At 34.8% G+C, this 144179-nt stretch overlaps 1 protein-coding gene across 2 annotated transcripts; it reads left to right on the top strand.

Annotated features, from left to right (window-relative positions):
- Window positions 1–61284: 61284 nt before the first annotated feature.
- MGT4 (magnesium transporter 4) lies at window positions 61285–139619 on the top strand. Of its 2 annotated transcripts, XM_089807354.1 has the most exons (7): window positions 61420–62051; window positions 62148–62205; window positions 91554–91825; window positions 92912–93040; window positions 123231–123400; window positions 123572–123740; window positions 139178–139619. In XM_089807354.1, exons 1-7 carry the CDS (start codon window positions 61629–61631, stop codon window positions 139460–139462), a joined length of 1506 nt encoding a protein of 501 aa, XP_089663480.1. In that variant the 5' UTR covers window positions 61420–61628; the 3' UTR covers window positions 139463–139619. The 2 variants fall into 2 exon arrangements, with proteins under 2 accessions (XP_089663481.1, XP_089663480.1); XM_089807355.1 differs by lacking the exon at window positions 62148–62205 and having other exon boundaries at window positions 61285–62051; window positions 91574–91825.
- Window positions 139620–144179: the final 4560 nt, after the last annotated feature.

Below are 144179 nucleotides of genomic sequence, written 5' to 3'. Positions count from 1 at the left end.
ACTTAAGTAGCTTTTCCTAGGTGAATCACCCCTAATTTACCTCTAATATATTCATGAGCATCCTTAGGTACATATTTAGTGAATATATCATCTATTTTCTCCGTAGTGTTTACATACTATAATTTCACTTCTTTGTCTTGGACTAGCTCTCTCAAGTAATGATACTTGATAGCAATATGCTTAGTCTTTGTGTGCATTATAGGATCCTTTGATATGTTAATAGCACTATTTCTACTAAAATAGATAACAATGAGATCATTGATTTCTTCCTTCATACCTTTCAACAATTTCTTGATCCATATGATATTTGAACAATTCTATTACCAAATATTCAACTTCAACTATTGATTGGGTAATACAGTTTTGCTTCTTGCTTGTCCAAGACATTAGTATCATCCTTAGAAAGAATGCACCTCCACTTGTTCTTTTCTTGTAATCAAAATTTCCTATCCAATTTGAGGTAGTGAACACCTTTAGTTCAAATTCATCATTTTTCTCATAATACAATCCATAGTCTTTCGTTCCTTTTAGATATCTTAGTATCCCTTTTACTACCATCATGTGATTCTATTGAAAAGAAATTTTTTTGAAGTGTAGAGCCTATAATGAAAAAATTATTATTTTATAATTGATGTCAACCCTACTACTTGCTAGTGAGAAAATTTCTTTTTGGTCTAAATGCTATCATTTGGTTGATTGATGTAGAGGATTTGAAAAGAGAAGATAACAAGAGCACCTAGAGAAAAGTTGAGTTATTTAGTATATAAAAGGAGTACTAAGACCAAGATATTGATACTATAGTGTATTGTTTATCTACTTAAATTTTGTGATGAAAGGTTAATCAAGAAAATACTGGAAGAAGATCAAGCAAAGAAATGGGTTTTCTAAGCATGGTTGAGAAAACAGTGCAAGCTAAGTAAAAAATAGTAGAAGCCAAGTGAAAATAAATTGGTGCCAAGAAAAGAAGAGAAATAGTAGAATCTGAGTGAAAGATAGTATATTTCAATTAAATTGTAGTTGATGTTGAGCATCAGTAAACTATAGTATGTGCTAGGTGAACTAGTGTTGGCCGAGTGACAGAATAGTGTAGATGTTGAGTGATAGTAAAAAGTGTTAAATCAAAGATTTAACAAATCTGAGATGACTAATTTTATTTCTTGAATTATGTGAAGAATTTGGAAGATAAGCTTGATGAAATGGTGGCATAGAATTCAAGGTAAATTGTTTTGAGGTAAATTCAAGGAAGATTGTAGAATTTTCTAGAGGGACTCAAATGGAAAAGTGGGTAGATTCATTGAATCTTACCTAACCCTAAAATGGATGATTTTGGTTAAGCAACAAAATATCTAAATTCTCTATTCATAGAGATAACAAACTAGAAGAAAAGGTTGTAATGTGTGAGAACCCAAGGAAGACAAGAAGTCTAGGGTATTGCTTCATCTAGTGGCCTATGAGATGAGACTGTAGTTGGCATACAAAGAAAGAAGGCTTAAGAGGATGAATGTTTGAAGGGTGAACATTTTGTCAAAGGTGAAGAGTATGAATGTCAAGCATAATGGAGGATTGAATCAGAGATCTATAATCTGCAAGTGAGTTGTAAGTTTTTATTAGATCAAGTCCTGATATTACTTTATAACAATTTCACTGGTATGGATAAATCCTTTGGATTAAGGTTAACCTAAAAGTCATTTGTAAATCCTTTACTGGGTGACGTTCTAATTGGAATGTTCTAAATTCCTCTAACAAGGCTCACTTCTAATAGGGTGATTAAAATCCTTTAACCAGGTCACATTTAATAGTGTATATTATAACCTTTAATAGGGTTGTCCTTTCACAAAGAATTACTTCAGAAGAGTGAAATTGGGTAGTGATAGTTTGAGATGACTAATCAAGGAAGTATTGTACATAATTCATAAATTCTTTGGGGCTTAGGACATTGCCCCAAAAAAAAATGGGCCCTATTTTATCAGGAATTTGGACCGACGTGTAATTATTAATTATAACCCTAAAGCAATAAAAGTATTGCATAAAATGGATTAGGAATAGGGATTGATTCATTGTGGGTGATGTGAAAATTGGTTCTTGCAACGATATTGAGCTATAAGGGATTACAGATTATAATTAGGTTGTAATCACTAGATTGTAATAATATTGGACTTGTTGTTTGGTAGACATAGCGTAGGGATTCAGTGAACCACATTAAATCTAGGTGTCTTGTGTTCTTTTCTATGTGATCTATTATTTCCTGATATTGTTTATATTTGTATGTAATTGTTATTTATGTCCTTGGTTTAATCCTAACATGTATCATGTTATTGGTGGTTTTTCCCAAATTTGGTTTCCACATAAAATCCTTGTGTCAAATTGTGTGATTAAGTTTGTATCAATTCATGTTTACATTTTTGCAAAGCTATTTTGACCTAGGATAGTGATCTACTAAGTTAAGGATTGTATGATCTAATAGATGCATGCATGTTATGGTTTTATGGATATAAATTTATTAAGCATTGAAAAGTTTTATTTGTACATTTGGACCTTGTATAACTGATTCATGCCCCCCCCCCCCCCCCACATCTCCCTTTTAGTTATTATAAAGAATTCCAACGATTGGTATTAGAGTGTTGGTGCTTGTGAGGAAATAGTTTGAAGGTACTAATAGCTAAAGATCAAGATATACAGAAAGGAGGTGCCCAAATTGAACAAGGAAAACTTTCCTACATGTCAAAGTTTGATGAAGCTACATTTAGGAGGTCTTGGAGACTATGCACAATCTACCATCACTACTGAAAATATTGATCTTGTTGGAGCCCTTACTATTGGCAATCTAGAAAAGAAGAAAGAACACAATTAGGCAATGTTAGAGCTTGCTTCTACCCTAAACTATGTACAGTTTGATGATATCAAAGAATGTGATACTGCAAAGAAGATGTGGGATGCTATACAAATAATTTATGGAGGAGATAAGAATTTTTTGAGAGAAAAAGTTGAAAGTCTAAGAGGAAAGTTTGATGACATGAGAATGCAAGAAGGTGAGACTATTGTGCAGTATTGCACAAGAACCAAAGATGTTGTGAATGCTATCAAAGGAGAAAATGGTCTTATTGAAGATGAGATTGTGGTCAACAAAGTGTTGAGAACCCTTTTGCCTAGCTATATTATTAGAGTATCTACCATACAAGAACTAAGGTGTTCTCCTAGAAGTAATGTGACCCTTGAAGGACTGATGGGTAGACTCACTACTTTTAAACTCCCTAATTTTGATAAATTCAAAGCTGAAAATGTTGAATCTATTTTGAAAGCTAAACTGTCATTGAAAGAACCTAAAGAGAGAAAGAAAAAGGTCAAGCATTCTTCTAGTGACAGTGATACTAATGAAGATGATGTAAAAGAGCTTGAAGAACTATTGGTGAGGAGATTTTACAAAGGCAAAGGGAAATACAAAGGTAAGCTACCTATCATGTTTTTCAATTGTAATGAGATTGGTCATATTTCTTATAGATGTCCATAGAAGAAGAACAATAGAAGTAAAGACAAATACAGAAGTAAAAGAGATGAGAACAAAAAAGACTATAAAAACAAAGGAGAAAAAAAGATGAATATGATGACCATGATGATGAAGTTGTGTATGTTGTTACAAAGGATGATTCTGATGAAGATGAGTTAACTATATTAGTTTCTTATGTGAACAAGAGTGACAAATGGATCATTGATAGTGGATGTTCACATCACATGACTGGAGATAAAAGTAAGTTAATTAACCTTGATTATTACAATGGAAATAGTGTTGGATTTGGTAATGATGCACCCTATCTAATAAAAGGTAAAGGATCAATCAAACTAATAGAAAAGATCATGTGTGATAATGCTTACTATGTCAAAGGACTTGACTATAACTTGTTGAGTGTTTCATAACTGAATAGTTTAGGTTACAAAGTTGAATTTGAGAACAAGAAAGAAAAGATCTATGACACTGATGGAAAACTAATTGGAAATAGAGATTAGACTAGATGTAATATGTTTTATATTGACATGAATGATGTTACTTGTCATGTTGTAGAATTTGATGATGTGTGGTTATGGCACAAGAGGTTATGTCATGTTGATTTTGAGAACTTAGCTAGTATCACTAACATGAAAAGAGTTAGAGGTTTTCCTAAAATTAAGAAACCTAATAATGTGATCTAAAAACAATATCAGTTAGGCAAGATGACAAAATCTAGTTTTAAAAGTAAGATTCACTCCTCTAAAGAAATTTTGGAATTAGTCCATACTAATTTGTGTGGATCAATTAATGTGTAAATATACAAAGGTGACAAGTACATTATCCTATGATTATTCTAGGATGATGAAAGTTATGTTTCTAAAAAAAAAAATTAATGTTTTTCAAATGTTTAAGTGGTATCTGACAAGAGGTGAAAAGGAGACTGGTAAAAGTTTGACATGTTTGAGATCTGACAGAGGTGGAGAATTTACATCAAATGAGTTTGAGATATTATGTAATGATAGAGGAATCAAGAGATAGACTTCTACACCTGGGACCCCTCCACAAAATGGGATTTTTGAAAGGAGGAATAGATTTGTAATGGACTATGCTAGAACATTGATAACAGAGAAGAATATTTCTTTGAAATACTGGAGAGAAGTTGTAAGTACAGTTGTCTATACCTTGAACCAAGTACAAATCAAGAAAGGTACACACTCCACACCTTTTGAACTATGGTATGGAAACTCACCCAATGTAAAATATTTTAAGGCATTTGGAAGCAAGTGTTAGATTTTTAAGCATTTCAAGAATGGTAAACTTGTTGCTAAAAGTGAAGAAGGTATATTACTTGGCTATTCCATAAGAATTAAATCTTATAAGTTGTTAAATACTAACACTAGAAAAGTTTGAAAAGTGAAAATGTAAAGTTTGATGAATATACAAAGGTACATGAAGCTAAACCTATGAAGGAACCTAAAGAGTACAAATATTTTGTATACTTTTTTCAAGATATGTCTATTGATGAAGGTGTTGTGAACCAAGTTGTAAATCAACAACATCAAGTATTAGTAACTATAAAGTCACATAAAATGGATGTCAAGTTGCATTTAGGAACTGAGTTGCATTCAGGAACTAAGTTGTATTCATGAGTCAAGTTGTAGATAGGAGCCGAGGTATATTTTGATTGTGAGATTAGTGTACATGAAAGGAATATCAATTTACCTGATAGAGAATTACATAGTGATTTGAAGTTGACAAACCCATTGAAGAAATAAGAGAAGAATTGAGATTGTCAAAGTATGTCAGAAGACATCACCCTATTGAACAAATTATTGGATATAAAGAAGCTAGACCAATGACAAGGAATAGATTGAGAAGTGATACATGTTTGTTGAGCATGCATGAGCCTAAGTCAATGAAGGATGTATTATAGAATGAAGACTGGAGTAAATCCATGAAAGAAGAGATTGATCAAATTGAGAAGAACAAAACATGGACTCTAGTAACTAGACTAGAGAACAAAAATGTGATTGGAACCAAGTGGGTATACAGAAATAAACTAGATGAGAATGGTGAAGTCACAAGGAATAAGGAAAGATAATTTTGCAAGGGGTATGCATAAGAAGAAGGAATTGACCATGCAGAAACATTTTCCATAGTTGCAATATTGGGAGGAGTAAGAACTCCACTTGCTTACTCTACATACATAGGTTTCAAAGTTTATCAAATGGATGTGAAGTTAGCATTTCTGAATGGTATGCTAGAAGAGGAGGTTTACATAGAATAACCTAATGGATTTGTTGTCCAAACAACAAAAACATGGTATGTAGGTTACACAAAGCTTTAGATGGTTTAAAGAAATCCCTAAGAGCATGGTATGAGAGACTTCACAATCATCTTGTGAAGATTGGTTTTGAGAAAACTAATGATAGCAACAATATGTATTTGAAGATAGAAGGAGGTAAAGTTATTTTACTAGCTGAAATATTTGTTAATGATATCATATTTGAAGGACAAAATGAATTAAGTAACACATTTTCAAATGAAATGAAGAAATAATTTGAGATGTCTATGTTTGGAGAGATAAAGTTCTTTTTTGGTTTGCAAATATATCAAATGAAATATGGTATTTACATCACTTAGTCTAAGTATGTAAAGGAAATACTAAAAAAATTTGGTATGGAGGAGTCAAAACCAATTAACACTCCTATGGTCACAGGACATAAACTTTCAAACACTAACAATTTTGCTAAAGTGAATCAAACATTGTTCAACTCTAGGATTAGCAAGTTTCAATATATAGTACATAGAAGAGTTGACATTGCATTAGTTATTGGGATTGTTGCAAGGTTTTATGAAAATCCTAAGGAAAATCATTTGAAAATTGTTAGGAGAATTATGAGATATATGAAAGGAACATAAGATTATGGTTTATTACAAGAAAAATGACAAGTTTGAATTAAGAGCCTACACAGATGTTAATTGGGCTAGAAACATTGATGACAGAAAGAGTACAAGTGGTGAAGCATTTTTCTTAGGAAAGAGATTGGTCATCTAGACCAGTAAGAAACAAAATTGTATATCTCAATCTACTACTAAAGCTAAATATGTGGTTGTTGCAGTAAATTTTACAAATGTGGTATGAATCAAACAGCTGCTCAAAGGAATGAAGGAAGAAATTATTGAACTTGTGGTACTTTATTGTGATAATACAAGTGTTATAAACATATCAAAGAACCTTGTAATACACACAAAGACAAAGCACATTGCAATCAATTATCATTACTTGAGAGTCTATAATGAAAGGTTACTCAAGAAAATACTGGAAGAAGATCAAGTAAAGAAATTTGTTTGCTAAGCCTGGCTAAGCAAATAGTACAATTCGAGAATAAATAAGTAGAAGCCGAGTGAAAATCAATTGGTGTTGAGAAAAGAAGAGAAATAGTGGAAGTTGAGTGAAAGTTAGTATATGCCAAGTAAAGTTTAGTTGATTTTGAGCATCAATAAACTTTAGTATGTGTCAAGTGAACTGGTGTTGGCCGACTGACAGAATAGTGTAAGTGTTGAGTGACAACAAAAAGTGTTAAATCAAAGATTTGACAAATCTGAGATGACTAATTTGATTTTTTCAATTATGTGAAGTGTGTGGAAGATATGATTGATGAGTTGGTGGCATAGAATTCAATGTAAATTGTTTTGAGGTGAATTCATGGAAGATAGTAGAAGAAGTTTCTAGAGGGACTCAAATGGAAAACTGGGTAGATTCATTGAATCTTACCTAACCCTAAAATGGAAAATTTTGGTTAAGTGACAAAAAATATAAATTATCTTTTTCTAGAGATAATAGGCCAAAAGAAAAGGTTATCATGTACAAAAACCTAAGGAAGACAAGAAGTATAGGTTGTTGCTTCATCTAGTGGCCTAGTAGAAGAGACTACAGTTGGCATACAAGGCAAGAAGGCTTAAGAGGATTAATGCTTGAAGTGTGAAAAATTTGTTAAAGATGAAGAGTATGAATGCCAAGCAGAATGGAGGACTGAACCAAAGATCTATAATCTACAAGTGAGTTGTAAGTTTTTATCAGATCAAGTCAGGTTGTTACTTTCTAACAATTATACCAGTGTGGATAATTCTTTTGGATTAAGGTTGACCTAACATTTATTTGTAAATCCTTTAACCAGGTGACATTCTAATCTAATGTTCTAAATTCCTTTAACAAGGCTCACTCCTAATAGGGTGATTGAAATCCTTTAACTGGATCACATTTAATAGTGTGTATTGTAACATTCAACAAGGTTGGCCTTTCACGGGGCATCACTTCAAAAGAGTGGAACTAGGTAGCATGTTACTTGTGCTTTTTCCCAAATTGGATTACCATGTAAAATCTGTGTGTCAAATTGTGTGAATAAGTTTGTAGCATTTCATGTTTACATTTCTGCAAAGTTATGTTGACCTAGGACAGTGACCTACTAAGTAAGGAATTGTATGATCTAATGAATGCATGCATTTTATAGTTTTATGGATATGATTTTGTTAAGCACTGAAAAGTTTTATTTGTACATTTGACCTTGGATAACTGATTCAAACCCCCCCCCCCCCCCCCCTCGGGAAGTTTTTGTAAAGAATTCTAATAGATTCTCCTTAGGATCTGCAAAAAATGTTGCAACTATCCCAACTAGCAATGCAATATCAGGTTTGTTGTAAACAACATCTTGTAGTTTTCCAATCATTGATTTGTATAATGTTCAACTCACATTAGTAGAATCATCATCCTTAGATAACTTATGTCTAGTAGATATAGGAGTACTATCTAGACTTGAGTCTTTCATTCCAAAAGTCTTCAAAATATACTTGATGTATTTGGATAGAGTAATAAAGATACCTTGCTTCATTTCATACACTTGTAATCCAAAAATAATTTTATCTCACAAAACAATGAAATTTCAAATTCCTTCTTCATTTCATCAAAAAATGATTTGCGTAATGCTTCCTTTCCTCCAAATATGATATTATCAACAAAAAATTTAGACAATAGTAACTCGTTGTTCTTACCAATCTTCAAGTATTTATTGTTGTTATCATTAGTTCTTACAAAGCTAATCTTCAACAAATAATTGTGTAACCTTTCATTCCATGCTCTAGGGGCTTTCTTCAAACCATATAAAGCTTTGTGCAACTTACAAGCCATATTCTTCTTGTTGGGGTCAATAAATCCTTTAGGTTGTTCTATCTATACTTCTTCTTCAAGTATCCCATTCAGAAATGTAGATTTGACATCCATTTGATATACCTTAAATCATTTATAAGTAGAGTATGCAAGTAGTGTTCTAACTCCTTCAAGTCTCGCAACATGGGCAAATGTCTCCCCATAGTCAATTCCTTCTTCTTGTGCATATCTGTTGCATACTAGTCTAGCTTTGTTCCTTGTGACTTCACATTTTTCATTCAATTTGTTCTTGAATAACCACTTTGTTCCAATAAAATTCTTTTATTTAGGTTTGGGTACCACTATCCATGTTTTGTTCTTCTCAATCTGCTCAATTCATTCATTTATTACTTGTATCCAATCCTAATTCTCCAGTACATCCACCAATTATTTAGGCTTCAACTCACTAAGTAAACATGCCTCGCTTTTGATTCTCGTTCTTGTCATAATACCATGTTCTTTATCTCCAAAAAAATTCTTAGGTAAATGATTTTGTCTTACATATTTTGCTAGTATAGGTTCTCTCCTTCTTTTCTCTTCTATAGGTTCATCTAGAAAAATAATTTCAAGGTAATTTTCTCTCTCTTGTTTAGGTTTTGGTTCATGTTATGCTTGTTTGACATTTTCTTCTTGATTTTTAGTTCCTCTTGTTTGTGACTCAGTATCATTTTATTGTTGCTTGACACCCATAGTCTGTTGCTTCACAACTAATTGTTGCAACTTGACATTTCCATATTGTTGTTGATTTGCAACTTTGTTCTCTTGTTCAGGTGGGGTGTTTGGAATACTTGTTGGAAATATTATTGGGATACAAGATACTAAGGGGGGGTGGGGGAGTTGAATCAAGATCTATGAAACTTTTCTCTTCTTAAATAATATAACAAATTAACTGCATTCACTCCTAATCCATCTCATATCTTAGATCTCATACCATAAAATCATAAACTATAATGCTAAAATGAAATCTATCTAAGCATAACATCCATGAAAATATAAACATATAACATAAAGATTTTGGTAACCTAAAAACCCTCCAAGGTGAAGGTAAAACTAGGGTGGGGATGAAACCCTCAAATCTTTAATCCTACAACAACAAAGTCTATATGCTAGGGCTACAATTTGATCACTTCTAATGATCTACCCTATGAGGGGTATGCTCGGTTAAAATCAATATAAGATTGTTAAGTCTACCTTGATTAAAGGATTTAAAATTATAATGAATTAAGTACTTTGTTAGGAGATTTGAACAAGGTCTATTAAAACCACTCTATTAAGAGATTTTCCCTAATGAACTTGTTAAAATGTTGAAGTACCCGATCCTTCATTTTTCTCTAAAAGTTGTTTATGTGTCTCCTCTCTTCAATATCTAAATATAATCTCCTTATATGAACTTCCCTATTTTGATCTTCACTGCTAGGTTTTTTTGTTTGATCTCCCTATCAAGCTTATCCTTCTTTGCTCTATCCTTAGCTTGTTCACTCCTTCATGCTTTCTTCTCACTCCATTCTCCATAATGATTTTAGGATTAAATCCCTCTTTAAATAGATAATCGTAGAAAGTTCTAGATTATAATCAATGATCCATAATATATCTTTTTTTTTTTATCCCTTCTAATTTTCTGATTGGTTAATCTACCTTTCTTGGGATTAATGTCTTCTAAAAAAATACATGATTTTCTCCTTAAATTTTGTAAAAAAGTCAACCAAAATGGTTTACATAAGTGTTTGTGTTATTACAAACACATATGCTAAAATTAGTTTTTTCAACAATTGAATGTACTAACACTATCATAACTAACATTCATGTTGGCTCTCGGCTTCTATAGGGTGTGCATATACTAACTCACTTGGCATAACTTAACTTTATATAATTAGGTCTCCATTGTTTTATTGTGCATGTATACTGGCTCAGATTCCATTGGGGTGCTCAACAACCTCTAACTTCTCATCATGTAGTGAAAATATAAATAAGTCTGTATAGCTCAGAGTTCTCTGGATGGCTCGACTATAGTAATGATTGACCAATGCTACCTTGAAAATAACTAAGTGTTGGACACTAATAGGCAACAAGGCTTCGAGATCAAAAATCTCCCCCTTTGACTTTAGTGGTAAAAATACTTTATCATGACTTAGCAATCCATACAAAATTTCAAAAAATGTACAATTCCCCCTGAGACTGTGATTCAGTCTTCAAAAACTTGATTCTTCTATACAATATATACATGTATGTGAACTCTGATGCTAACTCATCTTCTAACATTTTATTTTCCCTTTCCTCAATGATTTTCCTCTTTGATGTTATGACAACCATTTTCCCTTGTTTTTGTATGAAGCTAATATTTCCCCTTTATTTTTGGCACTGATGACTTTGGGTTTGCAGGGATCAGCTGATATTTATCCAAAAATGTTTTATGAGAAACCAAATTTCTTCGAGTCCTTGATGTCATCTATCTCTTACCAATTCCATGACTTGAATGTGAATTTCTAGCTGAGCAACTAGATCAATTAGGCTCTCTACTATTGGAAGATGTGGATCTCTCTTCGTTAGATTCTTAGCCATGGTTAATTCCTTTTGAATTATTTTTAAATGAGGTAATATCATGAAATGAATAGAAATCAATTTATTTATGATGCTACTATCTCTAACTTGGCCAATCTTCCATGATCAAATGTCAATTTATTATATGAAGGTGAGCTTGAACTTGTGTTCTTGCTTAAAGAAATACTACAAGTCTTCATGTCTTCTTGTATTAGCTCAATAGAACGTTGATTCTCCAATGTAAAGAAATCAACATCAAAAAGTTTCATATAAAAAGAGTGAATTAATTTCAAAATTCCTTCCAAACTAGTGGTAAGGTTAGAAAGCTCAACGTGAGTAATTGCAAGTTCAGTTGGGACTTTCTCCAAAACTTTATGCTCAAACTTCTTATCAAACCATCTCAATAGTTTTTTATTGGTCTCTCTATCCTCTATTTTTAATTTATCAACTATATACATGAGTTGATCCAAAATTTTATTTTTCTCATTAACATCATGAATCTCAAAAGAATCAACAAGAATGTCCTTACTATCATATAATACATATTTTTTCTTGAGTTCCCTCCTCAATTTTTCTTGCTTTGTCTTGTGAATAAAGAAAGTTTTTAATTTAGGTCATATGTGGGAAGTGTGATGAGCTCATCCAAACTTCCTATCTCCTCTGGTGTATCCACATTATGTGCCACTATCTGTGACCGAGGGGTACTTTCACTAGATAGTGATATCTATAGTTGTTTTCGCTTCGTACTCAATCTAGATGTCCATTTGGGCTCCTATAGAGTTGATATAACCTTTTGTATAGGTGTAAAAATTAGTGTATTTTTTGGCATGACACCTAATGACTATATAAGAGCCTGAATAGCCCCTTGTTCTTTTGGTTTCTCTAGCTCTATCAGTTCTCTCTCCTCTTTTGTCTCTTTCTCATATGTTCTACCATCTATAACATGGGTGAATTGTGGAAACACAATAATTTCCTTATCTTTCTTCTTGACACTCATGTCTAGAATAATTATAACTAATGTGACCTAAAAACTATTAGTTTGTGCACTTTCAATCCATGGATAATATTGTATTTGGAACAAAATTGGATTGGTGCATGGTAGAGAAGTGTCTGAGGCATCTGATTGAGTATTTTTCAAATCTTCCTCAATTAATACATTCTAATTTGGTGGTGATAAATTGTCCTCAATAGCGACAACATCATATTGTTCACTCCCTTCTACCAATTTCATCACTTCTTCTAGCTTTGCAAGATCTTCATCATCATCTTGACCTTCTAACTCCACTACATCTCTTCCTTCTTCCTCTTCTTCTTCTTTAGCTAATGGAACAAGAAATCCAAATACTTTCTTCCATATTATTATGCTCTCCTTTTCTAGTTCATGAGATTTATTCTTCATAATTTTGTATGTCCTCTCTTTAGGTATAAATTTCTTTACAAAATCTTTTAGGGCTATAGACATATGTGTCTTCCCTAGGTCAAGCATTATTTGTGCTAAAGTAGTCTGCCTTATTTGTCTTTCAATGGATAATGCCCATTCCATTTAGCATCTAATTTATTATATAAGTCTTTAAGAATGTTTTTAAGGGATATGCACAAGAAGAAGGTATTCACTATGGGGAGACATTTTCCCCTACTATAAGATTGGAAGGAGTGAGAACTATACTTGCATATTCTTCTTACAAAGGATTCAAAGTGTACCAAATGGATGTCAAGTCTGCATTTTTGAATGGAATTCTAAAAGAGAAAGTCTATATTGAACACCCTAAAGGATTTATTGACCCAAAAAAAAGACATATGGTATGTAAGTTGCACAAAGCACTATATGGATTGAAACAATCCCCTATAGCATGGTATGAAAGGTTGCACACTTATTTGGTGAAGATTTTTTTTGCAAGGAAAAATGGAAATGGAAATTTATATTTGAAGACTAAATCTAAAAAGGGATACTATTAGTTGAGATATTTGTTGATGATATCATATTTGGAGGAAAAGATGTATTGTGTAAGTCATTTGCAGATCAAATGAGGCAAGAGTTTGAGATATCTATGTTTGGAGACATCAATTTTTTTGTTGGTCTGCAAGTGTATCAAATCAAGAAAGGTCTCTACATTACTCAGTCAAATTATATCAAGGAGATATTGAAAACTTTTGGTATGGAAGACTCAGGACCAGTTGGAACACCCATGGCTACTAGACACAAAATTTCAAAGAATGATGATTCTACTTATGTGAATCAAACCTTGTATAGATCAATGATTGGAAAATTGCAATATGTTGTTCATAGAAGACTAGATATTTAACTAGCGGTTGTGATTGTTACTAGATATTCTGTAAATCCTAGGGAGAATCACATGATGGATGGAAAAAAAAAAACTAAGATATCTAAAAGGAACATGGGATTATGGATTGTATTACAAGAAGAATAACAAGTTTGAATTGAGAGTCTATACTAACGTAGATTGGACTAGAAATATTCATGATATAAAGAGTACAAACAATGGAGCTTTCTTTATAGGAAAGAGACTAGTTTCATGGACAAGCAAGAAGCAAAATTGCATCTCCCAACCTACTACAAAAGTTAAATATGTAGCATAAATAGCTAATTTTTCTAACACAGTGTGGATCAAATAATTATTGAAAGGAATGAAGGAAGAGATCATTGAACCAATTTTCATACTTTGTGATAATACAAGTGCTATAAACATATCTAGAAATCATGTGATGCACATTAAGACCAAGCATATTGCTATCAAGTATCACTAATTGAGAGAGTTGGTACAAAGTAAAGAAGTGAGACTAGAGTATCTGAATACAAAGGAAAATATAGCTAATATATTCATAAAAGTCTTACCTAAAGATGCACATGAATATCTAAGAGGTAAATTGGGGGTGATTACCCTAACTAAGGCTACTCAAGCTAAGATGTAGCTCTGCATCAAATGTTTTGATAAGAATATCTTACAAATTGATGTAGAATGCCACACTTTAGGACATGCCTAAAGTTATGAAGAGAGAAGAACAAGATGTTGAACCAATCATAAGAAAGATGATATAAGAAGAAACTAGTTCAAAGAATTGGTCAATAGATATATACATGTTGAAGATGTATAAGATAAAGTTTAGTGAAGATGCTGAAACGTCTTTGGCATTATTGTTAAAGAGGGAGAGATTATGTAGTTACCATATAAAGAAGTAAAAAGGGAGTGATTATAGATGAAAGAAGTCATATATGAAAGAGGGAGAAGTTCAAAAGTTACCATCAATAGTAAAAATGAGGTAGAGATAATGAAATAGTTACCTATGTAGTAATGAGAAGCAAGAGTTTATTGAGAAAGAGATCAGTGAAGGTTTTACCATCAAAGAGGGAGTGCATATGCAAAGAGAAAAAGTGAGGTGTTTCCATCAAGAGATTGTCAATTAGTTCAAAAGATGTATATTAAAGAGGGCAATTATGTTCTGATATGGAAAAGGGAGTTGTTGGAATTGTTACTAGAGGTGTTTCATATCAGACCTATAGAGATCAGAATCAGAATGAAACAAAAATATGTGCATAAAGAGATTGTTGGACACTAAGATAAGAATTAGAATGAAACTAAGGATATTGATGAATATTTTTTATCAAACATAGAGGGAATTTATTAAAGCAAACCAAGTAGATACTCGATTGACTTTTGGATTGCGTGGTAACTTGGAATGAGATCTTGCCATCAATGTCAAAGAGGAAGATTGTTGGAAACTACAATTGGGAAAATTGTTATGTTGTCATTGATCTCAAACCCTATTGGTGAGATAGATGCTACCTAAGTAGAGTTCCATATCAAGATGACTGATGAAGAGGATTGAGAAGAAGAGATAACAAGAAGACCTGGTGGAAAGGTTGAGTTATGTGGAATTACAATGTACATTTGATCAGTTGGACTTTGACAAGATAATGTGTTGTTTAATCATAACACTAAGTGGAGAAGATAGTTGTGTTGAAGCCTATAAAATATGATCAATGAAGGACCAAATACATAAGCTAAACTAAGCTTCAAAGTAGAATATTAAGGAACTTATGGTTGAAGTTGAGTTGTGATAGTGTCAACCGAGTGAATAGTAGAAGTCAAGAAAATATAGTTTTGACCAAGCACCAGTAAAGACTAAATATCAAAAAAGTTAGACTGAGTGAAGTTAGTATAAGCCAAGACAGATAGTTAGTGAAGACTGAGTTATCTAGTGATAACTGAGGCCAAGGGACACAATTTTGGCCAAGTGTCAACATTTATTATTTTATGAAGTAATTGAGATTCCCAATCGACAGAGTTTGAATTCTTGAAATAGGTAAAGTGTATTGAAGTTAAGGATTGATGAGGTGGAGCATTCAATGCAACAAAATCTGTGTTTGAGAATTTTTAGACATGAATTCAAAGAGAAGTTTCACTACTACATTTGGGCATGAATTGCAATGACAAACCATCGTAATTACAACGGTAACCTATCACCTAACCAACACCAAGAGGAATTGGCTCCTATTGGATGAGTGTTAGACTTTTGTTGTTGCAATTTGTGTTAGCAAGGGCTACCATCACAATTGCAATGGTCATTGGTGTCACAAATTTAGCTAATGAACTGACAAACCATTATTTTTCATCATCACAAGTGTGACAGAAATCTAAGATACTATCACAATTGTGATGACTGTGTGATAGAAATGTTATGGGTCCCATGGTAAGTTGTTGCAAATGTCCATCACAATTGTGACAATCATGTGGTAGGAATGTTGCGAGATCAATAGCTAGTCATCGCAATTGTGACAACTTGTATTAATAAATGAAAAAATAGGTGGTAAACATTAAATAGCTATGATGCAGTCATAGGTTAATATTGTCATGAAATCATAGGTTAATATTGAGCTTCACTTGGTTTTGAGAATAGTTTAATAGTCTCTACTAATTAGGGCCAACCACGTAAAGGTGGAAGCTCATTTGTCCCCCCCCCCCCCCCAACATCTAAATTTCCTATTAATATCTAAAATCTTTAAGAAAGGATCAATGTTTAAAGTACATAAGGTTCCAGACCTACAAAAGTGACATCATTTTCCCATCTTCTAGTGCATGTCATTTTTTTGTCGCATCCAAAATAAGATTATGCCACTTTGTATCGAAAATGCACGTACAATTGCATTATGTATGCATGGACAATATAAGGAGCTGAAAAAACCCACCAAATTTACATTTATTTAATAGGTCTATGCAAACCTCTAACAAAAATTCAAACATGTTGGAGTTTTTTAGCTCCACTTGATGTCATGTGCATATGAATTGAGATTGCATATTGAACTATGGCATCCTTCTACATTGACTGAAACCAATAGATTCACACAGTTAGTTGTCATACAATCATAGGCTAATGTTGAGCTTCACTTGGTTTTGAGAATAGTTTAATATTCTTTACTAAGTAGGGCTAACCACGTGAAGGTGGAAGCCCATTTGGCCCCAACACCCCCCCCCCCAACATCTAAATTCTCCATCAACATCTTAAATGTTTATGGAAGTCCACCAACATTTAAAGTAAAAAAAAAGTTCCAAACCTACAAAAGTGACATCATTTTCCCATCTTTTGGTGCATGTCATTTTTTCGTCACATCCAAAATAAGATTCTGCCACTCTGAATCGAGAATGCACATGCAACTATGTTCAAATGCATGGATAATAGTCGGAGCTGATAAAATACAATATGATTACATTTATCTAATAGGTCTATTAAGTTTTTAAAATTATAGACCATCATGAATAATGTTTGTGATGATCTATAGCTTAAAATACCTAATTAAAGACCTCTAACAAAAATGCAAACCTATTGTATTTTTCAGCACCACTTGATGTCATATGCATATGAATTGACATTATATATTTAACTATGGCATCCTTCTACATTTCCTAAAACCAAGAGATTCACACAATTGGTTTTCATACAATCATAAGTTAATATTGAGCTTCACTTGGTTTCGAGAATAGTTTAATATTCTCTACTAGTCAAGGCCAACGACAAGAAGGTGGAAGCTCATTTGCGCCCCCCCCCCCCCCCCCCCCAACCTCTCCCAAAATATAAATTCCTCATTAACATCTAAAATCTTTAAGAAATTATCAATATTTAAAGTACCTAGAATGTCCTCTTTGCCTCTTGCAACTCTCGAGAGAAGTCCATCTTCATTTCTCACAAGAAATTCATCACATGGGTACATCTAGGAATGTCCTGATCACCTCCTACATAAAATGAATCCAATGTTAGAAAAGCCCCCTAAGAAATAATAGTTCAAGTGAAATAAATACATGAAAAATGAGAGAGAGAGAGAGAGAGGAATCTACTTACTAATAGGCATTGTCATCGCATCTATGGCCATGCTACTTGTTGAGTGAGTTTTAATATTTTTCTATTGTACCAAGATCTCTCTATTTACATACATACATACATATATATATATATATATATATATATATATATATATATATATATATATATATATATATATATATATATATATATATATATATATATATATATATATATATATATATATATATATATATATATATATATATATATATATATATATATATATATATATATATATATTGACATTGAGGCTAAAGTTTGTTTATTAGTGACTCACACTTAGTCAATTAGTTAACCTGCTACCGAGCTTATCTTTCAGTTTGTAGTGTTAACCAAGTATTCTAGTTACTACCAAGTAATATAGTTGTTGGTAAGTTCTATAGTTGCTACCTTGTTCTAGGATTTTTATATAGTTCATAATGAGCAATATCTACTGAGCTATTCAGTGATAGTGCTAACCAAGCTTCATAGTATAGTCAAGTTGCATAGTGTCAACCATGATCTCTAGTATCTATCGAGCTAGTAGTATTAGTGATGATAATCTAGTGTTGACCAAGCCAAGGAGTGTCAACCAAGTGATTTAGTTTATACTAAGCTTGCAGTGTTAGTGTTGACTAAGCCATGCAATGTCAACAAGTGATTCAGTTTATGTGTCGAGTTTCACAGTATTCATCGAGCCACAAGTGCTAATCAATTTTAGGCTACTTGGAAGTGATTAGTACGAACTAAGCTTCTACATCTACTAAGTGTTGATTATGATTGTTGAGTATCAGAACATCACCAAGTTTTTCTTTTGAACCTGAGTGTTAGTACTTAGGTCAACTTTGTGATCTTGATGGAAACCTATGTTGTAGCCGACTTTGTTGAATTGTGATTTGGATTGGTATATATGTAATGAATTGTATCATAGCTAAATAAGTAAGTATGAAGTGATTATGAAGAGTAGAATTGTGAATTAAGAAGGTTACAAGTAGTATAAGGAGTATTTATCTATGATAGCAAGGTGATTTGTACATTTAAAAGGAATCTAAACTAGCCAATTAGAGTTGCAGATCAAAGATCAGCCACTACTTCATCCTAACAGGTGTATTAGTTAAATCCTTTAATAGGGTAGACTTAACAATCTTTAACAAATCTCTTTACCAAGTGTATACTTCATTGTATGTTTTGTAAATCCTTTCACAAGGTGGACCTAGCAATCATTATTGCTCCTAATAGGGAAGATCATTAGAAGTGATCAATTGTAAGCCTTAACAAGCCAACTTTATACTACAGTACTAAAGCTTGTGGGTATCATCCCTACCCTAGTTTTACTTTCTATTTGGATGGTTACTGGGTCACCATATCTTATGTCAAATTGCTATGAATGTTTATTTGCTTTCATTCTTTCATGCATGCAATTAGATCAAAATATAAATGAAGGATTAATTGGTGGAATAAGATTAAAGTTTTATTGGTTCTTGATTCACCCCTCCCCTCTTAGTAACCTTTCCTACCTCATATTTCCAATAATTGGTATCAGAGAGTTGTGGTTCTCACGAAAGAGGTTTAGCAGTGTGAGCAGTAATGGAGGTATACAAGCTAGATAAAGTTATTGACAATGAAAAGTTGGATCTTGAATTGGCTATCAACCATCTAAAGAAAGCAAAGGAGAAACTCTCTCAATCATTGAAAAGAAGAAAAGATCTTGCAATACAAATGAATGACAATCTCTACACTAAAGAAAGAATTGAAGATATATGTCCAGAAACAAATTCAAATGAAGCTGATAAAGCAATCAAAGACCTATTACAAAAGAATTTCAATCTTCAAGAGGAATTTAAAAAGCTAAAAAGAGAACAAAAAATCCAGTCAATAAGATTAGGTGAAGTCATGGAAGAAAAAGACAAAGCCAAAGAAGAGATAGAAAAAAAGAACAATGAAATTAAACATCTATCCCTTTAGCAAGTAGACTTCATTGATCAGCTCACTAATGCAAATGAAGAACTCATGAATCTAAGATCAAAGAATGAAAGATTGCAGAATGATCTAAACAGTAAAAAGAAAACCAATGAAAGAATGTTGAAATCTCAAGAAAATATGAATCAATTGAATGAGAAAAGTCATTATAGACACAAAGCCAAAGTAGGAATAGGATACACAGAAGAAGGTGAATCATCCAAGCAAAGAGCTCAAAATAATCAAAGGCCTACTTAAAATTATTGTGGTAAGTTAGGTCATACATCAAACAAATACTGGAGTAATGGCAAAGAAAAATCAAATGGAAAGTGCTACAATTGCAATAAGCATGGTCATAGAGCAAGTGAATGCGAGGAGAAACCTAATTTTGAAGGTAAATGTCATAATTGCAAGAAATAAGGACACAAATTTTTTAATTGCAAAACCAAGATATTGAATCCAACAAAATAGATTGTGAAAGCAATATTTGGATGGAACTACAACACATGGTGTAGATGCTGTTATTGTGGATAATTTGGGAACATTGGAGAAAACTATGTGAAACATCACATGAGGAAAAGAGACACCATTAGAAGATGTTTCATTTGTATAGAACTTGGACATCTTGCCAAGAACTGTGTGAACACTAGAAGAATTGAAGATGAAAAGAAAGCTAAAAGTGGCAATATTACAAAGTAGATGAAGTAGTAATGGATACCAAAATCTTCTAAGAATGTAATTCCAAGTCATGAAGTTGATGTCACTCAAGATTTGGGTGACTTAAACATCTCAACTTGAATTCCCATAGGAATAACTGGAACTAAGACTCTAAAGCAGACATCTCTCATCAATTCTAGCTAGCTAGAAGGAAAGATCCATATCAACATTCAACATGTACAAGGATCACTGAGCGGTTGTAAAATTCAAGACCTTTACTGAGCTAGGTTGGGTTGCAAGACCTTGTCGAGCAAGTTTGAGTTGCACTAAAGTATTGTGTGTAGACACCAAGTTATTGAAGACTCTATCGAGTAATGTTGAGACTGTCAAGCTACAAATATATGTCGAGTATTCAAAGACAAAAATGAGTGGAAGATAGTCTATCATCGAGCAGTCATCATACCAAAGCATTTATGGAAATTGAAAAGTGAAAAATTGTTAAAAGGAAGAAAATTGAATTCATTTTTCACCATGAATTTTCAAGAGCTATCTACGAAGAGCGATTTATGTGCTTCCAAGTGATCTATGTGTTTGTTGTTGGAAGAATTCTTGAAGTTTCTCAAAACCCTTCAAGACCCTACCCAGCATGGCTTCTTCTAGCAAAAAAGTAAAGAAAGGATCAAAAATTTTGATTCGAGAAGTAGAATGCAAGATTCCAGCATTCAAAATCAATCCAGCAATTGCCAAATCATTGTACCCAGCAAGTGCACAATCTCAAATTCCTTCCTAGGTATTACTCATGCATGATATATGGTCGTATTATCACTATTCTATTCAAGATCTAGGCACACATGAAATGCATGAGGCATTGAATGAGTTAAGTGTGAATGGCACTCTAAAACACTAGCATCAATATTTGGAAAAAAAGGGCTTGGTGCATATTTCACATATGCCAACAAATTTCAAGAAAAATGGATAAGATTTATACTGATTCGAATTCACAATGGGAAGTTATGGTTGGACCAGCCCATTTTGATCACAAGAAAGATGATTCACAGAATCGCTAGCCTTTTGATGTTCAACAAAGCTAAGGTGACCAAAACCCTAGGTTAGGTTGAACTGGCCAAGAACTAGCAAAGAAAACTCTTTTTGAGTGGGATGACAGAGGAATGAAGATAAGTGGAATCACAACCATAGAATTGAAATTTGGAATTCATGTGATTGCCCACAAAATATACAGCTCCAATCATCTCAACAGTGTATCATGTGAGGCAATAGATTTGGCCCTCATGGTGGTGAAGAACAAGATGCCATTTGACCTTGCCAAGTTGTTATTGAATCAGTTCGATAAGAACATGGAAAGCATCAGAGGTTCCAAGAAAAATCTATGTGAGTTTGGTTCACTCATAACTTGTTTATTTTTATTCATACAAAAATTCTTCCCTTCTAAAGGCGCAGTCGTATGGAGAAAAGATGTACCTATTTTATATTGGATTCTGAATACATAGCAGAGATGGGTGAAATTTTTGACAGTATAATGGATAAGTACTTTGATAAATTCAAAGAAAAGATGAATAATAGATAGAGGATACCAAAGAAACTTGTTGAAGACTGAAAAGATTTTATATATTTCATGCTAGATTGCGATAGAGTATACATACTATTGGAAATATATGATAGGCTAAGTTACTGAGAGGGGAGGGGTGAATCAGTAACTTATAAAAATTAATCTTTATTTACCAATTTATCCTTCATGTGTATTCTGATCTAATTGCATGCATGATAAACTGAAAGAATTAAAACATTCATAACACTTTGACACACAATATGGTGACCTAGAAACTTTCCAAATAGAAAGTAAAATTGAGGTGGGGATGATACCCACAAGCTTTAGTATTGTACTATAAAGTTGGCCTGTTAAGGCTTACAATGATCACTTCTAATGATCTGCCTTGTTAGGAGCAATAAGGATTGCTAGGTCCACCTTGCAAAAGGATTTATCAACATACAATGAATTATGCACTCAGTAAAGAGATTTACAAAAGCCTGTTAAGTCTACCTTGTGAAAGGATTTAACTATTCCACTTGTTAGGATGAACTAGTGGTTGATCTCCAATCTGCAACTTGATTTTCTAAATGAGATTCCTTTGAGTGTAATAATCACCTTCTTATGATAGATAATCTTTGCTACTCCTTATACTATTGTAGACTTCTACTTTGCACTTATGCTCTTTATGTATCTTCTTAATATTCCACATATCATGCTTTGGATGTGATACAGTACATTACATATATACCAATCCAAATTACAATTCAACAAAGTCAACTACAATACAAGTTTCACCAAAATACAAAAATTCAACCCAACTGTAGGTACTTGGGTTTTTAAGATAAACTCGATGAGGTTCTGATACTTGGCAACCATTGTCAACACTTGGCATTGTCATGCACTTGGTAGATGTAGAAGCTTGGCTCATACTATTCGCTGCCATGTATTTTAAACTCAGTTTGCATTGGTGACTTGGTGAATACTACAAAACTTAGCATATAAACTAAATCACTTGGTTCATACTACATAGCTCAGTTAACACTATCACTATGAGCTTGGTATAAACTGAATCACTTGGTTGACACTGCATAGCTTAGTCAATACTAGATTCACATCACTGAAGCTAGGAACTCAGTAAGCACTAGAGAACTTGATCTACGCTGAGAAACTTGGTAAACACACTAAGGCTCAGTTTACATTGATAATCACCAACTTGGTAGAAACTACTCGGTGCAAACTGAATATTGTTCCTAGAATTTGGTAGCAACTCTAGAACTTGGTAGAGCCTAAATTACTTAGTTAATACTATTAACTATAATATAAGCTCAACATCTGCTAGTCATCTAAATAAGTGAGTGTGTCACTAATAAACAAACTTGACTGTAATGTCAACAATCTCCCCCTTTGGCATTACTGACAAAAACACTTATCAATTAAAACAATATTCTCAAAAAGTTCCAAACAATCTTTAGTCTCCATCTTCTATCTCCAACTTGGTGACATACTCTATTTTTGAGATTTTTCAAAATTGCTTTTATAAGAGATGTTTATCTAAATATCTATACATGTATAATATTATGATGCTCCCCCATACATATATATTTAATATACTTTCAACATTATATATATCTTCTCATCTTCTACCCTTTATTGCATCTTTTCATATTCTCTCCTTTTATATCACATCTTATATTACATCTTTTCCCCCTTTTTGACATAAATGAAAAGGTGTATGCTACAAGGTTATTCCAAAATGTGATGAGAAATTAGAATGTATTTTTAGATTAGTGACATTGTCTTGTCCCAGTTTTCTTGCAATACCTTGCTTACATGCAATGCAATTTGAACTTATGTTGATAATTCCATCATATGATCAGCAATAGAGAAGTTTTAGTCATGGATGAGAGTTTTAGCATGTAAAATATATTTCTACAATGCATCCATGCTTGGAAGAATCATGCCCTATATATCTACAACTGTATCCCTTATCTTGGCGTCTTCCCTTAGCAATTTTGGTTGCATATTAGTCAGAAATATGATATTTGTGTAATGAGTAAAACTATAGCTCAGATCAAGTCATAGCTGGTGTGCACTTGCCTTTAGATCTTCATCTATCTTGGAAGGTTTATCTTTGATTTCCTATGCGAAGATGGATGTATCACAAAGTTTACCAAATATAGAAGTGACATTGTTGGCAGAGGTTTCCAATGAGCTTAGAATAGTAAACAAGTCTACTTGGTATATTGAAATCTTTTGTGGAACTAGCTCTAATACTTTATTTTCAAATTTCTTCTCTACTCTTTGCAATAATTTCTCTTGTCCATTCAAATCTTCATTGAATTTATGGACCACTTCTGCTAATTGAACCAAAATAGATTGAGAAGTGTCAACCTCAGTGTTGAGTGCCTCTACAAGAATGTTCTTTGCATCTTCAAGCACTTGATGCTCTCTGTTTCTTTCTTCTCTTTTGTTGCTTAGCTTTCTTTTATAGAAGCTCTCCTACTATATGCATTTGATCAAGATTTAGAGTATAGATATCCCAATTCAGGATATCTATATCCTCATCAAGATCAATGTCTTCTTCCTTATCTTTTCCTTTTCTAGAAACTTTTGTACTCAATTGAGGCTTGCTCTCAACTATCTTTGTACTTATTATTTGCATGCTTGGAATAGTAACAATAGTGGAAATGGAAGGACTAGCAATAAAAGTAGATATTGCACTTACTAAAGAAATACCTTGTTACTGAGTGACCAAAATTGATGAAGGAGGAAACACTAACTACTCAATAGATGAAGTGATGATCACTTTAGTCAATGAAGTATTGAGTTGAACAAGTGCAAAGATTAGTTGAGTGCTTAGATTTGTAGTGTTTGACATAGCCAACTTGATAGTAGCTTTCTCTAAGCTAGATGGCTTTAAAGCTCTTCTCAGAGAGTGAGGAAGTGAGGCTATAATCATTGCTGCAATCTTTTTAGGGTCAATCTCCTCAATGCTCTGAATCTCAAGGAGATTCTCCTTGGTGGCTTCTTGTTCTTGTTCCTCGTCATATTTATTCTCATCATTTGTTTCTTCTTTATCATCATTGTCTTCTTCTTCCCTGTCATCTCTATCATCATCCTTGTTACTGACATGAACAAAAAAATCACTCTACTTATGAAGATTGTAGATATTCTTCTAGGTATTAGTGATATTCCTTACCACATGTTCAATGTCATTGATCAATATCAAACAAATGCTAAATTTCAAAGTAATTTTTTCTTCATTCTACTTGATGGATTATTTCACTTCTTTATCATTTAAGCTTGGCATGAGTTGCCTCAGAGTTTTCTTATATATATCTTTTGCAGTTTTCTTTGCATGTTCCCATCTTGGCTTGATTTTCTCAATTAATTCATTGGGAATCTGTTGTATAGTTGGTCAGGAGAATATTTCCATTTACCTATCTTAGACATAACCATGTCTTCAACTTGCTTCTTCTCTTCTACAGTTTTGGTTTCATACCTTAATGATTTAAAACTTTCCATGTTGGCTCTAGAATCAATTTCTTTCATTTTTTCTTGAAATGTGGGTGGAGGCCATTTGAAAATCACATCTCATGCTTCTTCACCCAATTTTAGTTTCTTTCTAGATGTTCTTCTTATAAACACTGCAATAGATGACTTGGCAAGTTTGGTTATGATAAACTTACCTTTCTTTTTTACTAGCTCTTCTTCTTCTTTTGCCTCATCTTCTGCATCATCTTCTTCTATATCATCTCCTTTACCTTCTGTCAATAGGAGAGTAGAGCTAGTTTGTCTCAGTTTAGCTATCCTTTTCTTTCCTTTGCTGACAACATGAAGCTTTCTTTCCAATTCAATTCTAGCTTTAGCTTCATCATATGTACCAAAATATGTAGCCTTTAGATATGTAGGTTCATTTAATAATGCCTCAATTATATCCCTAGTGTCATCAATATTGACCTCATAACCTAGAGGCTTGACCCATACAATTCTCAATTTTACTACTCGTATATACACTTTGTTACAATCTACCATAAAAAAAATATCATCCTTGTAGTCTTCTACAAGTTTCTTTGGAATTTTGAATCTATTATTCATCTTATCCTTGAATGCATCAAAATAGTTGTCCATGATACTAACATATTTTTCACCCATTTCTACTATATACTCATTGATTTGATAAAGAACAGGCACATCTTTTCTCCATACAACTGTACCTTTTGAGGGAAAAAACTTTTATACAAAGAAAAATAAATAGGATAAAAGTGAACCAAACTTACAAGGGTTATTCTTTGAAGTTCTAATGCTTTCCATATTTTTGTTGAATTGGTTTAACATCAACTCAACAAGGTCGAAGGACATATTATTCTTGACCACTTTGAAAGTGAGATCCACAGCTTCACATGATACACTATTGAGTCGACTAGAGCTGTATATCTTGTGTGAAATTATATGAATTCCAAATTTTGGCTCCATATCACTAACACAACTGATCTTCATACCCATTCCATTCCATTTAACAAGGGTTTTCTTCTCTAGTTCCACCTGACTTAGGGTTTTGGTGGCTTTTGCCTTGGCCAGCATTGGAAGTCATGTGATGCAATGAATTATTTTCTTTTTTATGGAAATATGTTACTCCAACCATAACTGCCCATTATGCACACAGGTAAGGATAAACCTTATCCATTTTATCTAAAAATCTTAGGGCATGTGTGGAATGTGGATTAAACCCTTGGCTTCTAGGTGTTGATGTTCTAGTTTTAACACACCATTCACACACAACTTTTCCAAAGTTTCATCCATTTCTAGGGTTCTTATATCTTGAAACAAACTTTGAAAATGTGAGTAATAATCATTTACTAGAAGTACCTAGGATAGAATTTGAGCCTGAGCTCTAGTTGGATCAAGAGTTTCAGCAATAGCCAGACTCAACTTTAAATTTGGTGCTTTCCATTCAACTCCTTGAACTAACATCTTGGACCCTTTCTTTTTCTTGTTGTTAGAGGATGCCATCACTCGATAGGGTTTGTGAAAACATGGAAAACTTCAATGATAATTTGCATAGATTTCTTGGATGCACAGAAATTGCTCTTGGCAAATAGCTCTTGAAAATTTATGGTGACAAATGAATTTGATTTCCCCCTTTTTAACAAATTATGCCTTCCAATCACCATAAATGCTTGGTACATTCACTTGGTTGATGATAGACTATCTTTCACTTAGCTTGAATTAATTGTTCAACAGAGTCATTCATGACTCAGTGTCCACACAATGACTCAGTTACTCCTAACTTTGCTTGGCAGGGTCTTGCAACCCAACGTAGCTCGGTAAGGTCCAAAATTTTCTTAGACACTCAGTGATCACATTGCATCTTGAATGCTAATGTGGATCTTTCCTTCTAGCTTGACTAGAACTAATTTAGGATGTGTGCTTAAGAATCTTAGTTCTAGTTGTCCTTGTGGGAGATCAAGTTGAAATGATTGAGTCACCCAATTTTTGAGTGACATGTGCTTCATTGCTCGAACTTGCATTCTCAAAAGATTTTGAAATCCATTGTTGTCACATTTTTTTTCTAATGTTATCAGCCTTGGCTTTCTTTTCATCTTCAATTCTTCCAGTGCTCATACAGTTCTTGGCAAGATGTCCAAGTTTTGTACAAGATGTCCAATATGTCCAAATTCTTCATAGTAATGACATTTAACCAAGTGTTGTAGTCCCAACCAAATATAGCTTTTAAAATTTATTTTTCTAGATTTAATATCTTAATTTTGCATTCAAAATATTTGTGCCCATGCTTCTTGCATTTGTGACATTTTCCCTCAAATTTAGGTTTCTCTTTACATTCATTGGCTCTATGACCATGCTTGTTGTAATTGTAGCATTTTCCATTGAATTTAGCTTTACCATTGCTCCAACATTTTTTTTATGTATGACCTAGCTTACCATAGTGATTGCAAGTAGGTCATTGATTCTTTTGAGCTCCTTGCTTGGATGATTCTCCTTCTTCTGTATATCCAATTCTTGCTTTGCCCTTTTGTCTGTATTGGCTTTGCTCATTCAATTTATTAATGTCTACTTGAGATTTCATCATCCTCTCATTGGTTTTCCTTTTAGTGTTTAGATCATTCTACAATCTTTCATTCTCTGATCTTAGATTCATGACTTCTTCATTTGCATTAGTAAGCTTATTAATGAAGTCTACCTATTGAAGGGACAGATGTTGAATTTCATTATTCTTTCCTTCTAACTCTTCTTTTATCTTGTTTTTCTCTTCAATGACTTCACACAATCTTACTGACTGAATTTTTTGTTCTCTTTTCAGCTTTCTAATTTCTTCTTGAAGTGTACGATTCTTTTCTAATAGTTCTTTGATTGCTTTGTTAGCTTCATCTTAATTACGTTTTGAATGGATGTCTTCAATTCTTTCTTTAATGTAGAGTTTTTCATTCATGTGTACTATAAGATCTTTTCTTCTTTTCAAGGATTGGGAGAGTTGCACCTTTGCTTTCTTAAGTTTCCCAATAGCCAATTCCAAATCTAGCTTTTCATTGTTAATAGTCTTATCAAGTCGGAATATCTCCATAGCCTTTGATCTTTTCTCAAGCTATTAAACTTCTTCTATGAGAACCACAAAGCTCTAATACCAATTGTTGGAAATATATGATAGGCTAAGTTATGAAGAGGGGAGGGGTGAATCAATAACTTATAAAACTTAATCTTTATTTATCAATTAATTATTCATGTGTATTCTCATCTAATTGCATACATGATAAACTAAAAGCATTAAATCATTCATAACACTTTGACACACAATATGGTGACCTAGAAACCTTCCAAATAAAAAGTAAAACTAAAGTGGGGATGTTACCCACAAGATTTAGTACTATAGTATAAAGTTGGCTTGTTCAGGCTTACAATGATCACTTCTGATGATTTTCCCTGTAAGGAGCAATAAGGACTGCTAGGTCCACCTTGTAAAAGGATTTATAAACATACAATAAAGTATGCACTCATTAAAGAGATTTACAAAAGACTATTATGTCTACCTTGTGAAAGGATTTAACTATTCCACCTGTTAGGAAGAACCAGTGGTTGATCTCTACTCTACAACTTGATTTGTTGAAGGAGATTCCTTTGAGTGTAATAATCGCCTTATTATGATAGATAAATCTTTGTTGCTCCTTATACTATTGTAGCCTTTTACTTAGCACTTTTGCTCTTTATGTATTTTCTTAATATTCCATATATCATGCTTTGGATGTGATACAATACATTATATATATACCAATCCAAATTACAATTCAACAAAGTCGATTATAATACAAGTTTCACAAAAATACAAAAAGTTAGCCCAACTATAGGTACTCAAGTTCTGAAGAAAAAATCAATGAGGTTTTGACACTCAACAACTATTGTCAATGCTCGACATCATCATGCACTTGGTAGATGTAGAAGTTCTACTCCTACTAATCACTTCCAAATAGTATGAACTTGGTCTATATTGGTGACTCGGTGAACACTATGAAACTTGGCATATAAACTAAATCACTTGGTTCATACTGCATAGCTTGGTCAACACTATCACTATGAGCATAGTATAAACTAAATCACTTGGTTGACACTGCATAGCTCGATCAACACTAGAGTCACATCATTGAAGCTACAAACTTGGTAAGCAATGGAGAACTTGGTATACACTGAGAAACTTGGTAAACACTATGAGGCTCAATTTACACTGTTAATCACCAACTTGGTAGAAACTGCTCAGTGCAAACTAAATATTATTCCTGAAACTCGGTAGCAACTACAGAACTCGACAGAGCCTGGATTACTTGGTTAATATGATTAATTGTATAGTAAGCTCAATATCTAGTAGTCAATTGAATAAGTGTGTGTCACTCATAAACAAACTTGATTGTAATGTCAACACATACAAGTAGTCAAATCAAGGGTGGCAAGTGTTAAGCCTCTTGAATATGAGGTTAGCATTGATGATACAAAAGATATCATCAAGGCTCTACTAAATGAACCTGTGAATCCTAAGGCACCATATTTTGGAACTTATGAAGAAGCCAAAGTGAGGATAGAACTTGAAATTAAGATTCCTCGATTAGTTAACAAAGGAAGAAAGATATGGGCATCAAACAGGAGCTAATCATAACTCAGGTCAAAGAAAATGAAGAGGGCAGAATCCAACTGGAGGAGTTGATCGATCCTACTCTGGTCATCCTTAGTGACATTTCTAATGAGAACCTAGACATGGATGTCCTTAACAATGTGGTTGACAACTTTTGTACCACTAAGAGGCTTTTCCACAAAATTCTTGACCTCAAACACAAAATGAGCACTCTATAAAGGGATACCTATAGCTTAAAGAACAGGGTCAATGAGGATGAACAAAGCATGGACAGAAGAGTGGAAGAAGTCAATAATAGGACTCATGTGATGGATAGGATAGTACAAGGTATAGTTGAACAGAGCTCTAGCATCCTCAAGGACAACAAGAACATCAAGAGGTTCATTCACTATGTGGATGACCAAAGCATTAGCAAGGAGTAGGACCCTGACACCCACAACTTAAAGGATAGGACTTTGGATGAAAGTGCAAGGAAGTGAACCAGATCTAGCACTAGGAAAAAGGACACCCTGGCCCTAGACAAGGAGCTTTCTGAGATGAAGGAGGTAGTAGGAAAGCTATCAGAGTTGGAGATCAATACAGCTGAAATGCTAAGAGACATTGTCTAAGTGCCCTTGCCTTTTGTGGGTTGCCCTAGTTTTTTGGTGTCTCTCCCTGGCTTTACTTCTATTTGTATCTTTGTTTAGGGAGATGTTCTTTCTTTTTGCTTTCTGGCTCTATTTGTAGCCTTCTATGCTCTATTGTAGACTAATCTTTGTTATGTTTGGGTTTCAGGGCCCTTTTAAAGCCTATTTTCCTTAATCAAAAACAAAGGAAGAAAGAGGATAGCAAAATTGAAATAGGCAAGTTCTACTCTCCTACTAATAGAGGGAAAAGGAGATGATGTAGAAGAAGAAGTAGAGGATGAATCAAAAGAAACCAAGTCTAAGGAAGAAAGGTAAGGTTATCATAACCAAACCTACTAAGTCATCCACTACTATATTCAAAAGAAGAGCACCAAAATCTAAGAAGAAATTGAAGTTAGGTGAAGAGGATGCTGAGAAAATTACTTTCAAAAAGCCTCCACCTACATTTCAAGAAAAATTTAAGGAAGTAGGAGGAGTTGGAATGGCAACTTTCAAATCTCTCAGATATGAATGTAGGAATGAATATGAGAAAAAATAGATTGAGGACATGATAATGATAAAATTAGGAAAATGAAAATATTTACATAATCAACTTATACAAAAAATTCCCTATGAGCTTATGCAAGCAATCAAACCTAGATGAGAGCATGCAAAGAAGACTACAAAATACATTTTTGAATAGACTCTGAGGCAACTCATGCCGAGACTTAGTGAAAAAGAGGTGAAAGAATCTTTGAAGAAAAATGAAGAAAAGCTCACTCTTAAATTCAACGCATGCATGGTATTGTTAAAAGATATTGAATATCTAGTAAAGGCAACCACAACTACATGGAAAAACATTTACAACCTACATCAACCCAGTAATATTGTTATTCATGTTAGTGACAAAGATGATGAAGATGACAAGGAAGATGATGTCAATGATGATGAAGAAAATTTGGAAATAGAAGATGTAAATCTGGATGCTTAGAGAACAAAAAAAGAAGGAAACTCAAGTGCTTGAAGATGTAAAGGACATATTTGTAAGTGCACTAAGTATAGAGGTTGACATTACACAACCTATTTTGAATCAATTAGCAAAAGTTATCTAGGAATTCAATGATGATTTGAATGTACAAGATAAGTTGCTAAAAAGAGTAGAGAGGAAATTTGAGAACAAGGTATTGGAACAAGTGGCACAAAAAATTGAAATAAACCAAGTAGAATTGTCTAGTATTTTTAGTTCATTGGAAACATCTGCAAATAATGTAACTTTATTATTTAGTTAGTTGTGTGATACATCTATCTTCATCGAAGGAATCAAAGAAAAAATATATAAAATAGATGAAGACTTGAAGGAAAGTGTACACTAATTGTCACTTGACCCAAGCTATAGTTCTTCTCACTATTTAAAGATTAGATATCTCACAAAGTTACAAGTTGAATTATTAAATAAGCTAGGATCAGGGCCACACTTGTAGACATCCAAGGCATGATTCTTCCAAACATGGATGCATTGCAGAAACACATTGTGCATGCCAAGACACTCATCAATGACAATAACTTCTCCATAGTTGATCACATGATGGAGCTATTAGCAGAAGTACAAATTGCATTACATGCAAGCAAGGTGTTATAGGAAAATTGGGACAAGACAATGGCATTGATTTTAAAGTTTCACTCTGATTTCTTGTCACATTTTGGCATTAACATGTCAAAAAGGGGAAGTATAATATAAGGTGAACTTATATATGAAGATTATTGGCGAGAAGTATAATATGAGATATATGTATGGGGGAGTAGCATAGTATTATACAAATACATGTACAGATAATCAGAAAACATCTTTTACAAAAGCGATTTTGAAAAATCTCAAAAATAGAGTATGTTACTGAGTTGTAGACACAGAAAGGAGATAAGAGAATGTTTTGGGACTTGAAATTATAAGAGTTCAATTTTGGATTGATAAGTGTTTTCATCACTAATGCCAAAGGGGGATATTGTTGGCATTGAGGTCAAAGTTTTTTTATTAGCGACTCACACTTAGTCAATTAGTTAAGCTGCTACCAAGCTTATCTTTCAGTTTGTAGTGTTAACCAAGTATTCTAGTTACTATTGAGTAATATAGTTCTTACTAAGTTTTATAGTTTCTATCGAGTTCTAGAATCTTTATACATTTCATGATGAGCAGCATCTATGAGTTGTTTAGTGACGATGCTAACAAAGCTTCACAGTATTAACCAAGTTACATAGTGTCAACCATGCTCTCTAGTATCTACCAAGCTTGCAGTATTAGTGATGAGAATCTAGTGTTGACCAAACCAAGGAGTGTCAACCAAGTGATTTAGTTTATACCAAGCTCACAGTGTCAATGTTGACTAAGCCATGGAGTGTCAACCAAGTGATTTAGTTTATATACCAAGTTTCGTAGTGCTCACCAAGTCACATAAGTGATGACCAAGTTCAAGCTACTTGGAAGTGATTAATATGAACTAAGCTTCTATTTCTACCAAGTGCATGATGATGTCGAGTATTGATAATGGTTGTTGAGTATCAGAACATCACCGAGTTTGTCTTCTAAACTCGAGTGTCACCAGTTGGGTTGACTTTGTGATCTTGATGGAAACCTATGTTGTAGCTGACTTTGATGAATTGTGATTTGGATTGGTATATATGTAATGAATTGTATCATATCCAAACAAGTATGTTTGAAGTGAATATGAAGAGCAAAAGTGAAAATTGAGAAGGTTACAAGCAATATAAGGAACAAAAAAGATTTATCCATCATAACAAGGTGATCTTTACATTTCAAAGGAATCTCAACTAGCAAATCAAAGTTGCAGATCAGAGATCAACCACCGGTTCATCCTAACAGGTGTATCAGTTAAATCCTTCAACAGAGTAGACTTAACAATCTTCAAAAAATCTCTTTACCAAGTGCATTCTTCATTGTATATTTTGTAAATCCTTTCACAAAGTGTACCTAGCAGCCTTATTTCTCCTAACAAGGCAGATCATCAGAAGTGATCAATTATAAGCCTTAATAGGCCAACTTTATACTACAGTACTAAAGCTTGTGGGTATCATCCCCACCCCAATTTTACTTTATATTTGGAAAGTGTTTGGGTCACCATATCTTGTATCAAATTGTTATGAATTTTTTACTGATTTCATCCTCTCATGCATGCAATTATATCAGAATATTATATGAAGGATTAATTGGTGAAATAAGTTAAGTTATTATTGGTTTCTAATTCAACCCTCCCCTCTCAGTAACCTTGCCTTTCTAATATTTCCAAAAACTCTACCTAGGAAAATGGAATCCTAGAAGATTAAATATTCTCTACTCTTGATTTTAGGCCATTATGTAAACTACCCATAATGATGCCTCAAAGAGAATCCAATCTTCTTGTTTGTTGTTATGCAATTTTCAAAAATTGCAAAATGTTCTCAAGCAAAATTGTGACATATTTTTTCTATAATCATGATAAGGGTCTCAAATTGACCAAGAATGATGTAGAAACATCATAGGAACCATGTTAGGCATATTTATACTCTTCCTCAAACCTTAAAGGTTTTTAAACCTACATTTCCCACTTTAGGTCTAATCTAGCACTAACAACATTTAAAGCAAAAATCAACTAGGTTGGATTGACCATAGTCTAATCCACCTAAGAACACACAAACAAGACCTTCTAAGGTCAAAAAAACATCATTCACTTGGCTAAGGTTAGTATAAGATAAAATTGAACAAGTTTGAGGAATAAGCTTAGGTGCTCCTACACCATCCTCCCTAAATGACAAGTTTTTAATCCATCTTTGGATTGAGTCAGTTGGAATCTACTACCAACTTCTTGAATTCAGTCTCCTTGATCCAGGTGGCCTCTACATCTTCTTGTCCATATCATTTTACTAGATGCTCATAGTAAGTTATCTACCTCATCTTCCTGTAGGCCCTGGAATCTAGTATCTTCTCTACCTTTTTAGGTGGTGTGGGAATTAAATTCAAGTCTACCACCTCCTTTATAACCTCTATAAGACTCTAATCTAGATTTGGTGTAGGACCTTTGTAAAGGATCAGATCTACAACATTGATAATTGGAGACAATCCCATATCTTTAGGGATCTCAACCATGTATGCATTGTTTCTATATTTGGCTATAATAGTACATGCACCTATTCTTCTCATCTACAACTTGTGTGGTACTCCCTTATGTAGTCTAGCCTTGTTCAGGTGAACCATGACTAGATCTCCTACTTGGAACTGAACATCTTTCTTTCTTTCATCCATCTTCTTGATCTTTGTTACATTATCTTGTAGAGTTCTTCTCACTTTTCATGCACCTCTTTCATGGAATGTCAAAAGTCTTCAGCATAAACATTACCCTTCTCTCCATCCTTTAGTTCTCTAACCTCAAATATGCCTCTAGGGTTATAACTGAGCTTCACAATATTAATCGAGTTGCAAAGTGTCAACCGTGGTCTCCAATATCTACTGAGATTATAGTATTAGTGATGAGAATCTAGTGTTGACCAAGCCAAGGAGTGTCAACCAAGTGATTCAATTTACACTGAGCTCATAGTGTTAGTGTTGACTAACCCATGTAGTGTCAACCAAGTGATTCAATTTAAATGCTAAGTTTCACAATATTCATCAAGTCACAAATGCTAATTGAGTTCACGCTACTTGGAAGTGATTAGTATGAATTGAGCTTATACATCTATTGAGTTCATGAGGATGATGAGTGTTGACTATGGTTGTCGAGTATCAGAACATCACTAACTTTATCTTGTGAACCTGATTGTTAGCAATTGGGCTGACTTTGTGATCTTGATGGAAACCTATGTTGTAGCTACCTTTGTTGAATTGTGATTTGGATTGGTATATATGTAATGAATTGTATCATATCTAAATAAGTAATTATGAAATAATTATGACGAGAAAAAGTGTGAATTAAGAAGGCTACAAGTAGTATAAGGGGCAGCAACGATTTATCTATCATAGCAAGGTGATCTTTACATTTCAAAGGAATCTCAACCAACAAATTAGAGTTGTAGATCAGAGATCAGCCATTGGTTCATCCTAACAAGTGTATCAGTTAAATCCTTTAACAAGGTAGACTTAACAGTCTTTGAAAAATCTCTTTACTGAGTGCATACTTCATTGTATTTTTTGTAAATCCTTTCCTAAGGTGGACCTAGCAGTCCTTATTGCTCCTAATAGGGCATATCATCAAAAGTGATCAATTGTAAGTCTTAATAGGCCAATTTTATACTACAGTACTAAATCTTGTAGGTATCATCCCCACCCCAAATTCTACTTTCTATTTGGATGGTTTCTGGGTCACCATATCTTGTGTCAAATTGCTATGAATGTTTATTTTCTTTCATTCTTTCATGAATGCAATTAGATCATAATATAAATGAAGGATTAATTGGTGGAATAAGATTAAAGTTTTATTGGTTCCTAATTCACCCCTCCCCTCTTAGTAACCTTTCCTACCTCATATTTCCAACAATATATACATATACATATGTATATATATGTATATACATACATACATGCACAAAGATCACAAGGGCACGATAACGAGATGTAGAGATCACAAGGGTACATCAATGAAATGCAATGATCATAAGGGCTCATCCATACATACATATATCTATATATAGATACATATATACATACATACATACATGTATATATATACAAAGAAATCTGTTTTAAAGTGCTAAGTGACTTACCTCAAGATCCTCCACAAAAATAATGCAGACCAGGAAAAATGGGTAGAGTTCATAAGAAATTTTACAAAAACATATTCTAGCAAATGTTTTTAAAAAGAAACAAGCCATAACCTAGTTAATGGGTTTAGTTGTTGATTAACTAGGTTGATATATATGTATATTAAATTGGGTTATGTCTTTTGCAAGGGAACAAGCCTCATAATTATGGCATTTACACAAAAGTAGGACTTGCTTCTTCAACTCCTTACACTCAACTCTTCACTAAAGTTATTCTTTCAACAGTGAGAATAGTTGCTACAAATTCTTGGGAGCCAAGGGGCCTTAAACCTATGCTACATTTTCGAGAGACATGGGAGAAGTTACTACTGGATTTAGTACGTCATAACACTCTGGATCATATAGTGAGGCCATTGAATTAATAACAGTAGTAGATACTTGGGATGTAGAGATCATAAGGGCACGGTAAAAAATTCCTATAGAACTATTATCATATTAGGTACAATAAAATGAATGAGATACAGAGATTAGAAGGGCACAACAACGAGATGCAAAGATCACAAGGGAACGACAATAAAATGCAGTGATCACAAGGGCAAGGCAATGAAATCCTAGATCTCCACATGGTATATGCATACATACACACATATATACGTACATACATATACATACATACATACATATACATTTATGCATGTATGTATGTATACAGAGAGATATTTTTTAAGGTTCTTGTTACATCTTAGCTACACAATAGAAAAATTGATCCAATTGCACACATATTCCAGAATCCAAATAATTAACCAATAAAACTCACTCAACCCGTGCTATGTGACTTAGCCTAAGATCCTGCACAAAAATTAATGTAGATTTAATGGGCAGAGTTAGCTCAAGATCCTGCTAGTTGGGAACAGTTGATTGTTCATTTTATTGTACCTAATCTAATGAAATTTCTACATGAATTTGTAATCAATCCAGCTAATCATCAACTAGACCAATTTAAATAGGTTATGGGTTGAGCATGTACTATTCCCATTTTTCATATGGTTGCAACGTTGGAGACAACATTTTTTATTTGTGCAAGATATGGAGGAAGAGTAGTGGTGTTGGCAAACATGAAAATTTAATAATGCCAAGTCACCTTGAGGAATGTATGCTATTGGCAAGCATGTCATTGAAAATGTTCGTCATGACCTTTTTTTCTTCTACATGTTTTTGTATGGAGCCTACACACACCTAGTGATCACAAATGTCTACTTAAGAATGTATGTGAACCTATAATGCATTGCTATGTGGTGAAATATGTAGAAAATCATATAATCCTTCATCACATAAGGTATTTCACTTGGTGTACTCATTCTTAAGTTAAGCACCCAAGTTTGCATTTCAAATCAGGATTTATCTATTTTGGGCTTAAGAACTGGTACAATAGCCTAGAAAGAGTACCTAAGAAGAGATGGGTCTCACATTCATTCATTAATAAAATATAACATCCATTCATTGTCACATGAAGTAAAAAAATAATTATGAGCATCCATAAAATAATCTCATAATGTCCAAAGCTAACATCTAACATTAGTTCATCCTTTAACATTCATTAACAGTAGCACATAAACACACAACATTCAATAACATGTGAAATAAGGTATTTAAACATTCCTCAACCAATTATGATTTAATTTTGGATCACCTATCTGATTATTTTAGAATTCTGTTCTCACCAAAAATCATAAAAAGTGCCAAAAAGAATGTAAAAAGATGATTATCGTGCACCAATCATGTTTTTTTATCTCTTTTGGCACAATCATTCTTACAATTTTTTGCCTTAATTTCCAACTAGTCAGTATGTGTTTTGAAAAATTATTCTTTGATTGTGAGTTAGGAAAAGGAGAAATACCAAACTTGAACAAGATGTACATAAAATAAATTAATTTTTAAACTTCAATTTTATAAACTTACAAAGAGAATCATAGAATTATAAGAAACTATTGTGGTTTGTATTATTTGAAAATTAAAATTAGAAGTGATAGAGTTATAGACCTTTGATTTAGAGAGTGCAAATAATAGAAATGAAGTATTGAAGAAGGTGCAAGCTCAACTTCCTCCCCCACCCCCCCATGTGGATGGCACAATTAAGTAGAGAATGGTTACATCCATACATACATACATGGTTAAGTGCTACCTAACTATGTCCAAGGCATCTACACTCTAGAGGCATATTTTGCCTACCAGGTTGCCTACATACTCGTATTCATGGGATCAAGACCCTTGAACTACTCATGCTAACAAATATGTAGTTCTAGTTTTTAATTGTTTTGATGTAGTTGTATTCCTATAACCACTAGTGAGATTTTCTCACCTAATACAACTCTTCACCATCATACACCCACTCAAGTGAATCAAGCAATTTTCTATAATTACAATATTGTAATACCCTGGTGCAACCTTTGTGTTGTAGTTTATAGTTAATGTAAGGTTAAGCTATATACAACCTAACTCACTCCTTATATAGTTATGATTAAAAGATTGTGACAATAATCAATGGGTCTAAATCAACCAGTCAAATTAATGATAAAACACAGAGTTTAACCTTCTATTTTCAAAAGTTAGGTAATATAATGTCTTAAAATAGTTAAGTGCTACCTAACTATGTCCAAGGTGTCTACACACTGGAGGCATACTCCACCTATCAAGCTGCCTCCATACTCGTATCCATGGGATCAAGACCCTTGAACTACTCACTCTAAAGAATATGTAGTTCTGGTTTCTAATTGTTTTGATGTAGTTGTATTCCTATAACCACTGGTGAGCTTTACCCACCTAATACTACTCTTCACCATCATACACCGACTTGGGCGAATCAAGTTGATTTCTATAATTACAATATTGTAATACCTTGGTGCAACCATTGTGTTGTAGTTTATAGTTAATGTAAGGTTAACCTTTATATGTCCTAACTCACTCCTTATATATTTATGTTTAAAATCTTGTGACAATACCCATGGCCATGCTACCTACTGAGGGAGTTTTATTTTTTTTCTATTGTGCCAAGATCTCTCTGTTTACACACACACACACACACACACACACACACACACACACACACACACATATGTATATATGTATATACATAAATACATAGAGATTACAAGGGCATGACAATAAGATGCAGAGATCACAAGGGCATGACAATAAAATGCAACGATCACAAGGGCATGACAATGAAATCCTAAATCTCCACTAATCTCCACAATCCACAAGATCTCTCTATATATACATACATACATACATATATACACACATACACATGTACATATATACATATACTAACATACATATATATATACACATACATACATGCATACATACATCTGCATATGTAATTTTATCACCTTGGAAAACTATATTTAATCTTGCTAGCTGGGAATAGTTGATTATTTATTTTATTGTACCAAATCTGATGACAATTCTATAAGAATTTGTAATCAACCTAGCTAATTAGAAACTAGACCAATTTAACTAAATTATGGCTTATTTCTTTCTAAAAACATCTTCTATGAGATATTTTTCTAAAATTTATTGCCCATTTTTCCTAGTCTGCATTATTTTTGTGCAGGATCTTGAGCTAAGTCACTTAGCACATGTTGAGTGAGTTTTATTGTTTAATTATTTGGATTCAAGAATATGGGCTTTGTTTTATCACTAGCTTTGTTCAACTCCTAATTTTAATGATGTAACAAAGTGATTTTTAGGGTGGAAAGGACTATATAATGAAGAGGAAACTTGAAAACTTGAATGTTGAAATGTTGAAATGAAAGCTATTGAGGATCAAACACCTATGGAAAAGTTACAACATAATGTGAAGTTGATTTTAGATATGAACAAAAAATATTAAAAAAACATGACATAAATCATTCCCCATTTGTTTTGATTGTAGAGAGTTGCATGCAAAAGAGGGTGGAGAGCTCTGAATGAGGGTGGAGAGCTTTGAATGTTTGTGGAGATTTCATTGTCGTACCCTTGTGATCACTACATTTCATTATCATGCCCTTATGATCTCTTCATTTTGTTATTGTACCCTTGGTGGAGATTGGTGGAGATCTAGGATTTTGTTGTCGTTCCCTTGTGATCTCTTCATTTCATTGTCATGCCCTTGTGATCTTTGTACCCTTGCTCTACAATTTCATTATTGTGTTGTGCCCTTTATGATGTTTGTGCCCTTGCTCTACAATTTCATTATTGTTCCGTGCCCTTGTGATCTTTGTGCCCTTTGCAGCACTACAACATTTGGGGTAGAATTGTGACAACAATTTGCAATGACGGTGTAATTTGTGGTGTTCAGGCCCAAATGTAGTAGTGCCTTGCTCTACAATTTTCTTCAAGGGGAGAAGAGGTACCTATGTAAATGTTCTTTTCTTTTGCCTTCTAAACATGTATCTCTTTATAGTTCCTCTAGCAGGTGATTAGACAAGCTTCTCTTAATGTATATGTATGTGTATACATACATACACACACATATGTGTCTGTCTATGTATGTATGTATATATAGAGAAGCTTATCTTTATGTATATGTATGTGTATATAGACATACATACACACACATATGTGTGTCTATGTATGTATACATAGACCTATATAAAAAGATCTCTTTGTTTATATACATACATGCATACATAGACACACATATATACATACATACATATACATGTATATATGTGTATATACATACATACATACATATACATGTATATATATGTATATACATACGTACAAACATACATATATAGAGATCACAAGGGCATGACAATGAGATGTAGAGATACATACATACATACATACATACATCTGCATATGCAATTTTATCAGCTTGGTTAAACTGTATTTGATCTTTACTCAATCACCAAGAAATAATATAATTTGTAAGTACAGATTTCTACATTCTTAGTTTGGTATGAATAGTTTTGATTGAATTTTTTTGAGGAGAGCAAGTCTACTCATGATGATAATGGCTCCATATATTGGGTCTTTAGAGGAAAGAGACTCATAGAAGATTAGATGTTGTTTATGGATATGGGATGATTCATTTGTGATGCCAATATATGATCCCCCATAGTGAATTTCTATATCATCAATTTGCTAGATACAAATCACTAGACTTGGTCTTCTAAAATGGTGGGACTAAGATATAAACCTCAAACAAGGGTTGCCTACTATGGTGGGGTAGGAGGAAGATGGTTGTGTGATTGGCTGATCAAGAAAGTTGCAAAAAATTAGGGTGTCAATTGCAAGTGGTTTCATTAATTTGATAAGAGAATCAACTTTGAAAACGAGATGATCAAAATTGGCATGTCCATCCTTACAATAGATGTCTCTATCTCATAATAGAAAGTTATCTCAAATAACAAATTATTAAATATATTAAAAAAATAACTATCAGAGATTTATATTTTTGTTTTAGTGATAACAAATATACAATCTAATTTTAAGAAAAATAATAGTCTTAAATGTATATGATAAAATAAAATAAACAATAGTACTAATTGTAGTTGTATAATTCTAGTATTACTGATTATGTTAAAAAAATGGTTCAATAAAATAAGTATGAAGTAACATAAATGGATCATATACTTGATCGTATTATGACTTAATGTGAATGCATCCGATCATTACCTGGATGATATTATGCATGAGATATTTACTTAATCACCAAGAGATAATACAATTTGTAAGTATAGATTTATGCATACTTAGTTTGGTATGAACAAATTCGATTGAATGCAAGGATAATTGCTTGTGTGAATGCAAGGATGATTAATCTAATTTAGCACAAGCACTATGCAAGTGCCTATGTATGCATGTAAAGTAGTTCACATAGTGAACTGATTTACATAAATGCATGCACATATGCATACAATCATCATAATTAGTTATCCTTGAATCTGATCAAAGATATTATATAATGAACAAGAGATACATGTTTAGAAGGAAAAGAAAAGAAAATTTACATAGGTACCTCTTCTCCCCTCGAAGAAAATTGCAAAGAAAGGGCACAAAGATCACAAGGGAATAATGACAAAATTCTAGATCTCAACTGATCTCCACCAATGTTTAGAGCTCTCCACCCTCGTGCGCAACTCTCTACAATCAATCAAAACAAATCCAGGAATGATTAATGTCATGTTTTCTTTTCTTTTTTGTTTATAATCCACAAGATCTCTTTGTATACATACATAAATACATACATATACATACATACATACATACATATATACATCCATACATGAAAACAACAATGCACTTTCTAAGATTTTACAATTGTTCAACAAAAGTAATGTTTTACAAGAAAATGCTTTTGAATAACTATTTGCTCAGAAGCAAGAACATGGTGTTGAAAAAATACAAAAAGTGCTTGACATGAGAGGTCTGAAGTGAGGCTATTTACCAATCTTGAAAACTTGAATGTTGAAATGAAAGCTATCAATGATCAAACACCTATGCTAGAGTTACAACACATTATGAAGTTGATTTTAGATAAGGTAGAGGTAGACATTTGGAAATTTGATAATCAAAATTTAAGGCATGAGAGAAAAGGAGGAGTGGCTTTAGAAGAAGAATGGGAAGGAGCAGCTTTAGAAAGAGACTACATGACACAAACAATAGCTAGACAACATAGGGGATATTATAGGAGCCACTAGATGGAATCTAGGAAAGTGTTACAGTAGGTACTATGACATTGGAATCACTTGCAAGTGTCTTTGAGAATTTATAGTCCAAATATAAAATTATTATAAGAGTGTTTCAAGTATTGGCATAGTCTCCCTGTGATGATCCCAAGTATCAAATTCTTATAAGAGTGTTCAAGGTTGGAACCACTTCAACATCCTTTACATGGTTTAGAGGTAATGTCATTGTGGTAGAGGCTTCTATAAGGGAATGAGCCTCGTGATTACGTCATTTACACAAAAGAAAAAATTGCTTCTTCAACTCCTTATACTCAATTCTCCACTAAAGTTATTCTTCAATTCCATGCATATGCAATTTTATCACCTTGGAAAACTGTATTTGATCCTGTTAGTTGGAAACAATTGATTGTTCATTTTATTGTACCTAATCTGATGATTATTCTACATGAATTTTTAATCAACCCAACTAATCAACAACTAGATCCATTTAAATAGTTATGGCTAGTTTCTTTCTAAAAATATCTCCTATGATATGTTTTTGTAAAATTTCTTGCAAACTCTACCCATTTTTCCTGGTCTACATTATTTTTGTGGAGGATCTTGAGGTAAGTCACTTAGCACGGGTTGAGTGATTTTTATTTTATTATTATTTGGATTCTAGAATATCTATGCAACTAGATCAATTTTTTTGTTGTGTAGCTAAGATGTAATAAGGGCCTTAAAAAAATCTCTAAATATACATGTTCAAAAGGAGATATAAAGAGATACCTATTTATAAGGAAAAGAAACTAGCATTTACATACCCTTGAAGAAAATAACAAAGCTAGGGCATGGCAACGAAAATGCAAAGTAGGGGCACAACGTGACAATGAAATCACAAAGCAAGGGCACAACATGGAAACAAAATTGCAGAGCAAGGACATGACAAAAAAACACAGACATGAAAACTAAATCAAAGAGCAAGGGCATAACAATGAAATGCAGAGATATATCACAAGAACAAAATGCACCAAGAACATATGCATAATCATGAGGCACATTCCCTTGCAGAAGCCATAACCTAGTTAAATATATGTATATATCAACCCAGCTAATCAACAACTAAACCCATTTAACTGGTTATGGCTTTTTTCTTTGTAAAAATATCTGCTATGATATGTTTTTGTAAACTTTCTTGTGAACTCTGCCCATTTTTTCTAGTCTACATTATTTTTGTGGAGGCTCTTGAGGTAAGTCACTTAGCACGAGTTGAGTGAGTTTTATTTATTATTATTTGAATTCTGCAATATGTATACAACTAGATCAATTTTTCTGTTGTGTAGCTAATATGTAATAAGCACTTTAAAAAAGATTTCTAAATATACATGTTTAGAAGGAGATATAAAGAGATACCAGTTCAAATAGAAAAGAAACCAACATTTATATACCCTTGAAGAAAATCATAGAGCTAGGGCATGTAAATGAAATTGAAGAGCAAGGGCACAACATGACAACAAAATTACAGAGTAAGGGCATAACATGGTAATAAAATCATAGAGAAAGGGAACTACACTGAAATTGTAGAGCAAGGGTACAACAATGAAACATAGAGATGAAGAGAGCACAACAACCAAATCGTAGAGAAAAGACATGACAATGAAAAGAAAAGATCATAGTAATGAAATCAGAAAGCAAGGGCATGCCAATGAAATGTAGAGATAGATCACAAGAATGAAATGCACCAAGCATAAGGGCACTATGATAGAATCTAGGAAAGTGTTGTGGTAGGTACTATGACATTGGAATCACTTGCAAGTGTCTTTGAGAATTTACAATCCAAATATCAAATACTTATAAGAATGTTTCAAGCATTGGCACAGTCTCCCTATGATGATCCCAAGTATCAAATGCTAATAAGAGTGTTTCAAGGTTGGGAACCACTTCAAAATCCTTTGCATGGTTTAGAGGTAATGTCATTATGGTAGAGGATTCTACAAGGGAATGAGCCTCATGATTATGGCATTTACATAGAAACAAAACTTGCTTCTTTAACTCCTTACACTCAACTCTTCACTGAAGTTATTCTTCAATTCCATGCATATGCAATTTTATCACCTTGGAAAATTATATTTGATCCTACTAGTTGGAAACAAATGATTGTTCATTTTATTATACCTAATCTGATGATAGTTCTATAGGAATTTGTAATCAACCCAACTAATCAACAACTAGATCCATTTAACTAGCTATGACTAGTTTCTTTCTAAAAATATCTTCTATAGTATGTTTTTGTAAAATTTCTTGCAAACTCTACCCATTTTTCCTAGTCTGCATTATTTTTGTGGAGGATCTTGAGGTAAGTCACTTAGCATGGGTTGAGTGAGTTTTATTTTATTATTATTTGGATTCTAGAATATGTATGCGACTGGATCAAATTTTTTGTTGTATAGCTAAGATGTAATAAGCACCTTTAAAAAGATCTCTAAATATACATGTTCAAAAAGAGATATAAAGATATACTTATTTAGAAGGAAAAGAAACCAACATTTACATACCCTTGATGAAAATAGTAGAGCTAGGGCATGGCAACAAAATCGCAAAGCAAGGGTACAACATGACAACAAAATTGCAGAGAAAGGGCATGACATGCCAACAAAATCGAAGAGCAAGGGCACAACATGATAAAAAGATCATAGAGCAAGGGCAGGACATGGCATCGAAATTGCAGAGAAAGGGCATGACATCGAAATCACAGAACAAGGGCATGACAATGAAACATAGAGATGACAAGTGCATGACAACCAAATTGTAGAGAAAAGGCACGATGATGAAATGCAAAGATCATAGTAATGAAATTGAAGAGAAAGGGCACAACAATGAAATATGGAGATATATCATAGGAATGAAATGCACCAAGCACAAGCGTACAACAACATTCAGAGCTCTCCACCCTCGTTCAGAGTTCTCCACCTTCTTTTGCGCATAGCTCTCCACAATCAAAACAAATGGGGAATTATTTGTCATATTTTCTTTTTTCTTTCATTTATACATATGGGGGTGTCACAATTACGATGCTAAAGTCGGTATTGCAAAGATGTCGGGGAAATATTTTTTTAAAAAAACATGAAACCACCACAATTTAGACCGTTGTCACAAATTATCATTGCAATTTGACCCTAGATGTTGTAGTGTTTTGAGAAGTTTCTAGAAGGAGGAGGAAATGAAATGATGGAAGGATTCAATAAATTTGACCTAAACCTAAGATCAACAATGGTATTCAAGCAAAAAAAAAATCAAAGCTAACTATTTAAGAATGTATAAGGATTAACCTAAGAGAGGTTAGCAATTGCTATTTTTTTTATTGGCAAACTTGAGCAGAAGGTTGTGAAGAAGGAGTGGAGCAAAAGTGAAGAGTGATTGCTTGAAGGATTTTCCAAGCAGATCATAGATAGTGATGAAGACATAAATGGAGTTTAGTCAATGACTTAGAAAATGAGCTACAATGTGATCTATATCTACAAAGTGAGTTATATTTATCAGATTAACTCGTTGTTACTTTCTAACCACTATACCAATTAAAATCCTTTAATCAATGTTGACCTAATAGTCATTTGTAAATCCTATAGTCAAGGTGACATTCTAATGGAATGTTCTTAAGTCCTCTAACAAGGCCACTTCTAACAAGGTGATCAAATCCCTTAACATGGTTACACCTGAGAGTGTGTATTGTAACCTTTAACAGTGTTGGATCCTAATAGAGCTCACTTCAGAAGAGTGAAAATTGGTGACATATTATTGGTGTTTTTTATCAAATTGGATTTCCACATTAAATTGTGGTGTCTTAGTTGTGTGGATTTTATTTGAGATGTTTTACTATTTAATGTTCTACGTTCTAAAAGTTAGCTATTATTGGGTCCAAATGTATAGATTCAAGTTTTGAATGTCTAAGGACAAGTTAGCTATTATGTTGATTATAGATGTCATTGAAAGAGACAATATTAGTGCATGACACTTAAAAGTGGTGGTGAATGTTGTTAAAGAGTTATTGTTTGGGTTTCTAGATTTTAGGGTGTCTCATTTTTTGTAAGGAAGGTAATGATGTAGTTGACAAAATCTCTAAATGGGCTCTCTTGTTTACTTTGGTAAACAATCCTAAATTAAAAAATTTGAATTTTAACATTTAATTTATTTTTGCAGACCAAGTTGGTGGGTGGTATTGTTAGGTGGCTAATTTGGTTTGGGTGAAGTGGTTGTTGTTAGGAATATTTTTAGATGGATTTAATTTTAGCTTTAATTCTTTAGGTGTTTCACATCATTTGAAACACCTTTCCTTATGATGAAAGGACAATTGATTTTGGTGGTAAGGCCAGCTAATTTTGTCCAAGTCATTATTGCTCGATTCTTGTTTGTACATGTGAGGGAGGACTTGATGACACATAGCCATAATTACTTTGGGATACAACTATCCTCCATATAAATTGTATAGTTAACCAATTTTCAAAAAATTGAAAACATCATGATTTTTTTTGAAAATTTTACTGTTTGATCTTCTTGATCTGCATAGTTTGTAGTTGAAAACAACAAAAAAATTGGAAAAAAATCACTACATTCTTGTGAATTTGGAAAAAATAAAAGTGTGACTTTTTTTTGTGTTTAGTGCATTTTGGATTGAGATTAACCTTTCCCATTAGTTTGCAAGGTTAAAATCTATATTAATGAAGGCCTAATAGTTTATACTTTTTGACAAAGAGTTTTTTCTTCTTGAAAGGCAACCATGGAAGGAAATTTCATAGTCTTTATGAAGCTTCAACAAAAATATTTGTCATGACCTATTTCAAAATAGAGATTGAAGGCTCTACTTAAAATCAACATGAGGAAGATGGTGAATTCGGTGTTAGGTGTGTTGGCGAGTAAATTTCAAGAGAATTTAAATTGGAAAATCAATTTGGATATCATTTCCATGGTGTTGGCTTAGGAGTTATAGTTTGAACAAGATAAAGACATAGTGAAGTGGGTGATGTTTAGTTTGTTTGATGAGGGAATGTTTTTGGGCATGGATTTAATTTTGTAATGGGCAATTCTAGGATGGCCAATAGATATTTCAAAATGTTTTTCCTCATAGGAGCATGCAAAAGAATATGAATATGTGCCCTTTATGCATTTGTGGGGGAGGATTGATGTTGATGTCTACCTGTAAGAATGATTCAATGCTTGGTTGGTGTTAAAAATGGAGTTACAGAATTGAGAGGAAGGGGTGGCTCCAAAGTTTCCAATTCTAGTTCCAAGGAGATGCTAGCCAAAGTCGAAGAGGGAAGAGTTTAATGGGCATGCTAGGTCATGCATCAATGTTGTAGTTGGAAATAAACAAGTTTTAATTTGTTTTGGTGATGATTAAGCTTTTGTTTTTCTTTAAGTGATTGCATTTTGGGAAAGATAATATTTTCTTGCATGCATGGAAAATGGCTATGGATTTCTTTTTGTGCCTCATGAAATGCACTATGATGATGACAAATGAAGTGAAGTTTGTTTTTTTGCTTGTTGAATCAAGACTATTTAGCATTCTCCTACGTGTGTGGCTTGGAGATGCAATTTTAGATTTGGGGATTTTTTTGTTGTCAATATATGCCAATTTTTTGAGTTCAATGCTAGAGATGCTAAAATGAAGATGGAAGAATTTGGTAATCTTATTTGGGTGTTGCAACAAAAATAATTTTTTGACTACAATCTAGCCAAGAAGGTTTGTGGAGTTTCTATATTTTGTAAAGATGTAACGATGTATGTTTAGGCTCTATAGTAGTAGGATGTGAAGGTTGTTTAGATGGCAATTTTAGGATTTGGGGTTGATGAAATCATGCTACTTTATGTTCATATAATATTCTTTATATTTAATACAATATTATAATGTTATCGATTAAAAAACAAAACTATCATGCTAAGTCAAACAAAGCAATCCAACTATAGTTACTAAAAATTCACACACACAACCCACGAAAGTAATGCAAGAAGTAAGCTATTACCAAATTACAATAATACACTCATATAAAGAATCACCAACTTCATGAACATCAATGTAACTAGAGATCCTAGTGTTGTAACACGTCTCCTAACAACAAATCAAGACTCGATTGTTATTTTTTCTATGAAAACCAATAGGCAAATAAATACCCCAAAAGAAGATAAGAGATAATAAAGATATAATTTTAAATGCAATTGATTCACTAGTTCCCAAATATAAGAGAGTTATGAATCTAAGGTATAAGAGTGTCATGTGTCCAAGTTTTGTTTTCTAAGTTTGATCATTTAAGTTTGTGTTTAAGATTTGACTATTTGACATATATTAGGCATACAATATTACCAAAGCTCCTAATGTAGAAACTCAATCTCTGATAATATTATAGAGTGACTCATCATTGCACTTGGATGAATCTTCCTTGCACTAGATGCTTGCAATAAAGTATACTTCTTTTTCATTAAATCTCAAACAGGCAAAGTCACACAATTATACAAAACATATCATATTACATTATTACAACTAAGAAGACTCCATTGTCCATAATTGACGTTACATGGTTGTATTGAATGTGCCATATCAATCTAGTGGAGTAATATTAGATCACGTTATGAATATACATACCATATAACTTAATTCTCTTTATATCCATTTCTCATTTTTTTAAAGATAACATTCATTAAGATTGTATATTTAAGTTTAGTCTGACTAGATGAAAGATACTAGTCAGTATCTATCCCTTTCTCTACTTTCTAATTTTGATAAAACCTTGAATAAGAATACATTGTTGAGGAACAATAATTTAATGTTTTTTTTTTTATATGGACTCAATATCCATTCTCCATTTGAAAAAAAACCTATTTTTTGTACATGGTTGAGAATGATCACATGCTTTATATAATGTATGGATTTACACTAGTGAAGGCAAAAATAATGGTGGAATTGGTAGTACACATGCCATTTCTCATTTACACACGTGCCCACATTGGTGAAGAATCATATAATTATATATAAATATGTGGTCTAGTCTTGTGTTATATTTTTCTCATGGTTTGATCACCATCTAGGCCTTGGTTTCACACACCTTGATTTTTTTGTCATTTATTTGCACCCCATCCTCTTGTCATTTTGGACTTATCTACATATGCTTGTCACCTACACATAATCATTATGTCTATATATTCACTTCCTATCTTTAGGTTTTCACTTGGATGCTAAGGGTCATTCTTGAGCCATTATAGATCAAGAGCCATTCTTAAACACTTTATATCTATCTCAAGGAATTTTAGATTGACCCTTTGATTTCAAAAACCTTAAATCTTCCATTTTTTCTTCCTAGCCTCTATAAATCGACTTGACATACATTTGCACAAACTCTTATTATGTGCTTAAATTAAAGTACATTCAATAATGAATTAATTCATGAGAGTTGAATGCATGGAGAAATCATTACTATATATTCCACTTCCTAAAAAAATTCTACATGGTATTTATCCGACCCATCTACATGTCTAATAATATTACCTTTAATCATTCACTTAAAATCTTAACCTTGATCATAAGGGGATTCATTTTGGGAAAACTTAACCCTAACAACTCACAATTTTTAAATATCACCATCCTTATTTTGTACCTAAGAGTGAAGACTAGGTAAAGCCAAATTGACAAGTCTACATTCAATGAGGTCAAATTACAAATAAATCTCATGCTAGAGATTACTTCATTATTCTAGGCCTATTCGAGTATGATAAAATTCATTTGTTAAAAAACATTAAATTTCAAAACTTTAAAAATTAAAATTTAGGCATCATCAACATATAAAATCTATTATATTATTTCTAAAACTAGTTATCCTATCCATTTGTATTTAATTTATAAATACGTGCCATGTAGTATAGTTAATTATTAAATATCTATAACATAAGTATAATATAATATTCATTTTAGTTTAATCAAAATCACAATATGAAGCAATCATAATATTGTTAATTAATATTAAGATATAATTAATTAGTTAATTAATTTAAAATAATTATACTTAAAAATATAGTTAATCAAAACAATGATCATAATGTAATTAATAATAATATTGTAATAATTTTAGATGAGAAAGCTATAAATATATCTTATATAAAATTGTTTATATTTGAAATATAATGTTAATTTATTAATTATTTTAAAATTTAATTTATAATAATATAGTTATAATTTTTTTTTAGATCGGTAAACGACCAAAGTCTAGATTAATTATTATTATTTGTTGGAATTAGTTATTATTATATGTTAAGCGAAGGTAAATTCGAACCCAAGACCTGGCACATGAGAGACTTGCAAGTTACTGTTGCGTTGTAGGTTTTTGCCTAATATAGTTATAAATTTTTATAGCATATAACATAATCAAAATTAAAATTTAGTGGTCGCTGCTTCAAAAAAGGGTCCTATAATAGCAAAAGAATTTAACCAATCAATTTTGTAGATAACATTTTTTTTTGCCTCTCTTTGCCTAGCCTCTTTGGTTAAGAACTAAGGACTGATAAAAAATTTGTATAATACATGAACTTAATAAATAAATCAACTTTAAATAAATATAAATTATCCAAAAATATTTAGTTTTTATTGGTGCAAAACAATGAATTAATTGTACATAAGTGAACCAACTACCGAAAACATGAACTTGTTTCCCAACGATCATAATACAACGATTTCTTTTAGCCTTCTATTCCATTCTATTCTATTTGGGATGAATTTCTTTTAGGTGAAGATACCCATCAGTGAATTAGGGTCCAATAATGGTTCACTCAATTTTAATCATTGTATATACTATTAGTGGATATATACCAATATTTGGTCATTTTTTTTGGCTTTTTTGATCCATGATTGGCTCATTTTTTGCACCCCTACTCCTTATTTATGTACCACTATGGAGATTTATGAACTCCTAGTGGATATTTATGAAGCACTACTCAACATTTTGTGAACCACTATTGGTGATTGATTGAATAATTGTTGATGCAATGGGGGACAAGTATCATGAACACTTTCTAGCCCACTTCTTTATCCTTTCATGCATAATGTCTCCTATAGAGTGCATCATTCTTGGTGAGACATTGGAACCTTAGTCTTAAGTAGTTAAGTTGCATACGAGAATAACAACCAAAAAGGGAAATTTTGGCATCATTTATAATCTTGATTGAACACACAAAGTTATCTATAGCCACTACTGGATATCTTCCCCTATTATTAATAATGGAAAAGAGAGAATTTTTTTATTAAAAAAATTAGAAGAAGATACCTAGTAGTGAATAAGGGTTCAATAATGGTTTGCTCAGTTTAGTCATTGAATATAGTAGTAGTGGATAATTTATTTATCACTAGTTGGTCTTTTTTTTCCTTTTTTGATCCATGATTGGTGATTTATGAACTACTATTAGAGATTTGTGAACCACTAGTGGAGATTTCTAAAGCACTGCTCAACATTTTGTGAACCACAATTGGTGATTGAATGAATAATTATTGGTGCAATAGGGTCAAATATCTATGATCACTTTTTTGAACCATTTTTGAACCTTTCCTAGATAACATCTACTGTAAAATACATAATTTATAAGTGAGAAACTAAAATATCATACAAGAACCCAAAATAAAATAAAATAAGAAAGATAAAATTAACTGAAACACTACATGTATGCCCATATACTAATAGAATTTTAAGGAGCTTAATGTATAGGCCACTTGTTTGGGATTTTGGATTGAAATAAGTAAAAATCTTTTTAAATATAAATTGTGGAGAGAAAATTTTGAAATGTGTAAGATAACATTCATTAAGATTGTATATTTAAGTTTAGTCTGACTATATGATAGATACTAGTCAGTATCTATCCCTTTCTCTATTTTCTCATTTTGATAAAACATTAAATAAGAATGGATTGTTGACGAATAATGATTTAATGTTATTTTTTTTTATGGACTTAATATCCATTCTCCATTTGAAATAAAGCCTATTTTTTATACATGATCGAGAATGATCACATGCCTTATATAATGTATAATAATGTTAGGATTCACACACACATCATAGTGGGGGCAAAAATAATGGGGTAATTGACAATGCACATGCCATTTCTCATTTACACACATGCCCACATTGGTGAAGAATCATATAATTATATATAAATATGTGGTCTAGTCTTGTGTCATATTTTTCTCATGGTTTGATCACCATCTAGGCCTTGGTTCACACACATTGATTTTTTTGTCATTTATTTGCACCCTATCCTCTTGTCATTTGGACTTATCTACATATGTTTGTCACCTAAACATAATCATTTGTGTTTATATATTCACTTCCTATCTTTAGGTTTTCACTTGGATGCTAAGGGTCATTCTTGAGCCATTATAGATCAAGGGTCATTCTTAAGCACTTTATATCTATCTCAAAGAATTTTAGATTGACCCCTTGATTTCAAAAACCTTAATTCTTGCATTTTTTCTTGCTAGCCTCTATAACTCAACTTGACATGCATTTGTAAAAACTCTTATTATGTGCTTAAATCAAAGTACATTTAATAATGAATTAATTCATAAGAGGTGAATGTATGGAGAAATCATTTCTATATATTCCACATCCTAAAAATTATCTACATGATATTTATCCAAGCCATCTACATGTCTGATAATATTACATTTAATCATTCACTTAAAATCTTAACCTTGATCCCAAAGGGATTCATTCTAGGAAAACTTAACCCTAACAACTCACAATTTTTAAATATTGCCACCCTTATTTTGCACCTAAGAGCAAAGACTAGGTAAAGCCAAATTGACAAGTCTACATTCAATGAGGTCAAATTGCAAATAAATTCCATGGTAGAGATCAATTTTCTATTCTCTAGATAAAAATGAGAGGCTGAGATTAATTCATTTTTTAGGCCTATTTGAGTATGATAACATTCATTTGTAAAAAAACATTGAATTTCTAAACTTCAAAAATTAAAATTTATGCATCATCAACGTATAAAATCTATTATATTATTTCTAAAATTAGTTATCTTATCCATTTATATTTAATTTATAAATATGTACCATGTAATACATTTAATTATTAAATAGTTATTATTACAAGGTAAATTGGTAAATACTTGCTTATTAATAACAGAGACCGAAAGGTCAATTTATACAAAAGGAAGAGACGATGTTTCCTTAGGAAACGATCGTAAAGAATAGAAACATTCTATTCCAGAGAAAGCAAAAAATGAAAGCAAACTAAAGCTAAAGATATTTACAAGATAACCATTAACTAATAATAGACGTCTTATCTATTATTGTGATACCCTCCCTTAATGGTTAATCTATCTAACACACCAAGCTGTCCTTTGAATTTGACAAACTTATCAGGACCAAGAGGCTTGGTGAGAATGTCTGCAGTCTGATCTGAGGTAGGAACATACTACAGATCTATAGTCCCGTCTTCAACCAGCTGTCGTATGTAATGACAATGAACATCCACATGCTTGGTTCGTTCATGGAAGACTGGATTCCCTGCTAACTTGATAACGCCTTCGTTATCAACAAACAGAGTAGTCGGTCCTGCTGGTGACATCTACATATCCCCAAGCATCTGACAAAGCCAGACAGCTTCACATCCTGCCTTAACAGTCCCTCTATATTCAGCCTCTGTAGAAGAGAGAGAAACTGCCTGCTGCTTCTTGCTGGTCCATGTGACTGCACCGGATTCCAAACTGAACACATATCTAGATGTTGACTTTTTATCATCAACAGAGCCTGCCCAATCTGAATCTGTGAACCCACTGAGTTTAGGATTAGAACTCCGAGAATACAGAAGTCCATAATCAGAAGTGCCCTTCACATAACGAAGCACACGCTTTGCTGCCATCCAATGATCAGCCTTAGGAGCTGTCATAAAGCGTGAAATATAGCTGACTGCGAAGCTGATATCAGGCCTAGTAGCAGATAGGTAGATGAGGCTGCCTACTAGTTGCCTATATGTAGTATCATCAACGGAAGGAGAATCAGACTTGGCTGATAACTTTAGACCTTTCTCCATAGGTGTAGATGCAGGTTTGCAATCCTGCATTCGAAATTTGTTTAACAAGGCTCTGGCATATTTGGACTGAGAGATGAATATACCAGAAGACTGTTGCCAAACTTCAACACCTAAGCAATAATGCATGAGCCCAAGGTCAGTCATATCAAAAGACTGGCATAAGTGTTGTTTGATTCCCTGAATCAAAGATGCCGAACTACCAGTGATGATCAGATCATCCACATAGATAACCAGAAGGATGATGTCACTGTCAGTAGTCTTGATGTACAGATTTGAGTCTGAAGAACTCCTCTTGAAGCCTTGATCACTGAGGTACGTATCAATCTTGATGTACCATGCCCGAGGGGCTGCTTCAAACCATAGAGAGCTTTTACCAATCTGAGAACCTGATGGTCTTTACCAGCAACCTTGAAACCAGGAGGCTGCGTCATGTAGACCTCTTCATGGAGATCACCATTCAGGAGAGCACTCTTTACGTCCATCTGATGGACCTTCCAGCCAAACTGTGTTGCCATAGCTAGGACTAATCTGATGGTGCTCATCTTTGCAGTAGGAGCAAAGGTCTCCTCATAATCAATGCCCTGATGCTGAGAAAAGCCCTTTGCCACTAAACGAGCTTTGTACTTATCCAAAGTACCATCTGATTTGTATTTGATTTTGTAGACCCATTTGCAGCTAATGGGTTTCTTCCCTGGGGGAAGATCAGAAAGGACCCAAGTGTTGTTCTTCAGCAGGCTCTGGTGTTCAGATTGCATGGCCTGTTCCCACTCTGGAATTCCTTTAGCCTCAGAATATGTTTGAGGTTCAAACACACTGTGAATGTTGGCCATAAGAGAAAAGTTAACAGAATCTATAGTTTTGCTCTTTTTTCGAGTAGTTCTCCCATCAATGAGCTCATCATCATGAAGATCAGCAAGTGTCTTAGCCCACCACTTAGGCCGGAGAGGAGAATGACCAACAGTAGTACTAGGAGATGCTTGATCAGCAGGATCCTGATCAGAAGAATTTGGATCAAACTCAGGTGAAGCATCTTCAAAATGAGGTGATCCTGTAGGAGAAGCCAGAGGTGGTTGTACAGGTATCACTGGTAGGACTGGAGCTGTAGGAGCTACTGGAGCCCTCCCATCATGTGGACCTAATGGAAGCCGAACTCCCAAATCATGAACCTGCATAGGCTGGTCTGCTGGATCAGGAACAGGAGAAACAGGCATGAATGGTCCTCGTTGCTCATCAAAGGCTACATCGTGGCTGTATATGAGACGAGATGTCTCAACATCAATAAGGCGGTCGGCTTTGTGAAGACTGCTATATCTAGCAAGCATCAGTTTCTGACTCTTGGCATCCAACTTGGTGCGTGAAGCATCAGGGATCCAAACAAAAGCAAGAGAGCCAAAAACCTTCAGGTGACTGATTCTGGGCTTGCGACCTGACCAGGCCTCTTCCGCAGTTTTACCTTTGACCGCCACTGTGGGTGACCGGTTCAACAGATAAACTGCAGTGTTAACTGCTTCTGCCCAAAAACGCTTCGAAATATGTCTGTGTTTGAGCATGGAACGAGCCATCTCGGTGATTGTCCTGTTCCGACGTTCAACTACACTGTTCTGTTGTGGCGTGTGGGGTGTGGTGAACTGGCGTTGGATGCCATGTGTATCCAAGAAGCTGGAGAAAACATTAGAACAAAATTCCCCCCCATTGTCTGATCTAAGAGTAATAATAGATTTCCCAGACTCTTTTTCAACTAAGGGTTTAAACTTCTGAAATACAATAAATGCATCAGATTTCTTTTTAAGGAAATACACCCACATTTTTCTACTGAAATCATCTACAAACAACAGAAAATACTTGTACCCAAGAACAGAAGGAGTGGCCATAGGGCCGCAAATATCAGCATGAACAAGCTGAAGTACTTGAGAAGCTCGCCAAGAATCGCCACTGGGGAAAGGTGTGCGATGTTGCTTCCTAGCCTGACATGCGTCACAAACTCCAAGGTGTTGGGTTTGAATCTCTGGCAAACCAAGAACAAGCTCATCCCGAGCAAGTTGTGAGAGATAATGCACATTTAAGTGCCCATATCGCTGATGCCAAAGTGAGCTGATGGAAGATCGCCGAGCAGCCATAGCTAAGTCCTGAGAATCACCAGAATCAGTAAGTCTGAAAAGACCATGATCCTCAAGACCAACTGCAATAGTAGACTTAGTCGCCCGATCAGTGATGGTGCACTGATGTGAACTAAAGGTGACTGCCAAGTGTGGAGAATGTCGCAGCAACTGACTGACCGAGAGTAGATTTAGTTCCATCCCTGGAACGTAGTACACATCAAGGAATATGAGTTTCCTCCCAACATACTGAATTTGAATGTTGCCTTTACCAACAACCGTGTACTCTTCTCCACCACCAAAGATAACAGAATCTGAATAAGGCTGGTAGTCAGTAAACCATTCTCTGCGGTGAGTGAAATGTCGAGAGGCACCTGAATCAATGTACCAGGCAGATGACTATACATGATCTACAGGTCTTTTAGCCATGAAGGCATAAAAGGCAGATTCCACCTGCTCAGTGTGCTCTACACTGTTCGCTTTGGGTTGCGAACCTGATTGCTTAGACTGGGTAGCTAAGCGTTTCCGACATGCAACCTTCATGTGACCATACTTGTGGCAATAGTTGCATTGAATGTTCTTCTTTTTGGTACCATCGGACGCTGGAGCAGAAGACTTCTGCTGAGATGGTTGCTGAAACTTGCCCTTATCCTTCTAAAAGGATTTCGCAGCAAAGGCTTGCTCAGTGGAGGTGGAACTGGAGCTGCTACCGAACTGTTGTTTCCACCGATCTTGCTGAAGTAGCAGGGTGCAGAGATCAGTGAACTTTAGATCAACACCAGTAGATGTGATGTTGAGAGTCTCGATAAAATGCTCATAGGAATTTGGTAAACTCCGAAGAGTGATTACCACAATATCCTCTTCCTCCATCTTGCGACCGATGGCAAGTAACTGATCACAGATTTCCTGAATCCGATTCAGGTGTGCCTGGAGCGAGGTGCGCTCATCCATGACAATAGAAAACAGAGTGTTTTTCAGAAAGAAGGCTCTGCTCTTGTCGGAAGTCTCATGAAGACCTTTTAGATGTGTCCAGATTTCGGTCGTTGTCTTGCTGGATGGAATCTGAGAAAGCTGGTCATCAGCTATGGAGAGTTTGAGAAGCATTACTGCCTCTCGATTGTTCAGATCCCATGTATCTTGATCAGGACCCGGAGAAGTCGGACGCTGCTTAACACCCAGAACAAGTTGATCGGTGTTTCGATATTCGAAGATTGCGATGATGCGCTGCTTCCAGGTTCCATAATTGCGACCATTGAATTTGGAATTATGCTCGAGCATAATATTTGTCAGAGATGCCATGGCACGTTTTTCAATGAAAAACTGTGAAAATCTGTGAAGGCACGTTCTTCGAGACAAAAATACGGAAGACCCAAAAAAATTAGAGAATGACCCAAAAGAGAGCTCGAAAAACCCAAAAGGAATCTGTTGTCATTTTTTGAATCCGCTGGCTTGAAAATTGAGGCACAAAAATTGAGGCACCCAGAAAAAATGGACGACAACCCAGTTGAGCTCTCGAAAAACCCACTAAGAATCTGCAAACAAAAAAAATTTTTGACCCCAAAAATTAGGGTTTCGAAAAAAAAGGCCCTAGTTGAAAAAAGCTTGAAAAAACTTCAGATTTCTTGATGAAAAATGGTCGAATCTACTTCCCAGAGCACGATGACAGACTGAGATGGCTAAGAGCATGAAGATTTGATACAGAAACATGCAAATTTTCACCCCAAAAATGCGAGTCTCCAAAAAATGGCCACGATTTCCACGCGATTTGCAGACCCGTAATTCGAGAATTTCTCCAAGCAGAAAAACCCAAGGTGGGTTTTGGAGAAATTAGCTGAAATAATTTTGGAAAAATTTAAACAAATAATTTCAAGAAGAAATTATAAATTTTTCTGAAAAAGTTTAAGTATTTAGCTCTGATACCATATTACGAGGTAATTGGTAAATACTTGCTTATTAATAACAGAGACCGAAAGGTCAATTTATACAAAAGGAAGAGACGATGTTTCCTTAGGAAACGATCGTAAAGAATAGAAACATTCTATTCCAGAGAAAGCAAAAAACGAAAGCAAACTAAAGCTAAAGATATTTACAAGATAACCATTAACTAATAATAGACGTCTTATCTATTATTGTGATAGTTATAACATAAATATAATATAATATTCATTTTAGTTTAATCAAAATCATAATATAAAGCAATCATAATATTATTAATTAAGATTAAGATATAATTAATTATTTTTAATTATAATAATATGCAATAATAGTTAATTAATGTAAAATAATTATATTTAAAAATATAGTTAATCAAAACGATGATCATAATGTAATTAATAATAATATTGTAATAATTTTAGATGAGAAAGTTAGAAATATATCTTATATAAAATTATTTATATTTGAAATATAATGATAATTTGTTAATTATTTTAAAACTTAATTTATAATAATATAGTTATAAATTTTTATAGCATATAACATAATCATAATTAAAATTTAGTGGTCCCTATTTCAAAAAAGGGTCCTATAATATCAAAAGAATTTAACCAATCATTTTTGTAGATAACAATTTTTTTTGCCTTTTTTTGCCTAGCCTCTTTGGTTAAGAACTAAGGATTGATAAAAAAATTTGTATAATACATGAACTTAATAAATAAATGTAAATTATCCAAAAATATTTAGTTTTTATTGGTGCAAAACAATGAATTAATTGTACATGAGTGAAACAACTACCAAAAATATGAATTTTTTTACCAACGATTATACAAGAACAATTTATTTTAGCCTTCTATTCTATTTTATTTTATTTGGGATGAATTTCTTTTAGGAGAAGATACCCATCAGTGAATTAGGGTCCAATAGTGGTTCACTCAATTTTAATCATTGTATATACTATTAGTGGATATATACCAATAGTTGGTCAATTTTTTTGGCTTTTTGATCCATGATTGGCTCATTTTTTGCACCACTACTCCTCATTTATGAACCACTATTGGAGATTTGTGAACTCCTAGTGGAGATTTATGAAGCCCTAATCAAGATTTTGTGAACCACTATTGGTGATTGATAGAATAATTGTTGATGCAATGGGGGGCAACTATCAGTGAACACTTTCTGGCGCACCTTTTTATCCTTTCATGCATAATGTCTCCTATAGAGTGCATTGCTATTGGTGAGACGCTGGAACCTTAGTTTTAAGAAGTTAAGTCACATACGAGAGCAGTAACAAAAATGAGAAATTTTGGCATCGTTTAGAACCTTGATTAAACACACAAAGTTAGCTATAGCCACTACTGAATATCTTCCCCTATTATTAATAATGGAAAAGAGAGAATTAAAAAAAAAAAAACTAGAAGAAGATACCTAGTAGTGAATCAGGGTTCAAGAGTGGTTTGCTCAATTTTAATCATTGAATATAGTAGCAGTGGATCATTTATTTATCACTAGTTGGTCTTTTTTGGTCTTTTTTTATCTTTTTTGATTCATGATTGGTGATTTATGAACTACTATTAGAGATTTGTGAACCACTAGTGCAGATGCATTGCTCAACATTTTGTGAACCACAATTGGTGATTGAATGAATAATTATTGGTACAATAGGATCAAATTTCTATAAACACTTTTTTTGAACCATTTTTAAACCTTTCCTAGATAACATGTCCTATAGAATACATCATTATAAGTGAGAAGCTAAAATAGCATACAAGAACGAAAAAAACATAAAATAAGATAAAATTAACTAAAACACTACATGTACTCCCACATAACTAATAGATTTTTAAGGAGCCTAACTAGGCCGCTTGTTTGAGATTTTAGACTGAACTAAGTAAATAATCATTTCAAATATAAATTGTGGAGACAAAATTCAAAAAACACTTTTTTTGAACCATTTTAAAACCTTTCCTAGATATCATGTCCTATAGGATACATCATTATAAGTGAGAAGCTAAAATAACATACAAGAAGGGAAAAAAACATGAAAGATAAAATTAACTAAAACACTATATTACTCCCACATAACTAATAGATTTTTAAGGAGCCTAACATATGTTTGAGATTTTGGACTGAACTAAGTAAATAATCATTTCAAATATAAATTGTGGAGAGAAAATTCTGAAACGTGTAAGGTGCCGATTTTCTCCATAAATCTTGGGCAACGTCTATACAGCCACGAAAATGCACTTCCTTACGCAGGAGAGGATTTGGAATTTTTTTTTCGAGTTTGAAAAAGCAATGTAAAAGAAGTGCATTTTTGTGGCGGGCTAAATCTTGGGGGTCATGTTCACTGTCCCGTCAAGTTATAGCTTATCAATATTTTATAATAGGATGGGATCTCAGAGCCTGCAAAGAGCCGTACTAATTGTACTGAAAAACACATCGGTAGAAGATTTATTTCCTAAAACAGTCAAGTTTTTCCGTATACGTCGCATGCTGCACAGTGTGTAACTTCATCTATAAAAGGAAAGAGGACAAATATGCCGAGATCTTCCAGCTGAGAAATGTATACAATCGTTTGCCGTGATCGATTTTCTTGAAGCCGGCTGAAAAAAGTTTTGAAGACAATGAGGGCGAGGGCTACTGCAATCAAGGCGGCCATTAATGGCGGTGGTGAAGATACTGAGGACGGTCCGCGCGGTGGCGGTGTAGGAAGCGGAGTAGGGGGGAAAAAGAAGGGCGTAGGCGTGAGGGCATGGCTGCTGCTCGATTCGTCCGGGCAGGCGCAGGTCGTGGAGGCCGGAAAACATGCAATCATGCGCCGCACGGGGCTTCCTGCTCGCGATTTGCGTATTTTGGATCCTCTGCTTTCTTATCCGTCTACCATTCTTGGCCGAGAGCGAGCTATTGTGATCAATTTGGAGCATATTAAGGCAATTATCACTGCGCAGGAGGTTCTTCTGCTTAATTCCAGAGATCCTGCCGTGGCTCCTTTCGTTGCCGATCTCCAGCGCCGGTTATCTGATGCTTCTAATACCCCCGTGCAGCCGGTATGAAGCCTAATTTCCGTATATTTTTCTTTTCCGAATCTTCGGTATACATATCGGAAGGTTAATATTAGCGTAAAAAGTATCACTTAAAAACAGGAAAGTTATCTGGGAGTTTGGGCATGGTTAGCGCTTCTGTTGATGCCAGTATACAAGAGTAAGCATTCTCTTTCCTTACTCTGACTTGCAAAAGTCGATAGGAGGCCTCAGGAAGATAAAATGATTGATGTACAGGTTAAATTTACATCTCCAGTATGTCTTTACGTATGAAAGGGGTGCAGTTAAAATGGGTTGATGACGACGATTCCAACTCAACCTTAATTCAATCAAATATTTGAAAGCGTATTGTAGGTAGAGTATATATCATAAGAAGGTTAATCAGGGGGGAGGATAGAGAGACGGGCAAAATAACAAGTTGACAGTGCAAATTTACCTTTGGGCTGTCATGATCCAGTAACCCTGATGTTCAAACCCTAAACATGAGCATTACCTAAAAAATCGAGAAGTGGTGCCATAACCTATGCTGTATCTTTCCTCTTTTATTTTTTAATCTTCGATATGCAAGAGATGTCTGACGATAATGGGGTCAAATAACTTAATTTTTCTTGTTATTTCTCTTAACAGTAGATTGGTTTACGTTTGTCTTTTTCTAATAGATTCGGTGTCTTCTTTTCTTCACTGTCTATTTACTTTTCTAGCATCAAAGCATTTGCTGTGTTTCGGCTTTTTAAAAATTCAACTCAAAATGTGGATATGAGGTACAATGTTTGTTCCTTTGTAAAAAGTTCAAAGCATTTTCGTAGAAAATAAGTATAGTTATAAGGCAGAGCTGCGTCCCATGAAATTTGGGGTTGTCTCCAGCTTATCTCTGAATCATTCTCCTTTGTTCCTTGCACCTCTCTTTACATGCAACTCTGTGAAATATTGAATCAAGTTGATAGAGAAGAACACATGAAAAAACATGATCAAGACTGCTCTTAGTGGAATAGCAGATGGCACGCTTTTTAGGCTGTAATAATTATTAATATTTATAGGAACTGTCTTGAAAACACTAAATGTTAGGGACAAAGAAAAGGCATTCTGAGAAATGCAATCCTTTAAAGAGAAGACCAAACGAAAAAATAAGCTACATGGTCGGAAATATAACTTTAGGAACGTTAAAGCATAGAATTGACAAAAAGTCGAAAGAGTTGAGTTTGATTGGTTGAAGCTTTGAGCTCTTATTGTGGAAATCCAAGTTCAAATCTCAATGGTACATCTATTATTGAATTCTAGGCTGTGACTCTTGGTCTTCCATAGTTGGCTTCTAACGCAGAGGTGGTTTCTAAATAAGTGGATTTCTAAAGTTGTGATTCTTTGCCTTCCATAGTTGATTTCTAGTGTAGTTTTTCAAAAGGAGCTAATCTGTGTCACAGGATTCGGCGAACTTCATGCATGAAGTTCGAAATTTTCTGAATTTCAGCATAATCTAAAAAATTTGCTTAAATTCGTCCTCTAATTCGTACAGAACCATTGACCGGCTTTTCATTTTAATCGTTCCATAGTTTAAAAAAATAAAGTCCAGCTAGGGCAGTCCATTGATAGAAAAGTGTTCACAGCAAATGATCCAGTATCATGGCGATTGTCGAGCTCCTGCCGTTGAATAAATTGCCGCCGAATACCTGCTTATCGCTAGTGTTCAACATTTGACATTTAAGTCTTTGTTTAATGTTTAATTTTATAATTTTGCATTTTGTTTTGTTTTAATTTTTAATTTGTGTCTTATAATTTTTTTATTTTTTTAGTAATATGAAAGAAAATTTATTATTTTTCAAGTGTATAATTTTTTTATTAAAATATTAATTTTTTTTTAATAGTTATTTATTGTTTATGTGTAATCTTAAATGTAGTAAATCAAAGTATTTTTTAATTTTTAATTTTTAATTTTGTTTAGAAAAATTAAAATAAAATATCAATATATTTTGAATTTATGTTATAAAATGATAAAGTTAAATTACTATAATTTATTCTATAAGTTTAATCTTTTAAAAATTATAAACTACTTGTATTTGTATTTATTTTCAAAATGTGATTCTTTTATAAAGATTTCAAATCTATGTTGTAATGTTAAACTATCTTGATAATTTATTGGACATACTTATATTGTTTAAAATACTAAAAAAATTCTATAAAGCGAATTTAAAGTCGATTTTTTTTCGATTTTTTTGGCCTTGTCGAATTTCATCTGAATTTTATAGTCGTCGAACTCGAACTCGAACTCAAACCTTGTGACTTAGGAGCTAATATTAGTTTCACAGTCACTTGCAAGAGTGGGGATTGGTCTTAGGTGGATGCTTGTACAAGTAGAATATTTTTTAAATAGTTATCAATATAAAAAAAATCTAAGAAAACAAATGAAAATATGTTAGCCCAAAGCAAGAAGGCAAGCACCTTGGTGATTGGTGAAAGCCTACTGACCCCAACAACAGTAGGAAAGAAGACAAGGATGATGATACAATATTCCTAGACTTGGAAAACTTATTGCTATCAAAATATTTTCAATCCCCTTAAAAAAGAAACATTCTTACTAGAGCATTGTATCAAAGGCATAGATGCAGATTTGTAATCATGCACTTGGAACTTATGCAATAGACTTTTGACATGCTTTGATTGAGAAATGAAGATATAGCTATTTGTCTACCAAACCTCTACACCAAGACAATAATGGAAAAGTCCTAGTTTTGTCATATCAAAAGTTTGACCTATTTGGCCCGCTTGACCAAATGTGTTGTACTAGCAGTACTGATTTGATCATTAAGATAGATGACAAGAATAAGAATCTCACCACTAGCATTCTTGAGGGGATTAGAAGAATTTAAGATAGATAACAAGAATAAGAATCTCAATACCAGCATTCTTGAGGGGATTAGAAGAATTTTGTCAAAACTGTTGATCAATCAAATACCAATTAATTTTTCTGTACCATTCATGAGGAGCTTGTTTGAGGCCATAACACACTTTTACTAATCTGCAAACCTAATATACTTTATTGACAACCTATAAACTTGGAGCTTGTGTCATGTAGACCTCTTCTTGTAAATCACTATTGAGAAAAACACTCTTGATATCCATCTAATGAACTTTTCAACCAAATTGAGCTAAAAGAGTGAGGACAAGCTAAATGGTACTCATTTTGGCTGTGGGAGAAAATGCCTCTTCATAGTCGATGCCGTCCTTTTGTGAAAATTTTCTAGCGACTAACTAATCCTTGTACTTATCAAGTTTTCCATTATCCTTATACTTGACATTATATATCAATTTGCAGCCAATGGGCTTCTTACCTAGTGGAAGGTTTTGACAATACCCGAGTGTTGTTTATTAAGAGACTTTGATGTTCTACTGCCATAGCCTGTTCCTGCTCTTGTGTACCTTTATTTAACCTCTAAATAGGTCTGAGGCTCATATATATACTATAACTATTTGTTATAAGAGCAAGGTGATTGTGTTATGTTGCGTGCTCTTATTCCAAGTTGATCTACCTTCAATAAGTTCATCATTATGAATATCACTAATGGTCTTGGCCCACCACTTAGGCCGGAGAGTAGAAGAACTGATATCCACTGCAGGAGAGACAACATCATGTGGGATCTCTAGATGTTAATCTTGGACGTCTTGAGGAATGATGAGTGGGTCAATGTCATCTAAATCCTTCCCATTAGGTGAATTGAGAAGAAGTTGTACATCCAAATCTGTAACCTTTGGAGGATGATCCTTAGAGCTCAAAATAGTAAAAGGATGAAATAGTCCTTGTCTTTCATCAAATACCATATCTTGATTGTGTATGAGATGATCAATGTCAACATTAATCAACTAAGAAGCCTTATGATTATCACTCTAGCTTGTGAACATCAATTTTTGGGTTTTGGAATCTAGTTTCATGTGCTTGCCATTTAGAATCCAAACATATGTTGTAGAGCCAAAAACCTTTAGATGACTGATTTTGGGCTTCCTTCCAGACCAAGCTTCCTTTAGGATCATCTTCTTAATGACTTGTGTGGGAGTCTGATTGAGACAATAAAATGTTGTATAGATTGCCTTTGCCCAGAACTTCTTTTGAACAATTTAGTGCTCCAACATAGATCAGGCCATCTCAGTGATTGTACACTTCTTGCTCTTAACAACACTATTGTTCAATCGTGGGGAGTAAGGTGTGGTAAGTTGTTGCTTAATGCTATGTGATGTACGAAATTTGGAGGAATCAGATGAACATAATTATTCACCAGTGTTGGAACAAAGAGTGACTATTCAACAACTTAATTCTTTTTCTATTAAGGCCTTAAACTTTTGAAACATGAACACCACTGATTATGCTGAAGAAAATACAGCCACAGACTCCTATTGAAATCATTAGCCAACAATAGAAAATACTTGCATTCAGTGATTGATGGAGTATTCATGAGTCCAACAATATCAGCCCGAACCAACTACACTACCTTGATTGCTCCCCAAGTGTCACCATCTTAAATCAGAGTTTGATACTGCTTCCTACTTCCCAGCCTAACAAGCTCCACAAAATTCATGATTTTGTGTCTGAATCTCAGGTAATCCTACAACCAAACTCTCTCGAGCCAACTGAGAGAGAGAGTGAATATTTAGATGCCCATACCATTGATGCCAAAGATTGTTGATGGAAGTACTCTTGGCTGCTATGGCTTGCTCCTGAGAATCACTTGTATCAGTAACTCTATAAAGAACATGATCCTCAAGACCTACTGCAACTGCAGTATGAGGCTCTTTGTAAAAAATGTTGCACTTGTGCAAACTAAAGACGACATCCATCTGTGGAGAATGAAGCATAATCTGACTGAATGATGAGATTGAGCCTCATACATGGGACAAAGTATACCTTGAGAATTATCAAATCCTTCCCACCAATTGAAGTTGAATGTTTCCTTTTCCAACAATATTATACTCCTCACCTCCAAAGATTATTGAATCTTTGAAAGTCCTGAACTTAATGAACTGATCCCAACAAGAGGCACTAGAGTCAATATACTAGGTAGATGTCTCATGATCAGATGGGCATATGGCCATAAACACATAGGAGGCAAACTCTTGATCATAATGCGAAGCAACATAGGCCTTCTGTTGAGACCCGTCCTATGTAGATTGTGCAATTGGCAAGTGTTTCTTGTAATCTATCTTCATGCGCTCAAACTTGTGACAATAATTGAATTGAACACTTTTTCTTTGAAGATGTGATGTTTACCTTGTTCTTTTTTCTGGGATGACTAAGGTTTACTTTTGTTCTTATTCGAGGCTTTGGCTGTGTAGACCAAATGTTATGTGGAGGAAGAACTAGTATGTTGCTTCCATCTTTTTGCTGCAAAAGCTTGTTACAGAGATCAAGAAACTTTAAATCACTCTAGTACACGTTATGGTGAGTGTTTATATGAAATTCTTGTAGGATTGGGGCAAGCATTTCAATGTGATCACTACCATATCTTCTTTCTTTATCTTGCAGCCAATAGGCTCAAGCTGGTCACAAATGTCCTTGATCTTTGTAAGATGTGCTTGGAGAGACATCTTCTCATCCATCATGATAGAAAACAACATATTCTTTAGAAAGAATGCTCAACTCTTGTAGGACGTCTAATGAAGATCCTTTAAGAGTTCCCATATCTCTTTAGCTGTTTTGCCAGAAGGCACCTTGAGGAAGCTGATCAAAATTGTCTTGATCTAACCTAGCTTGTGTAGGACGTGTTTCCATACCTAGAACAATCTTGTTAGGGCACCGATATTCAAATATTGTCATTATACAGTGCTTTTAGTTGTTTTAGTTGCGGTTGTTGAACCTTTCATTGCACTCCAATATAAAGTTGGTGAGAAACATCATCATGGATTCAGAGGTTGTTCAACCATGTGAAGATGTAATATCTTAATGGATATTTTTGCCAAATTTTCTCACAAATAGTTTGTATAACCAGTTCAATAAACCTACATAAAGGTCATATAAATACTTTAGAATATGTTGCTGCATTATGCATCAGCAATACAATAACATGCATTGAAAATCCAATCTTAGAAACAATAACAGTCAGATTGGAGACACATAGAAAATAATTTGTAATGCCAAAGGTGAACTCTGGAATGAATCCACCTCTAATGCTGAATCCAGTTGGCATCTGATTTGGTGAGTTGAGCCTGAAGGTTTCTGTCCTCAGGTTCTGGAAATTGAAAGCCAAAGCTTCCCCTTTCTCGAAGAGAAATCTGAAACAAAAGCCAAAGCTTCCCTTTTGTCGAAGAGAAATCTGAAACAAACTCCAAAATCCAAGCACAACTGCAAATGAGCTCCTCTCCCTTCTTTAAGCTCAACCTGCTGACTCTTCACATTCGCCTACCTATCTTTCACCTTCTTCCCCTTTTGTGACCTTTTGATCTCCTTTTTAATATTAATATTGTCCCAAACTATTCTACCTTAAGCTCTGATTAATTCACTTCAAAATTGATTTTATGTATTTGGCATGACAGTCCTTTCTCCTTGAGATTGCTTGCCCTCAAGCAATCATGAGTCCTTGAACCAATACTAATATCCCATATCACTCTGTATGTAACTTTATAGCCCAATCTGTAAGCACATCCAACCCCATTGTGAAGTAAGGTGTCCAAATGCAACTTTTCTATCAATAAAATCCTTGGATCCTAAATTAACTTGTTAGCAAAATCCTGGGTGTAGAAATAGGTGTCTATCAACCTATCATCATCCTGAATCAGCCAACTGGATAAGTAGATCACTTGACCAAAACCAAAAACATCTCCGATGTGTATGAAGTCCAACTCACAAGACCACCACAAGTTGCTGCTATAATTTGAATCAGGACTAGGAATGATATCCATGTTGTCACTGTGCCCTTGTACCGAAAGGAAAATCATCTCATAAGGCATGTGCCTCAAGATGAGATCAATCTGCCAAATCTGAAAATATAATAGCAAACCAAACGGAGAAGTGACTGTTAACTTCATCTCTTGGTTTACTATGAATATCATCAGCCAAATCATTATCTCTAATAATTGAAAGATCATTGTCAAGGGAAATCTCTGAATTATTTTCACTTGGTTCATCTCTATCCATGTGGCATTGTGAAGATATATAACTGCTTTCATAAAAATCAAAGTTCTCATGATTTACTCTTTGCTGGTCCTTAAAGTCTTCTTCAATATAATGAGCCTGATATAGATAAGGTGAAGTGGGAATACTAAGTTCACTTTCATCTTCACCGAGGGTATTGATCCCTTCTACAATGTGTATGATCTCCTTGGTTCTATGATCATGTCCATCATCTATGCAAGTGGCTGCCCTATAAATCTGATTTTCAGCTTGACATAAATAGTAGTGTGTCATACTCAATTGAAAGAAAAACTCATCTACCTCCCTCTCTTTATCTTCTGCATGTTTGATGGTCATATCCCTATCTTTGAGTAGTTTAAGTAATCTATTTTCATTCCCTCTTAAAAGTGTGCAGGTATGCACCATTGATTCCATTCACACTTTTAACTTCCCACAAGGTTTCTTCAATGTTTTTATGGGTGTTATCAAAATGCACTAAGGCTGCAATGACCATATCATCTGATACTTTCAATTTGTCCTCCAAATTAGATGCTCCATTTTCATCAACTAGAAATGAATTTTCTCATTGGTCCTTTAAATCAGCCCTTATAGTAACTTCATCTTGTTCTAGTTCTTGTTTACAAACAGTTCATCCACATGGAGAGATTCATTTCCAACCTTATGATCATCATATTGTTTGTCAGTACTAGCCTCCGAGTCTCCAAATAAGAGACTTGCATATCCTTACCATTGATCATAACCGATTCCATCTCCTTGCAAGTTTGAGCATCATTATGTTGAAGCTGAGCTAGAGAGTCCTCAAGTCCCTCTAAACTAATCTGCACTTCTTGAGCCAACTCTTCTTCCCGTTTTTTCTCACAAATGTGACCAAGGGACCAAGATTGCTTGCAATTAAAACAAAACTGCTCTATCCTCATTTGGTTCCTGCTCAAATTCTATGATCCTGCACCCTGTATGCCTGCTAATCCTAACTCATGTTCAGTGATAAATTCATTGAACATGTCAAACTTGTATTCAAATAATTCCTTCACAAGCTTGTGAGCCAAGGGTGAGATTCTATTTTCCTTTCTCCACATAACCAACAAATCTGATTTTAATTGTTTACATTCGTCATCATCATCATCATCTAGGATTAATGGCAGTGTGGATTTTATGCAAGCTCTCACATTGTTCGATTGATGTTTCCTATATTCCCATAAGAAACATTGTATCAACTATAAAACCATTTCTTCACAACCAAGGTCCAACACAAGAATAAAAGATTTGGCCTTTGCCACGAGTTCTAAGATATTTACCTTCTTATCAAAGTGGGGTCTATGTTATCATGTAGCCTGCATAGGCTGTCCACAATCAGCTTTAATACCCTTTTTAATATGTTGTCATTGTAAGGTGTAACCGGTGCTGTAATTCTGATAATTCATTAAGGCAAGAGGCAACCACTAGTCTTACTCCTATGCTTGGATGCTCCATTAACTGATGTTGCACTAAGGCAACCATTGAAGGCTGCAAGACCCAGTTAAACCTCCAATCAGCCTAATCCACATTAGATAAACAGGACTCAAGCTCTTCCAATTTTGTAAGGACACCATCCATATATTGCATAGACTCCAATTGTCATCTAATGATGTACAACTCGTTCCCTGATGCCTTTTCCTTCTCCAAATTTCTTAGTTGTTCTTGATTAATAGTTTGATTAAATTCTCTTGAGAAAACATTTCTTTTTAGGCTTTCCATTATCCCAAACTAAATTTCAATTGTCTTGCTGTAATGTAACAATGCTCTTTTCTAGAATGATGCACAAATGAAGTTTCATTAAATAATCCAATGTTCAGAACAAATATTAGGTTTTCAACATTGTTGGACCGAGAATATCAGATTTCCAGTTTTAATTGTTTGTTTATCATGAGATGCAACCCTTGTGATACTTTGACAAATCTGATAAAACTGCCGCCAGATTCTTAGTTTTGTAATTTCGTCATTGTCAAGCAGTTTGCACAATGTTCCTTTGTCTGCAAGCTCAATTTGAAGCGAGCAATATGGAATGCAAGCTATCCTTTATAATGAACTTGGCCTGAGTGCTCAATGTCAATCAGAAATGTGTAGATCAGTCTTTAATGAAAGTTGCAGACTTCAGAAATGACCAACAACTTCTGTCTTTGTCATTTTGACGCCGGTTTAATGCCAAACCAAGATAACAACTCTAATGTGCCTAAGAATCAATATTAAACTGAACCAAATTGCTTCACTGCAAACTCAGAATTTAAAATGCTAAATTTGACTCCCTGCTGTTTGGTAAATCGACCAGTCATTACTAGTTAATGATTTTCTTACAAGAATAATTGCTATCTTAAACTCTGACCTGTCTAAGCAAATTATAATGCTTATTCAGTAATAAACTCAAGCCAAGCTTCAAAACCGATCTCAAGGACAATTCAAGCTAAACTGTCGGTTACTGCAGTCATCATACGCCTTCAATGGAACACAGGCTTGAGTTTTAACAGTCTCAATCACCTGTTAGGTAACAAGGTAGTAATATTCTCCAGCAAGAACTGCAAGTTTACTTACTAACTGATTTTAATCCTCAATGTTCTCTTCCAAGTCTAGGCGCTTTCCTTAACATCTTGCTTTCAACACACTTCTCAATTATGCCTCAACCGGACTCCACACCAGTATCTCTTGACACTTTATCTTGATCTTAGACTTCCAATTCAAAACAAGACTGCATACCACACCCCTCCGCATGCTATATAATACTGCAACCCTTTGCACTCACCGAGTTTTTCTTCAAAATGGCACTGTTCAACATGTCACATATTTCTTTCAATAACAATCAACAGTGCTGTCAAATAATATCACTATGGATATTGTAGTTGTTCTCCAAATGAAGAGATGCGACTTATTTAAACTTGAAGATGGGTAATTCTGGTTTCATCTATCTTCCAATTGGCTATTACTTTGCAAATACTAGAGTCTGTTACCAGTGCTGAGATGTTATCCTCAAATTTGGCTTCACAAAATTGGGGCCACCCTATGCAATTTTTTTATGGATTCATAGGTGCATCCTCTAAGTTTTAATGTATTGATAAAATATCATAAAGACAATTTGTTATCCTTGAATAGAACTCAGTGTTGTTGTATCTTGCATTTTTTTTGAAGGTTTCCGTCAAGTTGAATCTCAAATTGTTTGCTAGTAAGAGTTTTTCTTCTCTGACTGCAAACGCTTGATTTTTGGTATCTTTCACATCCTTTCTTCGTTTTTCTTTGTGTTGTAAATAGTTTTTAGTCTTGTTTTTCCCTTAGGTGAATAGCCCTTGGAATTCTGCTCGTTTTGAGCTAACTTAGGTCGAATCGGAGTTGTCTAGCTTAAGTTATAAGGGAAAAAGTGGGGTTTTCAGGACAAGTGCATATCTTGATTAAAAAACCCTCATAAAAGTGGGGTTTTTTATTGGTGAAAGCATGATATAAAATTATTATTTAATATTTAAAGTGGATTTTGTGGTCCATTTTAAAATTTCAACTCATTCTGAGTTGAGTTGACTATAGTTTTTTATGTTCTATGAAAATAGCCTATTTCAAGACTATTTTTCATGTTACTTTTTTAACAGCTATAGTTAAATGTTTTATATAATTACATAGGACAACTTAAATGTTTAAAATTGGGGTTTTAATTACTCTTTGCCATCAACATGCTAATCACTATGTGAAAACCCACTTCCAATAAATTATAAGTTCCAACATTAATTTAAATGGACTTTTTGAATGCAATAACATGTTTTTATTTGTTAAGTAGGTTTTTAATATGCAGTTGCATATTTAAAACTTATTTAATTAGTGTATGTGGGAAATTCTACACTATTTACATATGGTTTTTTTTTGATAGGTAATTGGGCGAAGCTTAGATTGTTTATTATTTATTATTCTTTTATTATTATTGTTAAGATTAATTATTATTATGTGTTAATCTCGAGTAGATTTGAACCCAAGACCTCCCCGATGAGAGGCTCATGATTTATCGATGCATTGTAGGCTCTTGCCTAAACCATTTACATATGTTGTTGCATGAATAAGTTTATTTGATATCTGTTAATGCATTCAAATGGAGTTTTTAAGACTCATTGCATATACTTTTTAAAATTACCACTTAATGGATTTTTGAAAGTGAGTTTTCACTTAACAAAGACACAAGTGATGATTTTGGACCCAACTACATTCGTATATAATGTTTAAAATGTCATTTCCTCCTAGCCTAAGCCAAACTGGCGATTTTTAGCCAAATTGCATATGTTTTAAAAACATGTTAATGTCCTCCAAAAACATGTTTAATGCAAAGAGGCAATTTTTAAAGCCATTGCATATATATTAAAACATGTAAATGCTTTCTAAAAGAGCGTGTTCCACTAAGTCATAAATCAAAAACTCTGTGGTGGCAATTTTATAAGTAAGAGCATGTATATACAATATGTGAATGCCTCTTAAAATTGTGTTATGGACTGCGTTTGTAGAAAAAAGTGCATGGTGGCGATTTAAAATGCTATCGCATATATATAAAACATGTGTTTTTCTTCAAACAAGTGCAGAGTGGCTATTTCTTGGGGAGAAACACTTGTTTAACGAACGCTATTCATTCTTAAAACTGCATTTTTAACTCCAGTGCTATTTTGTGGAATGTTTGGGCATTATTTCCACATGTTTTTGACTCCAAAGATGTGTCTCAATATCCATAGACTTTTGGCATATGCATTTGCTCAAGAAAGTTCTGTTTTTATCATCAACACAAGGTGTTTTTGGAGGTTTTTACGAAGTGGCGATTTTGGGGATGAAAGCATGTTCTTCAACACATGCATTTGTCCAAAAACAGCCCGTCTAGGGGACATTTTTAACCAAAAACACTGCATTTCTTCATGGTTCTTGGTTTCCAATCACTCCAAGGAGATGTGTAGGGTATGTATTTCGATTTCCAGCTTGTTCTTCATCTTTTCCAACCTTAAAACGATGCCCTAGATGCTGTTTTTTAATGCATTTGCACATGACATTGATTTGGTCAAAGTTTGTTGCACTTTTTGGGCATTTAATCTCTCTTAACTATTTCCACATGTCCAGATTGGAATCTTGAGTATCTCAAAGGTTTGAAATTTCGAAGTCTATATAAGTCTTGTGATATTAAACAAATCTTAATCCCAAATCTCTTGGATTTATTTTCAGATTTGTCAAAAGATCTGAAAAAGACTTGTTATTTTGTGGTTGGTGGAGAGAGGTATGATTTTCCATTATTTTTCTTAAGGCATTTTGGTCTTGTTGAGTTTCTTATTGCAAGTCTTTCAATTTCCATTTCAGATTTGCATGTTTTTATATATATGTTGTCTTTCTTTTTCTTACATCTTCAAGTTGTATATGCAAGGTCCCATTTGCTTGCATATGTAGTCGCGGTAAACTCCCATTCTAATATGGAAGCAAGTCCCTTTTTCCCTACATGAGAATGCAAGTGCAAGTCCCACAATATGCATTCCATGAACCTCCATATGGCTGCCCCATGGTTGAAGAAGGGCTTTTCACATGTTTGTCGGATACATAGTATGATATACACCTATTTAAGCATGCTATGTTTCTATTTCATTACACTTTACTCCTCATTTTCATATCTTAAAGTTCACTGTTTGCATATGCAATCCACTCCAAAAAAACCCATTTTTGGCAATTTTAGCCATTTTAGAGCCTTTCTGAGCTTGACCGATTGGTTCATTCATTATCCTTAAGCATTTCATCCATTCTCCCTATCCATACCTTGCCTGAAATCCGTGTTTTTACATCAAAAACTTGCCATGGACCCTCACATGAAGATTTTCTTACACTATGGGATTTTCATGTAACAGTTGTGCTGGCATACCACTCTACAATCTCAAGAGAACCTACTCCAGCAAAAAGACAAAGATAGAAAGAGAATGAAGTACCAGTATGATCAGTATCATAACTCCATTTTACCATCACAAGTAACTTCCTATTGCAATGAAGTGTGGAATACCGACATATCTCATATGAACATTGAAGAATTCCTTGCAAGAGTCAATGCTGATGGTATCGAGAATATGATATTGATCAAGTGAAGTCATATTCATCTGCTGTCCACTTCCCCCTTGGCACCCCTTGAGCCAGAATTCCTTCTTGCATGTGCAAGACACTTTGATGCAAGACAGTTCTGATTTTGAGTGCATGACACCTATTGATATTATCTCTTCAATGTTGTTCAATTGATAATGCCTTCATAGGTAAATTTATTTTTTATTAAAACAAACTAATAAAGGGCGCTTCCAAACATTGTTCTTGGCAAAGAATGAATTAGTGTTGTTATGAGTATAGGGTTGGGTCCAACATAATTAGAATTAAGAATATAGGTTGCTCCTTACGAAAGTCATACCATTGCTAAAATTAATTTGGTATTCCCACAACCATAATATAGCTGTGATTCCATATTAAAATGAATCCTTTGGGATGGTATGGTCTTCATTAAAAAATGCTCAGGCAACCTTTTTCTTTCTCGACTTAAACTCACAGCTGTGTCATTTCCTTATTCTGGGCAATATTAATCTCATGCAAAGAAATGTTTAAACTTCAAACAACTAGTAGCCGCTTGTCCATAAGAGGAAGGAAGTTTGGTCCTGATTTTTTCTTTACAACTTTGTTTAATTCTTCTGCTGATAAAATCTCAAATCTCTGTAGCAGCAAAATCACAAATCTTTCATATGCAGCCAACACAAGAATCTCATAATGTTTTCAGAGAAGCAATATCATCAAGGCGGCCTCACTGCTCGCACCCAACTTTCAATGCTTATCCATGTTGTAGAGATACGATTTTAATCAACGTGAAGCTCCCAACAATAATTGGCCATTAATCTGAGAGGTTCCCAATATGAATAATACCTTACACACAATACGCATGTTGTCATTTGGAACAAATAGGAAATTCTTTAATGATCCACAAAATTGATCAATACTCTTCAGAAGATCTTCATTTCTTCAGAAGATCTCCATTTCAATTCAATGTCAAGTTGTGTATGAACTTGCTGACAAAAGCGAATGGTTTTAAACCAATGACAAGTAAAATATATACATGCTAAACTTTGGAAGTGGTAGATATGGGCCCACAAATTATAGTTATACTTGCAGTTTAATATCTCTCAATAAGTGACTGATTAAATATTTAAAAGAACAAGGTTTAAAATCACATTATATATTGAATAAACATACAATAGGTATATCCAAATATAGTGTGATACCCACATCCACATTCCTAAGGCTGCTTTCAAAACCAGTGCTATTTTCTTCTACAGTTGATTGTTATAACAAATCTCACAACCACAACAATGCTCCAGAGTATAGAATAATGCAATCTTTCTCAGAATTGTAAATATTTGATCTTTGCAAAAATTGTCTTTGATAAAATTGTGATAAAAATTGTTTCTAAATAAGCTCCATAGGATGGCAGGATTTTTGGCTCTAATACTACTAATATTTCTCCCAAAACTTCTCCTAAACAGTTTTTAGAAAGCAACATATATCTTTTTGCAAGAAAAACCAGTAATATAAACTAGCAAACAGCTCATATAAATACTTCAGAATACGTTACTGCATTATACATCGGCAATACAATAACATGCATAGAAAATCCAATCGTAGAAACAACAACAGTTAGATTGGAGACACATAGAAAAGAACTTGTAATGCCAAAGCTGAACTTTGATGTGAATCCACCTCTAATGTTGAATTGGGTTGGCGTCCGATCTCGCGAGTCTATCATGAAGCTTTCCGTCCTCAGGTCTTGGAAATTGAAAGCCAATGATTTCTCTTTCTCGAAGAGAAATTTGAAGCAAACTCCAAAATCCATGCATAGCTGCAAATGAGCTCCTCTTTCTTCTTTAAGCTCGATTGGGTGACTCTTCACCTTCCCCTTTCGTTACCTTTTGATCTCCTTTTTAATATTAAAATTGTCTTAAAATATTCTACCGTAAGCTCCAATTAATTCACTTTAAAATTAATTTATGCATTTGGTGTAAATTCTCTAATGTCCCCAAGAGGAAACATTACAAAAGATACAAAAACTGAGGCAAAGGGTGCTGATTGGATGACACAGTGGTCAAGGCAAAACTTGTCTAAGCAAAAAAAAGACAGACAACGATGAACCTGAAAAAAATTGACATTTTTTTTTGAAAGGACTGGCAGTCAGAATATTTGGCACAAAGCTTAGCCCGGTTTCAAATCCAGAGGACTTTGCAAAAAAACATATCGGTGTCACAGAAAAACCCTAGCTCAGTTTGAAAAAACTCAAGCAGAGATTGCAAGATTTTGTTTTTATTAATAAAAAACGAAAAAAAAAGTAAGCCACATGCAACAAATGCCACTAAAATCATGGTTTGGGTGCAAACAAACACAAATAAAATCACGTTACAAGCAGATCCCCAGCATGCAATTAAATGCATAAAATTCAGATGGAAAAATTCCATCTAGAAGAAATTAAGCATGGGCAGCAGAAAAAATCATGAGTAAACTGTGGCATGCTTGTGAGATTGCAAAAATCTCGTGTTGGCAATATCAAATGTGATTGAATTTGGTTGATAAAGACTTCCCGAAATCGTGCGGCTGAGAAACATGCAAATATCGTGACCAGAAAATCATTATTAACACACATAAGCAGAGAAATTGCAAGTTTTCCTTCTGTTGCAGGTTTGCAGTTGTATCTGCAAAACCACCCACAAAAAAACCTTTGATTTTCTTGAATGGTTTTGCGATTTTTACTACACAAAAGTCCACATTTTTTTAGAAACCCTTGATCTGCTCTGATATCATGAAATTTTGGAAATTGCTTACTTCGTTAATGAAATCAATGGGGCACTAGAGATTTTCAAAAGCTTCAAAGTAAAGCTTAAGTCTTCTAAAAATTGAAGACTTAAATAAAGCAATAAATAGAATGCCTATATGACCATTAATTGAAGAATCTAAAAAGTTGACTAAAAATATCAAAAGATTCTAAGACACTAAAATAGGAAATGAATCTATTCCTAATACTGATAAATAATGAACATCAAGCTGCGACTAGGGTTTATGATGGATGCATGGCAATTGTCAGTTCCAATATGGGGGGTTTTGTAATAGATGCATGCAAAAACCAAATTGCTAGTTGATGATAAGGGCCAGTTTTATTCTGATTTGGAAAATGAGAATTCAAAGTGTTTCAGTCAACAAAGCCTTTCAAATTCTGTGCAAGAGGACTTCTAACACTTGTTAGTAGTTCTCCAACATTCAATTGTTAATCTTATGGTATGATATATTGTCTATTAGTGCCAAAACACTTAGTCATTATGGGAAGTCAGTAGTGACCGAGCCACCAGATAGAAGTGATAACCGAGCTTATGAATGAACCTAGTTAAAGTGTTAACCTAGCATGCAGAGTTTGTAGTGTCAACCAAGTTGCAATATCAACCGAGTTGATAGTTCCCACTGAGTTGTAGTATCAACCAAGTTGTAGTATCTACTGAGCTCTAGTATAAATTGAGTCAGCAAAGTGTTCTTGTTTCAGAATGATAACCAAGCAGGCAAAGCAATGTGAACCGAGCCAGCAGTGTTTTCCCAGTGATTAGTTTGAATTGAGCATCCAGTATGAACCGAGTGCCAGAGTTAGCCAAGGTGACAGTGTTGCTTGAGTGTCTTTAGTATTGAAGTTACAACATTGAGCCGACTTGGTAATTGTTTTTGGAACTATTGAAGTTGTAGCCGACCTATAATGTAATTATTTGAATGGATATAAGGTATTGTGATTGTCCAAAATAAGAACGACAGGTTGAAGAACATTACATATAAGCGAATATGGAAGAGCAAAATATTTAGAAGGCTACAAGAAACATACGAAAAGGTAGACTCATCTATCACAGTTAGGTGATCAATTTACTTCAAAGGATATTCATCAGCAAAAAAAGTTGCATATTAGAGATCAATCCACTTATTCATCCTAACAGGTGTACTAGTCCTAAATCCTTTAACAGGGTGGACCTAACAATCCTTTGCAGAAACTCCTAATAGAGTATATACTTAATTGTATTGTATAAATCTTTTCACAAGGTGGACCTAACAGGCCTACTTACTCTTAATCGAGGAGATCACCATAAGTGATCAATTGTAAGCCTTAACATGCCAACTTTATTTCTGCAGTAGTGAAGCATTATGGGTGTCATCCCCACCCCAATTTTACCTTCTACTTGGAGGGTTTTTGGGTTACTAATTTGTTGCCATGATTTCAATCTCCCTTTACTTTTTAAACTTCTAAGATTAGGGTTGAGGCAATGTAATGTCATTTTTGTGTCTAGATTACCCTTATGGAACTTCTCATCTCATCTATCCCTTTGCGTGCACCTAGGTGGGCATTCAAAAGCAATCTAATGCATTCGTTCATATCAGGTGATTAGGAAACAGAGGGTAAGTCTATGCATTTCCTAGATGAGAGGGAAGTTGTTCTGAAACCCTAATGCTTTGATCAAGTGTTCATGGTGAAGACGGGATACATTCGAAAAGAAGATCACACTTATATTCAGAGCAAAAGGTAGCAAAGAACATCGATATCAAGGCCAGAGGATATGATGTAGATCATGAAAACAAGTTGGAAGGAAGAGCATTCGAATCCGATACAAAGGAAGCAACAAAAGCTTTCAATAATGCTTGATCTGTTATACAATGGCGAACACCCTAGTCAAAGGTGGCAAGAATAAAGATGGAAGTCAAATCAATGGCACAGAATACATTGGAATATCCACGTCACATGTTGAAAGGTCAATTGCCCTTGGAGATGGATTCCTAACTGTCAGATGAAGATCAGATCAAAGGTTTTTGCAACATTGCAGCGTATATTCCATATGATGAAAGATAAGTCGCAAAGCTGGGAAACTGCAAAAAGCGACCTAGGCGGTTAAGTGTGAAGCTGTCGCAACATCACAGAGGAAAGAAATGTTAAGTCTCAAACCCTGACGAAGATGCGAGATAGTCAGTTCAATGGTCATCGCTTGATCGCGGCTTGTTTCTAGCTTGAAGAATTCTAAGTTGCAATGGTGCGAAGAGCATGAAATAATAGTCAAAGCTAATGATTGCAACATCGAATGCAGTTAGCTAAACTTTCATTTTAAGTTGTAAAGTAGCGAAAACATATAAATTGCATCGTCGCATGATGTTAATGTTAACCCTCAAAGAAGGCTGCAGAGGTGCAAGAGTCAACAGCAGTTAAGGCATGACAGTTATCGCATGTTCGCAAGTGGTTAAAGTTAACTTGGAGTTAAGGCAACGAAGCAGCGAAAGTTCTTCATTGCATCATCACTGGTAGTTAAGAGTTACTTGAAGTTAATGTTGCGAAAGAGTGAATGCTTTGATTGCGGCTTCGTAGGTTTAATGCTGAATTCGAATTTCAAGTTGCGATGTTGTGATGAAAGGAAATTGTTAACCTCAGATGAGCAATCACGGCATCACAGAGAGTTAAAGTCAACCTCTGGTCAGAATAGCGAGGTTGCAAAATTCTTTTGTCGTACGTTCGCAAGGTTTGACTATGGATTAAAATCTGAAGTTGCAAGCTTGCAAGATGTATTCAGAACAATTAGTCATCACATCATCACACAGGTTAAAAGTATTGTATGAATGACAGTTGCGAAGAAGCGACAAGGTAAACATGAAAGCATTGCCATGTTCAAATCGTGATTATTGACAGAAGATTGATGGCTAGAATTCAAACTTGTTGTTACTGTTAGTTTATGAAATATAAATTTTGGCGCCAAGGTGACTGTTACAGATCATAGAGGAATATGAACCATTTTGAGGGTTTCTAATCATTTCTGCTTTTCTTTCTTTGATGCATTGAATTGTAACTGATGACTGTTGAATTTTTGAGTGATTCAAGTGCTCTGTTAATGTAATTGATGAATCTGTAACTGGCTAAGAACTCTAAGAGGGGGCCTATATATGTAATTTTCTAAGTTAATAGAAAAGATCAGCAATTTTATGCAACTTCTCCCCTTGTATTCCCAGATACTGAGTGAGAATCGAGAGGTTGTATGAAATGGAGGATTTGATTAATATCTGCAACTAGGTTTTGTGTGGTCTTAATTCCATTTGAGATCAACATTTCTAATGTTCTTATTTGTCTCCTCTAGCTGAGCTAACCATGCATAGTAAAGTAGTCTCTATGGGGATTGTAGGACAGATGTATTTGAAGCTGGTGATATCTTACTAGATTCCATTTTACTGGAGGGTTATTAGTCAAGGTGGATTCCATTTCATTTTTAATGAGCATGTCTGTTCTTTCCCTAGATTGCATTTCATTAGGTCCAATCTACATTTAGAAGTAGTAGTAGATGTTAGAGAGCTTCAAGGTGATTTGTGATAGCTATTCTACTGGCTGTCATAGGTTACCCAAATCTTATCCTGCCTAGGTTGTTTGTGTTTGCAAACAATCTAGCTTATCCTCTTCTGCTCTCAGGTTAAGAGCATTCCCCTATCCCAGTGATCTATTAAAGACACAATTCATTGCATATCTTGCATATAAGGGAGTTGTAGCTTATAATTCAAAAGGTAGTGATAAAACACATACATTGACCCATTTGTTGGTGATATCCTTTTGTTTCTTCACATTCTGGGCGTCTAGAGTCAAGGTAAAGCCAAGTTAGCAAGAGGGACAAACTGTTAACCAACACAATTCTTGTGTCAAAGTGTTATGGTGTTGTTACTTTATTGCTTTGTGTTACATGCATGAAAGTAGATTAGATAACAATAACAAGTGGACTAAGTGGATGAATTTTAAGTGGTTCCAGATTCAACCCCCCCAGTCATCTATCTTGGATTACATTTCCAACAATTGGTATCAGAGCTACTGGTTCTCTTATTAGAAGTTTAGCAGCTTGAGAGTAAAGATCAGAGACAATGGAGGTATACAAGCTAGAGAAAGCCATTGAAAATGAAAAGTTGGTTTTACATGTGGACATGGAACAAATCAAGAAACTGAAGAATCAACTCTCTCAATCATTGAAAAGAAGAAAAGAATTGGCAGCATAGATGAATGACAATCTATATATGGAAGAAAGAATTGAAGATAGTTGCCGAGAGAAAAGTTCAGATGTAGCTATAAAAGATCTACTTGGAAGGAACCTTATTCTACAAGAAGTCAAAAAATTGAAAAAAGAACAAGAAATTCATTCAGTCAGGATATGTGAAGTTATGGAACAAAAGAACAAAGCTGAATAGGACAAAGATATGGTAGAAGAAGACAAAAGATTACTCAGCACTAAACTAGAAGAAAAGGATAATGAAATCCACTAGCTTTCACTACATCAGGTAGATATGATAAATCAACTAAATAGTACAAATCAAGAAGTCATCAATCTAAGGATAGAAAATGAAAGACTCATGAATGATCTTAGAGCAAAATAAGAAACCAATTAAAGGATGATGAGATTACAAGAAAGTATGGATTAGTTCACTGAGCTATCTCAAAATAGACACAAAGGGAAAGTAGGATTGGGCTACATTGAACAAGGAGAATCATTATAGCAAGGATCTCTAAACAACAAAAGACCTACATGTAATCATTGTGGAAAGATAGGGCATACATCAAACAAATGTTGGAGCAATGGAAAGTCAAAATTTAATGGTAAAGGTTACAATTGCAACAAGCATGGACATAGAGCTAGTGAATGCATAGAGAAAACTAAGTTTGAAGGAAAATGTTTCACATGTAACAAACAAGGTCATAAATCTTCAAAGTGCAGAACCAAAAAATTTAATCCTACTGAATAGCTTGCTAAAGCAATCTTTGGTTGGGATTACAACACTTGGTGCAAATGTTATCAATGTAGTGAGTATGGACACATTGGAGCTAACTGTATGAGGACTCACTTCAAAGAAAGAAATCCTACCAAAAGATGTTATGTATGCAAAGAACTTAGTCATCTAGCAAAGAACTGCATGAATAGAGCTATAGTTGAAGATGAAAAGAAATCAAAGGCTGATAAGATTAGGACTCAAATGAAGTAGCAATGGGTGAGGAAATCTCTAGAGAATTCAAGTGAAAACAATGAGGTTATTGACACCTAAGGCAATGAATTGGGTGATTCAATCATCTCTGCATAATCACGCAAGGAGACCACTAGAGCTGTGATCAAAATCATATTCTACATCAGTTCCAGTCATCCAAGCAAGAAAGTCTAGATCAACTTATCAAATGCACTTGGACAGAAGGAAGTTTCAGACTTGATAGAGATGTTAGTTCTAATCGAGCATGGTCTATTAGTATTGGTCGAGCTTTAAGGTACATTCAAGGGTTGAAGACCAAACTGAGCCTCTTTCACCTACCCAGGTATGGAGCCTTAATGAGGCCCTAAAATTGAAAATCTGATAAAAATGAGAAATCAAAAATCCATTTTTCATTGTGAATTTAGAGTTTTCATAGAGCACAACATTCCTCGAAGCCCCAAAGCGATTCAAAGCAAATTTGTGTTGAAGGAAAATTATAGGCGAAGCCACCATCTTCAATCCTTCATCAAACAAGCATTATGGCAACATCTTCGAGCACAAAACTTAAGAAGGGTTCTGAAATGTTGGTAGAGAGTTCAAATTGCATTCCACCAAAGTTTAAGCTACATCCCGCAATTGCTAAGGAGAAGGATCCAAAAGGGGCACACTCATCAATTCCTCCCAAGGTATTTCTCATTCACGATGTTAGATCATTCTATCATTGTTCTATTCAAGAATTGGGCAATTTCGAGCTGGATTAGGCATATGGTGCATTGTGTGAAAATGATGTGTCGAAGCTAGAACACAAGCATCTAGAGGTCAAGGGTTTGACCCACATCATTCACATGCCAAGGAATATTCGAATCAAGTGGATTAGGTTCATACTAAGCTGAGTCCATGACATGTCATTTTGGCTCGAGCAGACCTATCCCATCATGAAGAAGATGATTCATAGGATAATTGGGTATCTAATGCTGGAGAAGTCAAAGGCTACCAAAACCCCAAGACGGGCAGAATTGGCAAAGCTAACCCTAGTTGAATGGGATGGCAGAAGCATGAAGTTGAACAACGTGACTGACATGAAATCAAGTTTGGCATCTGTTACATCCCAATTTTTGACCCAATTTAAAATGTTCATATAGCCATTAAGGTTCACATGAAGTCGGTTGGCAGTTAAAGTTTTTAAATCCTGCGAAATGGTAAGATGGTTAGTCGTTATAATTTCATATGAAGATAACATGCTAGTTGATTATTTATCATGAATTCATAGAATTGAAAAGGCGGTTAGCCATTATGATCATTTATGATTAATAAATTGTTATGGTAATATGATTTAATTGTAGAGAATTTCCTTGTAGGGAGCATGTGAAAGGGGTGGAAGCATTGTTAAAAAATAATTGGGCATAGGAGCATCACTGGGCAAATGGGTATGAATCATGAAACGCCATAGTTGAGGACCTATCAATTACATAATAGGATACACACATTAGACGCACATGAGCTATTGGATAAAAACATTAATGATCTTAACTTAATTAAAGTACATACCTTTATTGGATTATGGTTGACTTTTCCACCACATCATTATAATACATATTTATGTACGTACACAAATATAAATTAAAGGTGACATCATAATATTATTTATATACAAAATTTTATCTATTTAATACGTACATTAAATGCATGTACAAGAAGATAAAATAAATTTTCCAAGATGAAACATGTATTTAGATGTACATATTTAAATGGTACGACCTTGGATAAACATGTACTTTGTGCCATCTTAATACGATATATTTACGTGCAAGTAAATAAATATGTTTATAATATTCTTTTGATTTATAACCTTCAAGTTCTTTTCCATATTTATTCAATTCTTTTTAGAAACTGAAATGTACACTTGGCATATAATATCGGTGTTCAAGAAGACAAATCTTTTAATTCTTTAAAAGTTATGATTTCTTGGAAGCCTTGATTTATCAAATGCCTCTATATATTTGGGAGCCATGAGAAACCTGAAGAACTTGAAATGATTTCTCCTTCCACCCGATTTATGATATACCTTTGCAGTTCTTGTCACGTTATTTTCCTTCTCATTTTACCTTTGCTGAAAGTTGTGATTGATAATCACTTTGGGTTTTGCGTCTGTAATTACTCCAGAGAAGGAACTGGTTGTTAGCGTAGAGCCAAGGCTCACGTCCAAAGGACTGACTAATTGAAACCAAGCCAAGACTTACGTCTTCCATTCTCAAACCAAGTTATGTGGTTAGACTTTCATATTTAGATTGCTGTATGCTTTTCTTAAACTATTTCGTATTTGCAATAGGAAGGAATGTGTCATGAAAATTCCATACATTACTTCTGAATTTCAATTGAATGGATATTCGATAGTCCAATTTCTCTATGTTGTTGAGTCAAGACCAAATGTGCATGATATGTTCATACATCTTTGTTTTACTAAAGTAAATCAGAATCAAATTATATCCTTGCAAGCTTATTAAGATCATTCTTTGTTATTTGATATACTAGAAATTGCAATGTTCCAACCCCTACTGGGGCTTAGCAAAAGAGTGGATACTCTAAGATTATAAACACTTGGGACTCACCCGATTATATGGCCAAGGAAAGGGGTGAAGAGGTGAGAGAGAGGAATCTGCAATAGCATGAAAACAGAATCAGATGTGACATAATTATTTATTATTTTTAAAGGAATCATTTAATAGCTCATGCATGTCTAATTCTCTGTTGTCAAGTCGAGTAGTGTGATTAAGTACCAGGATGCTTAGTGGCTGACAAGGTGTTTCATGTCTATTCCGGGTAGGGAGGGTCTTTCTAGTTAGAGAAAGTGTGGGGATAAGTTTGAGGTCCGTGGTTGAGAGGTTAAGCCCCTGACAATGTTTCCCCTCTCCACGAGATGTCAGGATGTGCATCAAATAAAAATAAGTTGAGCATTCAAACATTATTGGTAACAGGCATTTTTACTCATGATATTTATACAAGTAGAAGATATGATGGATTGATTTATATTGTTGAATTCGGTTATTTCCTTTGATGAAAGCAACCTTTCTCATCAATGTAATTGGTAACCATTTAGATCGGTTGACCTTCTAATTGAATATGTAATATATCTATAGGATTGTTATTTCAGTCTTTCATTTATAAGAATAATGATTATGAGCATATCTTCTAATCTTATGTTATTGCCACAATTAGCAATAAGAAGAAAATGAATGAAATAGAGGTATTTGACACCCCAAATGATACAATGTTATCTGATGTCCTAAACGATACAGTGGTATCTAATGCCCTAAATGATACAATAGTATTTGACGGCCCAAATGATACAGTGGTATTTGATACCCTAAATGATCCAATGGTAATCGATGCCCTAATTGATATAGTGGTATTTGATGATAATCATCATTTGGTTTTGATATAGTGGTATTGGATGGTTATTGTCCTTTGATCCTAAGTGGTATTTGTGGACTAACCTGGGTGTTTGTAGAAGCATCCTTAGATTGATTTCGGTTTCGAATACCATGGTATGTAGATTTTAATTTCCATAGTAAATTCATTGATGGTGTTTTCAATTGTTTGCTATGAAATTTTGTTTAATTGATTGTAATCGTTAATTTCATTCCCATGAACGTAATTGATATAACTGTCGTCCTATGAAAATGAAGTAATAATTGTATTTCTTTGATATGTTAGTTATTAGTTGAGACTTGGGAAAAAGTGTTTGTTACAACATCCATGTCATAGCTCACAAAATTTATAGTTCAAGCCGGCCAAACAATGTGCCATGTGAAGCAGTGGACTTGAGATACAAGGTTGTAAAGAAGAACTTATCCTTTGACCTCGCTGAGCTCTAGTGCATCCAGTTGAGCAAAAACATGGAGAGCATTTGGGCCTCCAAGAACAACTCATGTAAGTTCGGTTCAATCTTGTTCTGTTTGTTCTTTTATGTGCAAAAATTCTTTCCATCAAAAGGAATTGTTATTTGGAAGAAAGACACCCCAGTGTTATATCAGATCAATGAGTTCATAGATGAGATGGATGAGAATTTCGAAAGCACCATGGATGCATATTTTGAAAATTTCAAGGAGAGGATGCAAAACATGTTTAGGATCCCTAAATAGCTGGTAGATGACTATGAGCAAGACATATGCTTTCTGGTTGACTGTGACAAAGTTCATATATAGGTAGTTAGACCTAGGATTGCATGGGTAAACCCTCTAGCATATGAGGTAAATATTGATGAAACCAAAGACATTATTGAGGCTCCCATCAACAAGCTTGTGGACCCCAAGGCTACATACTTTGGAACATATGAAGAAGCAAAGACCAGAATCTCACTTGAGATTCAAATTCCACAAATTTTGAAGAGGGGAAAGAAAAGACTGAAAAACGTAAAGAAGAAACTTGCCAAATTGGATTCACCTCTCATGCTCACTGAAGGGAGAGATGATTATATAGAAGAGGAAGATGAAGTAGAAGGTGAAGATGTAGAGGAACCTCCTAAGAAGAAGGTGAAGACTCCATCAAAAGCACCACAAAAGAAACCAGCAAGGTCCTCTACCCCTAAGATCACTACTACCAAGCCAAGGAGGCTAAGGAAGAAATTAAGGCTTGAGAACGAGGATGATGATGAAGATGAAGACAACACCCCAATCATCTCTTTAAAGAAACCACCACCTACCTTTGAACAAAGACTAGAAGCATTAAAGGAAGGCAATGGAATGACAGATTTCAAATCTCTGAAATATGAAACAAGAAGCGAGGATGAGCATAAGCAGATTGAAGATGCAATGGTTGAGAAGATGGCGAAATGGAAATATGACCCTTTGAACTTAAAGGGCTAGCACCTAAAGTCCTACTAAAGTTTGTTTCTCACCATTGGGCGAATGCTTTTAAAACAAAGAAATATATCAGAGAGAAAACTCTAAGTAAGCTCATGCCAGACTTCTCTGACAAAGAAATCAAGGAGGCTATGTCCAAGTATGAAAGTAGATGGACTCCTTGATTTAAAGCTTTTTCAACTTTTGTCAAATAAGATAGAAGATGTTGTGCAGTCCACAACAAATATGTGGAAGACCATATTTGATAGTAAAGAAGAGGGAGACCTACCGGAGGTTTAGACAGTTGAAGATTCTGATCTTGAGAAGATTGCTAGAAAGGTCATGGCATCTCTTCCTTGCACTCCTCCCAAAGCAACACTTGGGCAACAATCCATTGAGTTGAAACCAGTTCAACCGAGTATTGAAGTAAAGATTACATCTTCACCGAGCTCTCTCCCAATGGTAACCGAGCAACAAGCTCCCACAATTTCAACCAAGCTGCAATAGGAGATAATATCTTCATCAGCTTTGTTAAGAACAAAGATAAAGATAAAACTATTGATGGTATCGATTTGAATGAAAAGATTGTGATCCCAAATAGGAACCAATCCAATCTATCTGTTGAGCAAATGGATATTTTGGGAGAATTATGGAAGAAAAGGGCCAAGCAGCAGATGCTAAGGGCAGAAAGAGATAGAAGCAAAGTTTTGGAGGACATCAAAGAAATATTTGTAGATGCTCTATCTATTAAGGTAAATGAAAAAGCCCCAATCATTGAACAATTGATTGAAATTGTACATATGTTCAATGAAGAAACTGATGGGCAGGACAAACTTCTTGAGAAAGCTGAAAGGAACTTTGAGAATAAAGTGCTAGAAAATGTAGCATAGAAAATAGCACTTGATCAAGTAAAATTATCTACTTTAATTTCTTCATTAGAAAATGTTGTAACCAATGTTGTCTCTATTTGTAAAATTGAGTGATACAACTAATTTTATCAAGGAAATCAAAGATAAACTGGCCAAGATTGACATGATCCTGATGGATAGTGCAAATTAGTTGGCACTCAATCCAAGTTCTAGTTCAAATCATTTTACAAAAGTCAAATTTTTAACAGATCTTCAGGTAGAGCTACTAAGAGAAGAGGCCAGAATAAGGGCAACATTAGTAGATATACAAAGTATAATACTTCCCCACATGGACATTATGCAAAAGAGAATGGATCATGCAAGGACACTAGTCAAGGATACAAACCTATCAGTTACAGATCACATTAGAGCTATCATTAGAGCTTCAGATTGATCTACACATTCTAAAGGTGCTACAAGATAATTGGGATAAGACCTTGTCCTTAGTTTTGAATGTACATCATGATTTTCTTTCTCATTCTAGCATAACCTTGTAAATTCTTTAGGCATTTGTAACAAAAACAAAGGGGAAAGTATTCAAGGGGGAAAGTATATAAGGGAAAGTACATATGTATGAAGGGAGATATGTATAGGAAGAAGATAATATGTATAGCAGAAAGATATCTAAAAAATAGATAAACAAAATCAATTATGAAAAATCAAAAACAAAGTTTTCAATTCAAACCGAGCTACAAAACATAGCACACTCAAAGGGTTGAAGAATTTTGATTTCAGATTTTGTGCATGATAAGTGTTTTTGCCACTAATGCCAAAGGGGGAGATTGTTAATCTTATGGCAAGATATATTGTCAATTAGTGCCAAAACACTTAGTCATTATGGGAAGTCAGTAGTGACCGAGCTACCAGACAAAAGTGATAACCAAGCTTATGAATGAACCTAGTTAAAGTGTTAACCTAGCATGTCGAGTTTGCAGTGTCAACCGAGTTACAGTATCAACCGAGTTGATAGTTCCCACCGAGCTATAGTGTCAACCGAATTGACAGTATCTACCAAGCTCCAATATAAATTGAGACAACGAAGAGTTCTCGTTTTAGAATGATAACCAAGTAGGCAGAGCAGTGTGAACTGAGCCAACAGTGTTTGCCGAGTGATCAGTATGAACCAAGCATTTGGTATCAACCAAGTGCCAGAGTTAGCCAAGGTGATAGTGTTGCCCAAGTGTCTTCGGTATCACCTGAGTAATCCATTGAACCCAAGTTACAACACTGAGCCGACTTGGTAATTGTTTTTGGAACTATTGAAGTTGTAACCGACCTATAATGTAATTATTTGAATGGATATAAGGTATTTTGATTTTCCAAAAGGACAACAAGTTGAAGAACATTACATACAAGCGAATATGGAAGAGCAAAATATTTAGAAGGCTACAAGCAACATGAGGAAAGGCAGAGACTCATCTATCATAGCCAGGTCATCAGTTTACTTCAAAGGATATTCATCAGCAAACAAAGTTGCATATCAGAGATCAATCCACTGATTCATCCTAACATGTGCATCAGTCCTAAATCCTTTAACAGGGTGGATGTAATAGTCCTTCACAAAAACTCCTAATAGAGGACATGCTTAATTGTATTGTATAAATCCTTTCACAAGGTGGACCTAACAATCCTACTTACTCTTAATCGAGTAGATCACTAGAAGTGATCAATTGTAAATTGTAATCCTTAACAGGCTACCTTTATTACCTACACTAGTGAAGCATTATGGGTGTCATCCCCACCCCAGTTTTACCTTCTACTTGGAGGGTTATTGGGTTACCAATTCTTGTGTCAGAGGGTTATGGTGTTGTTACTTTATTGCTTTGTGTTTCATGCATGAAAGTAGATTAGATAACAATAACAAGTGGACTAAGTGGATGAAGTTTTAAGTGGTTCTTGATTCACCCCCCACTTCTTAGTCACCTAGCTTTCATTACATTTTTGAAATCAATAAGATGCCATTTACAACCAAAAACAAGAGGAGTAGTAGAATTAAAGTTATAGCAACAAAAAAGTGCAGATTGAGCTGAAAATGGAAAAATAAACTTGAAAGAGTTGATTCATTGCATCTGTAGTTGTACTTATTTATTTGAGTAATAACAGCACTCTAATCCCTCCATTTAAACCATTGTATGGTACAACCAAGTTCATGGTAGTTTTAGTTGTTTGGTTTATTTATTTCTAACATAAGTCAAAGAAATTCGAGTTCAAGTGAGGGGCCTTTAGAAAATGCGTTGCACGTGTTTATATTTGTTATTATTTGAATTGAAAATTGCTTCTTTTCTTCTGCCTCATCACAAGCAGAGGATAATATAAGAGGAATGATGGAGTAAGTATAGATGAAGGTTCCTTAAATGTCAGAAACTGAATATAGCATTCAAGTTCTCTCTTCTTGTTTGTCTCTTTTAGCAACTGTATGACCTTTCTGCATGTAAAGCAACATGTTTTGTCCATATGGAACTAATGATATAAAACAATGACATCAGAAGCATCTGATAAAAATCTTCTAAGGCAAAATATCATCAAATACCTTGAAATGGAAAAATATAATATAAGGACTAGTCTAAAACCCTTTTCTTATTTACGTTTCATTTATTTTTAATTTAACTCTAAACAGATTCGTCTTACTGCATAAAGGAAGGTGGAAACAGCGATGTGGACGTGGATCTTTCAAAATCTGACATGACAACCTTGTTATCAAGGGCCGCTAATAATGAAGAACTTCCACAAACTGTGGATGAGAACTCCTTTCCTGAGAGACTTGATTCAAAATATAACTATTTGAAGGTGGAGACGAATGCTTTTGAAAATGGTCCTAAAGTTTTGCCATTTGAATTTAGAGCATTGGAAGCTTGTCTGGAAGCTGCATGTAGCTGCCTGGAGAGTGAGGTATGTTATATTTTTTTTAATCAATAGTGTAAGATTGTATTATGAGTATTTTTGAATTTTTCATTTACTTTGCAGCACAAGTGTATACCATATCATTGAACAAATTTTTTCTTGTTCTTTTCTGTGTTAAGTGCTAATTAGAACTCTATAAGCATCAATAGACATAGATCTAGAATCCCATGGTTACAATGAGATTACAGTACAGGGGCAAGGATCACATCCTCCCCTCATCCACATTTTCCATTGACTGTTGTGACCTAGTTGGAAATGGCATCTCCATCTGCACACCATCTGGCATTCCATCTGGCATTTTCATCTGCTCCGCATCTGGCATTTCCAGTTTTATTGTTGATACATTATATACATATGTGCATGCATGTATGTATGTCAGTTCGCTATGTGAACTGACATACATGCACACATGCACACATATACACAGTTCTCGTGCTAAATTAGAATTATCATTTCAAATACCTTGGAGACCAGCAATTATCCTTGCATTCAATCGAAACTCTATATATCAAATTAAGTAATACTGAAATCTGTATTAACAGATTATAATATTATTCTTCATCTCTTGGTGTAGATTGAGTGATGATCTCATGCATAGAATGAATCATAATTTGGATCGAGCAAATGATCCATTCAAGTTTACAATGTGATGCATGACTGTAATGTATAAATCATTGATTTGGAAGATTGCACTCCTGCTCTTCGTAGTTTGCATTAAGGCAATTGTTTAAAAGTCATTTTGAAGTGCATCTAACTAGATCCTTATTCTTTTCTTTAACTTTACATTTATTAGAATAGGACATTCTTATGGGCATGGCCAATTCCAAGTACTTCTAGTTTAGGAGTGGAAGTCCATCAGAGCAATGAAGATGATACTATCACCCAATTGGAAGGTTGTTGGATTAGTTTCTGTTAGCGTCTTACATAAAACCTAAGAATAGTTTGATTATGTGTATTGTTGTTGATGGATGGCTTTAATGTAAGATTTCAAAATTTGTTTTATTGTAGCATTAAGGGCTGGATTTTTTGAACTAGCTTATTTATTTTTGGGTTTACCATATTCTTATCTTGTAGACTGGAGTCCTGGAAGAAGAGGCATATCCAGCACTGGATGAGTTGACATCTAAAATAAGTACTCTGAATCTTGAAAGAGTCAGACAGATCAAAAGCCGTTTGGTTGCAATATCAGGTCGTGTTCAAAAGGTTTGTTTATTTTACTGCTACATTGTGATGTTTGAAAATATGAACCACAACTAGTCTAAGACAAAAGTGCTTGGATAGCAGTGGATCTGAATTTTCATGTACTGCATTGGTCTGATCCAATTGAGATGTTTATTTTTCTTTTCTTTTTTAGAAATTTAAATTTTCTTTATCTGTAAATCCATATTCCACCAAATTTAGAATCCTTAAAACACCACAATTAAAATTTTACACACATGTACATGCATACACATGCACTTGCATATTCATTTTCTACAATGTTTTTTCTTTCTCTTACAAAATTGGATTTTTCAATTGGGTAATCTTTTCTTGAACAACCTCTCAAAACCGTCCTAATACACCAAAAGGTTTAACTAGCTGGAAATGCTTTAGTGTTTGCAAGATATATCTTGTCCTATTGAGCTTCTATATCTAATATTTCAATTTGTGGTGTTCCCTTTGCATTGAGTCAACGTGTGTGGGACTTGTGCTCATTTTTATGCTTCTTGATAGACAAGGTATGATACTAGCGAAATATATACCAGTGAGGATTGTTTCATTCGGCTGTGTTGATGTGAGTTTTATGCCACTATAACATACAAAATCAAATACTTATTATTCGAGGGATGAAACACCAAATCTCAAACTCTCTGTCGAGTAAGGATTCTCATATCCTAACCAATGTATATGGATTGTGTGATCAATTGAGACAACCCCAATGTTCCTTTTTATTGTGGACTTTCACTCAGGGTTTGATGTGATATGCTGGTTATCACAAAGGAACTTATGTTGCCCAATTCGTGGATATCAGCTTGACTTTAACTTCTTCCAACAAAACGATTTGCAAAGAGATAATGGTTTAGAAAGATCTAATTTACTCTTAAAATGCAAGACACCGTGGATGTCTTTGTGACTCCACTAGATTTAGTTTAGCCATTGACATCAACTAAGATATTCCAATATCCTAAGGTAAACATAAGATGTTCAAACTACCACCATTCCATTAACACCACTTATCAATGCATATCGATGTACAAGTAATAATCGAAGTTAAAGTTTATAAATATGCCATTCAACCACGCAAGGCAAACTTATAATCAGCAAGCAGCTTTTGGGTTGGCCTAAGCGAGTCAACCAAAGGTGCATTCAAAACATATCCCATTCAACTAAAGACTAGTTATCAACATGAAATATACTTCAAGTGAGGGAATTCAGAAACCATGCAATACTCCAAAGCAACACAAATAATCCACCATGAAGACTAACAATGAATCAACAATTACTTTGACAGCATTCTGATTTCACTCGTTTGTTGAGCCCAGATTTTTCTTTGTTTTTGCAAGTTCTAAGTTCTGATTTGACAAATGAGATGTCTGTCTTTTAAGATTTCTTCAAGTTCACCCTTGTCGCTAAAATTGACACTTTTCTTTATTGAGAAATCGCTGCCTATTGTGCCAAGTAATTCTCTGCTTAAGAGGAGGTCAATCCGCTTGTTTGGTGGTGAAATGAAATCTTTTCACCCCCCCTTATATTGGTGATTGGGCTGAAAAGCCATGCCGTTTGGTCTAGGCTGACCTGGCCTATTTGTTGAAATTAATTCATTTAAACCACAAAATTGCAGCCCTTCATGAGAAAAATCAGGCCAACTTAGCACACTAAATTAAGTCATTTGATTTTGTTAAAAATAGCCTTCTTCATGTTTAATGAATAATTCAAATTAATTGGCAATCGTTTTTCCTTGGGCTTGAATTGGTCATTCCCCTTCATATTTGGCTGGGTTTCTTGGACTAGTGTGTGCACCCATAATTGAGGTAGAAATGGTGGAATTCCTCCATCTCTTGGGCTTGAGAGTCCAAGGAAGGGTGGGATTCCACCCTCTCTTGGGCTCCATGCCTAAGATGAGTTTAACATCTTTTTGATTCCCTTCTTGTTTTCGTGCTTTTGGTCTCAATTTCCAGTTTTTTATTATTTAAGAACACCTGATTTGCACATCAGTCTCTTCATTTTATTTCACAAACACATTAAAATTTATGCTAATTTTTCTCTATTAACATGCAATCTCATAAGAGATTTTGAGTTCGAAAATTGAGAAAAATTAGCATAAATCTTAATGCGAGACTTTGCGTGGTAAAACATCCATTCAAGCAACATGCAAGTGTATGCAACAAAAATGCAATTACATGCAACCCTTGAAATTCAAAGACTTTTGCTGCAACCAAGAAATTGTGCAATCAAAGCCCTCAAACAAGCTTGGGATTTCAGCAAAAATATTTGAAGACAAACCACAAATTTCATAAATACTAACAATTGTTTTTTCAAAAAATTGAAAATCAAATTTCTGGAAAAAATTCCAGATAAAAAGGCACCGCAAATTTTATGAAAATCCATCAACTTTCTCTGATACCATGTTAAGGTAAGTTGATGTTGTTTTAGTTATATTAAACACAGGAGATGAAAACTCCTTATATAGATTCACAAATATGATGTTTCTAAAACAAACAATCGTTAACTAAAGATGAAAATAGAAACTACTTGATAAAGCAAAGACTAAGATTACTATTAAAGAAACATTATAATATTTTAGTAAACACTCCCTCTTAGCTAGGGAGGTATCTTTCTAGATATCCATGTCATGTAGTCTCTTAACATAACACCCACAGTTGCTACACCCATTTGTGGAAAAGATTTTTATCATGGAATCTCTCAATGTTATAACATCATGTAGTCATTCAACATGCTGACCACCATGGCTACTCCCATGCGTGGAAAGAAACATATACACGTGCTCATAATGAAGTTACTCAATGTGATGACGTCACAAAGTCTCTCAACATGATGTCTACCATAACATGAGTGGAATGAGCAAATCCCTTAGAAGGATTTCACCTCACATTTCTCCGTCTCAATAGGAGCAACATTCTCTACAAAGTAAGGCTCACTGATGTTGAGACTCCCTCTCAACAAGAGCAACAATCTCCACAACACCAAGCTTGTCTCAAAATATGCAAATTTTGGGGCAAATATGCTTGAGTTGAATTGCTTTTCTCAGTATATATTGTCCCCTTTTTGGGACATGAGGAATTCTAACATCAAATTCATAAAATATTAAATTTGGCTTATGGGATCTTAATGCAAATTTATAAAATGGATCAGTTTAATATTATAAAATGGGTTGAAAGGTTAACAAGAAGGAAAAGACGAAAGGCTAGGAATGGGGAAGCTGAAGTCACAAGTTGGGTCCTTAAAAGAAGAATGAGGAATTTATTTTGGGCATGCTTGGCTATCATTTTGGTTTCTGGTTTTTCGAGTTTCTCTTGGAGAGACATTGGGAGAGCTTACAACTTTCTATTGAGACTTGAGGATGGAAACCTTTAGGCCATGTATGGTGGATTGGATGCAGACCCAATTCATCATTTCAGTGGATTTGAGACAGAGTTTGCATTGAGCTTACAGGTTCTTTCTTAGTTTTTCAATCTAACTGTTGTTACTATTAAGATTTGTGCCCAGAAATTAGATAAACAATATAAGTAAAGTAAATAAAATGCAAATGGAACAAAAAAGATTTATCCTGGGAAAGCCCTTCCTCTTGAAGGGAAAAACCCACCCACACCAGCAAAATATCTATTTTATTGATGATAAAATGTTTGAGTAGAAGGCTTTTTCACTCGATCAATTTACAATATAGCAAGCAATCATATAAATAGATTGCATAAGACTCTTTATCTTACACACGAAGGTCTTTTTGAGTCCCAAAAATAAGACCCTTCATATTTCTATTCATTAACTCTTCACATAAGAAAGCCTTTTCGCATTACGTATGACAGATGTCTTTTTATATAATATTAACTTACAAATATCTCTTTCAGCTGAAGATGACCATAACAGTCATAAGAAACATATTTCTATGTCAAAATCAGAGATAAAGATCTCTATCACAGCTACAAACTTTAATAGTTACTGTATTAAGATTGGATATTTGGTGTTTTTTTTTTGTATTTTTGATGTATAATGTAATGATGTATTCTAAGGTATTTATATGATCTTTTGTCGGTTAATATTGCATAAATATTTTGTTATAAATCTGAAAAAGATTTGTGAAGAGATTAGGAAAAATATCCGGTAGGATATTACAATGGTATCAGAGCAGTGTATTCTGCCACCTTGTGTGATCATTGGAAATTGTTTTTCAGCATTTATCAGAGGCAAATTTTGTAGAGACTCATTGACCGAAAGTTATATTAAAAACTATGATATTTGCAATAAGAAAGATAAAATCCCATTGGTTTTTTCACTAGATTGATCTGAAGATTGAATTAAATCTTGAAGAGTCGGCTCAGTGGTTGTGTCTTGAAGGAAGGTTGATTGAGCAAAAGAAAGTTTTAGAAGAGGCTGTGCAAGTGTTTCATCTTCCAGTGACTGCTGTGGAGTTAAAACATATGCCTGACTTTAGTGTTCAATGAAATAATATGCCTCCCTGAACTTTAATAATATTTTGTCAGGGCCAGATATATTAATGTCCAGAGGTCTTCAATATTTACTCTATGAATAAAGTTGTTAAAATATATATCTCTAGGTCCGATTAAATAGTTGACCAGCACTTATTTAATCAGACTCAACTATAATTTTTGGATATTTTCGAGCACAGTTAATAATTGGTTGGTCGACATCAAGTTTTCATTTTGTCTTGCTACCATGACCATAGTCCAAAAAAAAATTATTCATAAATTATGTCTGTATAGTGGTCCATGTACGTGTGACAACATTCAGCAATATATCAATTTCTTTTGCCAAAAAATATTGGGCTCCATCTTAAATTTTAAAGAAGACTTTATTAAATTGTATCAGACTTTATCAAAATAAGCTTTATTAACAATGGTGGATGTTTTAATTGGTAACAAGCCTTTATTGTGTTATAATAAACATTGGAGGGAAGCAAGCTCGGAATATATATAAATTGTCCGAGGTAACCAAGGAAATTTTGCATTGCTTTGGATTGAGATTCAAAAGGATTTCTTAGTGTAAATAGTGCGTCTACTAACTTTAGGAACGCGAAGAGGTGTGGTGACTTTGTATCAGAGAACTCTCAGAAATTGACTAAGTGGCAGAAATGACCTCTCTAAGTTGAAAACGGTAGTGTAGGCCATTTTGATTACAGATGTTCTAAGCAGCCGAGAAGTTTTTTTGAGTTACAACATATGAACCACCAATAAATACTATTCTCTATTTTTGCTGATGACGTATTAGTTGCCATTTGGCTGTGTTCGCATATGAAGATTTAGAGGGCAATATTGTCGTAAGGTTTTTTGGACGGACTCTATAGATTAAGCTGCGCCAACACCTATCCATAACCAACTTGTCATTAATGAAAGGAAATTGCATAATGAATAATTTTTGAGGGCTCAAACTTAATTATTCTATGATTTTGAATTGCTGTGGCTTCTTCAGATTAACTATGGCAACTCCGTTAGAATCCTCATCATGAGATGCTATGATTGGTGGAAATAATTTGGCTCCCTACACAGGCACAAGAGAAATATTTCATCCCATTTCTTCCAAGCATTGAAATTGCCATTGCTGGGCTTTTTCTACCGTTTGAAGCTGTTTTTGAGTATTCCATCGATTGCTAAATTTGATGAAGGATACAAGCAATGTGCTTCCTATGGTTCATTGTTTCGCATTAACTTGCTGGAGTAAGTCACAATGACATTGGAGTCTCTAACTACCAAAATATGTCGGCTCATAGGTGCATGGATCAGAAGCTAGAATGACACTTCTCTTTTAGCGTGAAATAATATTGGTGAACTGGTTGCTTGGACACTGATTTGAATGAGCTCTCTTCAGCATAGCTAGTGGAATTATTTCATACTCTAGCATTCACATGCCACATAGTCCAATAGGTGCTGGAGCCTGTATGGCATTCTTAGAAATGTGCAAATATTCAAGCTATTTTATTTGCTACCGAGGAAGAAAGATAGATGCATTTCTGGTTGATGATTCTTTAGATATTGGTCCGTACTGGAGGTAAGGGCTCTTGATATCTTCTCAACTGCACATTTACTATTTTCAGGTCAGAATTGAATCTCGACTTCTTTTTTTAAGTTTTGTAAATTCCCTACCAATGATAGTGGTTTCCAGAATGATCTATATGCTGCTTGGATTATTGTTAAAACTTAGATAAGGCCTATAGTTTAAATGTGAGATGAGCATAAACAAGCCAACATACCAAGGAAAAGGAAAACAATGATTCTTATCATGCTAAATTTTCAGCATACAATATCTTGATGGTTCTGATTTATCTATATGCAATTTTTGGTATGTATCTTGCACAATTGTTATGACTGGGAAAAAGTAATGTTATGCAAATTGGAAACTATACATTGAAACCAACAAGCTGATGTTTGATAAAATACCTCAAAGTGCAAAGCAAATTTGGTGCAAACAAGGGTTCCTCTAGTGAGAAACTGAAAACAATGAAAAGTCTGAAAAGTAAACTCTTCTCAAAAGAATTCAATGGAAATCAGTTATGGAGTTTTGGAACTTGCAAAAAGAGCAGGAAGTGGGCAATTAGTTGGATATCACTGGTTTACAACTGGAATCCGTGAAGTCTCTGGGTTCTCTACTTCCTAAGTTGGAAGAACTGGGTGCAGCTGGGTTTTACAAGTTGACATGGGATCCAGGGATATTATTGATAGATGGGTTGCATTCTCATTTTATAGTTACTAGTAGGAGTTGTACAGCAGCTTACAAAATGTTATGGATTCTTGGTATTGATTGCTTCAAGGCAAGCAATCTCGAGGAGGGAGGACTTTAATGCCCCTTTTTGGGACATTAGGAATTCTAAAGTCAAAATCATAAAATATTAAATTTGGCTTATGGGAGCCTAATGCAAATTTATAAAATGGGCCAATTTAATATTATAAAGTAGGTTAAAAGGTGAGAAAGAAGGAAAAGAAGAAAGAACAAGAATGGGGAAGCTGAAGAGTCACATGTTGGGTCGCTAAAAGAGGAATGAGGAGCTGATTTTGGCATGCTTGGTTTTATTACGAGGTAATTGGTAAATACTTGCTTATTAATAACAGAGACCGAAAGGTCAATTTATACAAAAGGAAGAGACGATGTTTCCTTAGGAAACGATCGTAAAGAATAGAAACATTCTATTCCAGAGAAAGCAAAAAGTGAAAGCAAACTAAAGCTAAAGATATTTACAAGATAACCATTAACTAATAATAGACGTCTTATCTATTATTGTAATACCCTCCCTTAATGGTTAATCTAACACACCAAGCTGTCCTCTGAATTTGACAAACTTATCAGGACCAAGAGGCTTGGTGAGAATGTCTGCAGTCTGATCTGAGGTAGGAACATACTGCAGATCTATAGTCCCGTCTTCAACCGGCTGTCGTATGTAATGACAATGAACATCCACATGCTTGGTTCATTCATGGAAGATTGGATTCCGTGCTAACTTGATAACGCCTTCGTCATCAACAAACAGAGTAGTCGGTCCTGCTGGTGACATCTGCATATCCCCAAGCATCCGACGAAGCCAGACAGCTTCACATCATGCCTTAACAGTCCCTCTGTATTTAGCCTCTGTAGAAGAGAGAGAAACTGCCTGCTGCTTGTTGCTGGTCCATGTGACTGCACCGGATCCCAAACTGAACACATATCCAGATGTTGACTTTTTATCATCAACAGAGCCTGCCCAATCTGAATCTGTGAACCCACTGAGTTTAGGATTAGAACTCCGAGAATACAGAAGTCCATAATCAGAAGTGCCCTTCACATAACGAAGCACACGCTTTGCTGCCATCCAATGATCAGCCTTAGGAGCTGTCATAAAGTGTGAAATATAGCTGACTGCGAAGCTGATATCAGGCCTAGTAGCAGATAGGTAGATGAGGCTGCCTACTAGTTGCCTATACGTAGTATCATCAACGGAAGGAGAATCAGACTTGGCTGATAACTTTAGACCTTTCTCCATAGGTGTAGATGCAGGTTTGCAATCCTGCATTCGGAATTTGTCTAACAAGGCTCTGGCATATTTGGACTGAGAGATGAATATACCAGAAGACTGTTGCCAAACTTCAACACCTAAGCAATAATGCATGAGCCCAAGGTCAGTCATATCAAAAGACTGGCATAAGTGTTGTTTGATTCCCTGAATCAAAGATGCCGAACTACCAGTGATGATCAGATCATCCACATAGATAACCAGAAGGATGATGTCACTGTCAGTAGTCTTGATGTACAGATTTGAGTCTGAAGAACTCCTCTTGAAGCCTTGATCACTGAGGTACGTATCAATCTTGATGTACCATGCCCGAGGGGCCTGCTTCAAACCATAGAGAGCTTTTACCAATCTGAGAACCTGATGGCCTTTACTAGCAACCTTGAAACCAGGAGGCTGCATCATGTAGACCTCTTCATGGAGATCACCATTCAGGAAAGCACTCTTTACGTCCATCTGATGGACCTTCCAGCCAAACTTTGCTGCCATGGCTAGGACTAATCTGATGGTGCTCATCTTTGCAATAGGAGCAAAGGTCTCCTCATAATCAATGCCCTGACGTTGAGAAAAGCCCTTTGCCACTAAACGAGCTTTGTACTTATCCAAAGTACCATCTGATTTGTATTTGATTTTGTAGACCCATTTGCAGCTAATGGGTTTCTTCCCTGGGGGAAGATCAGAAAGGACCCAAGTGTTGTCTTTCAGCAGGCTCTGGTGTTCAGATTGCATGGCCTGTTCCCACTCTGGAATTCCTTTAGCCTCGGAATATGTTTGAGGTTCAAACACACTGTGAATGTTGGCCATAAGAGCAAAGTTAACAGAATCTATAGTTTTGCTCTTTTTCCGAGTAGTTCTCCCATCAATGAGCTCATCATCATGAAGATCAGCGTCTTAGCCCACCACTTAGGTCGGAGAGGAGAATGACCAACAGTAGTACTAGGAGATGCTTGATCAGCAGGATCCTGATCAGAAGAATCTGGATCAAACTCAGGTGAAGCATCTTCAAAACGAGGTGATCCTGCAGGAGAAGCCGGAGGTGGCTGTACAGGTATCACTGGCAGGACTGGAGCTGTAGGAGCTACTGGAGCCCTCCCATCAAGTGGACCTAATGGAAGCCGAACTCCCAAATCATGAACCTGCATAGGCTGGTCTGCTGGATCAAGAACAGGAGAAACAGGCATGAATGGTCCTCGCTGCTCATCAAAGACTACATCGCGGCTGTATATGAGACGAGATGTCTCAACATCAATAAGGCGGTGGGCTTTGTGAAGACTGCTATATCCAGCAAGCATCAGTTTCTGACTCTTGGCATCCAACTTGGTGCGTGAAGCATCAGGGATCCAAACAAAAGCAAGAGAGCCAAAAACCTTTAGGTGACTAATTTTGGGCTTGCGACCTGACCAGGCCTCTTCCGGAGTTTTACCTTTGACCGCCACTGTGGGTGACCGGTTCAACAGATAAACTGCAGTGTTAACTGCTTCTGCCCAAAAACGCTTCGAAACATGTCTGTGTTCGAGCATGGAACGAGCCATCTCGGTGATTGTCCTGTTTCGACGTTCAAGTACACTGTTCTGTTGTGGCATGTGGGGTGTGGTGAACTGGCGTTGGATGCCATGTGTATCCAAGAAGCTGGAGAAAACATTAGAACAAAATTCCCCCCCATTGTCTGATCTAAGAGTAATAATAGATTTCCTAGACTCTTTTTCAACTAAGGGTTTAAACTTCTGAAATACAATAAATGCATCGGATTTCTTTTTAAGGAAATACACCCACATTTTTCTACTGAAATCATCTACAAACAATAGAAAATACCTGTACCCAAGAACAGAAGGAGTGGCCATAGGGCCGCAGATATCAGCATGAACAAGCTGAAGTACTTGAGAAGCTCGCCAAGAATCGCCACTGGGGAAAGGTGTGCGATGTTGCTTCCCAGCCTGACATGCGTCACAAACTCCAAGGTGTTGGGTTTGAATCTCTGACAAACCAAGAACAAGCTCATCCCGAGCAAGTTGTGAGAGATAATGCACATTCAAGTGCCCATATCGCTGATGCCAAAGTGTGCTGATGGAAGATCGCCGAGCAACCATAGCTAAGTCCTGAGAATCACCAGAATCAGTAAGTCTGAAAAGACCATGATCCTCAAGACCAACTGCAATAGTAGACTTAGTCGCTCGATCAGTGATGGTGCACTGATGTGAACTGAAGGTGACTGCCAAGTGTGGAGAATGTCGCAGCAACTAACTGACCGAGAGTAGATTTAGTTCCATCCTTGGAACGTAGTACACATCAAGGAATATGAGCTTCCTCCCAACAGACTGAATTTGAATGTTGCCTTTACCAACAACCGTGTACTCTTCTCCACCACCAAAGATAACAGAATCTGAATAAGGCTGGTAGTCAGTAAACCAGTCTCTGCGGTGAGTGAAATGTCGAGAGGCACCTGAATCAATGTACCAGGCAGATGACTGTACATGATCTGCGGGTCTTTTAGCCATGAAGGCGTAAAAGGCAGATTCCGCCTGCTCAGTGTGCTCTGCACTGTTCGCTTTGGGTTGCGAACCTGATTGCTTAGACTGGGCAGCTAAGCGTTTCCGACATGCAACCTTCATGTGACCATACTTGTGGCAATAGTTGCATTGAATGTTCTTCTTTTTGGTACCATCGGATGCTGGAGCAGAAGACTTCTGCTGAGATGGTTGCTGAAACTTGCCCTTATCCTTCTAAAAGGATTTCGCAGCAAAGGCTTGCTCAGTGGAGGTGGAACTGGAGCTGCTACCGAATTGTTGTTTCCACCGATCTTGCTGAAGTAGCAGGGTGCAGAGATCAGTGAACTTTAGATCAACACCAGTAGATGTGATGTTGAGAGTCTCGATAAAATGCTCATAGGAATTTGGTAAACTCCGAAGAGTGATTACCACAATATCCTCTTCCTCCATCTTGCGACCGATGGCAAGTAACTGATCACGGATTTCCTGAATCCGATTCAGGTGTGCCTGGAGCGAGGTGCGCTCATCCATGACAATAGAAAACAGAGTGTTTTTCAGAAAGAAGGCTCTGCTCTTGTCGGAAGTCTCATGAAGACCTTTTAGATGTGTCCAGATTTCGGCCGCTATCTTGCCGGATGGAATCTGAGAAAGCTGGTCATCAGTTACGGATAGTTTGAGAAGTATTACTGCCTCTCGATTATTCAGATCCCATGTATCTTGATCAGGACCCGGAGAAGTCGGACGCTGCGTAACACCCAGAACAAGTTGATTAGTGTTTCGATATTCCAAGATTGCAATGATGCGTTGCTTCCAGGTTCCATAATTGTGACCATTGAATTTGGAATTATGCTTGAGCAGAATATTTGTCAGAGATGCCATGGCACGTTTTTCAGTGAAAAATTGTGAAAATCTATGAAGGCACGTTCTTCGAGGCAAAAATACGGAAGACCCAGAAGAATCAGAGAATGACCCAGAAGAGAGCTCGAAAAACCCAGAAGGAATCTTCTGTCATTTTCTGAATCCACTGGCTTGAAAATCGAGGCACCCAGAAAAAACGGACAACCCAGTTGAGCTCTCGAAAAACCCACCAAGAATCTGCAAACAAAATTTTTTTTCGACCTAAAAAATTAGGGTTTCGAAAAAAAGGCCCTAACTGAAAAAAACTTGAAAAAACTTCAGATTTCTTGATGAAAAATGGTCGAATCTGCTTCCCAGAGCACGATGACAGACTGAGACGGCTAAGAGCATGAAGATTTGATACAGAAACATGCAGATTTTCACCCCAAAAACGCGAGTCTCCAAAAAATGGCCACGATTTCCACGCGATTTGCAGACCCGTAATTCGAGAATTTCTCCAAGCAGAAAAACCCAAGGTGGGTTTTGGAGAAATTAGCTGAAATAATTTTGGAAAAATTTAAACAAATAATTTCAAGAAGAAATTATAAATTTTTCTGAAAAAGTTTAAGTATTTAGCTCTGATACCATATTACGAGGTAATTGGTAAATACTTGCTTATTAATAACAGAGACCGAAAGGTCAATTTATACAAAAGGAAGAGACGATGTTTCCTTAGGAAACGATCGTAAAGAATAGAAACATTCTATTCCAGAGAAAGCAAAAAACGAAAGCAAACTAAAGCTAAAGATATTTACAAGATAACCATTAACTAATAATAGACGTTTTATCTATTATTGTAATAGGTTTATCATTTTAGATTCAGGTTTTTTGAGTTTCTTTTGGAGACATTGGGTGAGCTTACAACTTTCTATTTAGACTTGAGGACAAAAACCTTCAGGCCATTTACGATGGATTGGATGTAAACCCAATTATCAATGCAGTGGATTCGAGACAGAGTTCACATTGAGCCAACTATTGTTACTATATTAAGATTGGGTATTTGGTGTTTGTTATCGTATTGTTGATGAATAATGTAATAACATGTTCAGAGGTATTTATATGGGCTGTTGTTGGTTAATATTGCATAACTTTTCTATTATGTTTCTGAAAAATATTTGTGAACAAATTGGGAAAAATATTTGGTAGGATATTATAAAACACCATATCTTTAATGTAATGATATTTGATCTCTGCATGTTTTGTTCTATATTAAACATTGGATTGATAGAGTGCTTCACGCGACTTTGATCATCACAATGAGTCACAATTGGCTCCAATGTTTTGCAAAATAATCCAGCAAGAAGCTTTGGAAGCCACATTGCTTCTCGATCTGGTACACATGCTGCAATATATTCAGCTTCCATATTGCTTTGTGCCACAAAGGTTTGCTTCTTGCTACACCAGTAAATCATGGCAAACCCCAAACTAAAGCAACATTCAGAGGTGCTTTTCCTATCAATTAACTCCCAACCGGATTAGAATCAGAATAAATCTTGTAGCTTTAGATTGTCATCGGAAGTATAACTCAAGCCATATCCCATTGTGCCACACAAGTATCTCAAGATATGTTTTGCTGCAACTACTTGAATTTGTCTTGGCTCAGCCACGAACTGACTAATAGCACTCACCGCAACAAATATTTGGTCTAATATTCACTAGATACATTAAAGATCCAATCAATTGTTCATACATGGTGGGATTTACCAAATTTGACCTAGTTGGGGCATCATTAAGCTTCTTCAAATTTGTCTCCATGGGCGTAGACATGGACTCGCAATCCATCATCTCAAACCTCTTCATGATATCTATGGTGTATTTCCCTTGACTATGAATGATCTCATTCGGTCTTTGCCACACTTCCAAACTTATAAAGTAATGCATAAGACCAAAATCCTTTATCTCAAAGTTAGAGGCTAAACCTATAAAGTAATAGCTCACCATTAACTTCTATCACAGTATTTGAATCCTTGAAGAGGATTTTGACCTAGTAGCAATAGTAAGGAGGAAACCTAAAGGTGATGCAGGAGCATCTTGGGTTTCCTTGCGATCTTGCACTTTTGTTCATTCTGGTAGTTTAACTGAGTTCTTTCAGACCTTACCGAGTTGCACTTCAGACCAAGCTCTTCTAGTGTCAATCAAGTTCCTTAAGTGTGAACCGAGCTCTTCCAGTGTCAACTGAGTTCTTCCTGTGCTAACCGAGTGATCCTTCATGCGCCGAGTGAACTTGTTATTGCTGATGCTCGGGTCCTCCTCTGACCGAGTTGTCTGTGTTTCTAGTTCTTAGTTGGAGCCGACTCTTGTATTTAATTTAGATTGTGAATTTAATGATAGGATCTTGTTTAGGGATGAGTGTTGACTGTTTTGAGGTGGACCTTTCTTTATGTAATGTTCTAGAATCTTTTGTAAGCCGTTTTGGCAAGTATAAGTAGGGGTATTTGATTTAGTTTAAGAGGGGGGACTTAGAGGAAAAAATAATGTTTTTGGAATTGTGAATTTTGGAAGCTGGATTGTAGATCTTTAAGTTATATTTTGTATTTGGCCATAACCCAGAAGGCCTTACAGATGGGCATGTATGTTGAACATTTAATGAATCAATAAAAATGTTTGTTTACATCTCTCCTTTGTGCTGTTTTCTATGTTTTGCTTCTGTTGTGTTTACTCAACGAGGTGGTTGGATAGTAGGGTGTGCCTTTGGCCCTAGTTGTTCATCCCTCCTTGCCCTAGGTGGTATCAGAGCTTGAGGTTTATCCTTGTGGAGATTGGATCATGTAGAACCTTAAATTGAATTTGGTTGTACGGTGATAGATCTGAGGATTTGACCTATAACTTGCAGAGGGTTACGATCTTGCAGGAATGCTGATTTTAAAGATGGTTCGAGGTAGAGGAAATGTTGACAATGCCATATTGGATACATTGAGACAAATTGCAGCCAGATTAGATGTTGTGGAGACAACTCAGAGGAGAGGAGCACATCTTGATGATGTGAGTGATGATGAAGCTATAGCACCAAACCCTAATCTAGAACTTGAAGAAGATCAAGATGAAGAAAGATTGTTGAGAGTATTGTCTAGGGCACATTCAAATCCTGCTGTAGAAGTTGTTCCATACGATGGAAAATTGGGCACCAATGCTGTGTTGGATTGGATCTCTGATATGGAGAAGTTCTTTGAGTTTGAAAACACTCCTAATAATAGGAAGGTGAAAAGTGCAGTTACTAAGTTGAAAGGTCATGCCTCATTGTGGTCAGAGCATTTGCAAACTAATAGACGAACGAGAGGAAAGGAGAAGATCAGGACTTGGCTGAAAATGGTGAACAAGGTGAAGAAGTTCCTTCCAGCTGATTACCAAGTTAGCTTGTTGAGGAAAATGCAAAATTTGAGACAAAGGGACATGACTGTGAAGGAGTATACTGAGGAATTTTATAGATTGGACATCAGATCTAGACATGTGGATCATGATGTTGAGAAAGTTGCAAAGTATCTAAATGGATTGAGATCTGAAATCTAAGACGAAATAAGTTTTGAGAAATTGGAAAGTGTGCAAGAAGCATATCAATATGCCTTGAAAATTGAGATCTTGACAAAGACGCATGAACAAGAACAAAGAGATAGAGGTGGTAGATTCGAGAGAGCCAAAGGTAGATCTTATGGAGAAAATGGCAAATCTGACAATTCTGTACAAGATAAGGGCAAAATTGAATGGAGAAGTGATGACAAAGGCAAGATCAAATGGAAAGGTGGTAATTTTTACTGAGGAGGTATTAGTTCTTACTGAGGAAGAGGTAATTCTTATTCTAGAGGTGGTTTTCATGGTAATTGTTTAAGATGTGGTAAAGAAGGGATAGATCCTTTGAGTGTAGATCCTCCGAGAATGAGTAAGGTAACATAAATACTACGATTCAAGGAGACATCGAGGGTCCACCAAGTGGACCTAAGGCTAGAGGAAATCTAAAGGTGAGAAGAACCTTGTGTATTAAGGGAATTGATGAGGGACCTGTCCTAAGGAGAAGTCTTTTCAAAACCAGATGTAAGATGACTGGAAAATGTTGCAAAGTGATCATTGATAGTGGAAGTTCAACAAATTTGGCATCAGAAGAGCTGGTTACAAAGTTGCAGTTACAGAGGCTGAATCATACTAAACCCTATCATGTTTCATGGATCAAGGATGAGCATAAGATATTGGTAAGTGAACAATGTATTGCGAAGTTCAAGATTGGGCATTACTTTGATGAAGTTGTGTGATATTATGCATATGAATTGTTGTCATATTTTGTTGGGTAGACCTTGGCAATATGATAGATATGCTATACATGATGGAAGATTGAATCAATATACTCTTTGGGTGAATGGGAGAAAGCAAATATTGTTGCCTTTGATTGAAAGTCCAGATGAGGTCAATTTTTCTACTATGAGAATTTGGATGGTTAATGGGAAGCAATTTGAAAAGGGATTGTAGAAGAATCAAGTCTTTTTTGCCATAATTCCTAGGAGACTGAGTTGTGCTATTCATAATCAAGTGATATATAGTGGCAACTGAGTGGTAGACCATAGTGGTAACCGAGTGACAGATAGTGGTAACCGAGTGAAAGAGGTTAGTGGCAATCAAGTGACAATAGAAGCTAGTAGTATTGACTGAGTGCCAAAAGAAATTGTAAGTTTGCCAAATGAGTATAAAGATATTGTTGCAGATTGTATACCTGATGGTTTACAACCAGTAAGAAGTAAGTCATTGTATGGATCTGATTCCTGGAGTCAGTTTGCTGAATAAAGCACCATTTAGATTGACACCTACAGATAATGAGGAACTTAATAGACAAGTGCTGAATTGTTGCAGAAAGGTTTAATCGGGGAAAGTTTGAGTCCATGTGTTGTACCTGCTATATTAGCACCTTAGAAGAATGGAGAATGTTTACTAATTCTAAAGCTATTAACAAGATCACAATGAATTATAGGTTTCCTATGCCAAGGATGGATGACATAATGGGTTGTTTGAGTGGAGCAAAGTATTTTACCAAGATTGATTTGAAAAGTGGTAATCATTAGATCAAAATCAGAGAAAGCGATGAATGGAAGACCACTTTCAAGACAAAAGATGGTTTGTATGAATGGTTGGTAATGCCTTTTGGTTTGACTAATGCACCTAGTACTTTCATCAGGTTGATGAATGAAGTTCTCAAGAGAGTTTTGGGTAAGTTTGAGATTGTTTATTTGGATGACTTTTTGATATTTAGTAAGACTGAGGAAGAACATATTGAGCATGTTAGACAAGTAGTGTAGAGATTGAAAGAGAAGTTGATGATGCAAGAGGAGATTTGTGATTTCAATTGATGGTTTGAGAATGGATCTTGAGAAGGTTAAAGCAAATTTGGAATGGCCTACACTTGAGAATGTGAGGTAAGATTATTTCATGGTTTAGCTAGTTTCTACAGAAAGTTTATAAGGAATTTCAGTTCTGTTTGTAATTTTATGACTGAGACAATGAGAGGAGATAAAAAGGATTTCAAGTGGACCCATGGAGCTGATAAGAATTTTGAGACTTTGAAACAAAAGGTTGTTGAGTTACCTGTATTGGCTTTACTTGATTTCAATAAGGCCCCATTTGGTTGCTGGAAGATGAGGGCCAAAATCGGTTTATCAGGGTTAAAACCAGGTTTTGGAGAAAAAATGGGCATTTGGTTGGTTAAATTTATAACCTAGTTTTCACTTTCAACTTCCAATTTTTGACCAAAATTGGATGAAGCGTCTTCCAACAAAAAGGCGGAATTCAAAACTAAAACCGGGTTTTGAGTTTTATGAATTTTTTTTAATAATATCGTGGGGTCCGCAATTTTTTGCGGGGCTTTTTCGCTGGGCGAGTTTCTATGTTATGCGTTCATTATATAAGCAGAACATCCGTGGTTGTTTGATCGACATTTTTTTTTAATGTTTAATGATTATTTTAATGTTTATTTAATATTAAATATAGTTTATTCATTAATATTTTAATTAATGTGTAATGTTAAATGTAATAAATTTAATTTTTTTAATGTTTTTAAAAAAATGAGGTTAAATTAGTAGTTTTTGTTTTATAAATTTAATATTTTTAAAAATAAAAAATCAATTTTATTTGTATTTATTTTTTAAATGTGATATTCTTCTATGAGAATTTCAAATCTATGTTGTAATGTTAAACTATTTTAATTATTTATTGGATATACTTATATTTTTAAAATATTATAATAAATTATATAAAATGAATTTAATGTCGATTTTTTTTGAATTTTTTAACCTTGTCGAACTTCATCTGAACTTCATGGTAGTCGAACTCAACTCTTGTGACTTAGTTCTTGGTCGACGGTTGTGGGGTTTCTTTGGATGACGGGCAACTTTGATCACATCTCCAATTCCAATTTCTAAATTGGCAACCAAACGCAAAATATGGATTTGTATATTCATCTTCTGTGTCAACCAAACGGACCATTGTCTTCCCAAATTGCAAAACCAGGTTTTCAAAAACTTGGTTATAAGATAACCTCGTTATGAGACAAATTCATCTTCCCCAACCAAACGGGGCCTAAGGTATTTCAAGTTGAATGTGATGCAAGTGGTAGTGCAATAAGAGTTTTGTTGAGTCAAGAAGGTAACCCAGTTGCTTTCTTTAGTGAGAAGCTGAATGATGCTAAAAGGAAGTATTTTGTATATGGTCAAGAGTTTTTTTCTATTGTTCAAGCCTTGAAGAAGTGGAGACATTACTTGATTCTTAAAGAGTTTGTGTTATCTACTGATCATAAAGCTTTACAGTACTTGGGAAGTCAACATAAATTGAATCAGAGACATATAAAGTGGGTTGAGTACTTGTAGAGTTTCACATTTGTGATTAAGCATAAGAGTGGAGTCACTAACTAGGTCGCTGATGCATTGAGGAGAAGACGTTCTTTGTTGATTGAGATAAAGGTTGAAGTTTTTGGTTTTGATGAAATGAAAGAGTTGTATGATATTGACCTTGATTTTTTTGAGGTGTCGAGAGAGTGCAAAGTACCAAATCTATCAGATCACATGAGTAAGTATGATGAGTATTTCATTCAAGAAGGTATGTTGTTCAAAGGGATTCAATTTTGTATACCAAGAAGTTCTATGAGAGTTAATTTGATTAAGGAAAAACATTGTGGTGGATTGGCTGGACATTTTGGAATTGATAATAAATTGAGTGTGCTGAAGGATAAGTATTATTGGCCACAAATGTATAAGGATGTTTAGAAGTTTGTAAGGGATTGTGGAGTTTGTCAAGTTGCAAAAGGAATAAGTCAGAATGCTGGATTGTATTTCTATTCCTGAGAAACCTTAGAGTGACATTAGTATGGATTTTGTTCTTGGATTACCTAAGACAGTAAAAGGGTATGATTCCATATTTGTTGTTGTGGATAGATTTTCTAAAATGGCTTATTTCAAACCATGTAAGAAGACATCAGATGTTGAGCATGTTGCTGAAATTTTCTTCAAAGAGATTGTTAGATTGCATGGATTACTAAGAAGTATTATTTTTGATAGAGAAGTATTATTATTGTTGGTTATTGTTGGACTTTGTGGAAGAAGATGGGCATTGAGTTGAGATTTAGTTCTACATTCCATCCACAAACAGAGGTTGTGAATAGAAGCTTGGGTAAAATGCTGAGATGCTTAGTTGGAGACAAACCAAATAATTGGGAGCTGGTATTAAACAAGCTGAGTTTGCATATAATAATTATGTGAATAGGAGTATAGGGAAAACACCTTTTGAGATTGTTACTGGAATGCAGCCTAGAGGAATATCAGATTTGAGGGATGTTGTTGGGGAAGAAAATAAGTGCCGAAGGAGAAGAATTTTCTGGTTTTATGAAGTCTTTGCATAAGGAAGTGAAGTTGAGGTTGGAACAAAGTAATCAAAAGTAAAAGGAGATTGTTGATAAGTCTAGGAGACATCATGTTTTTGAAATTGGTGATGAGGTGATGGTTCATTTGAATAAAGTTAGATTTCCTATTGGAACATGCAGTAAGCTAAAGATGAAGAAGGTTGGACCTTGTAAGATCTTGAGGAAGTTTGATAGTGGAAATGCTTATAAAGTTGAGTTACCTAATGACATAGATATATCTCCTATATTCAATGTTGCTGATTTGTATAAGTATGATGAGTCAGATGATGAAGTTGTTGTATCAGATGATTATCCTAAGAAGTATATTAAAGAGGTTGAACAGGTATTGGATCAGAGAGTTGGTAAGAGCACATGAGGAAAGGATTACTATGAGTACTTGGTGAAGTGGAAGAATACACTAGTTGAAGATGCTACAAATCTGAGTTAGATTCAGCTCAGGTTGTGAAACTTGCATGATCTAGGAGAATCATTTCTTTTAACCCTGGTTGTTTGATGCAGGAGCATCCTGAGTTTCCTTGCAAACTTGCACTTTTGTTCATTTTGGCAATTTAACCGAGTTCTTTAAGACCTTGTTGAGTTGCAGTTCAGACCAAGTTGTTTAGTGTGAACCGAGCTCTTCAAGTGTCAATCGAGTTCCTTCAGTGTGAACTGAGCTCTTCCAGTGTCAACTGAGTTTCTTCAGTATGCATCGAGTTCTTCCTATGCTGACTGAGTGATCCTTCATGCGCCGATTGAACCTATTATTGTTGATGCTCGGGTCCTTCTTTGACCGAGTTGTTTGTGTTTTTGGTTCTTAGTTGGAGCCGACTCTTGTATTTAATTTAGATCGTGAATTTAATGATAGGATCTTGTCTAGGGATGAGTGTTGATTGCTTTGAGGTCGGCCCTTCTTTATGTAATGTTCTAGAATCTTCTGTAAGCCGTTTTGGCAAGTATAAGTAGGGGTATTTGGTTTAGTTTAAGAGGGGGGACTTAGAGGAAAAAGAAATGTTTCTGGAATTGTGAATTTTGGAAGTTGGATTGTAGATCTTGAAGTTATATTTTGTATCTATTTGTAACCCAAAAGGCCTTATAGCTGGACAAAATATGTCGAACATTTGATGAATCAATAAAGGTGTTTGTTTCCATCTTTCCTTGGTGCTATTTTTTGTGTTTTTCTTCTGTTGTGTTTACTCAGCGAGGTGGTTGGACAGTTGTGTGTGCCTTTGGCCCTAGTTGTTCATCCCTTCTTGCATCAAAAGGCCTTTAGCATCTCAATCACAAACCACCATTCAATTCTCTCATATGCCTTCTCGAAATCCAGTAATATCATGGAAACAACTTGATCATCTCTCATCACCCATTGCATTACCTCCCAACTAGTTAGATGATTATCTAAGATATATCTTCCCTTGATAAAGCCAATTTGAGTCCGAGATATAATATTATTAAGGATATCTAAAATTCTTCTAGCCAAGATCATTGCAATGATTTTATAAGAGATTTTTAAAAGAGTTATAGGTCTCCAATTTTGAACCAAAGAGACATCACTAGTCTTGGGCAAGAGCTTGATACCCCCATATTAACATTCTTCCCTATAGTGCCAGTTTCAAAAACATACTCATAAAAATCAAGCGATTCTAGGGTAATCCAATCTTTATTGACCTTATAAAATTTAGTAGACAGTCCATCAAGTTCTGGGGACTTCCCATTGGCCATTGAAGCAATGGCATCCTCAATTTCCTTGAATTCAATGTTTCTTTGGAGGGGATTGGATTGGACTTGGCTCACTTTGCTTGGAATCAGCTTAACACAAAGATTCATAGCAGAGCTATTCATGTTATCCTCTTTAGAGGTGAAGAGGTTTTTATAAAACTGAACGAAAGTATTAAGGATTTTTCTGGTATCTCTAGTAATCCATTCTCATTTTGAATCCCTTTAATATCTTGTATACTTTGCTTAGCTTTAATCAAATTGAAGAAACATATTGTGCCTCTGTCACCTTCCCTAATCCATTTACCCATAGCTCTGACCTTTTGGCCTTTAATCTTGTAGTTTTGAATTCTCCTTAGTTGTGACTTGGTGTAGATAAGGTTTTTAATCAGAGTCTAATCATCACTTTTGTATTGGAGGTCCTTTTCAATGTTATTAAGTTCCCTTAGAAGATAGTTCTCTTTACAATTTCTATCAATAACTTCTTTGGTACCTATCATTTGAAAGATTTTCCTCTAGACATCCACTAATTGCTCCCATTTACTTCTAGGATTACTCTTATCAGAGAAAAATTTAGAGAGGATAGCGATAGATCTAATGGCCTTGAGGGAGTCTTCATCTTGTAGGAGAGAAGTATTAGGCTTGAAGGTATTATTGCTTCTACGAATACTGTCTTTAGAATTAACTTCCTTCACCTTAATGCAAGCCTGATGGGGGCGTGATTAGAGATACTAGCAGGTTGGACACAGACAAGATTGATCCCATTAGTATGATCAAAATCAAGCAAAGCTGAATTTAAATATATTTTATCCAATCTGCAGTAAATTCTCTTCTTATTAGACTAATTATTACACCAAGTATACCGGATGCTATTATACTCATTCTTCATTCTAAAGAGTGGGTCATTTATGTTAAGTTTTCTCTTCAACTTACTCCAGAAGTACAATTCATTGCCTTTCCATTCATGCTTGTTTCCTCCCACTTTGTCATGTTCACATTCAACCATATTGAAGTCACCAATGAGGATCCAAAAAGTGATAGGGAGATTCTTAGAAAGCCAATCCCAAAGATTAGCCCTCTCTCTATAATCATTAGGGGCATAAGTCATTGCAAAGGCCAATAGTGTAAACATGGTATTTGAAGGTAACCCAGATAGCTCTATGACAGGGGAGGCTCCAGTACTAATAATCTTTTTTTCCCATTGGGGTCCAATTAGGATGGCCACACCGGTTTGCCTCTATCATGACCAGAAAAGAAGCAAGTAGCTTTACTCCAAACAAAGTTAAGAGTGTTAGATGCATGAAAGCCTATGACTTTAATTTCTTGGAGGCAGATAAAGTCCTTTTTGTGGATCTTGTTAGACCAGTTTCTAACCATATATTTTCAGTCTGGCATCTCTAGCCTTTTAACATTCCAATTGTGTAACAACATCATGATTGATTTTTTTGGCGGGTGGAGTTGCTGCATAATCTGTTAAAACAAGAAGGTATATCGGAGCTTTTGGTTTATTCTATTTCTCAATAATTATTGTACTATTTGTTCTTTCATAGGTCTTCCTTTTTTGGTTCTAACTACCTCTGTAAAACCTTCATCTTTTACTTCCAAGTTAATATGATCCGCTGGAGCAGTCAGGGGATCAATGCAATTCTCCACAACATGAGAGGGGGTGTCATTAAAGGTCCTTGGCTTTTCGATAGACTGCACATTGCTATTCTTATGTTGAATAGCCTTAGAACTCATGCTAGATAGAGCTAATTGTTGAGCATTAAAAAAAAAGTGAGGCATTATCAGGGTTAAGCTTTTCCCTTTCAACATGCATTCAGACTGGTTGGCATGCAAAGAGGTTTGGGGTTTCCAAACTACCAGAAGATCTTGCTGGTCATACCTCAAACTCATCTTTAAATAAAGGGTTAGTAAGAGAAACAAACTTTTAAAAAGCTTATTTGTGCTTTCCCTGTTATCATCAATATTAACTGTCTTCTGGTTACCATTTGACACAATTGGGCAAGGTTTGTCAGCATTATGAATATTCTTATTAACTATGTTTTCCTTGGGGGGATTGGAAGCCGAGTTAGGGTTTGGAACAGAGAATTCTTTTTGAATATTCTTTAGAGATGGGCAATCTTTTCTGTTATGGCCATTAACTCTACAATGAAAGCAAGCTCCAAGATCTCCTAACTTCACCAAATCCCAACTAAAAGATTCAGATTCAATGTTAACTACAATTTCTTTAGGGAGAACAACATCATGATTCAAAGAAATCAATATTCTGGCATTAAGATGAGGAAGGGTGACCTTTGGGTCTTCAACTTGCAGAACAACCCCTGAAGGTTTTTACATTGAAGGGATAAAAGGCCAGAATTAAGGGTTAACACTTTTCATTTCAATCCAAAAGGGGGAAGCATGGGAGAGGAGATGGTCAGTCATGTTTTTAGGAGACGAATGAATAGCATTAAACAGGGTTTGCCCAACAAACCAATTTCCTCTTTTCAACACTTTCTCCTGCAGCTCATGGTTTTTGAATAAAAAATAACAAATAATCCTTTTTGAACCATACGACTGAAACTAACCAGAATACCCTTTTTTTTTCCCCCAACTATTATTAATCCAATCATAAAAGTTCCTAGCCTCCTTCAACCCCATCATTATTTGAAGAGACGACCATCCAGCACACAAACAAGTTTGAGGCCTACCCTGTTCTATCGTAGAGGCACTCTTTGAAATGATTAGCAACTCACACATGCAAAGCAAACGAAGGAATGACCAAGGAACAGTTTAGGGTTAAACCAAAAAAAGCAAGACTCAGATGAAGTCACCGACTCAAGGCAGAGGAAAATATAATCAATCATACAAAGGAAACAAAAAAATCATAAAGCAAAAGCCCAGCGCCTAACACCACTTGCTTGGCCTGCAACTGGAGTACGTGGAAGACATGCAGGAACACTAGAGTAAACCACTTGCAAAGAATGAGCCATGATCTTCTTGGGCAAATCAGAAAATTATTAAAAAATAAGAGATAGAAAATATACATACACAATAATAATATCAGAAGCATATATATAGAGATTAATACACACACATATTTATATAATAATAATTAATCAGTCATTTATATTGCATTAAATGTATACACACATGTATACCAATAATAATGATCAAAATTATAAATGCTATATTATATATATATATATATATATATATATATATATATATATATATATATATTCAATAGTCATGATTATAATTATATATAAAGTTATATATTATATGAATATTTGTATATTTTGTAATACAAGAGATTAATATATTTGTAGCCTATTCCTTAATCACTTGCTATAGCATTTTAAGAGGATTGGTTTCTGTTGATTTGGGAGAGGTGGAGTAAATCCTCACAAGATAGGCAAATTTTAAGATGGTTAAGGACATGTATTTCCAATGCTTTGAGGGTTGTTAAGGAAATTTGATCTGATATAATACCTTTCAATTTTATTGATATATCCCTTGTGATTTTGTTCACCAACTTGTTTCTTCTTTTCGTATCTGTATATATATATATATACTGACTGCTATGGTAATAAATATATTCTGAAGGATTCTCTGATTATTAGTTTATCCGATATACATCCCCGTAGGGTATATTCTGAAGAAGCTAATTGATGGATCAGTTCCACTAATTAAAGTCAGAATAATAATCTCCTAATATTCTCCACCCAGTACATAGTTTTGATAATTCTTTGAGAATGTCCACCAAAGAAGGCTCGATTATCTTTTAGCTTGAATACAAAATTTAGTGATATTCACTAATATAAATCGCTTCCTTAAAAAAGTTCCGGCGAGTAAGTTCCCCAGCAATCAATGATCAATTGTTTCTGAATTAGTATAGTCCACAGACTATTGTATGTGTGCTAAATATATTCTTTATACAACATGATTTCTATCATCTTCAATATTTTGCAGTCAATATGAGTTCTAATGTCAATGCGTTATTTTCAATGTCTCCAAATCTCACAAGCACTGGGAAAGCAACACTGCTCTGATACCATTTTAAGGAAATTGGATGTGATATAATACCTTTAAATTTTATTGATATATCCCTTATGAATGTATTCACCAACTTGTTTCTTCTTTTCTTATTGATATATATATTTATACTGACAACTGTAGTGATAAATATATTATGATCTGAATTTAATTATATATGAATCTGTCTTATTTAATTTAGAATCACTGCCAAAATGGAGTAGTGATATATGAAATAGATTATGCTTAATATAGAATCGCTGCCGAATGTAATAGTACTGTTTTATGTTTTATGTTTGTTCCAAGGGACAGCGATTCGTTGTATACATTTATAATATTGGAGAGTCCTAGTCATGGCATGACTCTACGTGGCTTAAGCCATGTAGAGTCATGTCCATATATGGGACATGCCTCATCAGCAAAAGAGGCTTCTGTAGATAGTAATCACAACCCTTCAGAAAATACACGATCTACTAATTAATTGGTGTTGAATGCTGATGATATACCTTGGAAAATTATTGGTCAGTCTTTGATCATGTTTTATTATCATTATGTTAATGATAATCATTAAATATAATTAATAAATAACAAATTAATATATATGTGTGTGTCTATACACACACACACACACACGCACAGTATTATCTAATCATCATTATCAGAACGATGATGATAAACTTAGTAATCATGATTTTTTGATAAACACAAGTTATGATCAAATAAATCTGACTGACGCTATAACATGGACAAGGAAAATTCCCGAGATGGGCATGAACATGCAGTCCCATTGCCTTTAGGAAGCCTACTTGTAGATTGGTGTCAAGCGCCCTGTTAGTGTATTCAGATTGTTATAGAAATACTATCCAGATTGCTTTCTTCAAATAAGAATCTGATTTATGTCCTTTCAAATAACAATGTCATTGTATTAAGATCAGAACTTATAACAAATATAATGACCATGAACTACAAAGATATATGTATACGGCAGAGATATATATATATATATATATGTGATACTGTCACTGATACACACTTGAAGACTGGGTTAAGTTATGTGTTTGCTGTGTCTTAAGATCAGCGGAGGGAACCATATATATAAGTGTTGATACGGTGACTATGAGTCATGACCAATAGGCGTGACTCATACTTGAGTCACCTCTATTGTGCATGACTCAATACTCACCATCATAGATTATAATATAATTGGTCTGCAGTTATATACCTTAACTAACTCATAATACGAGCAGTCAATAATAGAGTTTTCACTTTTATTGATTCATATATATTATATAATATAACATCTACAGATGTATATCTCTATAATATTTAATCAACAAATTGTTAGTTATATTTATACTTTATGTTTTATTCGACGAAGCTATAAAAACACCTCTTAGTTAGGAAGGATAAATACTAGATGAGATATAATCTCAACATTATATCAACAAGGAAGTATCTCTGGTCAGAAGATATTCATCATGATATAACTCAAACATTATAAGATGTTGATCATAATAGAAAGCCATGGTCTGTTTAAGGAACTTAATCCACCATGCAATTTGTATCATCTATTGTGATTTGCTTCAGACATCATAAATATGTCTTATCACAATAGATGGTCATGGTCTGTTTAAGGAACATAATCCACCATGCAATTTGTATCATCTATTGTGATCTGCTTCAGACATCATAAATATGTCTTATCACAATAGATGGCCATGGTCTTTCTAAGGAACTTAATCCACCATGCAATTTGTATCATCTATTGTGACTTGCTTCAGACATCATAAATATCTCTTATCACAATAGATGGCCATGGTCTGTTTAAGGAACTTAATCCACCATGCAATGTGTAACCTATAATAATAGAAAATAAGTTATCGTAAGATCATCATCTTTCAATAACTTCTACAATCACAAGTGATAATCATGTGGAAGTCGTCACTTCCTCATGATGTACAAAGGGCCCATATAAAAACAATTCATTAGTACAATTATCAAATATTTTGAGACTCTTCTCAATAATTACAACATACCAAGTTTTATCTTGACATTAAATGATAATTGATTTTTGAACACCCTCCTAAACCAATATTACATTAACTCATTTAGAAAGGAGAATTCTCTGAATTCAAATTTGGATTACTGACTTCAGCAAAAGAGGCTTGATGTTTAAGTCAGTCAGGACATATTGTTGCAGTGTGCCCATAGTTGTCGCATCTGTAACATTGTACTTTGGAGTAGTCCCTTTGTCTCTTGTGCGAATAATTGCCCTTTCTCCTTTTTAATTTAGTGGTGAGAGCCTGAAAGTCTTCATTTTTGGATTCATTACTAATTCCTCTAGATATTAGATTACATTCTTCTTGAATGCAGTTGGCCTTTAGTCAATCAAATTTAGGGAGTTTGGAACGAGCACATACTCCTTGTCTAAAAGTTTGCCATGAAGCAAGGAGTCCATTTAATGTTACCATAGTTAACTCCTTACTATCATAAATGTGATCAATTGTCAAAAGTTGGTTTCTTAATTCTGTTATCCTCATAAGGTATGAGGTAATGGTTTCTCCTTTATTCATTTTTATAGTAGCGAGTTGATTCTTTAGAGTAAGACACCTACTAGTGTTGTTGATTTCAAACATGTCTTCTAGTGCTTTTAGCATATGATAAGCAAAGTCCAACTTGGTGATAATAGGTAGTAAGTGATTTTTCACTCCATCTACCAATAACTCCATCGCTCTTGTGTTGTCCTTTTCCCATTGATCCTTTTCATTGTCTTTCTCAGGTTTAGGAGAACTCACAATAGTTAATAGATCATGCTTTTTCAAAATTATCATCATTCGAAATTTCCATGCTTCAAAATCAGAAGCATCTTCAAGTCTATCTTCGAGTCTCATGCCGTTTACCATTTTAAAATAGTGTGATTTAATAAACTATGAAATTCTTCAATAATCTTGATCTGACCTTTTCTTTAAACCTGCTCTCATACCATGTTAGTGTATTCAGATTGTTATAGAAATACTATCCAGATTGCTTTCTTCAAATAAGAATCTGATTTATGTCCTTTCAAATAACAATGTCATTGTATTAAGATCAGAACTTATAACAAATATAATGACCACGAACTGCAAAGATATATGTATACGGCAGATATATATATATATATATATATATATATATATATATATATGTGATACCGTCACTGATACACACTTGAAGACTGGGTTAAGTTATGTGTTCGCTGTGTCTTAAGATCAGCGGAGGAAACCATATATATGTGTTGATATGGTGACTATGAGTCATGACCAATAGGCGTGACTCATACTTGAGTCACCTCTATTGTGCGTGACTCAATACTCACCATCATAGATTATAATATAATTGGTCTGCAGTTATATACCTTAACTAACTCATAATACGAGCAGTCAATAATAGAGTTTTCACTTTTATTGATTCATATATATTATATAATATAACATCTACAGATGTATATCTCTATAATATTTAATCAAGAAATTTTTAGTTATATTTATACTTTATGTTTTATTCGACGAAGCTATAAAAACATTAACACACCCCATGACATGGAAATTCTCATCCTCCTTAAGGTTGGCATGTTTAGGAGAGGAGGAGGAATTGGGCTTAAATGCGTTAACTATTAAATTTATTATGATTTATTCATCGTTTCTTACAATAATTCAAGTTAGGTGCATAGTCGTGTACTTTAATGATTGGAATATTGGCTGCCTCCGAATGGGGGACATTACATTGTCCCTTTCTGATTAGTGGGAAGTTTAAATGTTGGATTCTCTATCTGAAATTATACAGGGTTTTAAGTAGATTTGTTGAAATTGGAATATGGCGATACTATTTCATAAATATGTTTGGTCAGTTTGGAGTGCCTTTGATGTTAGACAGCTGACAAGTCATACAGCTTTTCTATCCATACTAGTATCCCAGTAAATGATAGGTACACATTATGTTTCACTACCTCTTATATGTCCTAAGATGTAGATAGTAGAACAAAATGCACTCATGGAATTGATAGTTAATGTGTATGGTTATGCAAGACTGATATTGCATAAAATCTGATATAGAAATGTAATTGTGAAATTCCTATTATTTATTCCCACTTGTTTTGATCTTGCTTATTTCCATTTTTAATTACTTAATTGTGGGAACGATCCCTCCCTTAGTTGACTCTACTTTATGTTGTGGTTTGGAGGCTTGTAACCAGTTTCAGTTTACCCTATTTTGCTTTAAATCTCTAAATTAATTGTTGTTTTGCATTTAGTTACTTTCATAGTCAAGGGTCTTCTTACACTTGTTCTCTATTATATTTGGCTGTTTCAAGCACAAATATATGCTTTGTCATTTGTTGTCCTAAATTTAATTTCTTTCTTTCTACTGTCTAGCGGATAGAATCTAGCCTGGGCTTGGATGACTATATACATGATTTGTCTCCTTTACAGGCAATAATGATATTGCAGTAGAACCAGGCACTCATAATTCAAGGACGTGTAATTTAAAGACTAGTTAAGGTACACACATGCTCTTTTACAAGCTTGCTGCCAAGTTGGAACAATGCTATCACAGTTTACCTTTGCCTGAGCCATGCTGTTTACAGTCTTCACCTTTTTATACCCCTTTGGGTGTCAAAATTAATTACATAAAATATTTCATGAGTTGGCATCCAACTTCACCAATCGCAAAATAAAAAATTCATGAGTCGGCCAAACAATTGAATCCAATATAACAAACACTCTCTCCCAAACTTTGTGATCAATAACCTTTGTCATCAATGACAATATTTCTAACAAGCTTGCTTTGATATCAACAACCGTATTTTTTTTTGCCAATCTCCCTTCTTGAACTACCAATCACTCTTCTTGAATAAAACACACCTTGACAACAATGGCAACATTTCCAGAAATTCCACCCTTTGTCATTGATGTCAACCTTGTAAAGAATTAGACGATCTCACTCTGACATCAATTACAATATTTCCAACAAAGTGCAGTGTCTGTGCCACTTTTCTTGTCTAGAATTCCAGCTTTGGCTTTTTATATGGCATTAAAACTTCTTTTACGTTTTCACTTACATATTTGTAGAATATTTCTTAATGCTCTAGTTTAATGCATGAACATATCTATTATAAAGTTATAAACATATCTAATATAATGTTATATTGTTTGGAGTTTACAGGTGAGAGATGAATTAGAGCACTTGCTTGATGATGATGAGGATATGGCTGAGATGTATCTAACAGATAAGTTGACTCAACAACTAGATGGGAGTTCTTCTCCCTCTTCTTTTCATGGTGCCAGAGGTGGATTGGAGCATGAGCTGACTCATTTTGATGCAGAGAATGAATGGTGAGACATTGTGCATAAGTATACTAACCTTTTAAACATATTTAGAAACCTAGATAAATTGTGTTTTGAAGAATTTCAGATCCTTTCATATGTATCAATTTATTGTAAGCCTTTATTAAATGTTTCTATTTAAAGAACACTAAAGTGCTATTTGTTCAACTTTTCTGTCAGTGGTCCTGAAGCATTGAGTGGCACATTCAACTCACTACGTAGAGATGAAGATAGCAGCACAAGTAGCAGAACCCATAGTGGTACTAAAAGTCTTGATGTGGAGGAGTTGGAGATGCTTTTGGAGGCTTACTTTGTCCAGATTGATGGAACATTAAATAAGCTATCAACAGTATGTTATTTAAGTCATCAACAACCAACCTTTTTTTGATTTGCTTGCCAATGTTAAACAGTTCTTAGTTTGAATGGTTTTAATGTATTGATTGGGACAGAGGTTTCCATTCATTTATTGAATCATTTAAAGTAGGAAGCAGGAATGAACTAATAGATTGCAATTATTAAAGATCTAAACATTCAACCAGTTTTCAAAGAAGAAAATCAAACTACCCTGATTATTGCCCCCAGAAATTAATGCAAATCTGATCCAGTGTTTCAGACTTGTACAAACAGCAACATCACTAAATTATTTCAGACCAGTTCTTTTGCTATTGAGGAATCAGTTCATTAAGAGGACTTGGCTTACCTCTAGGAGGGACGAAGCTTGTTGCTGTACATATTACATTGTGTTTCATTAAGCATTACATACTTACATACAAAGAGAGCCCAACAACACAATGGGATGTAGAGATGGAGAAGCCAGCACACATCAATGTTGATGCTATCCAAACAAGGCTTGTTGGTATTGATTTTGAGCAGCGTTCCACAGGGACGCATCCCTCCCAAAAAAACCTGCATCCCCTGTCGGGGGACGTTTCTGAGACTTTGGAACTTGTAGGTACCTCTGCCACCTCTCTCGGGTATGCCTCTAGGTTGCTCACTATGTGGCACATGCCATTATATAATAAATGCAACCTTTCAATTCAAAAAATTAGTCTGCCTTTCATTGGGCACTTGCAAAGATGTTTTATTGCAGATTTTACCTTGAAGATTGTGTTAATGTTTTATAGCTTCAGCTGGATAAAACATAAAGTGTACATCTATGCACAACTCTTTGATAAAATGATATATATATATATATATAAATGCAAAAAAATTATATTTCATATTTCCCATTGAAATAGTTGATTATTTAATATGCCATAAGCCCTTTCGATCATGCTTGTACTCTATCCTATTATCCTTGGACTTGTTCGTGATTGAGCACATTGATCTTTGATTACGTGGAGTTTTCTTATCCACTCACTAGTCTTCGTCAGGCTGTTAATGTGCCTCGACCACTGGTTATTGTGTTCACCATGTGATGTGATTGGTGCCCGCATCTTTGGTACTTCTTCATGTGTCATTGCATAGGGTATACTTTGAAAGGAAGAGACATGTCGACAAATGGACATGTCTCCCATGTAGGAAACATGTCCATTCATCGACATGTCTCCTTATGTAAATTGTTCCACATATAAAAGCATTTGGGCAGACTGTTGGAAGAACAATCAAACACATCATTTTATTCAAAGTCTTCCGTTCTTCATTTCTTGTTGTCAGCGCATCTTCATTGGTTGAACTGGTCAAAAGTTAATTTCTCACTTCAGCGTATGATTTGTACATGCTCAACAGAAGTTTTCTGGATCCATATCCTATGGTTTATCAAGTCAGGATAGTCAAACAAGCTCCCTAGTTTAAAGACCTAAATCACAATCAATATATGTATTGATTGCAAATATACTGAAGTCTCTTATATGCAAACATAGAAACATTTATATGTATTAATATATAAATCTATTAAAAGGCTCAAGAAACTTTATAAGTTCAGTGAATTAAATAAATCTGATAGAGAAAATAAACAGATAGCAATTCACCTCAATTTGTGTATGAATGCCACCACCAACACCACTCCTGCTGTCCCCCCATTGTCCTGTTGCCATCTCCAAATGTAGGCCCTTGGTCCCTGTCTCCAAAATCTGTCCTCTCGTCCACCCATTAGGAAACTCCATGTAACCATGGTTTTGGAGGAACTTAGAGTATGTGGAGTTCAACAGTTCTAGTGAATGGGGAGTTTGAGGATGATTAGAGGCATCACTTCAGGCCATTTTATCGTTTGACCATTTGTCATTGTAATCATCGTTATGAAAGTTTGAATATAATATAAATTTCAGTTTCAACATTTTCATTGTCACCATTCTTTTTAAAATTCAAATATTTAATGGCATTACTGCAACATGTATTATAAATTTACTGTTTAGTATTTTTGCTGGTATACCAAATTTATTTTTCATTTTTCATTTTAAGAGTCATATACATCTTTTTATAACTAATTATTCAAATACTATAATTATTTTCACTACCCCTTGCTGCTTTCCTGTCACAGTTCCATTGACATTCACAAACTTATTCACTTGGTCCCCATGTCCTTGAGACTGAAATCCCTGTCCTCTCATTTGAAAACAGTTGTGGAACTATTTGCGTAGTGAAGTCAATTAATTGGTTAAAAGTGACGTGCTTATGAATTCTTGAGCATCCTGGATGAGTTGCCAGACACGCATAGATGCATGAAACACCTATAGATGCATGAAACACCTTTTTATGTTAGTTACCCAGCTTATCTATAAGTTTACTTTTTTTTTTTGAAGGTTATCCAATAAAAATTTCTATTGTACAATTTTGAAGTGGACAAGTTTTGATAGACATTAGCAAAATTTGCTTTGATATTGTTTCCCTAGTTTGGCAAGAAAATGATGTGATGGTGGTATGCTTCTATATATAATCCTTAGAATCGTAAAGGACACATCTTAGGTATTTTGCCTGAGATATCTCTCATTGTATGCAACTTTCAGCTGCGGTCTCCAGAAGATTCCCACCACCCCCAACCCCAAGGTGTTCTCTCATGCGCAAATAGGCCCTAAAAAACCCAAAATTGAAAAGTAAAAAATGCACCTGGAAGTTGGAAAACCAACTCAAAAGATATTCACATTTTCCATATTCTTGTTGCTGTTCTCTTAATTCCATTCAGATTTTGCGGTATACAAAATGAAGGTGAATTTATTTACATCATTGCATTTAGTTTCCTTTTATATGTTGTCAAATTTGGCTGGTTGTTATGAAGATTCCTTTGTTTTTGATGGTATGCTGTTGTTCTAGATAAATTCTTTGCTCCTTTTATCCTATAAATCTGGATTGTTGTTGGGTGTTTGATAGGTTATTTCTTTTTCTTGGATGTTTTTCATTTCCTATTAAAAAAAGCATATCCAAGTACACCTTCCTCCAATTATAAAAATTAGACTAATATCAGTATCAGCCCCCCCCATACTAGTACAAATTCTGGTCTCCTAACAACTTTATCTTGTACCAATTCCCTGTATTGGTAATGGATGGTGTGGAGATGAAATACTTGCCTTGATGTGAATAATCCATATCATGTAAGCCCAAGATATTTGTGCAAAGGACACTGCAATAAATTATTTCATAATTTGTATCATAATGCACATGTTACAAAATAGGGAGAAAATTTATTTCACATCAAAGGAGGCAACGAGATAGCAGTTGAATGCATTCTAATCATCATATGAATAATAATAGTGCATATGCGCAATAGACCAGAAATCTAAGAATGAGAATTCTTGTGATCAGAGTCTAAGAATAAGAAGTGTATCTGATTCGTTTAGCTGGTCAATGACCCCTTCTAGAGGTCAAATACAATTACATATTTAACTACAAGAATAGCTGGCTACAAATGTGATCAATTATGAGCAGTGCAGTTCCATAATGGTTAGTGGTTGATCTTTCGTTTTGTGCTAGTTCGCCTTTGTTAAATGTCAAGAAAACCCAGGGGCACATCACTTGTTTATACGCATCTCTGTATTTGAGAAAAGATGGGGATTAGGGGATGCTTAGTGTAACACCCCTCGAGGGAACACTAGAAAAATTAACCTAAACATATTACTTAGTTTATTGAATTTTTTTTTCCTTAAGAGTTTACATAACATCAAGATAAAAGTATGGAAGCAATATAATGAAACACATCACATATACATAATACAATACAACTACAGTTTACAATTTTGAAGGGTTCCTTAATGTTGAATGATGTTTGTGAAAATATTATTAATTAGGTTTAATCATAAATACAATAGCCAAAAAGAAATACCAAATGCATTATCTTATAATGGATACATAAGTACAATTAATAGAATGAAGTACATCCAATGCACAACATCTATTGGACATGCCACATTGTATGCAACAATAATACAAGTGCAATACTAGATAATACAATACATTGTCTCACATAGACCTCAAAGATACAAAGTATATGATACATAGGTACATCAAGTGACAATAAAGAAACTCTCCAAGTATGAACAATATTGGTACAACTACAAATATGTAACATCTAAGACCGATAACTACCACCCAACCTCGTGGAACCTAAATGGTCCACTCCCACCATACTAAGAAGATAACTCTAGGTCTCACTCAGATATCAAACCACAAAATCAATAGCACAAATCCTAGGCAAGGGGGGATCTTGAAAGCTCTCCATCTCAAGTGGTACCACAAACTAATGATAAAGAAAAAGATAACTAATATCAAAGTACCAATAAGTTCCAATACCAACACCACATATGAAGACCAACAAACAAATACCAACTTCCAAATCAGACATCAATGCCAAATAAATAACATCCACCAAATAAATACCAATCACCAATTAAGTAACGACCAACAAAAAAAAAAAAAGTATAGGAACAATAGAAGAGTTTATTTGATGATCTATGGCTCTTGCCCAATACTTCGACTCTTTTAGGGTTTCCACCTTTGACACTGCTTCTCCCTTTGTTGTCATCTCTGGTGGTGCTTCTACCGTGCTTGGGCCCGTGTAATGTTCCCTTTTCTAGGACATTAGAAATGTTAAAGGCGTATTATATATAATATCAAATTTGACTTGGAGAGCGTGGGCTCAAAATATAAAGGTCAAGTTAATATTATAAAGTGGGCAAAAAGGACAAGGAGAGATAAGATGAAAAGCTAGGAGGGAAGTTGAAGAGTCACAACTGTGAGGATAAAAGGAGAAGAGACTCCTTCATTTGGGCATGCTTAATTTATTATTTCAGATTTCAGTTCTCTCTTGCGAGAGTATTTGGAAAGCTTTAGCTTTTAGCTAGTATGAGGACGTAGCCCCTTGTGCCGACAGACAGTGGACTCAAACCCATTGTCTGGGGAGACATCAATTCAGGTGTTTCATATGTGCTTACAGGTTCTTATTCAAATATTCCAATCTAACTGTTAAACTGTATTTAAGATTGGATTTGTTAATGCTGGTTATAGTATTGTTGTTGTATAAGGCAATAACATATTTTAAGGAGTTATAAGAGTTGGTTGTTTTTATATTACTGCTTTGTAACGCATTGTTATATGCTTGAATCTTGAATGTTATTTTGGAAATAACGGGTTATTATCTTGTAGAGAATCTTCTAGTATTATTGTTGTATCGTATTACATTTGCCTATATTTGAGTTTGAATATTATATTCAAGAAAAAATCTGGTTAAATATTTGTTGGAATTTCTATTGGTTTCGATTGTGTTACTAATACATCTGTAACGTTCAGTCTTGAATATACTGTTAAAAAAGGAAATCGAGTAAATATCCGGTTAGGGATATTTCAGCGGTATCAGAGCTAAGTATCCTGCCATCATGTGGAGTAAAATTAGAGCAGTTTTTCCTGCCAGCCTGTGAGATTGTATCAAAGACGAATGTATAAAGTTCATTATTAGAATTAGCAGTGTGTTTGCATTCATAATATTGGTAAGAAATAGAAGTTATTTTATTCGATATAAGGCACCGCAGGCACTCTTATTATAGGTCTTGCTGATACTGGGCTTTAAGCACTTAGGACAGATTTTGTAGTAGAAAATGCCAAGATGCCATTGAAGCAGAGACTCACACTTCATTTTGAACTAAGGATTTGGGTAGCTATATTGGATTTTTGAATTTTAGTTAAAATTTCAAGCGCAGTAGGAAGGAAATAGGTAATTGATGAAGCAGACGAGAGCTATTTGGCAGGTAGGAGAATGATCATTTCATAGCCGAGAACAAGGTTAAAATCAGCGTGAGTCTAACTCTCCATTATCACTGGTCCCTGTCATATTCAACTCCTAGTGGTATTCAACAGTAGGGATTAAAGTAAGGAGATTGGAAGCAGCAGTTGGCATCATATCATCGTCCCACAAAATACACATCGCATAGGATTCCTTCATAGAAGGGATAACAGGCCATAAACAGTATAAGGAGTGGACTACAGGTAGCGTAGGGCATAGATAATGGGTGTCTGACGTTGGATGTGGAACCAAAACATAGTACATCCAGGTCGCACTACGACATCCTTCATTTCTAAACGGAGTAATCATCTATTGCATCTTACCATTTGTTGGGACATTAGTATAAGTCAGCTTGCAGTTTACTTTCTAAGATTTCATCATACACTGGGAATTTGCATATGGAAGCTTGTCGAGATTGTTAAAAGTGTCCTTTGGAACTTGGAAATATAATTTTGTGCAATCACTATAGTCGCATAGAAAGGTTCAGCATTTGAGATTAATGTCCCTGATCCATATCATTGCAAGACACTTATTTTCGGGCATGGTTCCTACATCTTTCGTGGACACCACATCTATAATGACGAGGTAAGTGATATCAGATTCTTTTTGCATTAGTAACGACAGTTTGTATTCCAGAAGATCAGTATTTTTTGTTGGATCTTGGATACCTTGCTCGAAACTAGAAAATACGTGGCAGCATCAACACTCTTGACTCTTTAATGTGGAATTGGTGACTCTTCAAACATGCCACTTGTGCGATACCATATATTGCTGATGTGTTACTTATCAATGGGGAAGTCGTTGAGTTTGGATAGTTTTTGGTGATCCACGTGCCTTTAACCCCTAAGTGTAACGCTTGAGGGAATTGATATATCAGGTTCAATAAATGATGTTTCATAATCGATATTATCCTAATCAATGACATGATGAAGAAGCAATGTTGATCATGAATCGATTAAGAGTGTGTATGGAGTAAAGGGTCTCAGTGAAGAGGCAAGGACATGTCTTTTCAAAGGCACCGATTCAATCAATAAAGGTGGTGCTCACCAATCCTGAGAATAAGCCAAGAAATTAAAATTTGATGGTAACCACTACTGGGTAGTAGTGGAACGACAATAGGTGGCATATCTCAATGTGCAAGTGGCAAGGAAGCTGGAAACGATCACAACTTTGCAAGTTATGGATGAAAACCCCATACACAGGTGGACATAGCCACAAACTACCCACAATTGAATTCATCAGCAAGTTTCTCGATAGACGATCTTGGTTTAATTGTTCGCATGGTAGCTAGGAGGCTTGGTTTGACATATTTGTTGTTTGAATCAGTGATTATTCCTTGATGTTGTTAAGATACATCATTACCAGAAAGGCAATTGATAGCAAGAGTTGGCAGACAATTAATCTGAAACGCTAAGACGTCAAGAAGAGAATAGTAACCACTACTGTAGTAAGACACAACTAACAACAGAATTATTGCAGAAGAAGCAACTTGATGTTGGGAGCTTTCGCACTGTCATTTCATTACTGATTTGTGATAAACCCATCAAGCGGCAGCAATAGCTTCCTTCCTTCAAACGTGGGGACAATGGGGGAGGCATGTGACAACATCTGCTAGCGGTATTGAGTATTAGTCAGCCACAACTGGTACAATCATTGCATTACATTTCTTGGTATTGTTAGTAGTGTGCAGGTAGAGGATTGGAGAACAGTATGTAGGGACCATGAAATTAGCTGAGAGGTTGGGCGTAGGTCGAGATAACCGTTGAAGGAATATTCCCCTCATGTAGCCAGAGCTGACTACACTCCAATGAAAAGAAGGTTCTAATAGCCACAGTCCAATATGGACTGCCGGATAGCAGTACAAAAGGGAAGAAGTCATCATCTACAGTATTCAGGTGCACCATTATAGAGCCATTATTTTGTTATATTAGGTGTTGAGGTTGTCCTCGATAGATGATCTTGGTTTAATTGTTCGCATGGTAGCTAGGAGGCTTGGTTTGACATATTTGTTGTTTGAATCAGTGATTATTCCTGATGTTGTTAAGATACATCATTACTAGAAAGGCAATTGATAGCAAGAGTCAATTTAGAAAACTAATCTGAAACACTAAGACATCAAGAAGATAATAGTAACCACTACTGTAGTAAGACACAATTGACAACAAAATTATCGCAGAAGAAGCAAATTGACGTTGGGAGCATTTGCACTATCATTTCATTACTGATTTGTGATAAACCCATCAAGCGGCAGCAATAGCTTCCTTCCTTCAAACGTGGGGACAATGGGGGAGGCATGTGACAACATCTGCTAGCGGCATTGAGTATCAGTCAGCCACAGGTGGTACAATCATTGCATTACATTTCTCGGTATTGTTAGTAGCGTGTGTGTAGAGGATTGGAGAACAGTATGTAGGGACCATGAAATTAGTTGAGAGGTTGGGCACAGGTCAAGATAACTGTTGGAGTAGTCCCCTCATGCAGCCAGAGCCGACTGCACTCCGGTGAAGAGAAGGTTCTAATAGCCACAATCCAATATGGATTGCCGGATAGCAGCACAAAAGGGAAGAAGTCATCATCTATAGTATTCAGGTGCACCATTATAGAGCCATTATTTTGTTATATTAGGTGTTGAGGTTGTAATATCTGAACTATATTAGCTGTCATTGCATGTATGTTACTTAATAATCATAATGCGATAAACAGATTAATGTTGTTGTACATGAGTGCAATCAATCTTTGAACACCTTTGCATAATTACCTTGAAATCGTTACTATATCTGTTGTATGGTGGGAGGTCGAGCATTTGTACCTAGGTTGAATACAAACTGTTTGTCAAAATCTCATTAAGCATATTCTGATTGCTTGTGTCAATTAAAGAAGGTAACTGCTTGTCAGACTTACATTAACAAGATAACAATATTCAACAATGGGATGAAATTTGGATAAAATTAGGAAAGATACTATGAAGCCACAAGAGTAGTTAGTTCAGAATTTGGAATCCGATATAAGAGCAGAAATACTCAACATTTATGGAGGGTATAAAGAACTTCCTACTCGAATTTAGAATGATCTATCATTCAATGGTTACATGGATTTTCATTTAGAGCAGCAAAATAAGACTGATATGGCAAAAGGAAAGTATTTGGAATTGGTTCAGGATTTCCTTGCAAAAGACCAGCACAACGGTGTGTATGAAGAATCCCCGATGGACCAAAATCATCGAATGAAGGGTCTTGAAAAATAAGAACAGCCAACGACCTTTGATTTCCATTTTTCTCGCAATCTCGTAGGAGATGTTACATAGGGTGCTAGTTCTACATTGGGGATTTAGAGGTCAGCTTTGACAAGCAGGCTGATGAGGTCGGTTGCACATGTGGTAATAGCAGGTTGGAATCCTTGTATGATGAACCATATATTTCTATGCTCCACGGGGACGCGTCCCCTGCCTCTGTACCCTAGTACCCGTACCGGGTACGAAACGGGGACGCGGGTACGGATTTTGGCCGTACCCTGCGACGTCCCTTTTTTGAAAAATTCAGAAACGTCCCCGAAACGGCCAATTTTTTTGGGCAGGAAACTTGGGGACGGCCAGCAGTATCGGGGACAGTTTTGCCGTCCCCTATCCGTCCCCGAAACTGCTGGCCGTCCCCTTTTTTCCAGTCAATCTGGTAAAGGCAAACCATCCCCAAAAAAACATTTTTTCCTAATTTTTGTTGTTCGTGTGGCCCCTAGTCATCTTAAAGACATAATAACAATATGCAACCCATATTTGGTCCATTAAAACACTAACTCTTCTACTCATTTTTCGATTTAACATACTTGCTAAGAGGAAGGAAAAAAACATAAGAGCAGTAGCAGCAATGAGCAAAGATTGTGTTTAGTGAGGCAAGACTGCGTTCGGTATTTACTATTTACTATTTACTAACTATTTTAGTTGGACTTCTCTTTATTTCATTCTGATTTCAGCATGATACTTGAAGCCTTTAGGCATTTTAATTTTTGCTATATATGTATGTGATATTGTTATAATGGAAGCACTTAGTATTTGCCATTTGATAATATTCCATGTATTTATCTTCTAAAATGTCTATGGTGAATGGTTTATCAATGTTATGATATACATATTTGAATTTTGTCTCTATATTAAAAAAAATCCCCTATGTTTTTAATGGCCGTCCCCTGATGTCCCGTCCCCTAAATTTTGGCTTCGACCCGTACCCGTACCGGAAACACGTCCCCGTCCCCTAAAACGTCCCCGTCCCGGAAACTCCGTGGAACATATATTTCTAATGCCCATGACACGAATTTAGAGGGATAGTCTGAGATAACACTGCAAGATGATGAACCGCTTCAACATGACAATAATGAAATGCACACCTTAAAGACCTAGATGAAGGTTAGTGAAGACATGGTTGTGGCTTCTTTGGTACGTTATGACAACACTCATAAATTGGTTGAGGATCTCTATAGGAAGGCTCAAAGGGAAGTGGAAGGAGATTGGCCTGTTGCTGATTTGTAGGTGGTCAAAACAGCTCTTGAAACTATGAAATCAGATTATTTATATTTGTTGTCCGACAGGGATGATATTCTTAAGGTTGCTGAAATATATGTTGACCAGTCAAATAGAGAGAAGAATGAGATTAGGGAGCTCAATAGGGAGCTTATGTATGCTCATGAGGCATTGGATGAAATTCATTTTTCTCTTTAGAGGCAGAACATCAGATCAGGGTCATGAATCACTCTTGGGAATATGAGGGTAAAGTGAGGTAGGAGTTTTTCCAAGAAGTCATTGATAAACATGATAGCATTGAGCAGATGTATGGCTTGGATAGTAGCCTCAAACGATCAAGTATCAAAACTTCAGATCACATTCAGCTAGTAGACAACCCTTTGTTTGAAGTTGCTGCTGATTGGACTTCCGATAATCCCCTATTTGTGATAAACGAGGGAACTCCTGTTGAGTGCCATGAAGAGGATGATTTTGATTTCAGAATATTGGATCCTGATAATTTAATTTTTTCACTTTCACAATTTGACTTTTAAACTAAGTCTCCAAATTAAATAAACATATTTAATTACTTCCCAATTAATTAAATATTCTCATATTTTAATACTTCTATATTCTAATAAATATAATAATTTTTACCAATTAATAAATCTTATTTAATTTTTAAGCAGATTTATTATCACACTCCACTGTAAATCACATGACAAACAACTAGAAAAACCGACAAAACCGAAATGCAAAACCATACTCAAGGGATAACTTCAGGAATTCAAGTCACCTTGACGAATTCAGACAAGTAGTAAGTTAGATACTTGGCCTCTGTCTCAAGATAATAATAGGCTTAGATTGGGATTTGGACTTCAACATTATCTCCCCCCTCTTACCATTGAGGTATATAGATAGGGCAAACTCATCTTGACAATTCAGGAAAGTCGATGCTCGGTACTTGCAATCTTGCATAAAAGATGATCATGTACAAATATATATCTAGAACAGACAATGGCAGGGAGTGGTTCATCATGTTGATCTCAACTTGCAGGTGACTACTATCCCCCCCTCAAACTACATCAGGCATGTCAAATAGAAATGTAAAACAAACATTCACACCATACACGTGCAAGTATAGGATAAGCACACCAATAAACCATGAATATAAATAACATCATTTCCTAACATATGAATTCCATCATCCTCGAGATGACTGTAATCATCAACTAAATGCACATAGTATAATATCATCACGAAAATAACTATAATCATTAATCAAGAGCATATAAAGTATCTCCATCATAAGTAAGTAATCATCACTATCCACTAACATGATAAAATCTAAGTTGCCGGATTCGTCCCCTGCTGCCCGGATTTAGGTCCGGGTCCGCACAGGTCTGGATTTGCCCTCGGGTTCGCTGAGGGTCCGGTCAGGGTCCTTAGTTTTGACTGTGGATTCGTCCGGGTCCTTGTTGGAGCGAACCCAAACAAACCCACAGCGAACCCAGGGCTAAAAACAACTTTAAAGAGTGTTTTTAAAATTGTTTTCTTCTGTAACTCTTAAAGGAACTTAATAAAAAACATTTCACTTGTCTAATCCCTTATGTCAAGGAGGAGGACGATGATATAGCAGCATATGGGACTAGTGGAACCAGTTTGGGTTCCAATGATGAAGCTCTAGATATAGTTGCAGTTGGGGATGAAGCCATTGATCTCTCATTTTATGATGATCCAATCAACCCTTGAAGGGCATTTGATACTATGATTATTGATAAACTACTAAACACTTGTCATCTATCATCATGTTTCAAACTTTATTATTTGATGAACTAGTCTTTGTTTTGCAATTTAGTAATTCAATGTATTATTTGATGAACTAGTCTATGTTTTGCAATTTAGTAATTCAATGTATAATTTTCTTTACAATCATGAAGATAGATTAATGAGCGGGTATTTAATGTTTTTAGATTCAGGTAAAATCATGTTTTGGAGGGACCCAAAACCCTTTGGTATTTGGCATTGATCAATGATCAAGCAACAATTGTTCATATTGTGAAATGATTTTTTTTTGCAACTATGCATGTTTCTCTTATGTGTGTGTCTATATATATATATATATCACGAACCCACCCACGAACCAAAATGGGGGAAAAAAAAATTGCCCGAACGCACGAACCGAACCCCAAACCCAAACCCATCCCTGAACCCGAATCGGCAACTTAGGATAAAATCAAATAATCTATATATCAAGGCACTGCATCACCAAATAAAACATAAGGAACTAATATGTTCACATAAATGTTCTTGTATGGTTCAACATCAAAATCTATTTAGATGGAAAAAGGGTGGATAGTATACCTAGTGGACGTTTACAGGCCGTTCTCAAAAATTGCAAATTGATAGGAAGTATCCCGATAACAAGGGGTTGCAGCTGGAAACTGAAGGGGATGGCTGGCCGTCTTGGGGGTGTCTAAGGGACATCATAGACATCCTCAATTGTCCTGGGACAGCTGGCTGCCCCCTTCAAAATGCCACATTTTTAAAATTTAAATACATTCAGAAATATAAAATCATTCTAAACATTCTTTCTCTGTGAACTCTCAATTTAATATTCCAATACTTAATTTTTTATCTTGATTTTATCTCTATATATTCTTGGTCTGAACAGTCTATGTGATATTTTCTATCAATGTACTCAAATTGCTTTTTGAACAGTGTCCATTCACTGTTTTTGCTTCTCTGCAAATTCTGGTACATCTCATGCTCTCTATTGTTGGTTTCACTTTATGCATATGTACTCTCATCATACTATTATGCCTTTCTATATTTCTATAGTACCTTATTTTTCCTATTTCAATAACACTATCATTATACGTTGACTATAGGACTTTTAGGTTGACATGGCTCAGCAATTGAACTGAGTGCAAAGCTTTCCTATTTTTTCACATCATTGACAACTGTTATCTTTTTTCAATATATACAGCATATGCTATGCGATTGTAAACTCGCTCGCATGCCACCAGGTCATCTGTCCCCAAGCTTCTGCTATAGGATTTATAACTACTTTCAAATTTTGTATGCTTCAATCTCATCTTTGAGGTCTGCTTAGAGACCTTCAATAAGAGCTAATTCTATGAATTACATGGTGCATTTCTGCCTGTCGGATATGCCCTTAAACTCAATGTTGTACGAATTTCTTTTGGGTAGAATGCTCCTTTACAATAACTTTCTAAAAGAATACAAAAGCAAGACTTAAGTTGTAATATATTGATTTGAATACACATTTTCACGTGACCTGCTTGAATTTAGATGCTAGTAAGAAGCAAATCTATGGTCACTTACATTAGCAATAATTACAAAATGCATAATTTGTGCTGTTGTAACAGAGATGCTATATAGCATTTACCTTTTGATTTTAATAGAATCAATATGCATCACTCATCAAGATGATTGTTTCATGTTTAACGCCCTGAATTTCCTTTTGGTTCTCCATTTAGCACAAAAGATATGTATCAGGGTTCTAAAATGTGTGTGTGAATACTTTATCAATGTTATCATATGAAAATTTGAAATTTTGCTACGTTTTTAAAAATTTCCCTACTAATTATAATGTTGTCCCCTTTGTCGTACCTGCTGTCCCCAAAAAGGCCTGAAAAATCAGGGATCCCAAAACATCTCCCTGTCCCCCACCATCCCCGTTCCAGAAACATGCTGCAGCATAGTTATATGTGGCTTTGTCAATGCCTATTTTCTTCGAAGCAGCATTGACTAGGAAGGTGGTAACTGGAATGATACTCTTAAGTCTTTGGGGCAGCTAGAGTTATTCTTGACCATGCAATCTGCTGGAAAACTTACAATCCGGTGCCTAACTGGGTAAAGGGAGTCTTTCTTGTGCCCATCTCTAGGAGCCAGTACAGATGGCACCAATTTGGGAACACCAATCTATATGGTGCCAGTCTCAAAGAGCAAGGTTAATGTAGAAGCAGCTGAGGGGCTTGGATCATACCAATTAGGTCCAAGCATGCAATGTGGTGATAACCTTCTGATCAGGTGTCTACGTTGTGCTAAACAATTTGGCTGGTCTTGTTGACTCTGATCTGGGAGCACCAATCCAATGTGTGGCACTGATTTCTAAGAGCCAGGTTAATGTGCATACGACCAAGGTTGGATCTAAATTATGCTTGTTAATCTCCATGGGATCAGATTTATGTCACAAATTATAATTGGTAACATACAGTTGAGTAATTCATTAGAGATACTTTCCAATTGGCTTGCTAGTATTGACGTCTTCAAGACTATGTAATGATATTTTTCTTTTATGTAGGACGATGTTTGTGTTTCTGAATTAGGGTGCTTTTTTTCCACCTGCTCATGTACATGTGAATTAATCACTTTCTTTTTGGAATGAATCGGTTGGATACTGTTTCTGAAATCCCTTTTTTGTTAACTGGAATTTTATTATTTGTTTTTGACATAGAGGTGCCAGTTCTAATTTTGATAAGAGTTGGATTCATGTATGACCATTGTAACATGGGGACATGTCCCCCCCGCTTTTTGCCCCACGTCCCAGAGACTTCAATGCACCGGGGACTTGGGGACTCCATCCCCCCGTCCCCAGCGGCACCACCAGATTCTGCCACCTCTACCAAAGATTGGGGACATCCCTATGTTGACTATTTGCAGATTCAACTATTTATGTTTGATGTTTGATGTTTGATGTTCCAATTCAATGCAATGTTCAGCGATTTACTCTTTTACATCTTTATATCTTATATTGCGATACATATTTTCATACCTAACATTTTAAGTACCATATGTGTATATATATACCCCCCCACTTGTCCCCCCATCCCCCAAGGTGGTGTAACTATGTATGACCTCTATAGCCAGATTCTGTTGTATTTGACCAGAGTATGCAGCCATTTTTTGGCATGAGAGAAAGGCTTTTAGATATAAATCTCTTTCCATATTCTTATGTTTGTATTTATTAATTTCTCTATAATTAATTTTACAGAAGCACATATTTGAAAATGCTTTTCCTTAATGCTTTGCATGTTTTGGTGCTTTGATTTCATATTGGAAGCTGAGAGAGTATGTTGATGATACGGAGGATTACATCAATATTATGCTGGATGACAAGCAGAATCACCTTCTTCAGATGGGTGTCATGTTGACAACAGCAACTCTTGTTATTAGTGCAGCTGTTGTTGTGGCAGGGCTATTTGGAATGAACATCACGATTGATTTATTTAATGCTCCTGCTGGCTTGCCACAATTTTTGTGGGTGGTTGGTGGTTGTGTAACAGGTAGTATATTCCTTTATATTGTAGCAATAGCATGGTGTAAGCATAGACGATTACTTGAATGAGCATTTGTTTATGCTGTAATGCCTTATATAATATTATTTGAAGGATCGTCTATGCATTTAGTTTTCTCCAACTTAAGGTCTATGTTATTCTGAGAATGGGACAAAATATCGGTGGCTTGTAATGGCTTGAAAACATAATTAAATATTATCTACAACATACCAACTTCTCTCTGTCTGATTCTAAATATAGAATGTTTGATGGATCAGCTTAAATATTAGATTTTAAAGCTATCGTTTAGACAATACGATCTTTATGAATGTAGTATTTTCAGGATTTTCTTTACTTATATAGGTTGAAATATATAGTTTTAATGTGTGTTCAGTGTAATGTCTTAGCCATAATTTCATTTAAATTCTGTTGTTAGTTGAAGTTGTTGAAATGATAAAACTTAATTAATTTTGTAGTATCATGGTTTGCTTGTTTCGTGGACACAAATTGTTGCAGATACCGATAATAGGATTTGTTGCATAGGACTCTAGAACAAGGGAATATAACAAGAGTAGAGAGCCTTTTAAGTTCCAGTTATCAAGGAAAGGTTAAGTAGGAAGTTGAATTGTGATTTTGCTAGGTGGATTGATTTTTGTAAATTTTCAAGTCAAATTCATTGACTCGTGTTTTATGAGCAGTGGTTCACACAAACCCATCTATCATTAGAATGAATGGAACACTTTGGGCCCATGCATCTAGGCGATGTTCAGAGAGGTGAAGCATCAGGGCTTCCCAGGAGGTCACCTATCCCAAATGATTACGAGAGGTGTTAACAAGTGAACCAAATGAACATTAGAATGGTTAATGTGTGAGAAAAGAATGAGGACAAGTAAACAAATTAGAGATCAAAATGGTTCATTTGCTAACATTTTTTTTTTTTGGGAAAATGAGATCATTTGTACAAACATTTATTACACCTCCAAGGATTATTTGGGATGACTGACCTCCCAGGAAGTGCCAATGCTTCACCTCTATGAGCATCACCTAGATGCAGTGAGTGCTTGTTCCATTTATTCTCATGATAGATGGTTTTGTGTGAACCACTCATGAAACGTGGGTGACTCAAACAAATACATATTTGAGCAATATCACAATTTGACTTGTGGTGGAAAATATCTCTTGATAGCTTGAATGATATTATTTTTTTGACACAACATCTATGGGCCACTAGAATGCACCCATCCCATAGTGTATTTTTTGGGATACTATGCATGTAATGATCTTGCGTGAAAGTATGTCCTATTTCTAGTTGTACTTTGTGTAGGTGCAATGATGAGGAAGAGGATCAATGTTAATAGTTATTGTGTTGTTCTTGGAATAATGTTAATGATTAAAGGTATTGAACTAGGCAGTTGAAAGATTTTAAATCATGAGGGAGGGGTCAATAGTTGTACAAGTATAGAATCCACTTGTACTTAAAATATTCAATATTGCCACATGGTTATGCTATACATTGTAAATAAATTAGTCTACATTTGAATAAAAAAAAACCAAATGTTGATCAAAATAAACCCATATTTGAACATCTGCGAACATATGAATGTTATATTAAAAAAATGCATTCATTAACAAGTGATAAACATTTTTTTTTGTCTGTTTTTGCTACTGGTTGGTAATGTGCTGGTTACCAGCCTTTTGACTGTTAAGGGCTGACCCCCTTGCTTTTGGTCGCTTTTAATTTCAAAAACATTTTTTTTTTCAAACAAAACATCATAACTATCTTTTATTAATGTGTTAGTTATAAAATAAGATGCTCAAATGATCATTTAAACTAGTATTGCCATTATAGTGAAAAAAATTAATCTTGTGCACAACCACTTGAGTTCCAATGTATATGTATTGGAGTATAACATATTTAACTTTTCATATCACACATAATAGTTAAGTACAATATATATTAAGGTAAAGAAATGTGAAAAAGTTTTAATGTCCTTTTGTTGATCCATTTATTTGAATGTAAATGTTAGAAACAACAAAGATTCATGTTTATAAAAAGATATTTGGTTCATCAAGGTTGCATATAAGGTACATACATTGTACATTTTATATGGTACTCTTCTTGTAATAAATGATATATTTTTGGTCAACTATGTAGGATTTTTAGTTTAAATTTTGGTCAAATTTGTTAAAAAGTCACTTCTAGGACATCATATTAGATGTGCCTAATCACACCTACAAGCGTTGTTGTAGATAGATAGGTGCACTTCTTCTTTAATTAAAGGATCCAATGATATTTCATGTTATGGTTACATGTTGACCATATTAGACCACATGATTATTGGTCTCTCCCCTATTTACTGAAACAAACACATAGTAGAAATTACAAGAGTTAAACTTGATTTCTTTTATAGTTCACCCTTGAGATAGAGTAGGTCAATGGAGGTATGAAAGAGCACATAGCAGTATATTCTAATTTAGCTTGAGCAATATATTCTAATGAAGACGGTATGGCCAAAGAGATGAAAGAATAATGTGGTGGTGTTTTTGGAGGCAAGTTTTGTTCTTCCATACTACTAATCAATAATGTTTCCAATTTTTTTTAAAAAAATTGTGTCCTGAACGTGAGAAATACTTGTCTTAATGTTTATAAGAAATAAGGGAAACGTATTAGAATTATCCTTTATTGAAAATATTCATGAGCAATGTTAATTGATTGTGCTATGCAATGGAAAAGCCATTAAACATCATTTTCCCAATAGGGTAACCTATCAAGATTGCATTTCTTTTATTGAATACATGTTTCAAGTAGTGCCATCATGTTTCACTTCCTCATTAAATTTCAAGTTTGTTACACACGCTTAAATCAAATTATCAAGGACTTCATGTGGCAAGTTACTTCAGTATAGGCAAAATGATATGTAAACGCAAGTTGTCTTGTTTCAAGTTATTAATATCTATAAAACAATCTATATAAATCAAGTGTTATATCTGCAAGCTAAGGAGACACTATTTCACATCCATGAGATTTAATGATTAAAATTGTAATCTTCTAGGCATTTGAGAAACTTGACTAATTTTATTTTATTATAGCAACAAACAATTGAATTGGGAAAGATGTAATCAAATCAATTGAGACATCAAATGTCTAGATCATTTTTTTTTTAAATCTTTTTTAAAACACATGCCAACTAAATGGAACACATCTAGGGTAATATAATTCCATTATCATACTCATTAAACATTGTGATTTGTCTAAGTATCATATACCTATACAATCATTTACATATAGCACTATTATGATCTTCAATCTATAATTGATAACAAAATTGTTGGTTGAAACTTAAAAGTGATTAAAGAGAAGCCTTTTTAATGGGGCTTTGAGGATTTATTCCGTTAGATTTACAAGTCCTTAGAGGTATGGTGGCCTATTCTAGGATACTTGTGATGGAGTTTCTAGAGGTAATCTGATGTAGAGTCAAGCAGAGTTAGGTGAAACTAGGCCGTAGTCCCACTTTCTTGTAAGGTAGGCAAGAAAATGTGCTTATAGCAGGTTCCTTGACTTTCCAATTAGCTTACAAGGTTGTTAGACATTCAAACATCTCATTTTTGTTCACAAATTTGTATGAAAAATCCATAGAACAATCCTAGTACCCAAGTTTAAGGTCTAGGAATATCACTTCTTTACAATTTGTCCTTAAGTGGGAGTGGACGAAAACATGGTTCTTACATTCATTATGTACAAAATCAATCATTAGATTAGACTCTTCAAGCATTTGGAGTGATTTGTGTTAATAAGGCTACTAGGGAGGTCTAATTGAATTAGGTTGACCTAATGAGTAAATCAGGTAGAGTTTGAAAGACTCCTTAAACAACCAGCCAAACAAATCACAAATTCAAATACCCTTTTGAGACTTCTAACAAACTTCAAGGTTTCAATTCCAGGTTCAATATTTGGATGTCGAAACCCTTATTGGCTCCTAATAGGTCAATTAGGCCTAATTAGGAAACTCTGTATTGCAAGAGCTCACAGATAGATTGTTAGGTCCAATCAATCCATTCAAGCAGTGTTGTCTCAATACTCTAACATCATTCAGTTCATGGAATTGCTTGTCTTGACCTTAGAAGTCTCTTTAGCAAAAAGGTTGAAAAAAGTATGGAGTGTTGTCATTGATGGCCAAAGCCTTTGATTGGCAATCTACTTGACAGATAGTAAAAGAAAGGAGAAGAAGAATGAAGTTGATGATTATCGGTCGAGGAGTAAACTGGTATACACTCTAGTACACCCACACCAACATAGGTAGATGAGCATGAAGGATAGTTGAAGGATAGCATGAAGGTAAGAACAAAGGCCACCATTGGTTCACAAAAGGATTGACAGGGCTACCAGTCTAGGCCCTAGGCATATGGGTCATAGGCTCTTGATGAATAAATCATACATGGAATTCAAAATCATAATTCAAAAATGAGTGGGATAAATGAGTAAATTAGGTAGAGTTTGAAAGACTCCTTAACAACCAACCAAAATTCAAATACCCTTTTGAGACTTCTAACAAACTTCAAGGTTTCAATTCTAGGTTCAATATTGGGATGCCGAAACCCCTATTGGCTCCTAATAGGTCAACTAGGCCTAATTAGGAAACTTTGTATTGCAAGAGCTCACAGATGGATTGTTACGTCTGATCGATCCATTCAAGCAGTGTTGTCTCAATACTCTAACATCCTTTAGTTCATGGAAATGCTTGTCTTGACCTTACAATTCTCTTTGGCAAAAAGGTTGAAAGAAGTATG

The sequence above is a fragment of the Cupressus sempervirens genome, chromosome 10 (genome assembly GCF_028749045.1).
Source record: "Cupressus sempervirens isolate cs-2001-9-10 chromosome 10, ASM2874904v1, whole genome shotgun sequence".
Taxonomy (NCBI): Eukaryota; Viridiplantae; Streptophyta; class Pinopsida; order Cupressales; family Cupressaceae; genus Cupressus; species Cupressus sempervirens.
The sequence above is the reverse complement of the archived record's forward strand: the minus strand, read 5'-3'. Positions and strand labels throughout refer to the sequence as shown.

Coding starts and splice junctions, on each gene's coding strand:
- MGT4 (XM_089807354.1), top strand. CDS start 61,629: ATGAGGGCGAGGGCTACTGCAATCAAGGCGGCCATTAATGGCGGTGGT. Junction 91,826..92,911: donor GTAGCTGCCTGGAGAGTGAG/GTATGTTATATT, acceptor CTTATCTTGTAG/ACTGGAGTCCTGGAAGAAGA. Junction 123,401..123,571: donor TTTGATGCAGAGAATGAATG/GTGAGACATTGT, acceptor CTTTTCTGTCAG/TGGTCCTGAAGCATTGAGTG.